Genomic DNA, 144,179 nt, shown 5'->3' with positions numbered 1-144,179 from the left:
CCTATTAGGAATAGGATTCTCGTAGTATTCTATCTCATTTAGGATTTATGTTGGAATGCAACACCTAATTCTGACAGGTTTCTATCCTTTATGATTTGCCACTTTTAGAAGCTACCTTTTACGGCAGTTACTATTTTTAGCAGGTTTCCATAAATAGCAGGTTTCGGGTGAAATGAAATGGGGAATTGAGATTCGTTTATTTAATAGTAGATGCGTTGTCAAGTGGAGATTTATTCTTTCATCATCGAACCTTTCCCTTTCGGGAATGGGGACAAAAGTAGGTGTCTACAGTTAGCCCCCACTTTGACTGAGTCTTGGAGTAAGACGATGGTCAAAGTATTAGACGGAGTGCGTCACACAAGCCATGGTGTATGTGACCTGTTTTGCGAGGGTCTCACGATCCCCCGAAAGATAACATTTGACTTAAGGGTCATCACTTGAAGTGTCGACATATCCCTCACGCGTCATTGGGATTTGTCAACTGATAGTATAGAAACTTCCTCACTTTGTCATTGGAAGGATCTAAAGGTGCGTAGAAACTCCCTCACTTTGTCATTGGGAGTAGCTACAGATGTTTTCGAAATCAAAGCTATAAAGTGTAATTGGGCCTGGCCAAGCCCAATCACGAGGTAAAAGTGTTTTTAAAGATTCTCATTTTCAGGGCTAGCTAAACGAGAAAACCCCCTTGTTTTTATGGGACATAAAACGAAGGAAAATCCAGCACATCGCCTTTTTTGGAAAAAACGGAAAACCAATCCTTTTAATTTTTGGAAAAGGGAAAACCAGAAAAAGTTATCGCTGCAGCGACTAAGGACCTGCACGGTTAGTGATGCAGACCCCGCCGGCTAAAGATGGCGAGCCTGTCCGCTAAGGGTGGACACCCCGTCCGATAGAAGTGGACGAATCTGTTTTTGAATTTTGAAAATAAGGACCTACGCGGTTTGTGACGTAGACCCCGCCGGCTAAAGATGGCGAACCTGTCCGCTAAGGGTGGACACCCCGTCCGATAGAAGTGGACGAATCTATTTTGAAATTTGTTTTGCCTTTTTGTGAAAATAAGGACCTACGTGGTTTATGACGTAGACCCCGCCGACTAAAGATGGCGAGCCTGTCCGCTAAGGGTGGACACCCCGTCCGATAGAAGTGGACGAGTCTGTTTTGAAGTTTGTTTGTTTTTTTGAAAATAAGGACCTACGCGGTTTGTGACGTAGACCCCGCCGGCTGAAGATGGCGAGCCTATTTTGACTTTGAAGACTTTATTTTTCGAAAACTGAGGACCTGCGCGGCTAGTGACGCAGACCTCGCCCGCTGAAGGTGGGCGAGCCCTGTCCGCTAAGGGTGGACGCCCCGCTCGCTGGAGGTGAGCGATCCTGAATTCGTCTTTTCGATTTGGGATTTGCGTGTCGCGATCTTGCCCGATTGAGGTGGGCAAGTTCCTATTTCATTTTTTTTTGTGATTTCTTTTGAGAATTTCTTTTTATTCATTCTTGCAAGAGCGAATTCTTTCGAGGGATGCTCGAATTTAGTTGTAACCTGAACGTGGGCTGACAACGTGTTCAGACGGACCTTTGTCTTGCGACCGTCTGCTTTCGTGATTTTGAGCTAGTCTTTACGGCTCGACTTGGTCTTAGATCAGAGGACCGTGCACAAGTGTCAATGACGACCTTTCGATGAGGTCGAACCTGTTGTTTTTTTTTTTAGATATCCAAACATGATATGGTGTATGGCGCAGTCCGGGAATATGATTTTGATCGTGCGCTCCTTGTTGGAGTCTATTTTTTGCGACCCCCCAAGCACTGGGGCTCGTCGGTCGTTTTTCGCATCTTGTAATCATGTTTGGGGTCATGCTCGTATGTGCGAGCGACCTTTTATAGTAGTGTGCTACTTTAGCGAAGCCGTGGAGTGCGACTCTAGTTTTCAGGTGACATCCGGTTTTAGCTTGGCCCGGATTAATCCTTTGACTGACAAACATTTTTTTATTTGGAAAACCAACGACTTAACGATACACATTTTTGGTGTTTCGAAGAATGACCATGATATTTAACTTGTTTTTTGAAAAGTGTACATAAGCATTTTCTAAGACGAGTCTAGGTTTCGACCAAGTTTTTAATGTTTATTTTTTTTTCTTATTTGGGAGCTAAAGGTGCTTTGGGCTTGATCCTACTTGCAATAGGGGCTCGTGTTTAGCAGCACGGTCTTAAGTCCTTTCCTGTTCCGTGTTTTGTGAAATCTGGGCCTTGGGCTGCATTTTCAGCGCCCAAGGCCAGGCGTTAAACATTTCGGCGCCCAGCCGTGGGCGCTTAAAGTCTTTTCCTGGTGCGTTCAGCTATATATAGGGGCTAGATACGTCCCTATTTTCCACCACTCTCAAATTCTTTCTCTCCTTTTTGCTGTGTTTTAATTATTCATCGCTTTTGCCATGTCGATCCCTACTTTCTCACTCCAACGGACTGTTAGGCGTTGGCTACGGGCCCTTACTCCCACAGAAAAAGCTTTGTTAAAAGAATACCACTTAGAGGCACTTTTAGGCTTACAACAAATTAATATTGATTATAACTTTCTGCATGCTTCCCTAAGCTTTTGGGACTCCGATCATCATGTTTTTGCCTTTCGGGGCAACGAAATATGTCATTTGCCCGATGAATTTGCAACGATCCTTGGTTATCCTACTAATGCTACTCCTGTTACCCCTGGCACTATTGAAGAGGGTAAAACAACCATAAGGGCTTTCCTAGGACTAGATGATAACATGTTTGCTGAAATTGTTGTAGATGATAAGGTTAACTTGGCAAAACTTGTAAAACATCACTTTAGGCCTAGTAAGAATATGACCGAACAGAATTTGAATATTCGAGCCCTTGTATTTTGCTTGTTGAATCATTATTTGCTATCGAATAACAATGGTGAGTTCGGTGACATAAGGTTGATCCCCTTGATTAGCCAGATGGAAAGTTGCTATTCTATCATGCCGTTGGTTGTTGCCGAGACTTTGCTGAGTGCGGATGAGCTGAAGAAGGATGCCAAATCCGAACATTTTAAGGGAAGCCCCCTATTACTGCAGGTGATCGATTTTTCCTTGCGCACCTATACGTTCCTTTTGCATATATTTTTTTTTGCCTGGGGCTGAGTTTCAGCGCCCAGGGCTGGGCGCTGGAGTTTTCGGCGCCTGGTCCTGGGCGTTGAAACTGCGCCCCAGGGACCATTTTTTTCATTCTTTTGATTCGATCGTACCTGTTTTTGCATATTTGGCTTGCGGAACGGCTTAGACTTTTGGAAGCTCCTGTCGATCCTAAACATTATCGCCCTATAGCCTTGGGTAACCGAAAATACTTGCACCAAGGCCAGGACGAGGCCGAATGGACCTCCTTTTTTACTTATGGCATTTGTTCTATTAAGTGGGTGGTACCATGGTGGGGTTTGACTACTATGACAGGTGGTTCTGATGTATCGGTTTATGTTTCTTTGTTGGGGCTATCTCGTCCCATTTATATTTTCCCTTACCGAGTCATGCGTCAATATGGTTTAAGGCAGACTATCCCCTTTTCTGATACGGTACCACCTAAGGTAGCGGCCTTTTCACAGACACGGGTCCTAGCGTGGGCCAAGTATTATGATGGTCTCCCGCGTTGGGCCGTAGCTACAAATGGCTTTGTGGGTCTTTCTGAAAACTACAAGTTGTGGATTAGCTCCGATGATAAAGATGTGAGGACCGAGGCTCGAAATGGGGAGCCGGCTGAGCTTTTGATACCTCGTATTCGTGTTAAATATGAGGGTCCTGATTCTGCCAGACCTTGTACCTATAGTATTAAGACTGTGAAAGCTCGTCCTGATCGAAAGCGAAAGGAAGTTCCTCCTTATTCCAGTTTCAGGCCTAAAAAGATGCCTAACATGAAGGGGCCTGCTGTTGTTAAAAGAAATGCAAGCTCTCGCGGAGATCGTCGCCGGAACAATGTATGGGTTAGGAAGGCTCAGCCGCCTGTAGAAACAGTGGCTAGTCTAGTTGATGATAATAATCCTTCTCCCACCATTGTCTGTGCCCTCGAGGCTGAGCGGGCTATAACTGAGAATGTTTCTGAAGCCTTGGCATCTTTGGAAGTTAGTGTCCAGGAGCCGGTTCTTATGGAGATTGACATTGGGGAAGCGCAGAAGACTGTGGGGGTGGATCCTGCGAATATTGCCCTCTACAAGACTTTATTTGATGATCCAGAAGAACTAGAGTACTGTAGTTCTTGCTAGGGTGTAGGTGCCCTCCATTTATTTCAGTTATGTTTGTTTTTATTTCTAGTACTTTGTTTTCCTTCTTATTATTTCTCAATAAAGGCGTATTTTTATTTTTCATTTTCATTTATTTTTGTTTCTCCTTTTTCATGTATTTTATATGTCTAACACTTTTTTGCACAAAGAATATTCATTTTTTTTTTATTAGGCCGAATCCTTGGTAAGTATTGCCTACGTATCTTGTCAGAATCAGGTCGCGCGTAGTTCTAGCTTTAGAATAAGTTCTAGTATGCCGGATTTCGGTAGATATGCCCTGAGGTGGAAACATATTACTTAATCGGTCAAATGAGTGAAGTATTATCATTATTTTCATCTGCCGTTTTTTTTTTTGCCATAAGTTGCGTAAAATATGAAACTCGAAATCTGACTAATTTGTATGGCTATTCTTGGTTGGTAAGCCTATTTGGATACTTGGATACGTACTGTACCCCCCAAGTGTTCGTTATTTTTCCGTTGTGTGCGGATAAAATGACGAGCACTTTCTGAAAAGAAAATTTTTGTCAGGCAGAGAGTTTCAACGCCCAAGCCGGGGCGTCAGAAATTTCGGCGCCCAACCCTGGGCGCTGAAAATGACTTGGGCAGTCGATTTTTGACGCTTTGCTTCACATGTTCTTGCATTTCTTTTTTGTGCCTTGATATTTTGCTCGTATTTAAAGGCCAATTTTGAGGCTACTTTGGAGGCTTTTTTTACTATTAGCGGGAAATGCGTTTTTGTCCGAATCAATTTTTTCTATTCGTGACTCGAAACAGTTTTGAAAATGGGGTTAGGGTGCGGAAGTTATGAAGATCTTTGTGTAGGTTTTTGAGGTGTTGTTAATGAAGGGTATGATGGAATCTATGTTTTATGAATCTGTTTTTTTGGTAACATTTGAATTGTTTTGGATTTTGATTTCCTTTGATTCTGGGTTGCATGGATTGACTCTTATGATGACACTGGTTTGGCTTTTTAGGTTTTGGGGATATGAATGGGATAGTGTGGTTTATTTTGTGGGTTTCGGGAATTGGTTCCCATGGCACTATTTCAAAACCGAGTGGGCTTTGTTTGTTGGGCCTGGAGTGGGCCGCCTCTTTATTTTTGTATTTTGCAAGTACGTTTGGTGTTTATTTAGTGTTAGAATAAAATTTTAGGAGAAATGTTACGCCTTTATTGATTCGGAAAGTAAGGAAAACACACTGAAATAAAACTGACCCATATTCTAAGGGGCCTTAGGACCATCTAAAGTCTCTATTATTTTTTTTATCAACCTAAAGAACTACTAGGCGCTTTTTACTAATGGTGCTCTATGTGGCTCAAGCCTGGGGTTTAGTCTCACAAAACTTCGGTCCTTCACCGGTACTCATCTTAAATTCCATTCCTTTTGCATTGACCCACTGATATGTCTTCACCCATCCGTTCTCGACCTCTTCTAGTGTTGATGCAGGAGAGATTAACCGGGTTGGATCGAAACCTTCATCTTGTAAAGCTAGGGTAGTCATCACAGTCTCGTTCTCCATAGGCCTCGATTCGTTAAACAATGTCCATAGAGCCTGGTTGTCCAATATTTCAGCTGTTTTAGTCTTGGTGAGGTGGGGTGCCTCATCCAAGGTGTGGCAGTCATGGAAAACTACAAATCCGGGTTTTAGCAAGCCATCCTGAACAAAGGGTTCAGGGAAATCACAGCATGGGTGTTCTTCGCCTTCCCGAACGAACATCCCGTTAAGGGTCCTTTGATATGGGGGAAGGAGGGTGGTTTGTTTGGCTTTGTTAAGGCGTAGCCTAGACAGGCGGTCAGCAATATCTTCCTCCGTTGGTTCATAACCTAAGCCAAAGGGAGTAGATTTGTCGGGAAAAGGATGGAATGTGTATTCCTTCTTCCTTATGCCCAATGGGGTTCCTGGGAAATAACCTTGAGCTAACAGCATTCTAGGGATGACTCAGGATGCATGCGGGTCTAGGAATGCTGGGTCATAATCTTCGATGAACTGGATTGTTTCTTCCATTTGAAACCCGTAAAGGTCGTCTGCAGTTTCGGCCGTTCCAACCATAGTGCAACTGACGTCAAGAGGAGGGGCGCGGATTTCTAGTATTACCCCGTTATGGTTAAGTTTAACCATTTGGTGCAAGGTAGAAGCCACACCTCCTAAGTCATGGAGCCAAGGTCGCCCCAAGAGGAGGTTGAAAGTGGGCTTGATGTCGATTATTTGAAACTCTATGGTGCGTGCCACAGGCCCGGTTTGTATGGTAAGGTTGATTTTTCCCAATACAAGCCTCCGGGAGTTATCATAAGCTCGTACCCCTTGCGTGGAGGTTTGGAAGTCATCATTTCCTAGCCCCAAGCAATGGGCAGTTCGCAATGGGCAGACATTAACCGCCGAACCATTATCTACGAGCGCTAGGGGGATGTTTTGTCCTTTGCATCCAACCACTAGGTAAAGGGCTTTATTGTGAGCACCCCCCTCTTTGGGTAAGTCTTTATCCGTGAAAACTATGGCCTTTTCTCCGGCATCTCTCGTGACATGGCTAACCAATGAGTCAGGTGTGATATCTGTAGGTACTGAGATGAGGTCAAGTGAGCGAATAAGCTTTTCGCGATGTTCCTTTGAAGTACACATAAGATCCCAGATGGTAATCTCGGCCTTGGTTCTTTTTAGTTGCTTCAGGAAAGGATTTTCAATGACTTCTGCGACGGTGGCGTGCCGTCCATTCTCAGGAGTTTGCCTAACCGGGATGTCGCCCATAGGAGGTGGGTGAATATCCGTTTGGTATATTCTTCCGGATCGGGTGAGGTTGTCGACCTCGGGCTCCTGAGGGGTGGTGTCAATGAGAGCATACCCGGGCCAAGTTTCAGTGAAGAGGTCCTGGGCCGACACTTGAGATAGGTAAATATCTTCAGCATCATCATTCCACACACCGCACACTTCCCTCTCGATTCGATCCATAGGGACCACAGCGAGTGGTGCACCTTGAGGTGTAACATACACCGTGGGGTCGAAATTCTCAGGTTGGTCGAGAGAGATGTGACAAGAGCCGAGTGGGCTCTTGTTGTTGTTGGGTTTGCCAACGTTAGGGAGAGGATCGTATGTTTTAGATTCCAGCAGTTTTCAGTGTCATGCCCATTTCCTTGATGGAATTTGCAGTAAGTACCTTCGACCCAATATTTGCTTTTGACAGGAGGGTCACGGGTGGGGCCTATAGGTCTCAACTTTCCTTGATTGGTTAGTCTTTCAAAGGCTTGTACCAAAGTCGACCCGAGTGGGGCAAACTTTCGGTCTCGGACCCATCTTCCCGGGCCTCTTCGGGCGGGAGTCTCTTCTACAACATGGACTTCTTGGGCTTGGGATGTGTTACCCCGATTATAGGTGTTGTTCTTATATGTGGGTTTGCTTTGTATGGTTTTGGCGAGCTCGTCCTCGATCTTTATTCCCACATCATAAACTCTTTTGAAAGTGTCAAGTCCCAGGTACCTAAGGTGTTGTCTGTAAGCCGGGTCCAGGTTGTCAATGAATTTTTGGACCAATTCTGTTTCGGGAGGCCTATTGATTAGCTGGGCCGCCTGGTCCCTCCATCTAGCAAAGTAGGTCGTGAAACCCTCATTTTTCTTTTGGAAGAGAACTTCCAGCTCGCGCATGGTGACTTGGAAATCCATGTTCGACGAGTATTACTTGATGAAGACATTGACAAAGTCTTCCTAAGTGGGGAAGAGCTTAGGGTCCTGGTGATAGTACCATTTGAGCGGCACAGGTTCCAAGGACAAAGGAAAGGCAGGTAAGTACATGGACTTGTCCACGCCTTTCAAGTTCATGGCATTCACAAAGCTCAGTAGATGATCACGGGGGTTGTCCGTGGCCTTGAACTTTGGTAAGTCAGATGAACTGAACTTTTCTGGTAGTTTTCTAGGAAAAGGTTTAGGATCGAGGGAGAAGTATTTGCTCCCCATGGTTTGCTGTAGGACCATTTTTTCAATCCTCTTCTCGTTATCGAGGTCATTTTTGGCTTGCGCAGCTGCTACAGCTTCATTTTCCATTTTTAGTTGGCCCATGAGTCGGGTCATTTGAGCCATCTGCTCTTGCAAATCTTCGATGGACATGTTTGAAGGTGCGAATCGAGGTTGGGGAAGCGGAGATCCTTGAAATGAGGGATGACGGACGGAGCTTGGAGTCACTAAAACTGATGTTGGCGATGTATCTTCGAGACGCACTAACCGTTGATTCCCTGATCGGCACCAAGTGGCAGGACCAGTCCTAGGCATAAGATAAGCTAAAGTTTAGGTTCCCAATGTTTCAAGCATTACTTAGTCTAGACTTCGACTCTCTAAATTGGTTTTTCACTCTTTCTTTTGTCGGTACACTTTTTGGTTTTTTTTTTTATTTTGGTCATTCTTTGGATTTTCGAAACACTTGCCCGTGTGACATTCATAGTTATTAGCACGTTCGGTTTTGGTGCCGAGTATTGTCGTCGTAGGAGGCCTAACAACGACACAAAGAGTTATTAATTTTTTCACGAGTCGCTTTTGAAATCGAGTGCTCGTACGCCCTCGTAGCAATTCTTTTTACGAACATTTTTTGTGCTACGTATTTTCCTTTCGCGCGGGTACCGAGGCTGCTGCGCTTGACCAGAAGGCCAAGCAGCAACTTCAGCGCCCAGCGAGGGGCGTGAGAAATTCTAGCGCCCAGCCAGGGGCGTTGAAAATGCGTCCCTGGCTGGTTCTCGTTTTCTGTCTTCTGTTTATGCGACTTCGATTTGCGTGCTTGCCTAATAACGTCCTTTACGCGTAACAGCGTTTGTGGGATTCGTTACAGGCCATCCCGAGCGTCGCTTATTTTTGTGGCGATCATTCGGGTTTGCGGAACACGTGTTTCGGTATAACTCTTTGGAAAATTAGTCTATGAATATCTTGGAAATTTTTAAGGTCGTTGGTTTTCCGGGATAGTTTGTCACACACAATCACATATTTCGCTACACATAACTACATTACAAACATGGATTTGAAAGTTAAACATGTCACATAGTTTATGATAGGCTTCTATGGGTAGTTTATTTGCGCCTGGCTTGGTACCGCTTCTATCGTAGATCCAACACATGCCCCGGTCGAGGTAGTGTCTTCAACAGACGAATTTCGCTCAAGAGGCCAACCCGCAAGTGCAAGCCAAGGGGGCATGTAGGCGAGAGGGACCTAATGAGCGAGCGATTGGGTTCGGGATAGGTGTACTACCTGCACAAGTACCGAGTGGGAAACATGCGCGGCGTATGCACCCCCCTATTGGCGGGAAAAGGTATCCTTAGTCCCAACTCCCGAGGGAGCCGAGATTCGTTATGCGGTTCTGCGGTTCTGCCCGTTCACATTAATATGCTTATTTTCAGGTCGTCCCAACTTGATGGGGAAATACACGCGGGGTAGGATCGTTTCACCCTTCGTCTATTTTGATTACCTACAAGCACGAGTATTTCCTTCATTGTCCCCAGTGGAGTCGCCACTGTGAGGGGGTCGAAAAAGCGCGAGGCTAATGCGTGACCTCGTCCCTCGTGGGTGTGACGATTCTTTTATTCAATCAAGTGTAATTGGATTTCCTGTGAGTATACACCCAATTGACTAGTAATATAGGAGTCGCCATTCAGTTTTTAACGACAGGATACGTTCTGTTCGATTTATGGATCGATTGGGACAGAACGCGTGAACAGTTTCGCAGCGTGAGGCTTAGGCTAAGGGTTGGAGTCAATACTCAGAATATAATTGTGTTTTGTGTGTTCTTTTCACGTCGAATTTAGGGGTCTATTTATAGGGAAGAGTTCGTGGAAAGATAGAATTGCAGAGTTCAAATCCACAAAGAATTAGGAAAAAACACGTACCCAGGTATTTTCAGCGCCCAGGCCTGGGCGCCGAAGATTTCGGCGCCCAGAGCCAGGCGTTGAAAATAGGGTCTGGCCTGTTTTCTTTAGTCAGATTCGGATTCCTGAAATCCGTAGAGTTTGAGACTTAATCGAGTCTTTTAGCGCGTATCAATTTTATGACGGAATGCGTCTGGGCCCGTTACGAACTCTAGGCTCGTTAGGATTTTAATTAATACGTAACTCTTATTTCCGAATCCTATTAGGAATAGGATTCTCGTAGTATTCTATCTCATTTAGGATTTATGTTGGAATGCAACACCTAATTCTGACAGGTTTCTATCCTTTATGATTTGCCACTTTTAGAAGCTACCATTTACGACAGTTACTATTTTTAGCAGGTTTCCATAAATAGCAGGTTTCGGGTGAAATGAAATGGGGAATTGAGATTCGTTTATTTAATAGTAGATGCGTTGTCAAGTGGAGATTTATTCTTTCATCATCGAACCTTTCCCTTTCGGGAATGGGGACAAAAGTAGGTGTCTACAGTTAGCCCCCACTTTGACTGAGTCTTGGAGTAAGACGATGGTCAAAGTATTAGACGGAGTGCGTCACACAAGCCATGGTGTATGTGACCTGTTTTGCGAGGGTCTCACGAGCCCCCGAAAGATAACATTTGACTTAAGGGTCATCACTTGAAGTGTCGACATATCCCTCACGCGTCATTGGGATTTGTCAACTGATAGTATAGAAACTTCCTCACTTTTTCATTGGAAGGATCTAAAGGTGCGTAGAAACTCCCTCACTTTGTCATTGGGAGTAGCTACAGATGTTTTCGAAATCAAAGCTATAAAGTGTAATTGGGCCTGGCCAAGCCCAATCACGAGGTAAAAGTGTTTTTAAAGATTCTCATTTTCAGGGCTAGCTAAACGAGAAAACCCCCTTGTTTTTATGGGACATAAAACGAAGGAAAATCCAGCACATCGCCTTTTTTGGAAAAAAACGGAAAACCAATCCTTTTAATTTTTGGAAAAGGGAAAACCAGAAAAAGTTATCGCTGCAGCGACTAAGGACCTGCACGGTTAGTGATGCAGACCCCGCCGGCTAAAGATGGCGAGCCTGTCCGCTAAGGGTGGACACCCCGTCCGATAGAAGTCGACGAATCTGTTTTTGAATTTTGAAAATAAGGACCTACGCGGTTTGTGACGTAGACCCCGCCGGCTAAAGATGGTGAACCTGTCCGCTAAGGGTGGACACCCCGTCCGATAGAAGTGGACGAATCTATTTTGAAATTTGTTTTGCCTTTTTGTGAAAATAAGGACCTACGTGGTTTATGACGTAGACCCCGCCGACTAAAGATGGCGAGCCTGTCCGCTAAGGGTGGACACCCCGTCCGATAGAAGTGGACGAGTCTGTTTTGAAGTTCGTTTGTTTTTTTGAAAATAAGGACCTACGCGGTTTGTGACGTAGACCCCGCCGGCTGAAGATGGCGAGCCTATTTTGACTTTGAAGACTTTATTTTTCGAAAACTGAGGACCTGCGCGGCTAGTGACGCAGACCTCGCCCGCTGAAGGTGGGCGAGCCCTGTCCGCTAAGGGTGGACGCCCCGCTCGCTGGAGGTGAGCGATCCTGAATTCGTCTTTTCGATTTGGGATTTGCGTGTCGCGATCTTGCCCGATTGAGGTGGGCAAGTTCCTATTTCATTTTTTTTTTGTGATTTCTTTTGAGAATTTCTTTTTATTCATTCTTGCAAGAGCGAATTCTTTCGAGGGATGCTCGAATTTAGTTGTAACCTGAACGTGGGCTGACAACGTGTTCAGACGGACCTTTGTCTTGCGACCGTCTGCTTTCGTGATTTTGAGCTAGTCTTTACGGCTCGACTTGGTCTTAGATCAGAGGACCGTGCACAAGTGTCAATGACGACCTTTCGATGAGGTCGAACCTGTTGTTTTTTTTTTAGATATCCAAACATGATATGGTGTATGGCGTAGTCCGGGAATATGATTTTGATCGTGCGCTCCTTGTTGGAGTCTATTTTTTGCGACCCCCCAAGCACTGGGGCTCGTCGGTCGTTTTTCGCATCTTGTAATCATGTTTGGGGTCATGCTCGTATGTGCGAGCGACCTTTTATAGTAGTGTGCTACTTTAGCGAAGCCGTGGAGTGCGACTCTAGTTTTCAGGTGACATCCGGTTTTAGCTTGGCCCGGATTAATCCTTTGACTGACAAACATTTTTTTATTTGGAAAACCAACGACTTAACGATACACATTTTTGGTGTTTCGAAGAATGACCATGATATTTAACTTGTTTTTTGAAAAGTGTACATAAGCATTTTCTAAGACGAGTCTAGGTTTCGACCAAGTTTTTAATGTTTATTTTTTTTTCTTATTTGGGAGCTAAAGGTGCTTTGGGCTTGATCCTACTTGCAATAGGGGCTCGTGTTTAGCAGCACGGTCTTAAGTCCTTTCCTGTTCCGTGTTTTGTGAAATCTGGGCCTTGGGCTGCATTTTCAGCGCCCAAGGCCAGGCGTTAAACATTTCGGCGCCCAGCCGTGGGCGCTTAAAGTCTTTTCCTGGTGATATTTGACTCTCGGATTTCCTAACACGTTTCCGAATGGGATCAAGATGTCATTGGGTGCGTTCAGCTATATATAGGGGCTAGATACGTCCCTATTTTCCACCACTCTCAAATTCTTTCTCTCCTTTTTGCTGTGTTTTAATTATTCATCGCTTTTGCCATGTCGATCCCTACTTTCTCACTCCAACGGACTGTTAGGCGTTGGCTACGGGCCCTTACTCCCACAGAAAAAGCTTTGTTAAAAGAATACCACTTAGAGGCACTTTTAGGCTTACAACAAATTAATATTGATTATAACTTTCTGCATGCTTCCCTAAGCTTTTGGGACTCCGATCATCATGTTTTTGCCTTTCGGGGCAACGAAATATGTCCTTTGCCCGATGAATTTGCAACGATCCTTGGTTATCCTACTAATGCTACTCCTGTTACCCCTGGCACTATTGAAGAGGGTAAAACAACCATAAGGGCTTTCCTAGGACTAGATGATAACATGTTTGCTGAAATTGTTGTAGATGATAAGGTTAACTTGGCAAAACTTGTAAAACATCACTTTAGGCCTAGTAAGAATATGACCGAACAGAATTTGAATATTCGAGCCCTTGTATTTTGCTTGTTGAATCATTATTTGCTATCGAATAACAATGGTGAGTTCAGTGACATAAGGTTGATCCCCTTGATTAGCCAGATGGAAAGTTGCTATTCTATCATGCCGTTGGTTGTTGCCGAGACTTTGCTGAGTGCGGATGAGCTGAAGAAGGATGCCAAATCCGAACATTTTAAGGGAAGCCCCCTATTACTGCAGGTGATCGATTTTTCCTTGCGCACGTATACGTCCCTTTTGCATATATATTTTTTTGCCTGGGGCTGAGTTTCAGCGCCCAGGGCTGGGCGCTGGAGTTTTCGGCGCCTGGTCCTGGGCGTTGAAACTGCGCCCCAGGGACCATTTTTTTCATTCTTTTGATTCGATCGTACCTGTTTTTGCATATTTGGCTTGCGGAACGGCTTAGACTTTTGGAAGCTCCTGTCGATCCTAAACATTATCGCCCTATAGCCTTGGGTAACCGAAAATACTTGCACCAAGGCCAGGACGAGGCCGAATGGACCTCCTTTTTTACTTATGGCATTTGTTCTATTAAGTGGGTGGTACCATGGTGGGGTTTGACTACTATGACAGGTGGTTCTGATGTATCGGTTTATGTTTCTTTGTTGGGGCTATCTCGTCCCATTTATATTTTCCCTTACCGAGTCATGCGTCAATATGGTTTAAGGCAGACTATCCCCTTTTCTGATACGGTACCACCTAAGGTAGCGGCCTTTTCACAGACACGGGTCCTAGCGTGGGCCAAGTATTATGATGGTCTCCCGCGTTGGGCCGTAGCTACAAATGGCTTTGTGGGTCTTTCTGAAAACTACAAGTTGTGGATTAGCTCCGATGATAAAGATGTGAGGACCGAGGCTCGAAATGGGGAGTCGGCTGAGCTTTTGATACCTCGTATTCGTGTTAAATATGAGGGTCCTGATTCTGCCAGACCTTGTACCTATAGTATTAAGACTGTGAAAGCTCGTCCTGATCGAAAGCGAAAGGAAGTTCCTCCTTATTCCAGTTTCAGGCCTAAAAAGATGCCTAACATGAAGGGGCCTGCTGTTGTTAAAAGAAATGCAAGCTCTCGCGGAGATCGTCGCCGGAACAATGTATGGGTTAGGAAGGCTCAGCCGCCTGTAGAAACAGTGGCTAGTCTAGTTGATGATAATAATCCTTCTCCCACCATTGTCTGTGCCCTCGAGGCTGAGCGGGCTATAACTGAGAATGTTTCTGAAGCCTTGGCATCTTTGGAAGTTAGTGTCCAGGAGCCGGTTCTTATGGAGATTGACATTGGGGAAGCGCAGAAGACTGTGGGGGTGGATCCTGCGAATATTGCCCTCTACAAGACTTTATTTGATGATCCAGAAGAACTAGAGTAGTGTAGTTCTTGCTAGGGTGTAGGTGCCCTCCATTTATTTCAGTTATGTTTGTTTTTATTTCTAGTACTTTGTTTTCCTTCTTATTATTTCTCAATAAAGGCGTATTTTTATTTTTCATTTTCATTTATTTTTGTTTCTCCTTTTTCATGTATTTTATATGTCTAACACTTTTTTGCACAAAGAATATTCATTTTTTTTTTTATTGGACCGAATCCTTGGTAAGTATTGCCTACGTATCTTGTCAGAATCAGGTCGCGCGTAGTTCTAGCTTTAGAATAAGTTCTAGTATGCCGGATTTCGGTAGATATGCCCTGAGGTGGAAACATATTACTTAATCGGTCAAATGAGTGAAGTATTATCATTATTTTCATCTGCCGTTTTTTTTTTTGCCATAAGTTGCGTAAAATATGAAACTCGAAATCCGACTAATTTGTATGGCTATTCTTGGTTGGTAAGCCTATTTGGATACTTGGATACGTACTGTACCCCCCAAGTGTTCGTTATTTTTCCGTTGTGTGCGGATAAAATGACGAGCACTTTCTGAAAAGAAAATTTTTGTCAGGCAGAGAGTTTCAACGCCCAAGCCGGGGCGTCAGAAATTTCGGCGCCCAACCCTGGGCGCTGAAAATGACTTGGGCAGTCGATTTTTGACGCTTTGCTTCACATGTTCTTGCATTTCTTTTTTGTGCCTTGATATTTTGCTCGTATTTAAAGGCCAATTTTGAGGCTACTTTGGAGGCTTTTTTTACTATTAGCGGGAAATGCGTTTTTGTCCGAATCAATTTTTTCTATTCGTGACTCGAAACAGTTTTGAAAATGGGGTTAGGGTGCGGAAGTTATGAAGATCTTTGTGTAGGTTTTTGAGGTGTTGTTAATGAAGGGTATGATGGAATCTATGTTTTATGAATCTGTTTTTTTGGTAACATTTGAATTGTTTTGGATTTTGATTTCCTTTGATTCTGGGTTGCATGGATTGACTCTTATGATGACACTGGTTTAGCTTTTTAGGTTTTGGGGATATGAATGGGATAGTGTGGTTTATTTTGTGGGTTTCGGGAATTGGTTCCCATGGCACTATTTCAAAACCGAGTGGGCTTTGTTTGTTGGGCCTGGAGTGGGCCGCCTCTTTATTTTTGTATTTTGCAAGTACGTTTGGTGTTTATTTAGTGTTAGAATAAAATTTTAGGAGAAATGTTACGCCTTTATTGATTCGGAAAGTAAGGAAAACACACTGAAATAAAACTGACCCATATTCTAAGGGGCCTTAGGACCATCTAAAGTCTCTATTATTTTTTTTATCAACCTAAAGAACTACTAGGCGCTTTTTACTAATGGTGCTCTATGTGGCTCAAGCCTGGGGTTTAGTCTCACAAAACTTCGGTCCTTCACCGGTACTCATCTTAAATTCCATTCCTTTTGCATTGACCCACTGATATGTCTTCACCCATCCGTTCTCGACCTCTTCTAGTGTTGATGCAGGAGAGATTAACCGGGTTGGATCGAAACCTTCATCTTGTAAAGCTAGGGTAGTCATCACAGTCTCGTTCTCCATAGGCCTCGATTCGTTAAACAATGTCCATAGAGCCTGGTTGTCCAATATTTCAGCTGTTTTAGTCTTGGTGAGGTGGGGTGCCTCATCCAAGGTGTGGCAGTCATGGAAAACTACAAATCCGGGTTTTAGCAAGCCATCCTGAACAAAGGGTTCAGGGAAATCACAGCATGGGTGTTCTTCGCCTTCCCGAACGAACATCCCGTTAAGGGTCCTTTGATATGGGGGAAGGAGGGTGGTTTGTTTGGCTTTGTTAAGGCGTAGCCTAGACAGGCGGTCAGCAATATCTTCCTCCGTTGGTTCATAACCTAAGCCAAAGGGAGTAGATTTGTCGGGAAAAGGATGGAATGTGTATTCCTTCTTCCTTATGCCCAATGGGGTTCCTGGGAAATAACCTTGAGCTAACAGCATTCTAGGGATGACTCAGGATGCATGCGGGTCTAGGAATGCTGGGTCATAATCTTCGATGAACTGGATTGTTTCTTCCATTTGAAACCCGTAAAGGTCGTCTGCAGTTTCGGCCGTTCCAACCATAGTGCAACTGACGTCAAGAGGAGGGCCGCGGATTTCTAGTATTACCCCGTTATGGTTAAGTTTAACCATTTGGTGCAAGGTAGAAGCCACACCTCCTAAGTCATGGAGCCAAGGTCGCCCCAAGAGGAGGTTGAAAGTGGGCTTGATGTCGATTATTTGAAACTCTATGGTGCGTGCCACAGGCCCGGTTTGTATGGTAAGGTTGATTTTTCCCAATACAAGCCTCCGGGAGTTATCATAAGCTCGTACCCCTTGCGTGGAGGTTTGGAAGTCATCATTTCCTAGCCCCAAGCAATGGGCAGTTCGCAATGGGCAGACATTAACCGCCGAACCATTATCTACGAGCGCTAGGGGGATGTTTTGTCCTTTGCATCCAACCACTAGGTAAAGGGCTTTATTGTGAGCACCCCCCTCTTTGGGTAAGTCTTTATCCGTGAAAACTATGGCCTTTTCTCCGGCATCTCTCGTGACATGGCTAACCAATGAGTCAGGTGTGATATCTGTAGGTACTGAGATGAGGTCAAGTGAGCGAATAAGCTTTTCGCGATGTTCCTTTGAAGTACACATAAGATCCCAGATGGTAATCTCGGCCTTGGTTCTTTTTAGTTGCTTCAGGAAAGGATTTTCAATGACTTCTGCGACGGTGGCGTGCCGTCCATTCTCAGGAGTTTGCCTAACCGGGATGTCGCCCATAGGAGGTGGGTGAATATCCGTTTGGTATATTCATCCGGATCGGGTGAGGTTGTCGACCTCGGGCTCCTGAGGGGTGGTGTCAATGAGAGCATACCCGGGCCAAGTTTCAGTGAAGAGGTCCTGGGCCGACACTTGAGATAGGTAAATATCTTCAGCATCATCATTCCACACACCGCACACTTCCCTCTCGATTCGATCCATAGGGACCACAGCGAGTGGTGCACCTTGAGGTGTAACATACACCGTGGGGTCGAAATTCTCAGGTTGGTCGAGAGATATGTGACAAGAGCCGAGTGGGCTCTTGTTGTTGTTGGGTTTGCCAACGTTAGGGAGAGGATCGTATGTTTTAGATTCCAGCAGTTTTCAGTGTCATGCCCATTTCCTTGATGGAATTTGCAGTAAGTACCTTCGACCCAATATTTGCTTTTGACAGGAGGGTCACGGGTGGGGCCTATAGGTCTCAACTTTCCTTGATTGGTTAGTCTTTCAAAGGCTTGTACCAAAGTCGACCCGAGTGGGGCAAACTTTCGGTCTCGGACCCATCTTCCCGGGCCTCTTCGGGCGGGAGTCTCTTCTACAACATGGACTTCTTGGGCTTGGGATGTGTTACCCCGATTATAGGTGTTGTTCTTATATGTGGGTTTGCTTTGTATGGTTTTGGCGAGCTCGTCCTCGATCTTTATTCCCACATCATAAACTCTTTTAAAAGTGTCAAGTCCCAGGTACCTAAGGTGTTGTCTGTAAGCCGGGTCCAGGTTGTCAATGAATTTTTGGACCAATTCTGTTTCGGGAGGCCTATTGATTAGCTGGGCCGCCTGGTCCCTCCATCTAGCAAAGTAGGTCGTGAAACCCTCATTTTTCTTTTGGAAGAGAACTTCCAGCTCGCGCATGGTGACTTGGAAATCCATGTTCGACGAGTATTACTTGATGAAGACATTGACAAAGTCTTCCTAAGTGGGGAAGAGCTTAGGGTCCTGGTGATAGTACCATTTGAGCGGCACAGGTTCCAAGGACAAAGGAAAGGCAGGTAAGTACATGGACTTGTCCACGCCTTTCAAGTTCATGGCATTCACAAAGCTCAGTAGATGATCACGGGGGTTGTCCGTGGCCTTGAACTTTGGTAAGTCAGATGAACTGAACTTTTCTGGTAGTTTTCTAGGAAAAGGTTTAGGATCGAGGGAGAAGTATTTGCTCCCCATGGTTTGCTGTAGGACCATTTTTTCAATCCTCTTCTCGTTATCGAGGTCATTTTTGGCTTGCGCAGCTGCTACAGCTTCATTTTCCATTTTTAGTTGGCCCATGAGTCGGGTCATTTGAGCCATCTGCTCTTGCAAATCTTCGATGGACATGTTTGAAGGTGCGAATCGAGGTTGGGGAAGCGGAGATCCTTGAAATGAGGGATGACGGACGGAGCTTGGAGTCACTAAAACTGATGTTGGCGATGTATCTTCGAGACGCACTAACCGTTGATTCCCTGATCGGCACCAAGTGGCAGGACCAGTCCTAGGCATAAGATAAGCTAAAGTTTAGGTTCCCAATGTTTCAAGCATTACTTAGTCTAGACTTCGACTCTCTAAATTGGTTTTTCACTCTTTCTTTTGTCGGTACACTTTTTGGTTTTTTTTTTTATTTTGGTCATTCTTTGGATTTTCGAAACACTTGCCCGTGTGACATTCATAGTTATTAGCACGTTCGGTTTTGGTGCCGAGTATTGTCGTCGTAGGAGGCCTAACAACGACACAAAGAGTTATTAATTTTTTCACGAGTCGCTTTTGAAATCGAGTGCTCGTACGCCCTCGTAGCAATTCTTTTTACGAACATTTTTTGTGCTACGTATTTTCCTTTCGCGCGGGTACCGAGGCTGCTGCGCTTGACCAGAAGGCCAAGCAGCAACTTCAGCGCCCAGCGAGGGGCGTGAGAAATTCTAGCGCCCAGCCAGGGGCGTTGAAAATGCGTCCCTGGCTGGTTCTCGTTTTCTGTCTTCTGTTTATGCGACTTCGATTTGCGTGCTTGCCTAATAACGTCCTTTACGCGTAACAGCGTTTGTGGGATTCGTTACAGGCCATCCCGAGCGTCGCTTATTTTTGTGGCGATCATTCGGGTTTGCGGAACACGTGTTTCGGTATAACTCTTTGGAAAATTAGTCTATGAATATCTGGGAAATTTTTAAGGTCGTTGGTTTTCCGGGATAGTTTGTCACACACAATCACATATTTCGCTACACATAACTACATTACAAACATGGATTTGAAAGTTAAACATGTCACATAGTTTATGATAGGCTTCTATGGGTAGTTTATTTGCGCCTGGCTTGGTACCGCTTCTATCGTAGATCCAACACATGCCCCGGTCGAGGTAGTGTCTTCAACAGACGAATTTCGCTCAAGAGGCCAACCCGCAAGTGCAAGCCAAGGGGGCATGCAGGCGAGAGGGACCTAATGAGCGAGCGATTGGGTTCGGGATAGGTGTACTACCTGCACAAGTACCGAGTGGGAAACATGCGCGGCGTATGCACCCCCCTATTGGCGGGAAAAGGTATCCTTAGTCCCAACTCCCGAGGGAGCCGAGATTCGTTATGCGGTTCTGCCCGTTCACATTAATATGCTTATTTTCAGGTCGTCCCAACTTGATGGGGAAATAAACGCGGGGTAGGATCGTTTCACCCTTCGTCTATTTTGATTACCTACAAGCACGAGTATTTCCTTCATTGTCCCCAGTGGAGTCGCCACTGTGAGGGGGTCGAAAAAGCGCGAGGCTAATGCGTGACCTCGTCCCTCGTGGGTGTGACGATTCTTTTATTCAATCAAGTGTAATTGGATTTCCTGTGAGTATACACCCAATTGACTAGTAATATAGGAGTCGCCATTCAGTTTTTAACGACAATGAGAAAAACTGACAAAACCCGGTTATCGTGACATAAAGGGAGTGCAATTATGTTTGACCACGACGGCCGTAGGTTCCCTTGTGATCCCTGGTGTGGGGATCTCTAAACATACACCCGCAAGGTAGAGATTGAGGGTTCGGGGGACTGTAACTACCGAGAGGAGTACTTCGCTCGTCGATAACTCCAGAGGCAGGATATCCTTACTAGCTCAGCATAAATAATTGAAAGGACATGCGTTGACTATTAAACTAATCTGAATTGATTTTAGCAATATGCAACATATAATACTAATTCGATCGTGATTCTCTGATTTAAATAGCATTAAGAGACCTAGCATGATAATCCGATTTCCCAAAAATATTATATTTGTTAGGCGTGATAGAACAATCAGATTAGGTTAGTTTAACAATTCATAAAAAGGGCGAGGAAAGCAGTTAAATCATCGAAAAGGGATACATTACGACGCACCCTTGAGAGGTGCGTCACGGTTCTCAGAAAACTAACCACTTTGACTTTGCTATTTCTCCTTTTTATTTAACGAATCTCAAATTATGGGACAGGATACGTTCTGTTCGATTTATGGATCGATTGCGACAGAACGCGCGAACAGTTTCGCAGCGTGAGGCTTAGGCTAAGGGTTGGAGTCAATACTCAGAATATAATTGTGTGTTGTGTGTTCTTTTCACGTCGAATTTAGGGGTCTATTTATAGGGAAGAGTTCGTGGAAAGATAGAATTGCAGAGTTCTAATCCACAAAGAATTAGGGAAAAACACGTACCCAGGTATTTTCAGCGCCCAGGCCTGGGTGCCGAAGATTTCGGCGCCCAGAGCCAGGCGTTGAAAATAGGGTCTGGGCTGTTTTCTTTAGTCAGATTCGGATTCCTGAAATCCGTAGAGTTTGAGACTTAATCGAGTCTTTTAGCGCGTATCAATTTTATGACTGAATGCGTCTGGGCCCGTTACGAACTCTAGGCTCGTTAGGATTTTAATTAATACGTAACTCTTATTTCCGAATCATATTAGGAATAGGATTCTCGTAGTTTTCTATCTCATTTAGGATTTATGTTGGAATGCAACACCTAATTCTGACAGGTTTCTATCCTTTATGATTTGCCACTTTTAGAAGCTACCTTTTACGGCAGTTACTATTTTTAGCAGATTTCCATAAATAGCAGGTTTTGGGTGAAATGAAATGGGGAATTGAGATTCGTTTATTTTATAGGAGATGCGTTGTCAAGTGGAGATTTATGCTTTCATCATCGAACCTTTCTCTTTCGGGAATGGGGACAAAAGTAGGTGTCTACACCCATCATTACCTAGTATTTAAAAACCCAAACCACTCATGAAATTGTGACATTTGGCAGCTCCTCCTTTGTTCATCTTTTTATTTTTAAAATTCACTTATGACATGTGGCATCCTCCTTTCCTTTATTATAATAAAAATAAATAAAAACTTTATGATGCTACAAAGATTTATGGAAAGTGCTTCACCTTCATTATCTCTTTAACTTCCTTCAACCTTCAAAATCAATGACAAAGTTAACTCATACGGTTTCATTCAAATTTATTCATTCCTTTATTGAAAGGTTTTTAGTAATTTTAAAATTATTCATTAATTAACTAATCGATTTATTAATAGATGAATTTGAAAAGGTAGGAGTTAATGGATATAATTAGTTTTTATACCCACAAACAATTTCGTTCGGGTTCCTCCATTGCAACAATCTTAATCTTCTGTTCATAATTTTTTTCAAGAAAATTTACAAGTTGGGTGCATTTTTGTCTTCAAATCTAAAATTGATCGAAATCAGTGCAAGAGTTCTCTTAATTGATTTTATATAATCTTATTTCATTTGAGGTAAATTTGACTTCCCTGTATTTATCTTTTTTTAATCCACTTTAAGCATAATGATATCTTTCGCTCTAATTTGTTTCTAGATTCATGCTATCTACCAAATTTTGCTACGGTTCTGATTTGAATTAAGGTATTTAGTTTTTTCTTTGATCTGTTAATTTAGATTCTTTCATGAACAATAATAGTGTCGTGACACATTTCTTGAAAAATATAAATTAAAGCTAAGGAGTTTATTGAGTTCGTTCGCAGGTTTGTTGTTTTCCTATTATGATCTTTCTAATTATTAAGTAGTAGTTGTTAAAGCTACTAGAGTATTATATTTGAATTTTGTTCAATTGGGTTCAATATCATATTCTGCTAAATATGGAAAATCCATGACGTACAATCGGCATATTTGATGGTGAAGTAGATAATTTGTTTGGACGAGATAAATTAGACAAATTTAATTCTACATAATGGATACACGGTGAGTAACATGAACATAATAATGCTAATGACTCGAGGTGGTGAAAATTATTAGGTGCAACCACGTGTACTTTTATGTTCTACGAGATGGGAATGTCATATGTCTTTAATATTAATATGACTTTAAGTGGGCAGTAATGACGTCGTGAAAGTCATTAAGAGTCTACATTTCGTTCAAGATAACATTTCATCAAATATTTTATGGACATGATGTAAACAACCATTTTAAGCGTAAAAGTGGAATCACAGAGTGACGTAGAGAAGCTGGATTATAAGTCGGGTTTTATGACTTTGAGAACGAGACAATATAACCTCTTTTAGAGATTTCAGGTGCATCTAAATTCTAATGGCAAAAGCAAAATTTTACAGGATGTGGAAATATGTGCATCAACTTCTTTTTGTGACCAAAACGTCAGAGTTTTCATTTACGATTTTATGACCAAAACGAAGTATTTAGTTTTAATTCGAGACATAGGAGATCTTCTATTAGCATAATTTTTATGTAATTTACGCAGTAGCATGTATAATTAACTATGTTTTCATCATACCATAAAAAAATTATGTTTTCATCAATGGTAAATATATGAATGTGAAGACTAATAATGAAGTGTGCGAAAGAACGGAAAATACAACCACAAAAAAAAAACATAAAAGGAGTTCACTTCGTTAAAAAAAATTCTTCAATTCTTCCTATAATCAGCCCGTTCATCGAACGGGTGAAAAGCTAGTTAGTTATAACGTACAAGCTGGTAAGTTGACTATATAAGCTCTACTTAGGATTGGCATGACCGCACCTAACCTATCCAAGCTCTATAAGCTATAAGGTGTAAATTCTCCATTGAAGGATATGTGAAATTGGGAAATTTTCATTTTAGGGTGGCGAAGAGACGCTCATGTATACCTGGGATCTTACAATGAGAACTCTTCGTGTCGGTTTCTGCACCATTCTTGCAGTTTTGGCATCCCAATGTGTGATGTTGTAGTTGGGTATGAGGGTTTGTAACATTATTGTGGTTTTGAAGAAACTTTTCATATATTTAATTTCACTCTTGAACCATTTTAATGTACTCCAATGCATTATTTAATTGATTGAATTGTATCAGTACATTTTTTGGTGTTTACCCAATATACGACTGTATTTAATTTCGAATATTGAAATGTGATTCAGTATTTGTGATTTAACGTTAATATTTCTCAATTATAAGTTATTGTTTACGAGTAATTAATAATACTCCGTAAATAAATTGTATTTTTCATGATTTGTTAAATATTGAACTGAAGGTTTTGGAAGATAAATTTACCGTGTAATTTAAAAAATTCTAACTAAACAAAATTTATAATTTAAAAGTTCTATTTATTAGGATTTTATATTTTGTGATTTTGTTGAAAATTGAAATTATATTATTTCTTCCCTATCGTGCATAGTGTGTATAATTTTCTACGTGCTTTTTTAATATAGTTTGCTACATGTTTATTTTAGTTCTATTTCGAGAATTATATTATTTCTTCTTTATTGTTGATTTTTAAAGGCTTATTTAGGATACTTTGACTTTAATTAAGTCAGGTTGTAAATATGTAAGATAGTTTCTCCTTTTTTTTCTTGCTTGATTGGTGCGTGATTGAAGATGTAAATAAATTGTTTAATTTTTGAGTGAGTATGACGTGACATCGCTAGGAGGAGAGTATTTGAGATTTGCTCACATCTCATCTCACATGACTTTGTTTGCTTTAATTATATATATGACTTCTTTTACTCTCCTATGTATAAAACACACGGATCATAACTTTACAAAATTCAAATGTAAAGATGCTAAACAATGAGATTTCGTTTTGCATATAGAGTGCAAAATAATTTTTGTATCGAAACCAAAGTTTTTCATTATACTTTCCATTACTTGACAATTGTGTGCGTATTTTTTTTTTTTTTTTTTGACAACTAAAGAAATTTTATTGCCAAAAGTAAGGAAACCGTACAAGCACAAAGCCACAGACTATAACTAACACTAACTAACCAAAGTAACAGAAAGTAACAGTAGTCCAAATCCACCTTCTAAAGGAGGAACTAGACCCCTATGTTACAAAATCACATAATTAACAACTGCTTATCATGATCGTTGACTCTACAAGAGAGCTTAAAAATTATTTCCCTAAATGCTTGACTTGCAGTCACGTGAGCTCTACCAAAAACTTCATTGTTTCTCTGTCTCCATATACAATAAACCGTCTCAACAAAAGCCATTAGATACAGTCTGCTCCCAACAGATTTCCTCTTAGTCATTTTAATGGCATTAGCAATTTCACCTGTAAGATCACAAGCTGCTCTGTCATAATGCAACAGTTTCAGAACTTTCCCCCAGATTTCGGTAGAGCACTTGCAACTTAAGAATAGGTGTTGTACTGATTCATCACATTGCTGACATAAAACACACCTTGAATCAACATGAATCCCCCAAATAGCCATTCTATCCTTGATACTTAGTCTGTTCTGAATATCCAACCAAAGAACAAACAAGCTTCTTGAAGTAGCGTTGTTACCATACACAACCCTTCTCGAACTGACTTTCCCAAAATCCCCGCGCAAATACAGGTACATTTGTTTAATCGAGAAACAATCTTGAAAAATAAAAGGCTCCCATCTACTAGTTGTATGAACATAATCTCTACAATCCAAGACTTTCTTCACCAACCATGTTGTAGAATAAGGAATATTCATAGTAAATATATCCTTACCTTTGATATAATATGCATGAACCCATTTGACCCATAGCTTATCCTTCTTTACAGAAAGAGCCCAAAGCAATTTGGTCAAAGCTGCTTTGTTCCAAGTGTGTAAATCCTTGATATTCCACCCTCTAGCTACCTTGGGTTTACACAGAGAATCCCAAGTAATAGGAGCCCTTCTTGAAGCAATAGAGTCACCTGTCCATAGGTAGGTTCTGCAAATCCTCTCTATAGAACGTATGACTTTTTTTGGCAGCAAGAAAATATGATTCCAAAAAGTTTGAAGGCTAAAAAGCACAACCTTGACCAACTGCAATCTCCCAGCATAAGATAGCTTCTTGATTACCTAAGACTTCACTCTATTAAGATATTTATCAATCAATGGTTTAATAGCCAGCTTGCAACTTGAAAGAGGAATGCCAAGGTATCTAAAAGGTAAGACCCTTTAGCAATAGCAAGAAAACAGGTCAACTGATTCTGAATCTCCAGACTCATGCCGGAAAAATATATTTCAGTTTATCCATGTTAGCATGCGTACGTAATTAAAATTGAATACATGTTGTGTTTTGGTTATCCGAGTAATTGCATAGCAATAAAAAATTGACCCGACTAAAATCAAAGTGACGTGTACCAAAACTTCGATAGCATGGTTGCAATGATTTAGCATGACACAAATCCGAAATGACATGTGTTTGGGTGCCCAATTGACTCCTAATTGGGCTTACAACCCAAAAGCCCAAAAGGCTACAACAACAAATAAGCCACATGCCCATCAAAGGCTAGTCAGCCAATCACATGGCCCAAGGCCCATCAAGTAATAAATGACCAATTGGGCATTTACTACACAAACACTATAAATAAGCCGCCAAGGCTCACACCTCAAAGTACGTCCAATTTATTGCCTTAACATTACTCTCTAGAGAACTCTCTCTAGAATCCGAGCATTGCGCTTACTTAGGCATCGGAGGGGCTTTCCTCGGAACACCCCCGAGGGCAGTTACTTTACTCATTGTGCAGGTAATTTCGGACACGACTCATTCAAGCAAGCTAGATCTTCCACAACAACGAAAGGGCCTTCAATCCGAAACCCATTGTTTCAACACCGGAACAATTTGGCGCTGTCTATAGGGAAGATACTACAAAGCTTCAAAAAAAACCACCATTTTTCATCCAAGATGGAGAACATTCACGAGTACGAGTCTGGCGAATCTGAAGTGCGTCCACAACCAAGTCGGACAACGCACACACACATCGCTGCAAACTCCAAGCCTCCGATTCCCACGAGGGAAGAGATCACTGTGGCCATAACCATCAGGTATAACTACCTTTTCAATGAAAAGGAGCAGAACTTGAGAAATGACCGATGTACGCACCGGATGGTGAGGAGGCAGATACGTCAGGAGCCTACACCTAGTGATGCGCCCTTTGGATCTAACCAAACACTTCCAACTATGACAGGAACACACCTGTCGACAAGATGGAATGAAAGCACGTGGAGAACCCAAGAACAGGCCCAAGCTCAGCCATAATGGTTTAGGTCACCGACTCTGGAACTTTCCAAAGTAATGGAACAATTGCAAGTCAACCTACTCGGATCTGAAGTGCAGTGCTCAGCAAGCTAAGGCCTTCAGTGCACGGAATAATTGGTGATTCGAGTAGATCCGATGAGCGACCTGAAACTCGCAGCCGAGCGGCAAGGAGGAGGAAGAGGAGACATGATCGTACCCCTAGCCCCCGACGCACGCCCGAGCGTTCCCACGTAGAAACCTCGGGAAGTGGAGGAATCAGGGCGAGGCTGGGAAGAATGTCATGACTCCAGCGTCCTCCCCATTCATCGAAGAGTTGGTCATGGAAGAGATCCCGATGTTTAGTGTAACACCCTAATAATTCCTAATTGTATAAAACAATTTTCCAACTCAAAATACAGGAATTACCAAGATATTACCGCCATCGTGATAACGGCTAAGGCTATTTACCAGAATTACGCAGCGGAATTTAACTAACTTTCAAACATAATAAATAGTTAATGGCCATCGTACAATTCAGAACCATTAAGTCCCAAAACCAAAAAATTAAATAGTTTAAAATCCATTAACTGAAAGTTTAAGTAATTAAAGTAGTCATGACTAGAAAATAGTTGTAGAGTTTATAAATGCGGAAGAGGGATAATCTCTCAAACCCAAACCCATGTCGATAACTTCTCTCGCAAGTTATCTCTACAAACATGTTATTTGAAATCTACTCCCCAACAACGCAAATGCAATGATGGATCATCATAGGGTCATTAAGGAAAAGGTCATGACCGAAGGAAACATGAAGGACGAAGTCAGCGAAAGCTGAGTACGAACAAGCTAGAATGAAATCCTAAACTAACATGCTTCACTCGACAGTATAATAATTCAAGGCAAAAGCCGTTTAATTAAACAAGTAATCATGGAGACAAGACTCGACACTTGACACGACTCTTGACTCACAGGTTAATTGAGAATTAGCTTCGAACGGGTAAAATACAAATACCCATACAAGGAAGAAGAGGTGTTGGAAGCTAACACCACACCAAAATAATAAATACATAAATGAATGTCGGGCCATACCGATTGTCGACCCATACCGACGGAATTCCCGCTCTTAAAAGAAAGAATGAAACAACGTCTTGTATCATTCAAGGAGCACACGTTTTCCGGCAAGACCTCCCCCCCATTGTTCATACTCAAGGTATATACGTTCCAAGAGTTTTGAACTAATGCGATAATGACATATTAGGAGAGAAGAATGTCAATTCACTAACTTATTAAACGTTGTAATGTCGCTACAAATAACGTAACCCACCAGGAATTTAATGTGCAGGCTCTCTGCTTTTGCTTGTTGAATTATTATTTGTTTCACAATAATGATAGTATGTGGGGAGACATCAGACTGATCCCAATTGTTAGCCAGATGGAAAGCCGCTACTCTATAATGACTATGGTTGTTGCTGAAACCATACTTCTTGCGGATCCATTGGAAAAGGATGCCAAATCTGAAGATTTTAGAGGAAGCCCCTACTGTTGCAGGTAATCAGTCTTTTTAATATACGATTTTTTTTTACGTCAAATACATTATATTTTTTTGTGCGCGCAACAAATTTAACGCGCCTAAAACTGGGCGCAGAAAATTTGTTGCGCGTGTCTTATGTATATGGACTTGCTAACTTTAAGAACACGTGCGACAAAATTTTCGCGCTGATCTTTTGCGTGAGAAATTTCTCGCGCTGGCTTTCGTACGCGAGAATATTGTCGCGCACTGCTCCGCTCGCTTCCCTTTTCGTATTCGTTTTATTTAATTTTACGAATTTTACGAAAAATACGACTGATTCATGTGAACCTTTTTTCAGATATAGCTTACGGAGCGTTTGAGGTTATTGGAGGTGTTAGGTTATGATACATATGAATAAACATAAATCATGCGCAAAAACCATAAAGCCAAGAAACATATTATTAACACATAATCATTTAGTATAATTCATATGCATACACTTTGTAGCGTGCCCTCCCTAGTTGCGCCCGAACCGAACAAGAACAAGTCTTTAGGACTCCAAGTGTCGTCCCTCCGTAGATAGTCCACAGCACGTCCAGATCCGCCTTAAGCTTGACCAACTAGAATCGCCCTTAAGGTACTTAGAATTTTCGGCTATTAGGTTGCAAGTGTTTGGCTGATTTTTGCTTCAAAATCTTACCTTTAGAATACTTCAATTTTCTATGTAAATATGTGACCCTAGGCACCTATTTATAGAGTTTATGGAAAGGAATTATAATCCTATTAGAATACAAATCTATTTAATTATAATCCTACTAGGACTCTAATTAAACAAACTTTATCTATTAGGATTAGATTTAATCATTTTACGAATCCCGGTAGCCTTAGGATTCCGAGTAACACACACGAGTGGAAATGCACCGCACGCAGGCCTTAAGGCCCACGCACAGTGCACGACCCAGCTCGCTGTTGCGCGCGCCCAAGGCCTTGGCTGGGCCTGGCCTTCGTGCTGGGCCTGGTCTTGGCTTTGGCGTGTGTTTGCGCTTTGGCTTGCTGGGCGATGGCCCGGCTTCGTACTGGGCCTTCGTCTGGCAGGCCTCGTCCGATGCTAATTCGTACGATACGCTTCCGATTAATTTCTCGCTTCCGGAATTTATTTCCGATACGAACAATATTTAATATTTCCGATTCCGGAATTAACTTCCGTTTCGAACAAATATTTAATATTTCCGTTTCTGGAATTATCTTCCGATTTCGATAATATTTCCGATTCTGACAATATTTCCGTTTCCGGCAATTTTTCCGATTCCGGCAATATTTCCGTTTCCGATAATATTTTCCGATACGTACCATGTTTCCGTTTCCGGCAACATCTACGACTTGGATAATATTTATATTTCCGATACGATCCATATTTCCGTTTCCGGCAATATCATCGTTTCCGGAGTATTCACTTGCTTGCCTTTGACGATCTCAGCTCCCACTGAAACCAAGATCCGTCGATTCCGAATAACCATAGATGGAGTATTTAATGCCATTAAATACTTGATCCGTTTACGTAATATTTGTGTGACCCTACGGGTTCAGTCAAGAGTAAGCTGTGGATTAATATCATTAATTCCACTTGAACTGAAGCGGCCTCTAGCTAGGCATTCAACTCACTTGATCTCACTGAATTATTAACTTGTTAATTAATACTGAACCGCATTTATTAGACTTATCATTAAATGCATACTTGGACCAAGGGCATTATTTCCTTCAGTCTCCCACTTGTCCTTAGGGACAAGTGTGCATTTCCTAATTCCTTTGTCGCTCGATGCTTGCTCTTGAACATAAGGTAAGAGTTGTCATCCTTATTATGTCCATAGGTGTTTCTCGGTTTCAGAGTTCAACTGATCAAATAAAACAGATAATCATAACCTATGATTCATCTGAGCACGGCCATGCATTTTACAGTTTCTAGCTCTCCGAGTGGCCTTGTACAACTTTCAGCATCTCATCCCGAATTATGGGAGGACAATCCCAATCTTGCGATCTTGAGATTAGACTTGGTTTGATAGGTGATTACCTGAGCGTTGCCTTTATAGCCTCCTTTTACGGTGCGACGGTTGGTCAACGTCAAAGCAACCAGTTCTCAAACAAGTAATCTCAAATCACTCAGGTATTGAGGATTTAGTGTCTAATAATTTTAATGAAATTTACTTATGACTGATTTTCATCTCTTACATTAAAGTTTCATAGGTCTGTCTGATACTAGTCTTCCCAAAGTAAGTATCTATGCAAATGATTATGACATTGCCATGTCCACATAGTTCAAGAAACAGAACTACTAGTCATCTTGCATTCTAGTCGTCTAACGTTTTCTATGCGTCCATTTTTATAGAAAACTCCGACCAGGGACCTTTTCAACTTTTGACATTCAAGTTCACTTGATAGACATTTCTTAGTCACATGACTGGTCCTGACAGTCTATCTTGAATATATCGTCAAATTTGAAGGGACTCATCATTTAATACTAAACCAAGATTAAATGGAATATGAAAATACATTTCATATATGATAAATGTTCAACCCCAATGTTTTACAACCATGGGCCTCGAACCCATATTTAAAACAACTAGTGGATTTCAAAACTATGCTTTGATTTCCAGTGCCACAATGTGAGTGTTGTTTCTCACTTGTTGCATAGGTTTAGTTATCATGCTTTTTCCAATCTTAATATCCTTTTCATCGAATGTTCTTCGAGATATGATGATAAGATCTTTCGAGTGTGTTTAGTTTGTGATTTATTCTTTCTAGCTTCAAGAGTGGTTCTACGCATTTTGCAATGAAGAACCATCAAGTCAGCAGACATGTGATCTACCCAAGTTCAATGAAGAACTCTTTAACATAAACAACCCTGTTTTATTTCTTGTTAGGCAATAGTTTCTTTTACTTCAACTGTTTAGGTTGCTAGTGATGCTTTGTTTGGATTTGCTTATCCAAGCAGTTCATAGATATGTGGAAGACTTTCCAGCTGTATCTTAGAACATAGAAATTAATATTTAATTTCCCACGCAACAACTCATGGTCTTCAATCCATGTTGCCATTTCAAAACACGATGCTCTTTAGCTCGTCCTTGTCAATGGTTAACTCCAAAGGGATCTTGTTTGATCCTTTGCCAGTGTTTATGCATGTAGCATCAATATTTAGCATATCTGTATTTCCTTGAATCAAGAACTACTCTTATGTACCTTTTCAAGTACCATAAGTTTTTATTGATCTCAATCTAGTTGATCTTCACTTAGATCAATAGAGATTGGTATTTTTCGTTATGCCTAAAGTCATACGATACATTTTTGGCGATGCTCATATTATATCATACATGATAAATTCTTTTGCAGAGTAATTCCTAATTGAATTCTATTCATGTAACTTTAGCTCATTCAATTTCAGTAGATACTGAATCCAGCTAAATTCTTTGACATATAATATAGGTTAAGAATCTCATCTAGATTCTTTGATGTTTAACTTAGTAAATGCTTATACATAGTTCAAACATTCTTTACTTAGATTTATTCACATGGGTCGAATATCTCCAATGGAGTCTTTCGTGTTTGATTTAGTAAATGTCATTACTTAATCCAAAACAATATTCTAAGATCTTTGTAAATAGATCTTAATACCCAGTATGTACTAAGTTTCGCCATGGTCCATCATTGACAAATATTTTCAAATCTAAGTAATTAGCATTTGAATGTTATTTCACAATAGAGAGATATGTGTGTGATACACATAGGACCAATTAAGTTTTACGTACTCCCACTAAACTTCTTATATATCTATAAGAATCATGTACATTTTATGAAACTAAAATATTTATTAGCTTCACTAAAATACAATTCCCAATTGCTTGCTTAAATCTGTACTTAGATTTCATAAGCTAGCATTCATTTCAAGCATTATTTGGATCCACAAATCCTATGACATGCCATGTACATAGTTTTCTTCCAACATTTGACTGAGGAAGATGTTTTGTCATCCAATTGCCATATGTACCAATATGCAATCATTGCTTGAATTATAGACTTGAGCATTACGATTATGCATGAGGTTTCAACACAATCCATGCCATGAATTTTCTTGTAACCTTTAGCAACTAATCTAGCTTTGTGTGTGATCACAATTCCATGTTTGATGGTTTTTATCCTTAAAACCAACTTGCAACCAATAGGTGTGAAACTATTTTTGCAAATCAACAAAAAATCAATTTTGTCATCAAAACACTAAGTATGTTTTATGGCCTTTAACCAATTAAACATTAAGTCTATATATGGCCTCTAACCATTTTAGGGAATCTATATTTCGTCATAGCTTTCTTACAAGTCACAATCTCATTAATCTACATGATAATAGTTTGACTGCAAGTTGTAGGTTTCTTCACTAACTAATAGAAGAATCTCATAGTTTCATTGACCTGAACTTTATGTTTCTTCACTATCTAATAGAAGAATCTCATAGTTTCAGTGACTTGAACTCTATGCCTACTTGTTTATAGAACATCAAACAATAGAATATCAACACGCACTTTGAATATTCTGTTCTCCTTGAAGCACTTGTAAAGTCTTCTAAGAGATGTTTATTCTTTAAAGCCACTTCTTAAGTCCTTAAAGAATAAGTTCGGATTTTCTGAAGCACTTCGAAAAGCCTCCGGAATGTCTGTTTATGTTTGTTGTTCGCCTCGAAGACTTTCGAGGTCTATTTTCTCCCACTTGTCATTTTGGAAATGAATCTCCAAAAGGACATTATTTAGAGCAAACAAACATTATGTTCTCAAAATTCGTGGTAGAAACAATACCCTTGTGTTTCATTTGAATAAATCATAATGAAACATATATCTAGACATGGGCCTTAGTTTGTCGAATAACAAACACTAAGCTCCCACTGAGTTTAGCAACTCTTTAGATATATATTATTGAAAAGATATTCTAAAATTACTTTTCAATAGCTTTGACGAATTTGGTTTAGTTTGGTGGTAGTTGAGCATTTTGTTTTTAGAAATTATAGGAAAATTCTTTATGATTCATCATTGATCGAATCAAGTACTAATTGACTTCGATCATTCCAACATAGATATGCAATATCTTATGGAGCTAGATCGTGAAATTACAACACACAATCTTTGATGATCATTCTTGGTCTTAAGTAATCATCAACATGATCTATCCTAGATCTTTATGATTTATTGCCAAGTGGATTTTATACTTCTGAATCTTTGAACTAGCCAAACAGATTCAAACTTATATCACATTGAGTAAATAAACCAATATGCACTCAAAATCATGTGAAATAATAAAGTCATAAAATCTTTCTTTAGCTTTGAACTCTATTGTCTAGGCGTTCTAACAATAGTTCATATCTTTTGTTACTTTCAACAAGTAAGACTAGCTTGTCTTGAATGATCTAGAAATCAATCAACTTTCAAAAGTCCATCAAAATAGAGCTTTTGAATGTTAACTTGTTGATATGGTCTAAGCAATAATGCTAAAGGTTTGTGGAACTCAAATCAAGATATTTATTTGAACCTAGTAAAGTTCTTATTGTTAAAGAGTTGTATGTTTTAATCAAGCATATTGACTCAACCCGTAAATGACCATTTCATTCAAATAAACAAACAAACATTGTTTTTGTTTTTCTTGAATGCGAGTCTTTCTGTGTTTGAAGCAGAAATTTAGGTATGCTGATTATGGAGCAAAATAGCCATTAAGTTCCAGCCTTGAAAGGACTTAAAACAAGCTAGATGACCCTACAACTAATGTAGCATTTCCATGCTTCATTTCCCACTTGTAGGCCATTAGTGTAGCCTAGCTTCCATTGTTTGAGTTATTACCGAAGTAAGAACCTCAAGCGGTATATGATACCAAGGAAGTTTGATTGCTAGGTCACTTCTCTTTAAACATTAACTTTTAGGTAGAAACGGAATTGTAAATTCCTTTCGTCTGTTCCTTGTTTTTCCCATTTCTTGTACCCTTTCTAATAGCCTTAAGAATTGAATTCTCCAGTGTTGACTTTTATACTTTGTTTAGACATGTCCAATGTTACTCCAACAAGGTTCTTACCATTTTAATTTATGTTGAATATTTTATTTCAACTAGATGATCTTACCATAAGTTTTTAAAGTTCTCTAAGCATCGATCTATTCGAATGTCTAGGGACTAGACTCATTCGAGAATTAAATGGACAAAGATATTAGGTTGTTAACCATTGGTAAAGTTGAGCGTTTAAACTCAATGCTTTATGATCTCAAAACTACATTGTAATTTGAATTCACAAGCACCAATCGGTTTGCCATTCGACTTTGATACTCGAAAACAACCATAAAAGTCGCTAAAAGAAACGTACATTTTAAATTGCTCACTTTCTCTCATTTCCGTGAATCGTTCTTGGATTCACTACCAATCGAGGAAATTTACTGTTACCTTTCTAAAAGGATTTACTGCAGTGCAAGATATTTAATTACAAACAATAATTAAAACATACATTGAAGCATGCAAATTCTAAACATTTATCATGAATAATAACTTGAAAATTAAAGCAATCATGCAATTCAAACAAGTTATTAGCATTTTATTCGATTTTATTGTTCCGGCAGGTGTGAATAAAATGATTCCAAGACCCTAAAACCATTGAATAATTAAGCACATTATGTATTTTGACTCAATTCTAAAACATTTTAGGTAAGCAAAAGCCTTTTGCTAAAAGTCTAGAAACTACTCTTGGTTGATAGGTACGTCTAAGAACTTATTAGGTAAACCTATCGATTTTGCCATGACATAAAAGGACTCCTTACTTATATCGTTGAGTTTCACCAAAACTAACATGTACTCACAATTATTTGTGTACCTTACCCCTTTAGTATCGATAAGTTACACTTCGCTATGGCGGAAAACTATTACTAAGATCGATGAAAAAGGATATCCAAGTAAGTGTTATTTTAGCATGGCACCTTTTAACTCAATTTTTTTTAAGTTTGGAACTTAAGGCTCTTACTATGTTGGTTAGATTTTAAGTGAACTAAAATCCTTAATCATGCAACATAATCAAGCCACAATCTCATGCATAATTAAGACATATTAAAGCAATAAATAACTTAAAGCATGCATAAGATAAATGTGATCTAGTATGGCCCGACTTCATCTTGAAGCTTCAACTTCAAAGTCCGTCTTGAAAATGGATTGGAAACTCCGGCTTGAATTTCACCGTGGGAGGCGCCATTTTCTTCAAATAGGATAAGCTATAATTAAACTAATTACAACTATTTGATGGTACGCAGACCTTATTTGAATTGAAAAACAAATTTTGGTGCATTAGACCAATTACATTCAAATTAATGGTACGCAGACCATATTTTCTATCCTATTTGGGCCAGACTAGTCACTTCATAACCTACAAAACAGTACATATATAATATATACCATTCACCCATTCATTATCATGAATGGCCCACATAGCTGGTTAGTAAAAACACGTTGTATGCATCACATAAATATTTGTAGCAATTAATCAAGGGCACCAATAATCTACCAAATATTCAGTCCTTATTAATTCTAATCAAGTTGTTTAACCTTAAAGGATTTGTAGACCTAATCAAGAGTTTATGACTAAAATGCTCCCACTTAAACCAATAACTTTATATGCTTTACTAATTTTAAACATAAAATTGTATTTCTAGTCTAACCGGAAACATACAATTTTAAATAAAATTTAAAGCTTATATAAATTTATAATTGAATCCACTTAATTTATTTTCAGTTGAATTAAACGAATTTAAATTAATTCAAGGTTTTAATTTTAGTAAAATAATTAGTATAAATTAAAATTTATAATAATTAGATTATTCAAAATTAAATTCCGAGAAAACAATTTATATTACGAATTTTAAAATTAATTAAAACGTTTCTGAACTGAAAATTCAAAATTAAATTTGAAACGACTCAATCGAGACACGACGAGGCACTTGGGTTTGCTCCCAAGCCCCGTCGAGTGCACGAGGCTTAACGCCCCTCGACTGATCGTATAGCACCACGCAAGCAGGCCACACGCAACGCAGCAAGCCCAGGCCACGCTGCGCGCAGCCCGCTCACTCGTCGCGCCTGCTTGCTTCGCTGGGCGTGGCAGCGCGCGCTGTGGCGCAGTACGCTTGCTGCCCACACGCGTCTGCTCGATGGCTTGCGCCTTGGCCCATCGCCCTTGCCTATTCGCCCACACTGCGCACAGCACTCGACACAAGGGCAGCGTGCTGCCTTGTGCTAGTGTGCCATGGCCCTTGCTCGCTGCATTGTACCGCATGGGCGACGAGCTCCCTTGCTCGTCGTCGCATGCCCACACTATACAACACCCCTTAAAGGTAACACGTAGCGTCCATTGCTTTGTGCGTGCAAGTTTTATGAGCGAATTTCATAAAAATTAAAACTTTTATTTCAAAATTAATGACAAATTAATAAATCATATTAATTTCATAATTTTAGGGCGAAAAATCGAAAATTTATTAATCAATTAATTTCCGATTAACATGGATTCAAATCTAGGTCCTAAAAATTTAGAATTTAACATAAATTAAAAAAAAATATGGTGGTTTTTAATCATGGGTACCTAATTAATTTATTAATTATTTATGAAAATCAAATCAATTCTAAATTATTCGAATTTCAACAAATTAATCATAATTACAAATTAGGTTGTATAATTAACAAGGCTAGGCATTCAAACTTGTTAAACATATACTGTAGGTCAATCAAAAATTCAAGATTTATCAACAAGAATCGCAAATATTCACTTTAACATCTTAAATTTACAAACTTTTGCGTTCGAAAAACTAAAACCTCCGAAAAGTCATAGTTAGGCTTCGAATTTGGGAATTCTGGGTTTCGGCGAAAATCACTATTTTTGTCAAAATTTTAGAATGCCTTTTACATGCGGAATTGACACAAAAATCACTCGATTTGGTTGAGTAACGAATATTCTGCCGAAAAACTGCGAACATATAATTAAATAAACGCAATTTGCACTTAATTAACAATTACGAAAATTAATCACCCCCTTTTATTCCTTGCAAATTTGTGAAATTTAACCATGTTTATGCAATTTAGATTATGAAAATAATAAGAGGTTCGTGATACCACTGTTAGGTTATGATACATATGAATAAACATAAATCATGCGGAAAAACCATAAAGCCAGGAAACATATTATTAACACATAATCATTTAGCATAATTCAGATGCATACACTTTGTAGCGTGCCCTCCCTAGCTGCGCCCGAACCGAACAAGAACAAGTCTTTAGGACTCCAAGTGTCGTCCCTCCGTAGATAGTCCACAGCACGTCCGGATCCGCCTTAAGCTTGACCAACTAGAATCTCCCTTAAGGTACTTAGAATTTTCGGCTATTAGGTTGCAAGTGTTTGGCTGATTTTTGCTTCAAAATCTTACCTTTAGAATACTTCAATTTTCTATGTAAATATGTGACCCTAGGCACCTATTTATAGAGTTTATGGAAAGGAATTATAATCCTATTAGAATACAAATCTATTTAATTATAATCCTACTAGGACTCTAATTAAACAAACTTTATCTATTAGGATTAGATTTAATCATTTTACGAATCCCGGTAGCCTTAGGATTCCGAGTAACACACACGAGTGGCAATGCACCGCACGCAGGCCTTACGGCCCACGCACAGTGCACGACCCAGCTCGCTGCTGCGCGCGCCCATGGCTTTGGCTGGGCCTGGCCTTCGCGCTGGGCCTGGTCTTGGCTTTGGCGTGTGTTTGCGCTTTGGCTTGCTGGGCGATGGCCCGGCTTCGTGCTGGGCCTTCGTCTGGCAGGCCTCGTCCGATGTTAATTCGTACGATACGCTTCCGATTAAATTCTCGCTTCCGGAATTTATTTCCGATACGAACAATATTTAATATTTCCGATTCCGGAATTAACTTCCACTTCGAACAAATATTTAATATTTCCGTTTCCGGAATTATTTTCCGATTTCGATAATATTTCCGATTCTGACAATATTTCCGTTGTCGGCAATATTTTCGATTCCGATAATATTTTCCGATACGTACCATGTTTCCGTTTCCGGCAACATCTATGACTTGGATAATATTTATATTTCCGATACGATCCATATTTCCGTTTCCGGCAATATCATCGTTTTCGGAGTATTCACTTGCTTGCCTTTGACGATCTCAGCTCCCACTGAAACCAAGATCCGTCGATTCCGAATATCCATAGATGGAGTATTTAATGCCATTAAATACTTGATCCGTTTACGTACTATTTGTATGACCCTACGGGTTCAGTCAAGAGTAAGTTGTGGATTAATATCATTAATTCCACTTGAACTGAAGCGGCCTCTAGCTAGGCATTCAACTCACTTGATCTCACTAAATTATTAACTTGTTAATTAATACTGAACCGCATTGATTAGACTTATCATTAAATGCATACTTGGACCAAGGGCATTATTTCCTTCAGGAGGTTCCTGCGAATCTCCAAATTTAATGTCCCAAGGATCTTAGCAGTAGGAAGTGCTTGCACCAAGGAGAAAATGAGACCGAGTGGACTTCTTATTTTACCCATAGCATTTGCTCCGAGTGGGTGATACCGTGGCGGAATCAGCAATCTATGGTACGGGTTAAGAGACATTATTTTCAACAGATTGTTCGGGTCGACTCATTCTACTTATATTTTCTGTATCGAGTTCTGAGACAGTACTATATGAGGCAAATTATACCTTTGTCGAACACTGTCATTATATTTAGTATTTCTTTTCCTATTTTTCAATATTTAGGTGAATATAAAGTGAAATAAAGAAGAAAAAAAATATAAAATTATAATAATATGGAGTAATGAGACAACAGTACATGGCAAAAAAAAATTTGAAATTGTACATTAGGACAACCTTGACCAAGAAATAAAGGCACGAAAAAAAAATTTGATACTCATATTTAACACAAATGATTATACTCATGTGTCATAAGTCATAATTAGACCTGGTTATTGGACAGGGTAGCCCAATGAGCATAAGAGTCGGGCCAATTTTAAAAGGGTCTTGACCCTTTACCTTTTTATTGACAGGGCCCTTATAGGGTATTTGATTATAGGGTTTTTATAGGGTATTTTTTAAAGCCCAATAACACTAAATGAAAATACAAGGGTCCAGTTTAGGGTAAAAAGAATACACGGCTCTCCTCGGTCTTCCCAAATCTTCATCTCATCTCTCTCTCCTCCCCGCACTTGGATCTCCCGTTGTTCTTCTTCTAATGTCGAATTCATCTTCCCCAATATTCATCTGAGTTTTTCTTTCTCCTATTAACTATCTATTTCTCTTTCTTCTGCTTTAAATCTGCTGATTTTTTATTATTTAATTGAACAATTTTCAGAAATTATGTACGGAGTACTTTTGTTTGCTGTTCCTTTGTTCGGATTTTCGATCTGGTGAGCTAGTTATGTATACGAGCTTACTAGAAGTATTGTTGTTTCTTTTTTTGCTTGAATTCATCATTGTGTCGTAGAAATTTAAGGAGAAACAAATTTGACCAATTTTTTTGACCAATTTTTTTTTCTGGGTACTATATATGAACCACTGTAACTTTTAAAGGTTGGTGATTAGTTTTTTTACACATAGCACACCCGGTTCACCGGAGCTTAGCTCCGACTACGTCCGGATCGACCCGTGTCGCACACCTTGCTTGTGATGGGTGAGTCTCCCAACAAGAGTTTAACCCGAGACCTTCCTTAAGCGGCATCAAGCTGCTTAAAGGTTGATGATTAGTTGATTACTTTGTTTTCTTATAGAACATTGAAAAGTTCGATTGGTGGAAGGAATTTTGATCCAAGAAACATGACATGGAAAATGATATTGCACCAAATTGAAACAAAAAGACAAAAAAGCATTACAACTTTCAGCAGTAATTTCCCTAGTAACTCAAATTGAAACTAATCAATTATTACTATCTAAAGTATACGGTAATAATAATAATGCTTGATAGAGTAAAGAAGGTTGTCGACCCGCTATTGACCCTATTAGCTTTTGGCTATGAACCTGACCCGACCCTAACCCTTATGACTCTGACCCTGGCCCTGACCCACATGTAGGCCCTGACCCGCAAATGACCCGACCCGATCCGCTCCGACCCGCCCAATAACCAGGGCTAGTCACAATTAATAAATTAATTACCGATTTGATTAATTGGCTTCAACATATAGGCCCTGTTCTGTAATACTAGCGGTAGCGGGTAGCGGGTAGCGGGTAGCGGTTGAGTAGCGTGTAGCGGTCAGAGTAGCGGGTAGAGGTTAACTGTCAAAGTAGCGGTTGATGGTATTAGTGTTCGGTAAAAGTAGCGGTTGAAATCATAAAATACAATAAAGATAATCAATTTGATTAATCGTTATAGACGTTTATTTTACTGAATTAACATTTGTTAGTTTTCTACTATTGAAATTAAGTATAAAATTAATGCGCTCTCTCTCTCTAGAAAGTTCCCAAACCCCAACCTCCACCGCAACACCGCTCTGTCAATTCCATGGTCATAAAGCTCGCCGGCGGCCGATCTAGCTTTCGTGGTCACCGGCGAGTGTAATTCTCTAATAGTCATAGGCTGAAAGCTTTGTTTCGCACGGCCAATTGCAAGGTTTTAATCTCCACCGTTTACGTTATATCTGTAAGTGTAGTGTAGTTTTTTATCCCTCTCTCTCTTTGAGGTGTCTCTAGTAGTGTTGTAGTGTCTTGCTTTTTGTCTTCTTAATTGTCTGTGAAGTTCAATTGGCTTTTCCAAGAATTTAATTTTCAGAATTAGGTTTTCTATCGCGATGGGATTGGGGGTAGAATCAAGTTTGGCTCCTATTTTGTTGTATCATTTGGAGTGCTTGGAAGAAGATGATAGTATTATTGTGGGCTTGTTTGAGAATTTTAATGATCCAGAAATGGCTATGGAGTATGTCTTTTATCTCAAGGAAGAAGGAAACTCTCTGTTCAAAAAGAATGATTTTAGTGATGCTTTGCTGAATTATCAAAAGGCAATCAAATGTTTTTGTGTCATTATATGTGGTGTTAGTGAGGACTTTCATTTGCGTGGCACAAGTATAGAGTTGAAGGAACTTATAATCTCATTACATTTAAATGTTGCGGCCTGTGCGCTCAAATTAAATGAGTTTAGTTTAGCTATTGTCTCCTGCTCCTTAGTTTTGGAGATTGATGGCAGAAATGTTAAGGCTCTGTTTAGGAGGGGATTAGCTCTAGCAACATTGGGAAGGCATGAGGAAGCATATGAAGATTTTAGGAAAGCAAAGGAGGTAGAGCCAAACAACAAAGACATTGTAAGGGAGATAGGAAATCTTGAAAGCCCTCACTCCGTAAGAACTGAAGTTAAAGCAGTAAATGCTTTCAAGGAAACTAAAGATCAAGTTTTTACTTTGGATGTTAAAGGAGGGATTAAACGAAGGGAGGATAGTGAAATGGTGGCACCACTAAAAAAATCTAAACATCTCCAGGTTGTTAACACTAATATGCAGGATTTAGATAGGTCGAATGATAAGGAAATGATGCCCTCTTATATTATGGAAGATAAGAAAGGCAAGAAGATTATGTCATCTGTAGATATGGCTTCCACATCAAAGAATGTCATGAGCGAAGATAATTTGAGTTGTATGCTTGAGGTAGAGGATGAGAACATGACTAGTGAGATAGCTAGTGTTTGTAGTAATTCCAAAAATGACTGGGGTAAGGATGGATTTCCAGTGTCTGGAGTTGAAGAACACTCTGGTGAGGCTTCGGGTATTGCTAAAATAACTCCTAAGAATAAGTCCTTGGAAACAAATTTTTATGTTGCAGAGCCCAAGAATCGGTTTCAAAACCGAAAAAGGCAGGGTTCTATCATGATGATACCGAAAAAAGTGTATGATTAGCTTGTTCAAGGGAGGTCCATCACCTATTACAATGCTAAGGCCGGGTCAATTTTAAAAGTTCGAGTAGCTGGTGTCCAAAAGTCCAAACAGACCGAGGATAAACCTGAATTGTCCCCCTTATTCTCTCCAAGGAATCAGGAAAACAAAGATAAGAAGATTGAAGGCACTGTATTAGCTTCAAGTGTTGAACAGAAGGAGGAGCTCTTTCCTCTAGAGTCCATCAATGGAAGTACCACTTTGAAATTTGAGCAAGCCTTGTGTGAAGTTGTGGAAGATAATTTTTTGAAGGGTGATTATACATCATGTATCTCAGGTCCAACAACTTCATATCCTGAAAACTACTACATCAAGCCAGATCTTAAGTTCCGGAAAGCAAATGTAAAGGTCGAAGGTCGTACACAAGGGAGAAGAGATAAGACTATCAGGAAGAAAAACTTTAAATGCTTTAACCCTTCCTTTGGTTGCAGGATTCATGTTGGAATGAAAAGGAAAACGCCAAGCACAACATCTCTGGATTGCCACTACCGCCCATGGAAGAAGAATATGGCTACTCCTAGTTACTGTTATGTTAATGTTGAGTCTACTAGTGTCAATAGTATTAAGGATAGTAAGCCCCAATGTAAGGTCCCAAGGTGTTATTGTATGTATTATTCTAGTAAGGTCGAGGATTCTGATAGAGTTAGTTGCATCTCCCATGAATCAGTTATAGGCTGATTGTAGTGGGGGTTGTTGTATCTTTGTTTTAATAATGCATGTTTGAATTTACTGCCAAAAAAAAAAAAAAAGTATAAAATTAATAATGACTCATTACAGATATTTACGAGGTGACATGTGTTATTGTTGTTTATTTATTATTAGTGTAAAAAAATGTATTGCTGAAAATGCACTATGTTTATGGATTAATAAAAAAACAGACCATGAAGTGTTTTAATGAATTAAAATCAATCATGTTGCCTGCTTCCCATTTATTTCCCTGACAAACTTGTTTTACTTTTTTAATTTTCTTGGTCTTTTTGTTTTATTCTCGGCAAATAAAAAGGATGATGCACCGATTGTTGTTAATCGGTTAGTTTGTTACTGGAGAATTAACTAGTGTAGAACTTAATTGGAAAATGCTTGGCTCTCACCGCTACTCATGATTTCAAACGTTAAACTTTCTAACGTTTGAGAAAAACTCGTCAAACGCTACTTATACCGCTACCCTCTGCCTAAAACACTACCTTGCCAAACACTTGTAATTTTTATAAGTATCAAAACACTACACGCTACTTAAAAAGCTACCGCCGAACAGAGCCATAAAGTATCAGACTCGAGATTATATCAGCCAAAAAAATCAAGGTTGAAGATGTTTCAGCTAAACCGGAGAGAGACGCATCAGAAATCAAGTAGTAAAATAAAAGACAATACGAGCAGTTAAACACAATCATAATGCTAATGCAATATCTAAAGACATTAGTATTGATGCCTCTGACTAACCAGCAAAAACAAAAATAGGTTCACTCTCCAAAATTGGACCATATTGATTGTGCAACAAGTCTAAATTGTCGAAAGAAACACAAGCAAATCGAAATAAAATGCAAAAACATAATAAACAGGACTTAGTAACCGCCTTTGAGATCGTTGGTAACATCATAGGGGATAGGAGTAACAGTCTCAATGGTCTGGCCCTCGACCAAAAACCCTGGCTTGGGACCTTGTGGTTGCCTTTTTGTGCTGATAATTTCACCTCTGGCCTTTGCAGCAGCCTTGAGTTCATCGTTCTTCTTTATCCTGTTCTTAAGTTCTTCCTGGCATCGTGAACTCTGGATGTGCTCAATGCGAGCGTGAATCCTCTTGGCGATGATTCTGTTTCCCACCTGAAGATCATCAAACAGTTAGCATCACACTTTAAAGCTCAAATTAATTACAACCCAAAATCCCTAAATTTAAACATACACAAACACATCCAACCTTCTTGTCACTATGATACATAATGTAATCTTCTAATCAACTGGAGTACTACTTAACATAAAACCTAAACCCACAATATCACAGGGCATGATACATTTCACTTTTCGCCGATTCTAACCCAAAACATCAAATCTTACTCCATAAATAACACACAAAAACACCAAAAAATGTTCCACAAAAACACTTCAATGGAAAATCGATAATTTGATGAAACATATTCGAACAAATTCTAAGCCATTTGCAACACAACATTTTACCATTATCGTCATAAATCCATATCGTTGACAACCAAATATTTTTCGAAAGGTTTTATCAACACTTACTAATTAACAATCGTTATAATTCCAGACGACAAAATTTTAAAATCTTTCATAACAATTTCAGATCCCTAATTTCATCAAACCTAGCAATTTTTCAATCAAAGTTCAAACCCAGAAATCAACCATTTTTATGATCAACTACATTCATCAATTTACAATACATATCAACCCAATTCTTCCCAACCAAAAAACACATAAATCCCAGAAACAAAACATTATTTACGCAGCAAAATCAGCGAAAATTTTATTAAAATATCAACCAAAATGAACTTCAATAATCGCTGACATCAACCACGTATTACCCAGGAATAAAACGGCACTTAAATAGCTAAATGAGACAAAACAGAAAAAGAAAAGAGAGATGATATACCTGTTTGTTGACCTCAACACCAATAGCACGCTTGGTGATATTCCAGACACGGCCAGTGCGACCATGGTAGAACTTGTGGGGCATACCTTTGTGAATGGCGCCATTAACCTTGATATCAACATACTCACCGATATGGAAAGTACGAAGGTAAGTAGAGATTGGGATCACACCCTTTCGCCTGAATGGCCGCGCGAACAGATCCCTGGTTCTTGCCCTTGCTCCATGTCCGGCAGGCATGTTTTCTCTCTCCTCTCTCTCTAGGCTGCGGTGAAGAAATGAAGGGGGAGGCGCTCTAGGGTTTAGTCTCAATCCAAGGATTTTTGCTTGTATAAGAGGAGGGCAGAAATGGGATAAAACCCTATTCTTTGTTTGTGGCTAGTTTTGGCCCACGGCCCATCCGATTGTGTTTCCATATTATTGGGCCTTTGTTAAACGAATTATATTTAATGGGTTAATAATTTTGGATAGTTTAATAATAGGTAAACTATTCAACCTAGATTGTGTTACTTGTGTAGCATCAGAATAACTGGTAAATAACAGGGTTGTTAAACAGTGACCCGATCAAAAAAAATAGACCCAAATCAACAGTCATCTGAATCAAATATATCCAAGAAATGTGATCTCAAAACCAGCCTGGACCGATCAGTCGTTGACCCGGAATCTGATCCAACCCGGGAATTCAGGATCCGAACCAGAACCGCTACCAACCCGAGGAGATCGTAACCCGATTTGTATCCAACAACTTTTAATCGATCCGACCCCGCACCCGATCAGATAGCAACCTGAAAATCGATTTTACCCAAAAAAAACTACAATCAACACGACCCTATAAAATTCGATACCAGCTTTACTAACGGCGACCTGAATCCAAACTCAACCGAGTTGTTTGCAATCCGACTCGATTTAAATATTCGAAAATAACCCGACTCAAGTTAACCCAGTGAACGAAAGTGATATGTGATTAAAAGAAAAATACCCGATTGAACCAGAATCCTATTCAATGTACTTGTTATTATTTTGACTCACGTTAACCGAATTGAACTATTAATTTTGCAAATCCAACTCAATATATGAACATTATTTTATGTTCTATTTATATATAATTTGGAGACAAAGTAATAGAAGTTGAAAAAAAACATTATTAAGCATGAAGTAAGTCTTAGAAAAATAAAGTGATATGAATTTTATCGCGAACTCGAGAGTCACTCGATTGATAGAACTCAAGAATACAAGCTTAACTCGATCTAAACTTGAACCGCAAACTTAATAAGTAATTGACTCGAATTCGAGCTACGTATTATCCGAAATTAACCCGAACACGAGACTTAGCCGATCCGGACATGACTCGTACCCGAAGTAAACCAGTAAAGTTGTACCCGAATCCGACATACACCCAAACCAATCAAACTGATACAAAAATGTTTTAACCCAAACCAGTTACAACCAAAAGAGATTGACCCAAATCAAAGTTACCTGAACCGAAACCGAGTTCAATATGAAACCATTTATGATCCAACTTCATATGAATCAAAGTTTTTCGAACCGATCCTCATCGGCCCCAATAGAAACATTGACGCAACATTAACCAATTTCGATATGAATCGAACCGTTTATAATTCATGATCCGATTTGACAGCCCTAGTAAATAGGCCGTCTGGATTCAATTTACAATGGGACTATTTAGTTTGGGATGACTTCGGGTGAATTATTCTATTCTAGTTTGGTTGTATTAGTGTAGACACCTAAATTGTGTCTCCCCTAATGGGATGATGACGATACCATTATCCTTGCTAGGTGGTTGGTACAACTCCGTTCGGAAGTCCCAATTGCTAAAATATATTCCAAAATTCAAAATCCAAAGTCCAATTCCCGAGCCCGTTCCTATTCCAGAACTCGGTACAAAATTCAATTTCCAAAAATCAATTTCAAAATCCAAACACAATCTCACCCCATGGACTCTCCATTGGGTTTACAAGGCCTTTTCCAGTCGAAATGACACTAAGCAATCCAAATTCGGGCGCCGACCCACAAACCGAGCATGCCGGGCCCCATCCCGTAAAACCGAGTTCAAAACCCGAAAACGACTTGTTTTTAGTCGCAAAATCAAAGCCTTAATCATTAAGTATTCACTACGTGCCAACATTCGTACGATTCGTACAAAGATACATTCACAAAAGGCAAATGCAAGGACGGTGTCATCGTCCTTGCTTTGGCGTTTCATGGGCCACGTCACCTGCGCCAGGCGCAGGTGGCTTTTGGATTTTAGCCGGCTAATTCTTTATTTAAGCCCTCATTTCCAAGATACAGCAAATTTAAAATAGAACGTCGTAATTTCGAAATCAGCCCTCAAAATCAAAACACAAAAATCAAATTCCAATCTACAAATTCCTATACAATTTCAAATATGTAAGCAATTGGGAGCAAAATCGGAAATCCAACCTAACCCTAACTAGGTAATTCCGAATCCCTACTTATATCTACAATGCATTCTACCCTTCTATCTTTCTAAATACAAAATCCTATGATGTTATCATTAGGGTTCATACCCTTGATTAACTAGGAAAACTATTCCAAAAGGTGTCATGTTTGGGAGGTTTCACTCTAGAAACCCTCTCCAAATGATTCTCCAAAACACCATTTTCATTATGCCATACAAGATTCAATCTTTATTTCAAAAATGATTAGTAAGGTTGACACTTTTACTCTTAAAAGTGTTACTTACTGTGAGGGGGTCGAAAAAGCACGAGGCTAATGCGTGACCTCGTCCCTCGTGGGTGTGACGTTTCTTTTTGTCAAATCAAGTGTAATTGGATTTCCTGTGAGTTTACACCCAATTGACTAGTAATATAGGAGTCGCCATTCAGTTTTTAATGACAATGAGAAAAACTGACAAAACCCGGTTATCGTGACATAAAGGGAGTGCAATTATGTTTGACCACGACGGCCATAGGTTCCCTTGTGATCCCTGGTGTGGGGATCTCTCAACATACACCCGCAAGGTAGAGATTGAGGGTTTGGGGACTGTAACTACCGAGAGGAGTACTCGCTCTTCGATAACTCCAGAGGCAGGATATCCTTACTAGCTCAGCATAAATAATTGAAGTGACATGCGTTAACTATTAAACTAATCTGAATTGATTTTAACAATATGCAACACATAATACTAGATCGATCGCGATTATCTGATTTAGATTGTTTTAAGGGACCTAGTATGATAGTTCAATTTCCCAAAATATTATCTTTATTAGGCGTGATAGAACAATCAGATTTAATAGTTTAACAATTTATAAAAGGGCGAGGAAAGCAATTAAATCATGCGGAGGGACACATTACGACGCACCCTTGAGAGGTGCGTCACGGTTCTCAGAAAACTAACCACTTTGGCTTTGCTATTTCTCCTTTTATTTAACGAATCTCAAGTTTCCGGGCTTAATTCTTTAGCTACAAGGGACAGGATACGTTATGTTCGATTTTTGGATCGATTGCGACAGAACGCGGGATCAATTTCGCAGCGTGAGGCTTAGGCTTAGGGGTTGGAGTCAATAATCAGAATATGAATTGTGTGTGTTTTCACGTTGAATTTGGGGCTATATTTATAGAAAAGAGTTCGTGGAAAGATAGAATTGTAGAGCTCTAATCCAAGAAGAATTAGGAAAGAACACGTACCCAGGTATTTTCAGCGCCCAGGGGTGGGCGCCGAAGATTTCGGCGCCCAGAGCCAGGCGTTGAAAATTGGGTCTGGGCCGTATTTCCTTGTCAGATTTGGACTCGTGGAATACGGAGTCTTTGAGACTTATCCGAGTCTTTTAGCGCGTATTAACTTTATGACGGAATGCGTCTGGGCCCGTTACGATCTCTAGGCTCGTTAGGATTTTAATTAATACGTAACTCTTATTTTCTAATCATATTAGGAATAGGATTCCTCTTGCAATTTTTATCTCATTTAGGATTTATGTTGGAGTGCAACACCTAATTCTGACAGGTTTCTATCTTTTATGAATTGCCACTTTTAACAACTACCCATTACGACAGTTACCATTTTTAGCAAGCTTCCATAAATAGCAGGTTTCTATAAATAGCAGGTTTCGGGTGAAATGAAAAGGGTGATCGAGATTCGTTATTTTATAGGAGATGCGTTGCCAAGTGGAGATTTTATGTTCTCATCATCGAACCTTCCCTTTCGGGAATGGGGACAAAAGTAGGTGTCTACACTTACAATAATCACACATTTTTACAAAATCAAAAACCCTTTTATGGTTCAAATACAAGTTGTGGATTCCTTGATGTTTAAGGTTGTTTGTAATCACTTCCTTAAACTAGAATCAATGTCAAAGTTATGGAGCATATTAAAGTTGAGACCTTTTTCACATTAAAAGGTTTGGACTTTAAACATTTAGCCTCCTAAGTTCAAGATTCAATATTCAAGATTCAATGATGTTTACGGTTGTTTGTAATCACTTCCTTAAACTAGAATCAATTCCAAGTTATGGAGCACATCAGAGGTGAGGCCTTTATAACATTAAAAGGTCTAACCTTTGAGATTCAAGACTCCTAATTTCAATATTCAAGTTCTATATTAGTTCAATATTCAATATCAATTTCAATAATCAAAATCTAAGAGACTTTGGGATGGGCAACTTATCCTAAAGTTGAGATTTTTAGAATTTAATCCGTGTCGGACGCACTTATTGTGATTTCAATATTCAAGTAGTCGTTTGGCGTTCGGATCTCAAATACAATAGTACAATTTCAATATCGTCATTTCAATACCGCAATTTCAATATCGTCATTTCAATATGGCAATTTCAATACCGCACTTCAATATCGTCATTTCAATATCGCACCTTTCAATAACGCATTTCAATATCGCACCTTTCAATATCGCACCTTTATTCTTGCTATTTCAATTCCGCACTCTTTACTCACCTTGCTTTAAGGTGATGTGGTTTTGTACGCACTTTCAATAATTTCTTTACTTATTGTGATGATGCTTTATGTGTTTATTGCTTTCATCACCTCACATGCTAAATCCAACAAAATGCAAAGTTATATCACGCTTAACAAAGATAATTTTTCGACAAACCGGCCTTAGGTTCCTTCAAGTAACTTTAAAGCGAATTGATCACGATACAAGTAGAAATTCTATGTTCTAAATTCAAATCTCAAACCAACATAGTGTCATGACTAGGGTATTCCGAAAATGCTTCTTGTCATGTACTCGAATACAATTTCTAAAGCTCGCGGAATAAGTACTCCGTTCCCTTGCCCGGATTTCACCCATCCGTTTCTAAGATTCAATGCCTTATCCACAATAGAGTCATTTTTGGTCTTTCCAAACGGGACCCTAAAAAATTGTTTGGTGGCGACTCCTTCGAAATTCAAATCCTTCAAAGCCCGTAGGGGAAATACAAAAAAGAATACGAAAATACCCCATACAATTCTGGCCACTCTGCGGGGGAGTTCTGATTTCAAAATCGATTATACGAGCAAGCTTAAAGCAACTTGCCACTGCCACGCTCAAGTTCTGGATGCCAACACCAGCGCTGGGTGCAGACCCCTGCGCCAGACGCTGCTGCCTGCATTCAACACAGTGGCTTCTAGTGGTTGGTTGCCCATGCTGCCCAAGTTTTCGAGTGAGAGTCAATTCGGGTTTTGAATTTCGAAGGACACTCCCAAACCTTGAGAACGAATGTCGAAAACGAGCTTTTCAAATACAATATTCGAGTATAATTTTCTGTAGGGGAATACAGTTAAACATAATAACATGTGCGGAAATAATCCCCAAAGCCAGGAAACATGTATAAAGCACATGCAGATTAAGCATACTTACGTTCGAAGCATATTTCCCTAGTAATCTGTCAACGAACACGAACTTAGAACTCCACTTGTCGTTCCTCTACTTGGTTCACCGACACGATCAGATCCGTCTTGATAACCGTAGCTTAGACAATCAATCAAGAGTGTTTGCTTTTGGTAAGAACTCGGTTTGGAGGCACAGAGAGACTTAGGGTTCTCTGAGTGTCTAGGGTTAGAGTAGTGATTGGATTGTATATTGAAAAACATAGGTGCATAAGTTATTAGAATAACCTAACTAACCGGCCAAGCCAAAAGGCCATGACCGGCCAGCAGGCCCACGCGACACTCGACAAGCGAGCACGCAGCCAGCTAGGCCATGGGCCGCGCACTGCTGCTGCTGCGTTATCGCCTTTGGCCCGCGCGCGCACACGCAGCCGCTCGGCTTTGGGCCAACGCTGCTGTGCTATGTTGCTGCGCACCATGCGCCCATGGGCCTTGAATTCTTCGTGCATTCGGCTCGTGGGCTGCTCTTCGTATTCGCGACTAATATCGTTCCTGATATTATTTATCGTTTCATATACGACGACTCACCGTCGTACGATACGATTTATTCGTTTCGCCCAGCTTACGAATATTCGCGATACGATATACGATTCCGATACAAGGTCGTATCGTATAATACGTTTTCCAAAACTAATTCCCGAAAAGCTATTAAATGAATTTCTGATTCATTTAATCCGGTGATCTGTTACGTGCCATTGGTGTGACCTTGTAGGTTCAGTCAAGAGTAAGTTGTGAGCTTAATATTCATTAGAACTCACTGATCGGAAGCATTGCTCCAGCTAGCTGTTCCGATCACTTGATCTCACTGAATTAAGTGTTCGCAATTAATCTGAACCTTGGTATTAGACTTAATGCACCTTGGGTGAAGGACATATTTCCTTCTGTCTCCCACTTGTCATTCAGACAAGTGTGCATTCACATTCCTTTGTCACTTAGTGTTACTTACTGAACATAAGGTAAGATCCAAGCCATCCTTATTAGGTCCAGAAGTGTTTTTCGGATTACAGAGCCCAACTTTTAAACTTTTACAGAAGGTTAAGCCTTAACCATTCTGAGCACGGCCATGCATTTTTACAGTATCTAACTCTCCGAGAGGCGTTGTTACACAACAACACCATATCCTATCAAAGATAGGAGGATAATCCATTCTTGCAATCTATGAACACTCACTTTGATTCATAGTACGCCCAATAACTGCTTTTATAGCCTCCTTTTACGGTGCGACGTTTAGCTAGTATCAAAGCGAACTAATTCTTAAAAGAGCAGACATAATCGCTCATGTTCTGAGGAACGGTTTCTAATCACCATTAATGAGAACTACCTATGACATGACTTTAATCTCTTAAAGTGTTCTCATGGTCAATCCGATACAACTATGCAAAAGATTCTGACATCTAGTCACTCTAGTTCAAGAAACAGAACTAAAAAATCTACTTGCAATCTAATCTTCATTAGTCATTGGTCGTCCACCTTTCAATGACCTGGATTAGGGATCCTTTGTGACTTCAATATTCAAGTTCACTTATGGGTGTTTCTTTGTCGAAGAATCCATCTTGACATCCCATTTGAATGATTTGAATCACATGGACTTATCATTTAATACTAAACCAAAATTAAATGAATATGAAATAATAAATTTCATAAATATGAAATGGTTAAACCAATTGTTTTAAACATAGATCTAACAAATGTTCTAAAACAATACTTAGAAAATCAAATCCAATCTCCAACATGCTTGATTCCCATGGTTGCTACATGTGCGTTGTGTTTCACTTGTGGCAACGGCTTAGTCAATGGATCTGCGACGTTGTCGTCACTTCCAACCTTGTAAATCTAGATTTCCTTTCTTTAAACGATCTCTCGAAGTATATGAAATCGCCGCAGTACGTGCTTGGACTTCGGTGGCTCCTAGGCTCCTTTGCCTGGGCAATGGCTCTGCTATTGTCGCAATACAAAGCCACTGGTCCTTTAATGGAGGGGACAACCCCAAGTTCTCCGATGAACTTCCGAATCCAAACAGCTTCCTTTGCTGCTTCTGAGGCAGCAATGTACTCGGCTTCAGTTGTAGAATCCGCAACAGTGCTTTGCTTAGAACTTTTCCAGCTTACTGCTCCGCCGTTGAGGCAGAACACAAACCCAGACTGTGATCTGAAATCATCTCTGTCTGTTTGAAAGCTTGCGCCCGTATAGCCCTTAACAATCAACTCATCTGTACCACCATAAACGAGAAACTGATCCTTAGTCCTTTTCAGGTACTTTAGGATATTCTTGGCAGCAGTCCAATGTGCCTCACCTGGTTCTGACTGGTACCTGCTCGTTGCACTGAGTGTGAACGAAACATCCAGCCTTGTACAAATCATAGCATACATGATGGATCCAATAGCCGAAGCGTATGGAATTCCACTCATCTTTCTACGCTCATCAGATGTTCTAGGACACTGATTCTTGCTTAGATATGTGCCATGTGACATGGGTAGATGGCCTCTCTTGGCTTCCATCATATTGAACCTAGCTAGCACTTTGTCAATGTAAGTACTCTGGCTTAGTCCAATCATCCTCTTAGATCTATCCCTATAGATCTTGATGCCCAATATGTATTGTGCCTCTCCTAAGTCCTTCATTGAGAAACACTTTCCAAGCCAAGTCTTTACTGACTCCAACATAGGAATGTCGTTTCCAATAAGCAGTATGTCGTCAACATACAAGACTAGGAATGCAATTTTGCTCCCACTGACCTTCTTGTATACACAAGATTCGTCCTGATTCTTGATGAAGCCAAACTTATTGACTGCTTCATCAAATCATTTATTCCAACTCCTTGATGCCTGCTTTAGTCCGTAGATGGACTTCTTAAGCTTGCATACCTTTCCTTGGTTCTTTTGATCGACAAAACCCTCCGGCTGCGTCATAAACACAGTGTCTTCAAGAACACCATTCAAGAAGGCAGTTTTGACATCCATTTGCCATATTTCATGGTCATGAAAAGCGGCAATCGCAAGGATTATCCGAATAGACTTAAGCATCGCGACTGGAGAAAAGGTTTCATCGTAGTCAACGCCGTGAACTTGCCTGTAACCTTTTGCTACCAATCTAGCCTTGTATATGTATACAATTCCATCTTTGTATTTCTTCAATTTGAAGACCCATTTGCATCCGATAGGTGTAAACCCATCCGGCAAATCAACCAAATCCCAGACTTGATTTTCAGACATGGAGTCTATTTCAGATTTCATGGCCTCTAACCATTTAGTGGAGCTTGGGCTCGTCATAGATTGCTGGTAAGTCATAGGTTCATCACTATCCAATATGAGAACGTCTAAGTTTTCAGTCAAGAGGACGCCTGTCCATCTGTCCGGCTGAAATATAGTTCTACTTGACTTACGAGGGGCAACAACGTTTTGAGGAACTACTCCCACTGGCTCTTCTAAAGACCTTGGAGGTTCATCAACCTGAACTGCTTCTAAAGAGTTCTTAGTTCGTTGTTCGTCTCGAATCTCTTCGAGGTCTATTATTCTCCCACTTGTCAATTTGGAAATATGATTTCTTTCCAAAAAGACACCGTCACGAGCAACGAATACCTTGTTGTCTGACTTGTTGTAGAAATAATACCCCTTTGTTTCTTTTGGATACCCAACGAAGAAACATTTTTCAGATTTTGGTTCGAGCTTGTCCGAAATTAATCGCTTGACATATGCCTCGCAACCCCAAATCTTCAGAAAAGACAACTTTGAAAGTTTCCCAGTCCATAATTCGTATAGAGTCTTTTCAACAGCTTTTGACGGAGCACGATTCAGTGTGAGTGCTGCAGTTTGCAACGCATATCCCCAAAATTGTAAAGGAAGCTCGGCTTGACCCATCATTGACCTAACCATATCGAGTAAGGTCCTGTTTCTCCGTTCCGACACTCCATTCCATTGAGGTGTCCCAGGAGCAGTCAATTCAGAAAGAATACCGCATTCTTTTAGATGGTCATCAAACTCGTGGCTAAGATATTCACCTCCTCGATCCGATCTTAGAGCTTTGATTTGAAGGAAATAATGCCCTTGGTCCAAGTATGCATATAATATTAAGTCTAATAAATGCGGTTCAGTATTAATTGACAAGTTAATAATTCAGTGAGATCAAGTGAGATAATGCCTAGCTAGAGGCCGCTTCAGTTCAAGTGGAATTAATTATATTAATCCACAGCTTACTCTTGACTGAACCCGTAGGGTCACACAAATAGTACGTAAACGGATCAAGTATTTAATGGCATTAAATACTCCATCTATGGATATTCGGAATCGACGGATCTTGGTTTCAGTGGGAGCTAAGATCGTCACATGAAAGAAATGAATACTCCGGAAACGATGATATTGCCGGAAACGGAAATATGGATCGTATCGGAAATATGAATATTATCCAAGTCGTAGATGTTGCCGGAAACGGAAACATGGTACGTATCGGAAAATATTAATAGAAATGGAAATATTGCCGGAATCGGAAATATTGCCGGAAACGGAAATATTGTCTGAATCGGAAATATTATCGGAATCGGAAAATAATTCCGGACACGGAAATATTAAATATTTGTTCGAAACGGAAATTAATTCCGGAATCGGAAATATTAAATATTGGTCATATCGGAAATGAATTCCGGAACCGGGAATTTAATCGGAAGCACATCGTACGAATTAAGCATCGGACGATGCTTGCCAAACGAAGGCCCAGCACGAAGCCAGGCCCGCGCCCAGCAAGCCAAGCGCCCAACACGAAGGCCACAGCCTCGCCAGGACCAGCGCAAGGCCAGGCCCAGCAAGGCCGTAGGCGCGCACGCTGGAGCGTATGCTCGTTGGCTGCGAGGCAGCGCCCACTCGTGTGAGCCGCAAGGCACTGCGCGGGTGCGAGCGTCCCTCGTGGTCGTGCGACACTCGTGTTCGTAACGAACCCTAATCCTATCGGAATTCGTGCAATGATTAAATCCTAATCCTAATAGATTAAATTTATTATTTAGAGTTCAAATAGGATTCTAATTAATAAATCCATATCCTAGTAGGATTATAATTCCTTTCCATAAACTCTGTAAATATAGGCCTAGGGTCACATATTTAACAGACTATTATTGAAGTATTCAAGGTAAGATTTTTAAGAAAAAATCAGCCAAACACTTGCACCCAAATAGCCGAAAATCTAAGGAACCTTAAGGGCGATTCTAGTTGGTCAAGCTTAAGGCGGATCCGGACATGCTGTGGACTATCTACGGAGGGACGACACTTGGAGTCCTAAAGACTTGTTCTTGTTCGGTTCGGGCGCAGCTATGGAGGGCACGCTACAAAGTGTATGCATCTGAATTATGCTAAATGATTATGTGTAAATAATATGTTTCCTGGCTTTATGGTTTTTCCGCATGATTTATGTTTATTCATATGTATCATAACCTAACAGTGGTATCACGAGCCCCTTATTATTTTCATAATCTAAATTGCATGAACATGGTTAAATTTTACAAATTTGCAAAGAATTAAAGGGGTGATTAATTTTCGTAATTAATTGCAAATTGCGTTTATTTAATTATATGTACGCAGTTTTTCGGCAGTTTCTTCGTTACTCATCCAAATCGAGTGATTTTTGTGTCAATTCCGCATGTAAAAGGCATTCTAAAATTTTGACTTTTCTGAGGTTTTAGTTTTTCGAACGCAAAAGTTTGTAAATTTAAGATGTTAAATTGAATATTTGCGATTCTTGTTGATAAATCTTGAGTTTTTGATTGACCTACAGTATATGTTTAACAATTAGGAATGTCTAGACTTGTTAATTATACAACCTAATTTGTAATTATGATTAATTTGTTTGAAATTCGAATAATTTAGAATTCATTTGATTTTCATGATTAATTAATAATTTAATTAGGTACCAATGATTAAAATCCACCATAAAACTTGTTAATTTATGTTAATTTTTTAATTTTTATGACCTAGATTTGAATCCATGTTAATCGGAAATTAATTGATTAATAAATTTTCGATTTTTCGCCCTAAAATTATGAAATTAATATGATTTATTAATTTGTCAATAATTTTGGAAATAAAAGTTTTAATTTTTATGCAATTTGCTCATAAAACTTGCACGCACAAAGCAATGGACGCTACGTGTTACCCTTAAGGGGTGTTGTATAGTGCGGGCATGCGACGACAAGCAAGGGAGCTCGTCGCCCATGCGGTACGATGCAACGAGCAAGAGCCATGGCACACGAGCACAAGGTAGCACGCTGCCCTGTGTCGAGTGCTGTGCGCATATGGGCGAGTGGGCAAGGGCGAAGGGCCAAGGCGCAAGCCTTCGGGCAGACGCGTGTGGGCAGCGAGCGTGCTGCGCCACAGCGCGCGCTGCCACGCCCACCAAGCAAGCAGACGCGAGGCAAGCAGGCGCGGCGAGCGAGCGGGCGTGCGCAGCGTGGCCTGCACTGCTGCGTTGCGTGAGGCCTGCTTGCGTATTGCTACACGAACACTCGACGGGGCTTGGGCGCAAGCCCAAGTGCTCGTCGTGTTACGATTGTCGCGTTTTAAATTTTAATTTGAGGTTTTCAGTTCAAGTAATTTTAATTAATTTTAAAATTAATAATTTAAATTGTTTTCTCGGGTTTTAATTTTGAATATTATAATTATTATAAATTCTATTTATACTAATTATTTTACTAAAATTAAGCCTTGAATTAATTTAAATTCGACTGAAAATAAATTAAATAAGTGGATTCAATTATAAATTTATATGAGCTTTAAATTTTAATTAAATTTGTATGTTTCCGGTTAGACTAGAAATACATTTTTATGTTTAAAATTAGTAAAGCATATGAATTTATTGGTTTAAGTGGGAGCAATTTTAGTCATAAACTCTTGATTAGGTCTACAAATCCTTTAAGGTTAAACAACTTGATTAGAATTAATAAGGACTGAATAATTGGTAGATTATTGGTGCCCTTGATTAATTGCTGCAAATATTTATGTGATGCATAACGTGTTTTACTAACCAACTATGTGGGTCATTCATGATAATGAATGGGTGAATGGTATATATTGTATATGTACTGTTTTGCAGGTTATGAAGTGACTAGTATGGCCCAAATAGGATAGAAAATATGGTCTGCGTACCATTAATTTGAATGTAATTGGTCTAAAGCACCAAATTTGTTTTTCAATTCAAATATGGTCTGCGTACCATCAAATAGTTGTAATTAGTTTAATTATAGCTTATCCTATTTGAAGAAAATGGCGCCTCCCACGGAGATTTTCAAGACGGACTTTGAAGTTGAAGCTTCAAGATGAAGTCGGGCCATACTAGATCACATTTATCTTATGCATGTTTTAAGTTATTTATTGCTTTTAAATATGTCTTAAATATGTATGAGATCGAAGCTTGATTATGTTGCATGATTAAGGATTTTAGTTCACTTAAAATCTAACCAACATAGTAAGAGCCTTAAGTTCCAAACTTCAAAATTGAGTTAAAAGGTGCCATGCCAAAATAACACTTACTTGGATATCCTTTTTTCATCGATCTTAGTAATAGTTTTCCGCCATAGCGAAGTGTAACTTATCGATACTAAAGGGGTAAGGTACACAAATAATTGTGAGTACATGTTAGTTTTGGTGAAACTCAACGATATAAGTAAGGAGTCCTTTTATGTCGTGGCAAAATCGATAGGTTTACCTAATAAGTTCTTAGACGTACCTATCAACCAAGAGTAGTTTCTAGACTATTAGCAAAAGGCTGCTTACCTAAAAGATTTTAGAATTGAGTCTAAATACATAATGTGCTTAATTCTTCAATGGTTTTTAGGATCTTGGAATCATTTTATTCACACCTGCCGGAACACATAACTTGAATAAAATGCTTAATGAACATTGAATTATGTATGTATGCTAGAATTTAAGTTTATTAAGAGAAAATGTGAATGATTATTTATTTGTTTATTCTTTTTCAATTGTAGTTTTAATTATGGCAAACAACAATTCATTCAACATTCGATCAATTCTCGAAAAGGAGAAGTTGAGCGGGAAAAACTTCCTTGACTGGCAAAGGAACTTGCAAATAGTTCTTATGCAGGAAGAAAAGGAGTATGTCCTGGAAGAGGCGATGCCCGAAGCCGCAGGCGAAGGGGTCATTCAGGCAGCCCTCAATCGTTGGATTGATGCCAACAAGGATGTGAAATGTCTAATGCTTGCAACCATGAGTGCAGATCTACAGAAAACGTTCATCAACTCAGATGCTTTCACGATCATCAGTGAGTTAAAGAACATGTTCCAAGATCTGGCTCGAGTCGAAAGATTCGAGACTCATAGGCAAATTCTTGAGACCAAGCTTAAGAAAGGCGAGCCCGTAAGTCCACATGTTCTCAAAATGATTGGACTCATTGAGAATATGAGTCGGCTGGATCAGCAATTCTCTCAGGAAATGGATGTAGACACCATCCTCCATTCTCTTCATAACGGGTATGATCAGTTCAAACTGAACTACAGTATGAGTAGTCTGGACAAAACGCTCACTGAGCTTCACGGTATGCTGAAGACCGCTGAAAAGACGCTCAAAAGTGATAAGCAAGATGTGCTTATGGGGTGCATGGGGGAAAGTTCAAGAAATCTGGAAAGAAGAGGAATGCTAAGAAAGGTGGCAACAAGGCTAGCCCAACTAAGCAAACTGGCGCCAAGTCTGAAAAGAGGAAGGTCAGTCAACCCACTTCTGAATCCGAATGCTTCTACTGCAAGAAGAAGGGGCATTGGAAGAGAGATTGCTTGAAGCTAAAGGAAGATCAGAAGAACGGAACAGTCGTTCCATCTTCAGGTATTTTCATTATAGACTGTACACTTGTTAATTCAACTTCTTGGGTATTAGATACAGGTTGTGGCTCACACTTATGTTCCAATTCACAGGGACTAAGAAGAAGTAGAAAGCTAAGCAAGGGGGAAGTCGACCTATGAGTGGGAAATGGAGCACGGATTGCTGCATTAGCTGTAGGAACTTATTATTTATCGTTGCCCTCTGGGCTAGTTTTGGAACTGGAAGAATGTTTCCATGTTCCAAGTCTTACTAAAAACATCATTTCTGTTTCTTGCTTAGATGCTAAGGGATTTTCCTTTTTAATAAAAGACAATAGTTGTTCGTTTTATATTAAAGAGATGTTTTATGGATCTGCTAGATTAGTCAATGGACTTTATTTATTAGATCACGACAAACAAGTTTATAACATAAATGCCAAAAAGGCCAAAAAGGATGATTCAGATCTCACCTATCTGTGGCATTGTCGATTAGGCCATATTAACTTGAAACGCATGGAAAGACTTCAAAAGGAAGGAATTCTAGAACCATTTGACTTAGAGGATTATGGTAAGTGTGAATCATGTTTACTTGGCAAAATGACAAAGCAACCTTTCTCTAAAGTTGGAGAAAGAGCAACTGAACTATTGGGTTTAATCCATACAGATGTATGTGGACCAATGAGTACAAATGCTAGGGGTGGTTTCAGCTACTTTATCACTTTCACTAATGACTTCAGTAGATATGGTTATGTCTACCTAATGAAGCATAAGTCTGAATCCTTTGACAAAATTCAAGGAATTTCAGAGTGAAGTAGAGAATCAATTAGGCAAGAAGATTAAGGAACTGCGGTCTGATAGAGGCGGTGAATATCTGAGCTATGAATTTGATGACCATATGAAAGAATGTGGAATTCTATCAGAATTGACTCCTCCTAGAACACCACAATGGAACGGTGTGTCGGAACGGAGGAACAGAACCTTTCTAGACATGGTTAGATCAATGATGGGTCAGGCTGAACTTCCAATAGAATTTTGGGGAAATGCACTAAATACAGCTGCACTCACTATAAATAGAGCTCCGTCTAAAGCTGTTGAAAAGACTCCATATGAGTTATGGTTTGGAAAGCCTCCAAAAGTATCTTTTCTTAAGATTTGGGGATGTGAAGTATACGTCAAACGATTAATTTCAGACAAACTTCATCCAAAATCTGACAAATGTATCCTTGTGGGCTATCCAAAGGAAACAAAGGGGTATTACTTCTACAATACATCTGAGAACAAAGTGTTTGTTGCTCGAGATGGTATCTTTTTGGAAAAGGATCACATTTCCAAAATGACAAGTGGGAGAAAAGTAGACCTCGAAGAAATTCGAGTCGAACAACAAACTCTAGAGAATGCTCAAGATGACATTCAGGATGAAACTCAGAGATCTTTAGAAGTTTCTGGTGAGAATCATGGACAATCTAGAGATGTAACCCCGCGTAGATCGCAGAGATATAGATCTCAACCGGAAAGGTACTTAGGTATTTTGACAAACGAGAGCTATGATGTTCTATTACTTGAAAGTGATGAACCTGCGACTTACAAACAAGCTATGACGAGCCCTAGCTCCAAGAAATGGCATGAAGCCATGCAATCTGAATTAGACTCCATGTCTGAAAACCAAGTTTGGGATTTGGTCGATTTGCCAGATGGCTACCAAGCCATTGGAAGAAAATGGGTTTTCAAACTGAAAAAGGACAAGGATGGGAAACTTGAAGTTTTCAAAGCTAGATTGGTTGCAAAAGGTTACAGGCAAGTCCACGGTGTGGATTACGATGAAACCTTTTCACCAGTTTCAATGCTAAAGTCTATTCGGATAATGTTAGCAATCGCTGCATATTACGATTACGAAATATGGCAGATGGATGTCAAAACCGCTTTCTTAAACGGTGTTTTAACAGAAACTGTGTTTATGACACAGCCTGAGGGTTTTGAGGATCCAAAGAATGCTAAAAAGGTATGCAAGCTAAAGAAATCAATCTACGGATTGAAGCAGGCATCGAGGAGCTGGAATATACGTTTTGATGAAGCAGTCAGTGACTTTGGTTTCATGAAGAACGCAGACGAATCTTGTGTATACAAGAAGGTCAGTGGGAGAAAAATTGCTTTTCTAGTATTATATGTCGACGACATATTACTTATCGGAAATGACATTCCTATGTTGAACTCTGTCAAGATTTGGCTTGGGAAATGTTTTTCGATGAAGGATCTAGGAGAAGCACAGTACATATTGGGCATCAAGATTTACAGAGATAGATCTAAAAGGATGATTGGACTTAGTCAAAGCACTTATATCAATAAGGTACTTGATAGGTTCAAGATGGCAGACTCCAAGTGAGGCTACCTACCCATGTCTCATGGAATGACTCTAAGCAAGACTCAGTGCCCAAAAACACTTGATGAGCGTGGACGAATGAATGGGATTTCGTATGCATCATTGATTGGTTCAATAATGTATGCTATGATATGTACACGCCCGGATGTTGCGTACGCACTCAGTGCTACGAGCAGATACCAGTCAGACCCAGGAGAGGCACATTGGACTGCTGCCAAGAATATTCTGAAGTACCTGAAAAGGCACAAAGATGACTTCCTGGTCTATGGTGGAGATGATGAATTAATTGTTAAAGGCTATACGGACGCAAGTTTCCAAACCGACAAAGATGATTTCAGATCACAGTCTGGGTTTGTCTTCTGCCTCAACGGAGGTGCAGTAAGCTGGAAAAGTGCTAAGCAAAGCACCATTGCGGATTCTACAACTGAAGCGGAGTACATTGCTGCACATGAAGCGGCAAAGGAAGCTATATAGCTAAGGAAGTTCATAGGTGAACTTGGTGTAGTCCCCTCCATTAAAGGACCAATAGCCCTGTATTGTGATAATAACGGAGCTATTGCACAGGCAAAGGAGCCTAGACACCACCAAAGAGTCAAGCATGTACTTCGTAGATTTCACCTTCTACGAGAGTTCGTTGAAAGAAAAGAAGTCGAGATAAGCAAGATTGGAACTGATGACAACATATCAGATCCATTGACTAAACCTCTGCCGCAGGCGAAGCACAACTCGCACACTGCAGCTATGGGAATCAAGCATATTGGAGAATGGCTTTGATGTCCTTGTTTAAATGTTTTAAAGTTTTAGAGTTTAATACTTTGTAAAACATTACTGGTTAATCATTCACAATAAATGAATAGAATTCATTTTCCATTTAATTTGTGGTTTATTAAATGATGAGTCCCTTCAACTTGACGAAATATTCAAGATAGACTGTCAGGACCAGTCCTGTGACTAAGAAATGTCTATCAAGTGAACTTGAATGTCAAAAGTTGAAAATGGTCCCTGGTCGGAGTTTTCTATAAAGATGGACGCATAGAAAACGTTAGACGACTAGAATGCAAGATGACTAATAGTTCTGTTTCTTGAACTATGTGGACATGGCAATGTCATAATCATTTGCATAGATACTTACTTTGGGAAGACTAGTATCAGACAGACCTATGAAACTTTACTGTAAGAGATGAAAATCTGTCATAAGTAAATTTCATTAAAATTATTAGACACTAAATCCTCAATACCTGAGTGATTTGAGATTACTTGTTTGAGAACTGGTTACTTTGACGTTAACCAACCGTCGCACCGTAAAAGGAGGATATAAAGGCAACGCTCAGGTAATCACCTATCAAACGAAGTCTAATCTCAATATCGCAAGATTGGGATTGTCCTCCCATAAATCGGGATGAGATGCTTAAAGTTGTACAAGGCCACTCGGAGAGCTAGAAACTGTAAAATGCATGGCCGTGCTCGGATGAATCATAGGCTATGATTATCTGTTTATTTGATCAGTTGAACTCTGAAACCGAGAAACACCTCTGGACATAATAAGGATGACAACTCTTACCTTATGTTCAAGAGCAAGCATCGAGCGACAAAGGAATTAGGTAATGCACACTTGTCCCTAAGGACAAGTGGGAGACTGAAGGAAATAATGCCCTTGGTCCAAGTATGCATATAATATTAAGTCTAATAAATGCGATTCAGTATTAATTGACAAGTTAATAATTCAGTGAGATCAAGTGAGCTGAATGCATAGCTAGAGGCCGCTTCAGTTCAAGTGGAATTAATTATATTAATCCACAGCTTACTCTTGACCGAACCCGTAGGGTCACACAAATAGTACGTAAACGGATCAAGTATTTAATGGCATTAAATACTCCATCTATGGATATTCAGAATCGACGGATCTTGGTTTCAGTGGGAGCTAAGATCGTCACAAGCAAGAAATGAATACTCCGGAAACGATGATATTGCCGGAAACGGAAATATGGATCGTATCGGAAATATGAATATTATCCAAGTCGTAGATGTTGCCGGAAACGGAAACATGGTACGTATCGGAAAATATTAATGGAAATGGAAATATTGCCGGAATCGGAAATATTGCCGGAAACGGAAATATTGTCTGAATCGGAAATATTATCGGAATCGGAAAATAATTCCGGAAACAGAAATATTAAATATTTGTTCGAAACGGAAATTAATTCCGGAATCGGAAATATTAAATATTGGTCGTATCGGAAATGAATTTCGGAACCGGGAATTTAAACAGAAGCGCATCGTACGAATTAAGCATCAGACGAGGCTTGCCAGACGAAGGCCCAGCACGAAGCCAGGCCCGCGCCCAGCAAGCCAAGCGCCCAACACGAAGGCCACATCCTCGCCAGGCCCGGCGCAAGGCCAGGCCCAACAAGGCCGTAGGCGCGCGCGCTGGAGCGTATGCTTGTGGGCTGCGAGGCAGTGCCCACTCGTGTGGGTCGCAAGGCACTGCGCGGGTGCGTGCGTCCCTCGTGGTCGTGCGACACTCGTGTTCGTAACGAATCCTAATCCTATCGGAATTCGTGCAATGATTAAATCCTAATCCTAATAGATTAAATTTATTATTTAGAGTTCAAATAAGATTCTAATTAATAAATCCATACCCTAGTAGGATTATAATTCCTTTCCATAAACTCTATAAATATAGGCCTAGGGTCACATATTTAACAGACGATTATTGAAGTATTCAAGGTAAGATTTTTAAGAAAAAATCAGCCAAACACTTGCACCCAAATAGCCGAAAATCTAAGGAACCTTAAGGGCGATTCTAGTTGGTCAAGCTTAAGGTGGATCCGGACATGCTATGGACTATCTACGGAGGGACGACACTTGGAGTCCTAAAGTCTTGTTCTTGTTCGGTTCGGGCGCAGCTAGGGAGGGCACGCTACAAAGTGTATGCATATGAATTATGCTAAATGATTATGTGTAAATAATATGTTTCCTGGCTTTATGGTTTTTCCGCATGATTTATGTTTATTCATATGTATCATAACCTAACATGATTTTCTTGCCATGTTGATTCTCTACTTCATTTTTAAATTCTCGGAATTTCTCAAACGATTCAGACTTGTGTTTCTTTAAGTAAATATAGCCATATCTACTGAAATTGTCCGTAAACGTTATGAAATAGCTGAACTCACCTCTAGCTTTCGTACTCAAAGGCCCACATACGTCTGTATGTATTAGCCCTAGTAGTTCTCTTTCTCCCACCTTTGAGAAAGGTTGCTTTGTCATTTTGCCAAGTAAACAAGATTCGCATTGATCAATCTTCTCTAAGTCGAATGATTCTAGAATTCCTTTTCGTTGAAGTAATTCCATGCGCTTTGTGTTTATATGGCCTAATCGACAATGCCACAGAAATGTGAGATCCGAATCACCAGTTTTAGCCTTTTTAGTATTTATGTTATAAATGTGTTTGCTCGTATCTAGCACATATAGACCATTTTCTTGTTGTGCTGAACCATAAAACATTCCATTCAAAGCAAAAGAACAACTATTGTCTTTAAATTGAAAACTAAAACCTTTGGAATCCAAACTTGAAACGGAAATAATGTTTCTGGTGATACTAGGAACATAGTAACAGTTTTCTAGTTCCAAAACAAAACCACTAGGCAAAGAAATAAAATAAGATCCTACGGCTAATGCAGCAATCTGTGCTCCATTTCCCACGCGTAGATCCATCTTGCCTTTATCAAGCTTTCTACTTCTCCTTAGTCCCTGCGAATTGGAACATAAGTGTGAGCCACAACCAGTATCTAATACCCAAGAAGTAGAATTAGCAAGATTACAATGTATAACATACATACCTGAAGGAGAAGCAACGTTTCCGTCCTTCTTCTCTTCCTTTAGTTTGGGGCAATCTCGCTTGTATGACCAATTTCATTACAATTGAAGCATTGCGATGTTGAAGGAGAAACATTTTTCTTCATCTTGCTCTTGGAAGGCGCCAGTTGCCCTCCGGGAGTGGATGAAGTTCCAGCCTTGCTTTTCTTCCCCTTGCACACTTTCTTGAATTTGGTGCACCTCACATTCAAAGGGTCTTGCTTGAACTTAAGGATTCTCTCAAATTTCTCGAGAAATTCCCCAAGTTCACAGAATGTGCTCTCTTTCTGATTAAAGAGATATTGCATCTTAAAACCCTCATAATCCCTATAAAGAGAATTCAGCACTAGTGCAATAGCTATCGACTCTTTGACAGAACCACCAAGTCTCTCGATTGTGAAAAACAATCCAGACATCATATCCACATGAGACCGAATTGGTGTGTTTTTGTCCATCTTGATTGAGTAAATGCGCTTTTGTGCCTCTAGAAGCTCGTTCTCTAGGCACGACCTGTGTGGGGTAATGAGTTTGAGATCAATCATTGAATTAGCCAATTCATCAACCCTTTTGCCACGAGTTTGGCACATGGGTTGAAACCCCGCACGACATCTATCCCCAAGACGACTTAGGAGAGCACGAGGCTCAAAAGTAATGAACCTCCCTCTCCAACTTTCGGGAATAGACTTTAGGATAAACTCCATGACAAGGTACTTGTGAAGTGCCCAACTTCTGTACCTTTCAGGAATCATACCCTGCGCATCATAGCTAGAAAAAGGTTGTTCAATGACATAGAGCATGTCATTAATTTTCAAAACTTCGATAAGTTTCCTTTCCCATTCAAGAAAGTTAGTCAAGTCTAACTCGACATCCAGAATTTCAGATGATATGATTGTTGTTATGTTTGCGGCCATTTGATTACTACATTTGAAAAGAATTTGCAATAAATAACCATTCATAACTTTAATAACTTTATAATAAAAGCTAACATGCAATCATTAAAGCTATTAAACATTTCATTCATACAAAAGCAAAACATAGTCCATAAATGAATGAAACGATTCCAAGACCCTAAAAGTCCTAAATCTTAAGCAGCTTTGGCATGTCTTAAGTAGTTTAAGATTCTAGGTAAGCAAAACCTATTTCTAGTAATCTCCAAATTACTCTTGGTTAATAAATTAATACCATAATTTATCCCATTGCCACAACATAATGCCATTGTTGTTTGAGTTGAAACCACAATCAACGTGCTCCTTTGGGACGCCTTACCATCTAAGTCAACTAAAATAGCACCTCGCTTTGGCGTAAACCTACTACCTTAGATCCTTAGATTTTTGTAAGTGCTTGATTTGGAAGGCAATTTTTAAACTCAATATTACTTTGGACCTAGTTGTTTCTATGTTGGTTCGATTATTTAGTGAACTTAATCTAATCGAGTCATACGAAACAACCTATTCATGCAAAGTATACATACATACATTCAAGCATAATATATATCAAAATGCATAAATAAATGGTGAACTAGTATGGCCCAAAACATCTTGTCTTGAAGCATCCAATCTTCATCACCATGTTGTTAGCTTGGCATCGTCTTGAATCTTCGTTCAAATGCTAACTTAAAGTTCTAAACTTAGAAATACTTGAAAATAATAAAATTACATCAAAATTTCCATGGTACGCAGACCATATTTAAAACTTAACATTCAAAGATAGAACGGTTCGCAGACCGTATTTAACTATCCTAGATGGCCATACTAGTCACTTGGAGTACCTGCATTACATAAAATATACATTCTATGCATTCACCCATTCGTATGCTAAAACGAATGGCCCATATAATTATGCAAGTATTTACGTGAATTAATTAAAATTCACGTTCACATAAACGCGTCCTAAAAGATTAATCAATTTCCAAATTATTAATCCTTAGACTTTATTCTAATTAAAATTGAATTTAATTAAAATAATGCGACCTACGAAAATAATTAAAAATAATTATTTCATTTTAATTTCTTTTAGTGGCTCCCACTCAAACCAATAATTATTCCGGATAATTAATTATAAAATATTAAATTAAAACTCGCGGCCCGGCCCAAGTGAATAAAATATTAAATTAAATATCCCGTTAGCCCAAATTAATGCAAACATGTCAAGCCCAACGAAATAAACAATTTTTAAGAAAAATTTCCAAGTGCGTGCTTGGGCTAGGCTTGCGCCCAGCCCATCGTAGCGCTTGTGTGGCCTACGAGGCACACGAGCAAGCTCGCACACCCCGCAGCCTGGCGCGCGCGTCCCCTCAGCTCCGTGCTGCCCTGCGCGTTGCGTTGTGCTCGTCGCTGCGCTGCGCGTCGCAAGGCTTCGTGCCCTGCTTCGCTCGCATTACTCGCAAGCCAAGGCGCCTGCCTTGCTCGCCCTTTCCTCGCCCAGCGCGCGCGACACGCAGCTCGCTTGCTGCTGCGCGCGTCGCTGCGGCTCGACACAGGCATGGCAGCCCGCGTGGCTCGTCGAGCCACACGTCCACCCTACCCTTGTGTTCGTGCCTTTTGGTTCGTACTAAGGACCAACTTAATTTTTTTTTTTTAATTTCACGAACTTTGCATTAATGTTATTTTTCATAAAAAGTTACGATTTTTATTTTCGAAAAACAACGGTTTTTACGATTTAATAAAATTAACGACAATCCAATTTCGTAAAATATTAAATCAAGGCTAACATTATTCAAATTTTAAGAACAAACGAATCAACCAAAAATTTGAACTTTTAAATAATAAAATCCAAAACTTTAAATCGTTCTCCAAACATTTAAATTTCAGATTTTAATAATTAAGTTTAAGTGCGATTAAAATTAACGAAACCATTCAAAATTTTAATCCAATAATTTTTAAAATTATACAGTGACCCATGAAATTATATTCCCTTTCCCAATTAACCGAATTATTAAATCTAAATTATTTAAAAAAATCAATTAGGGATCTAATTTTTACGAATTGGGGAAAAGAAAAATTAGGGTTTATACTTATCGGAAAAATCTGAAATGTTTACCATAGATAAAGAATATACCAAGCAACATCGTTTCAAAATTTCAAGAAATTCCGAGTTGTTTAGGTCGACATTTTAATTGAATTACTTTCCGACACTTTTAATTTTTATTAAAAAATTAACGAAAACTCCAAAAAAACGACACTTCGAGGCCTGGTTTTGCAATTCCGTTCTCATGAGTTGGTCTTAGAAAATTGTTTTCAATCAGATTAGTGTCAGAAAAGTCGAAAAATCGAATCTTTTTGATTTCGGAACAGCTTACGCGATTAATCCAATAAGCCAATAAAATTTCCGAAAAAATCAACAAAAATTCTAAAAAATTCGACAGCAGCAAAAACAAATAATTCATGCTAAAACATGCTTTGAATACATAAGGCTCATGATACCACTGTAGGGGAATACAGTTAAACATAATAACTTGTGCGGAAACAATCCCCAAAGCCATGAAACATGTATAAAGCACAGATTAAGCATACTTACATTCGAAACGTATTTCCCTAGTAATCTGTCAACGAACACGAACTTAGAACTCCACTTGTCGTTCCTCTACTTGGTTCACCGACACAATCAGATCCGTCTTGATAACCGTAGCTTAGACAATCAATCAAGAGTGTTTGCTTTTGGGAAGAACTCAGTTTAGAGGCACAGAGAGAATTAGGGTTCTCTGAGTGTCTAGGGTTAGAGTAGTGATTGGATTGTATATTAAAAAACATAGGTGCATAAGTTATTAGAATAACCTAACTAACAGGCCAAGCCAAAAGGCCATGACCGGCCAGCAGGCCCACGCGACACTCGACAAGCGAGCACGCAGCCAGCTGGGCCATGGGCCGCGCGCTGCTGCTGCTGCGTTGTCGCCTTTGGCCCGCACGCGCACACGCAACCGCTCGTCTTTGGGCTAGCCCTGCTGTGCTATGTTGATGCGCACCATGCGCCCATGGGCCTTGAATTCTTCGTGCATTCGGCTCGTGGGCTGCTCTTCGTATTCGCGACTAATATCGTTCCTGATATTATTTATGGTTTCATATACGACGACTCACCGTCGTATGATACGATTTATTCGTTTCTCCCAGCTTACGAATATTCGCGATACGATATACGATTCCGATGCAAGGTCGTATCGTATAATACGTTTTCCAAAACTAATTCCCGAAAAGCTATTAAATGAATTTCCGATTCATTTAATTCGGTGATCTGTAACGTGCCATGGGTGTGACCTTGTAGGTTCAGTCAAGAGTAAGTTGTGAGCTTAATATTCATTAGAACTCACTGATCGGAAGCATTGCTCCAGCTAGCTGTTTCAATCACTTGATCTCACTGAATTAATTGTTCGCAATTAATCCGAACCTTGGTATTAGACTTAATGCACCTTGGGTGAAGGACATATTTCCTTCATTTTCAATTTCTAGGCATGACATACATGTTTCCGAAAACCATATTTGTGCAAAAAATGAATTTCTACCTTTCCCAATACGGATGTGTTTTACATTCGGGTTAGCCCCGGGGGCAACGAAATGGTGACTCTCCATACGGTTCCTGACCAAAGTTTGTGACCATTTCCGTGCCAACCGAAACTTGACATTTGCTTGACATTCCCGATGTCAAGTATGGAGGTCGTCCGCCAACCAACCCCTCCACTTTGAGGAGGTGAATAGTTGTTGTCGGATCCGCCTCTTAGTCAAGCACCCTTTTTGACACCCAAAGCCGACCACTTGCATCATTCAAAACTTAGACCGACCTTAGGTTGAGAACTTTGCATGTCGCATTCATAATCCATGTTAGGGTGACAACGTGCTATTTGTGCATTGTGTGGGCGTCTTTGCACCGTGAATGGCTAACCTCGAGTTCTAGCTTTGCCAAAACCATTAGCCTCCAACAAGGAAACCTAACCCCTAGGAGCGTCATTCAAACCTCATGCATCTAAAAAATCGCCGATTTAGGGTCTTTTAGGAGTGCCACTCCTTTTGATTCAAAACCCCTAAACACGCCTCACGCACAAATTCTAAATTTCAAATTCAATCCAACGGCGTCATAATGCCGGATTTTCTAGTCCAAATTTCAAATTTCAAATTCAAAATTCAATCCAACGGCGTCATAATGCCGGATTTGAACCTCGGAGAACTTCGATTCGAACAAAAAACTTTGTTGAATGGTAAAATGACATTCAGGATGAAACTCAAAGAACTTTAGAAGTGTTTGGTGAGGTTCAAGAACCAGCTAGAGTTGCTAATTGGTTTTCAACCTCAGCCTTATAAATATGGAATTTCTCTTCACCCTCATCTTTAGTACTCAATAAATAGACCTTACAAAAATGAGAAAAGTCATCCACAAAGGTAACGTAGTAACTTTTTCCTCCTCTGCTCATGGAATTCTTAAATTCACCTAAGTCACTATGAATTAGTTCAAGTAACGTAGAAGATCGACACACATTTTTATTAAAGGTTCTTTTCGGGTGCTTGACTTCTACACAAACTTCACATTTATTAAAAGAGGTACTACTAAAGTCCAGAATAAGACTGAGTTATTGGAGTCTCTTGACAGATGCAACATTCACATGACCTAGTCTAGAATTCCATAAAGAAACTGGCTCAACAATATATACAGAAGTAGAAGAATTATTATTATCAGTCACAACATCAAGCACAAATAAACCCCCATTACAAAATACCTTACCTAAATTCACCATTTTTGGTAAGTAAAAGTTTATCAGATTCAAAAGTTAATTTGATACTTTCTTTGATACGTAAAGCACCAAAAATTAGGTTCCTGCGGATATCGGGTACATGCAAAATATTTTACAAAGCAATAGTTTTACCAGAAGTAAGATTTAGAAAAACTTTTCCTTTGCCAAGTACACTCACAGTGCTTGAATTTCCCATGAAGACACATTCTCCTTTATAAACATTCTCAAAGTCTTGAAACATTTCCTTCCTCGGACAAATGTGGCGAGTTTCTCTAGTATCAACAACCCATCTAGTCATGTTGCTCACCACATTCACCTCAGACACAACAACAATAATGATGTCTTCAGTGAGATTTGCTTGAGGTTTATTCTCCTTTGGTTTGTTCCCAGGTCAATGTCCTTGTCTGCGTTCTCCAGCTGAATGACCATACTTACCGCAAGTATAGAAATTTCCTTTGAACTGTCTTTTCTCTTTTGTTGTTGTTATTGTTGTTTTGCCTTGTACCATGGAACTTATTTGGACCGTTTCCTTTTGGTCCCTTGTTATAACAAGCATTCATTTTATTTTCAACAAGATTAGCAGTACAGAAAGAATGATCAGTGTACTTCCCCTTGGTTTGGATACAGTTTTGTTCTTCAATTTTGATATGAGAGACGAGTTCTTGAAGGGTAAAGTCTTTTTGTTTGTGTTTCATGGAATGGACATAGGTTTTGCCAAGAAGGGGTTAATTTCTCAAGCAGACAGATGGCATGGAAAAGCTCACAGATTTTCATACCCTCAGCAACAGTATTAGCACATAAATATTCATACTCATGATCGAACTTGATCAAGAACATGCTTATCATCAGTCATACAGAAATTCACCCGACGACTACAAGCGTACTTCTTAGTCCCAAAATCATCAGTTCCATACTTCGTTTCAGATCATCCAAAATTTCCATAGCATTGTTAGACTTCTTGTAAATAATGTAAAGAGAAGTATTCATGTAATACAATAACATCCCACGACAAGTTTTGTTATCTTTCTCAAAATCCTTAGTAGAATTAGCAGGGGCAGCAAGAACAGTGAAGTAATAATCTTTCCCAATTTGACCTAAGAAAAACTTCATGTTATCATACTACATCTTATAATTTTTCCTATCTAAAGGATCTAACTTAGTCATATCATGGATAAAAGGGTTGGGAAGCACGGAAGACGTAAAAGGGACAGCAGTAGGGATATTACCAGCCATTGTAAAATAAAAATGGAAGAAAAAAATTTAAACTTTAGATTGTAAGAACAATGACTAGTAATGAACGAATAGACTTATCTCAACCAAATTGTGGCATTTATGAACACTGCCCTAAAGTTGAATTTTCCCTATTCGTACACACGACCTCTAAACAATCAACCTCCAAGGTTACACGACATATATCTCGTTGGTATAGTACAAAAAGATAGATTGAAAAAGAAATTGAACGTTGCCCTAAACGAATAAGAGAAATTGTGTTTTGAGAGGAAGAATGGAGATCGATTATTTATGTGTCATTTGTGAAGAAGAAAGGCTCTCAATATATAACAGAAAGGCTGGACAATTTATTTCGGGAGGAAATCAAATCGGTAATCAATTAGAAGCAAGCAATGACTTAATTGACGGAATAGAATATGTAACCGTTATGGGAAATTTACGGTTACCATATATGTCAAACTAGGTGTTACGCAAGACTGGGCAGTAGCAAAAAAGGCCTCACCCACACCCGCGAACGCGTTGTGCGACTCGCCCGAGCCCGATCCGGCCCGCGCGCGTGCATGTGCGGTGGCCTAGAGCCACATCTCTTGTATTCTAACAAAAATACTAGTTGAATGGGAATATATAAAGTGGGTAAACCTCTTTTTTTTTGTCAGTGTCAGACAAACAAACTTTTATTCTTTTGAAGCACAACTAAACTCAAGGAGGAAACTCTAACAAGTGCTCCTTGAGGTTATCGCAAGCTAAAAGAGAAACTATATAGGTACGAGCGCATGTCCAACAAGGTAGGGTGCTCCTTGAGGACTATGGCAAAGTGGAGATATCCCGCAAGGCTATACTCGTCAGTTACCAAGTAAAATGTATGTTTCATGAAAGATAATGAGAACTATTAAAGTTTCAATTATATATGTTTATTGCAATGAATTAATGAAAGTGTTTTACTATATTCTATTCTTCCAGTTTGCAAATTAAATAAAATGAATTGAAATGCATTTACGTTGTTAAGGTAGTATGTTACTGGGCCTCGACTCACGATGTTGTTTTTTGTTTTAGGTACAATGAAAAATTCAGGATGCCTTAGTGTGACGATGTGACTGTCAAGTCAATGTTCGACATATAGTAAGAATAAATGTGTCTCGCTAGTAATAACGGATGTATTAATTAAAATCTAGTTTAATTTCAAGAATTGAGTTACATTATAATACTAAGATTTATTCCATGTCGAGAGTAGTTATTGTTTAGTAAATTAATAAGTTTTATGTCGCCTTGTATTTCCCGCAAGGGAAATACGGCATGTGATGCTCCGACTAACCTACGGTTTATGCTGCTAAATAAAAATAATTAACCTAATTAATGGTATCTAGAAGTCAGGGCGATACATATTTAGTGAGATCAAGTGATCGAAATGTCTAGTTGGAGGATACTTCCGATCAGTTGAATTACTCTTTGATTAATTACAAAGGTTATTCTTGACTGAACCCGTAGGGTAGCACAAACAGTATGTGTGCGGATTAAATATTTAGGCGAATAAATATTATTCGGTAAACATTTTAAGGAATGTAAATGTTCGAAATTGACGGATGTTGGATCAGTGGGTGCGAACATTAATATCTAAAGGAAAATCAGAATTAATTTATTTAATTTATGATTGTACTTTGTGAATATTTTGTGATTAGTTTGTTTATGTTAAACTTTTGTTTTATTTTGTAGGCTAAGGTAATTAATTATGCAAGATTTGCATCATTAATGTAATATTATATTGTTTATTATCTAACTCGTTTTATTTGGTACTGATATACTAATAAACTAGTGTGTGGCCCGGGCATTGCCCCGGATTTTTTTATAAAAAAAATATGTGCACATATAGATGGTGTCGTCATCGAATTACGGTGGTGACACGAAATGAGTGGCCGATCAACATTCTTCTCAATATGAAACCCCACATTCGAAAATCAAAACAAAGTAGGATCATTTTCTTCATTATTAGTTGATTTATTACTCAACCTTTGTCAATGCTTTTCCACTTGTTATTACACTCTATTACACCGAGGTTTTTTTTTGTTTTTGTTTTTGAGGCTTAAGCTAGGAAAGTAGTAATTGTACATTTATAAATTAAGTAATCATTCATTCTTCTTTTTTTCCATTCATTTTTATTCAATGTATTATTTATTGTAAAAAGAATATATATGTTTGTTTGAAAAGATATCACATAAGTTGTAGTTGGTTAAGATGGTAGGAAGTGTAACTTTTAACACAAAGGTCAAGTGTTCGATCCTAGTTACAGGTTTTTTGGTTGTAATGACATGTCATGATGCTAATTAGTGGTAACGTGGCGTAATAAGGAGAGGTATACATGACACATATACGTTCTTAAAAACGCCTTTTAATATATTAGTATATATTACGCAAATCGTGTATAGACCCTTAACTCATCTCTTTATTTAACGTTGATAGTCATGTATTAACCTTTTGTTTTGATTAATTATTAACACCTCATATTATCATAGCTGCATCATTCTTTATGTATATTATTTAAAGACTTGTTAAATGCAATCAGTGGCGGAGCCAGGATTTCACGGATGGTGGGTCACCATTCTACGCCGCTCACCATACAATCATAAATCAATGTTTAAATTAAAAAAAAATATATTAATACTTAAAAAAAAATAAAAAATTCCTAAATCAACAAATTCCTAATTCAACTATTTAAATATCAAAATCAACAAATTCCTAATTCCTAAACAATTCAATTCAATCCAACAATTCAACAATTCCTCAACAATTCAAAATTCAACAATTCAATTCCTCACAAATTCAATTCAATTTAATTCTTAATTCCTTAAAAATTCAATTCCTAATTCCTCAACAATTCAATTCAATTCAACAATTCAATTCCTCACAAATTCCCAAATCAATTCACAAATTCACAATTCACAAATATCACAATTCACAAACAATATGTAAATATCACAAATTCACAAATTCACAAATATCACAATTCACAAATTATCAACATATTACAATTCACAAATTCACAAATCAAAATTCAATTATTATCAATAGTTTAAAATTTATATGTTTAATAATTAAAATTATACAATTTATACCTCAAGTCACGAGTAACGAGTTGCGCAACACTGAATGGGGTTTTGGCTCGACGGCGGCTCCTCCTCGCCTCCTCGAGTCCTCGGTGCTACTGCTCGGAAATGATGAAAACGCTGCGTCGGGCCGCCGGTGCTCAGCTGCTCCTCCTCTTCCTCGGTACTCGACACTGCCACAACCACGAGAACCTCGACTGCTCGCTGCTCGGTTCCTCTTCCCCGCGACCACGGTGACTCGGTTCTTCTGCGGATCTGGGTTCGGTGGTCGGATGACCTGGTAGCTGCGGCTGCGGCCTGCGTCGAAGAGAGAGAGAGTCAAGGAGAAGGTTTTAGGTTTTGCATTTTGGTTTGGCTGCTGCGTTCCAGACTTCTAGAGAGAGATAGAGCGCGTTTTTGGGTTTGTTTTGGGTTTTCAATTTTTATTTTTTATTTTTTAATATAAATATTAATGGGTCACGTGACCTAGGTTGCCCAAGCCTAGGTCTCCCACTGAATGCAATCATGCTTAATAAGACAAGTTTTAATTGGTTTTAGATTTTTCAATGAATTATAAATCAAAGTGATCATCATTTATTAGTTTATATGTTTCATGAACCAATTAGTTCTTTAATGTCAGGACTTAATTAATGTTTGTAGGCTTAGTCGTTGCATTACCCGATTATTGTACGAACTGGGTGGGTCGATACAAAGCATAAAATATTGACCCATAACCTTGTCCCGTATCCATCTTTGGTTCATGACTACTTTTGAGTCAAGTTCTCTTGAAATTTGATTGGAGCTTTTATGTGGATATGTCCCTAATCGACTTGTCCCTAAACGTCCCATTCGAATTTTGCATAAAGGTTTATGGATCTTTCATAACAATCCATTGACGACTCTAATTCGGCGCATCGTTGACCCATTTCGCATATAAGTAAAACCCTAAATCCCTTTAGTCAATTTTGTCCCTCAAAAGGACGTTCTAGAGATAAAGCCTCATGGAGTAGGGGCATTGAAATTAAACTTCTACACATACCATTTCTAAGAGCATATTTTAAAATGTGTATAACAGTCTGAAACTTGTTTGTTAAAATTGGACCAGAGTCTCACATTCAGGAGTAAATTCAAAGTTTTGAATTTAGTTTCTCATTATTTTGAATTTAATAAAAAAATCAATTGATTTTTAATATAATGAACGTAGTAATCTAACAAAAAATATTGAAGTATTTATTAATCTAATATATATATATATATATATATATATATATATATATATATATATATATATATATATATATATATATATATATATATATATATATATATATATATATATATATATATAAAGGAGGCATATTTGCTGAAATATTAGAGCGCCACCTAGGATTGCTAATGGTTTCGGCCAATAAAAATAAGATTTCTAATTTATTTTTGAATTAAAAAAATTGATTGCCACGTAGATAATAATTAGGTGCCACGTAGATATTTTAATTAATTAATTACTAATATATACAACTCCATCTAAAATCAAACACTCTAATATTATTAAAAAATAAATCTAAAATAAAATTCATCCAAAATCAAATACTAATCTAAAATAAAATAAATAAAATTCAATTTAAAATCAAACATTAGTCCAATATTAGAGCGCCACGTGGGAAATCTAATGGTTTCGGCCAATGAAAAATAAGATTTCAAACTTAATTTTGAATTAAAAAAGTCGAGTTCCACGTAGATAAATAATTAAGTGCCACGTAGATATTTTTATTAATTATTTATTTATATTACGCATATACAATTTCATCCAAAAACAAACACTCTCATAATTTAAAAAAATCTAAAATGAAATTCAATGCAAAATAAAAAACTAACCTAATATAATATTCTATATATAAAGGAGGCATATTTGCTGAATTATTAGATTGTCACGTAGGATTACTAATGTTTTCGGCCAATGAAAAATAAGATTTCTAATTTATTTTTGAATTAAAAAAATCAATTGCCACGTAGATAATTAATTAGGTGCCACATAGATATTTTAATTACTTAATTACTAATATATACAACTCCATCTAAAATCAAACACTCTAATAATTAAAAAAATAAATCTAAAATAAAATTCTTCCAAAATCAAACACTAATCTAAAATAAAATAAATAAGATTCAATTTAAAATCAAACATTAATCCAATATTAGAGCGCCACGTAGGAAATCTAATGGTTTCTGCCAATAAAAAGTAAGATTTCAAAATTAATTTTGAATTAAAAAAAAGTGGTGTGCCACGTAGATAAATAATTAATGTCACGTTGATATTTTTATTATTTAATTTTTAATATTACGCATATACAATTTCATCCAAAAACAAACACTCTAATAATTAAAAAAAAATCTAAAATGAAATTCAATGCAAAATAAAAAACTAATCTAATTTGATATATAAAATTGGTATATACATAGGGTTTTTATTTAAACATTACAATTTAATAGAATCCGTGCATCGCTCGGGTTAAAATTTAGTTATTAAATACAATTTTATTTTAAGATTGTTGTTTACTAAATTACTATAAAGAGTCGTACACTCGTATAGTCGTATGTGAAAATTATTGTAGACGAATTTTCATGATCACATGTTCAACCGTTCAACTATGCCAAATTCACAATCAACAATTTAATAGCGTTCTAGAAACCACAGCTCTCACAAAGGGGCAACATACAAACACCGTTTACGTTTGACTAGTGATGTAACATTTCAACCAAATCAAACGTTTGCCGTGTTTCCTACAGGAACTTTCTACCTAACTCTTGACCACATTGTCCACATTCAATACTCCTGGTATTCAATATTCAATATTCAACATAACTCTACTTCAAGAATCAGGAGTGAGTTGACTACTACAACAACAAAGCCTTAATTTCAAAATATAGTGAGTTGATTATGGCCATGTTATGTTGGAAAATGTTTGATTTACCCTAAGAGTTGTTAACCCCTAAGATACATATAACATAAAATAATATATAAACATAATTAATTGGAGAGAGAAAGTATTGTATGTAAAGCTTCAATCCATTTGTAACCAATCAAAAATCAATATTAAAAGGGTTACCAACCCTTAGGGTTACTCTATCATTCTCCCGTTCTTTTCACCTTATTTTCATTTATTTCAGGAAAAATAAGTTTAAATAAGTTTAGATAAGTTAAGATAACATAAGTTCATGAAAAATAAGGGTTGACCAAGTACAACTCATAACTAAAATAAGTTTTAATAAGTTTTAATAAGTTTAGATAAGTTCAGATAAGTTAAGTTCAAATAAGTTCAGATAAGATAAAGTCAGGAAAAATAAGTGAAAATCAGGTGAATATAACGCAACCTATGTAAAAAAATATAATCCTATTCGTATTTTTCAAAAAGTCTTGCATACACAAGGTGTACAATAAATTTATTGTACACCAACATAACTTTTACCTAATTTTCTTTAACTTTTACCCAATTTTCTCTAACTTTTTTATTATTAAAATAAAGTTGATAGATAAACATTTCAAATGGTTAAATGATTAATACTATACATTATTATTGATTTTGAAGAAATTATTTTTATTAAAATGAAAAATTTTATAACTTAAAAATAGATAACTTTTACATATATAATGGTAACCTTTAAGCATTTTACGCTAACTATAACTTCGGTGTACAATATTTATCGTACACCCCATGTAAATAAGAAGGGTAAATTGTTTTTTACCACCTAAAAAAAATTGATAAATTGTTTTTTACCACCTAAAAAAATAAAAATTGTCTTTTACCACCTAAAAATAAAATAAAAATTGTTTTTTTACCACCTATTAACCGAAAATGTGGACGAAAACGTTATGCGATCCCATTTCAATGACTATATTTTTTATTTCCTTCTCTTATCCCACTATTTTCATGTATATAAGCTACAATTTTCTCTCACTTTCCATTAATTCACATAACGTTTTCATCCATTTTTTAGTTAAGAGGTGGTAAAGACAATTTTTATTTTATTTTTAGGTGGTAAAAAATAATTTTTCTTTTTTTAGGTGGTAAAAAACAATTTGTCAATTTTTTTAGGTGGTATAAAACAATTTAACCAAATAAGAATTTGTGCATATTTTTTTGTTTTACGCACAGTACATCCGGTGATGATCTTATTCATTCTTTAACTTACCATCTAATTAATGGTCAATGTTGTGTAGTAACGGATCTTGGAGAAAAAATTTAAGTTTGATCCTTGACGCTTCTTTTTTATATGCATTTATTGGACAACATATTTCTTGTATGTACTAATTAAGTAAGTTTTGACCTAATGGTAAAAGTTTGGCTTCATAATTTCAAGATCACGAGATTAAACCCACTAGCTAGAGGCACTTTAGAAGTGAAAATTCCATTATCATTTCTACTAAGTTATAATGAGTTTGACGTACAAACTTTGTTATATACCTGTGAGAGATACTAATTCAGTAGGGTTGCTTGTCCCACCTGCTAATATTATTATTTTTGCTTAGACGTATCTTATAACCCAAAATAATAGGGTGTTCGGGCTCTTATTCCAAGTAAGATTTCATTGAAAATTTGCAAAGGCAAAGTGTGACGATTATTAAAGACGGGTGATGATAAAGGTCCACTACAACATATAAGATCAAAGAGGGCGAAAAAAGTCGCCCTCTTTGATCAAAATATCGCCCTGTTAAGCTAAAAGGGCGACCTTAAAATCGCACTCAAGGTCGCCCTGTTACAACCGTTGTATTAGCTTTCCAGGGCAAATACTAAAAATCGCCCTCTTTGGTTGAGATCTAACAGGGCAGTTTTTGTCGCCCTGTTTGTTATATTCAAGAAAGGCATTCATACTCGCCCTCTTTGGTAGGAATCAAGGACGACATAATACATTTGCTTGCCCTCTTAAATCATGTCAACAAGGGCAATTGTTTCGCCCTCTTTGTTCAAAATCAAATACAACAACTACAGTCGCCCTCTTTGATAATTATCTTATTTTTAAAAAAATAATCTGATGGATAGGCAGGAACCTGAGATAGAACAATAGAAATAATTCAAACCATAAACTATTACAAATATTGCACATTTCTTTCGAAAGTTTCTTTTACAGCCTCCAAAAAAATCAATTTCCTGACTGCAGCAAGCAATGCCTTTACATCCTGATTACAAAAATATAGTTCTTACAACTTCATAAAATAGAACACTAGAACGCTTGCCACATTCATGGAAAAATCAAAGGAAGTAGATGATACTAGTAAGCAGAAATGGACCTTCTCTCGAATAAATCTCCGCGGAAATTGATCTTCGATCTCTCAAACAAATCTCAGCATAAATCGGGCTTTTTCGAACAAATTCCCGAGGTTACGAACTAAGCATAAACAAAGTTGAGAAATTCAATCAATTTTCGACAAAATCAGGATAATCTAGGAAGGAATTCGGGAGAGAATCAGGAAGAGAGAGGGCAACGAAAAATCTGAGCATCGATTGATTTTTTTCTAGGGAAAACGATTTTGGGATTTTAGGGGTTTCTTGAAGAACTCTGGCAGAAGAATAGGAGAGTCATAATAGCGGATAACGAGTTTGGGATTTTCGAGGTTTATGTTTTATTATTTTAATAAAGGTATTTGATCAAAGAGGGCAGTTCTTAATACGCGTCGTCGTATTTTTATCAAATAGGGCGACCACACCAAATTCGCCCTTATTGTTCAAGGGTACGACAACGAAAAATTGTCGCCCTAGTTGGTTTATTATTTAAAGGCGCTCATTCACTCACCCTTTTTGTTTAAATAGTAACGCCCTCCTTGCTCTTCGTTTTTGTAGTGGTCGTAAGTTGCGACAATATTTAGTTGTCGCAATTTTACGTGTTGGGATTTAATTGAATTGGTACATATAGACGTCACGTAGGTTATGCGTCATCAAAATATTTATACTATCAATGCAATATTTTTACTATGAAAATATGTAAATAATTAAGTTAGTTGACATAAAGAAGGAAACAAATTAGAATATAGATATGCCTACATTTTCCGTAACATGTATAGTGAGCCTCAATAACCCCTTAGTCAACGCGGGTCAAAAGTTTAAGCATGTGGTTGGGGCGGGCTTTTGTTAGATTCGCTTCTACAGATCCTGTTGAAGGGGGCTTTAGTTTGCCCGCCTCAATAGGTAGTATTCAAAAAAGGCGGGCTTCTTGTTGTTCGCTTCAATAGATATTCACAAAATACACCTCTCTCACCCCAAACACGCACTGGGCAATTTATTCGAACAAAGCAAGAACAGTCGCCGCTCCTCACCGCGCGGCTCCACCACCACCACCACCACCATCACCTTCCTCGCCTTCTCTTCCATAACGGTCGCCGCCGACCGTCGTCTTCCCTATCTCGGTTGACTCTGTTTCACACAGTGCCGCAATATATCAAGGTTAGGTTATAATTGATTCTTGTTTTGCTTGGTCTTAAAATTCAGTTTCTCTTCAATTAGTTGAGCATAATGAGTTGATTATGCAGAGAATTTAGGCTAATGTTTCAATATTGGATGAATTTACAAATTAGGGTTTGATATTTGTGGTTTTTCTAGTTCAGTTACAAAATAGATGTTAGGTTAAATTTTTCTAGTTCAGTTACAAAATAGAAGTTAGTGATATGGGTTTTGTGTCTAAATGATGAAGGTCTCTTTTATGGTGATGGTTTATGTAAGCTATGTGAGTAGCTCGATCCAAAGTATGCAGATGAAATGAAGTGTTTGAACTTTTAAGTGGAGCGAATCGATATGAATCTGTTGAAAATATGTCTGCATAAAATATACTCATGTGTTCATTGTAATATTGATAGTTTATTAATGATGTAAACTAATCGTTGATATTGGATTGTAGCTTTATAGGCTCTAAAATTACCATAGCTTGATGTATTCACTATAGTATATTGTGATGTTTTTTGTACACGCTTATCTACAATATTCTGATGTATGACAGTGGAGACTGTTGTTGCTGCTGCTTTGATTTTCAAGTTCTTTTAGTTCCATTTTTATTATGCTACAATATTGCTCTTGCTATTGTTGAGTTCCTATTCTGGGGTTTTGTGAGATCGGAAACTGTCCATAGACAGCTGCCTGTGGGGCTTTGACAGGTTCAACAAGGACTAAAATAGGTGCAACAATAAACTTTGTCACCTTCTACTTGGTTGCATTGCCTGTACTAGTTGTTATGGCATTTTCGGTCAAGGTTGGATTTATCGGTCTGTGGTTTGGGCTCGCAGCAGCTCAACCAGCTGGTGTACCTGATGCAACCAGCTGGTGTACCTGATATAGCCTGCTACAGTATCTGATAATAACGCAGATTGTAAACACTTCTTTATTGCAAGTATTATGTTAACGGTGTGAAAAAAACTAGTCTGCCCCCCTAGAGATTTTTTTAGTCTTTTTTTGTTTCTTGGTTAAAAATTTAATCAAGCCAGGTCGTCGAGCACCTGTCAAAATTTGAAAATGTATGCACAGTCCGCAGCAAACCTCCGTGCCTCTTCCTTTGCCGAGGACCAGTCTCATATTAACTAGTTCTACTTACAAGGCTTTTGACTATGGCTGAGTATGAGTAGTGCCAGGTGCTTGTAGCTTAACTCTTGCATAGTTGCATGCATAGGGGCTCATTCAGTTATCCATCCTGTTGCATGGAAACAAACTGTGGTTTGATATTTAACTTAAGAAAGGACTTTAATAACCAAATTAGGAGATTCTATAGCTATGTTATTTTATGTGGAGCTTTTTCCTTTCTGTTACTTTTCAACTAAATCTAATAGCATTTGCTTACTTCTAATTTTCAAGGGAGATGAAGCATCATTGCAAAAAGCGCTGCATTTGGTGTACAACCTCAATCAGGACTGTGTAGATGTTCTGTTTTATGCTTCTTGGTGCCAGTTCTCGAGGAACTTCAGACCAAGCTATTCAACCCTGTCTTCCTTATATCCATCTATTCCTCATTTTGCAATAGAAGAATCAGCCATCAGACCAAGGTTTGGACTTAAAACCAAATCTTAGTTTTTTTTAACTCACCAGTTCTACGCACTGATCTGCACAGCTCAGATCAGAACTGTGCAGATCAATGCACAGAACTGATCAGAACTGACCAGTTCTGTGCACTGATCTGCACAGTTCTGATCTGAGCTGTGCAGATCAATGCACAGAACTGATCAGAACTGACCAGTTTTGTGCACTGATCTGCACAGTTCTGATCTGAGCTGTGCAGATCAGTGCACAGAACTGATCAGAACTGACCAGTTCTGTGCACTGATCTGCACAGTTATGATCTGAGCTGTGCAGATCAGTGCACAGAACTGATCAGAACTGACCAGTTCTGTGCACTGATCTGCACAGTTCTGATCTGAGCTGTGCAGATCAGTGCACATAACTGCACAGTTCTGATCAGTTTTGTCCACTGATCTGCACAGTTCTGATCTGGGCAGTGCAGATCAGTGCACAGAACAGAACTGATCAGTGCACTGAGAAGCTAAAACAGTACTTCATGCATGTAAATTACACCTTCAAACATGTAAATTACACCATACTGTAAGCAAAGTATCAAATTGTAAACAAAGTCATCTTCAAAACGGTTTTTATGTACTTATCCATCATCAACCACCAGAAAGCAAACATCAGAAACTAAGCTAGTATAGTTCTTGTGTCAAAATTAAGATTGCATCATTAGAGAACAAAGATCTTATGCCAAGCTAGTATAGTTCTTGTGTCAAAATTAAGAATTTGTGGCTTGATTTATCTAATTCTGTGTAAAACCTTGTGTTATTAGAAATGAGTCGTCGTTGGATGTACGGTGACCATACTACGGTGGAATACTTGAGTGGGGTTGAGGAGTTCCTTAGATGTGCTTTAGCACACCAACGGAATACGAAAGCCGCAAAGATCTATTGTCCTTGCCGTGATTGTAACAATGTAAGGCGGTTAGCTGATATTGATGAAATTGAGGATCATTTATTTCGTCGTGGGTTTAAGCAAGATTACCATGTCTGGTTTTGGCATGGTGAGAAAATACTTGATCGTCCAAGTTCTAGTGTGAATGAATTTGATGTTCTGGCAGAGAGTGATGAGAGTGATGAGAGTGATTCTGATATTTCTGAGAATAATGAGATGGATGATGATGAGCAAGAAGATAATGAAACAAATGAAATGATGGATGCGGTGAAAGATCACTTGAATGAACGACCTCACATACTCGAGCAGGTATTAAAGGCTGCTGAGACGCCTTTGTACCCTGGGTGTACAAAATTCAAATTGTTAGAATGTGTGGCATCACTTTCCAACTTGAAAGCGGAGAGTGGTTGGACCGAAGAAAGTTTCACGAAATTATTGAAACGACTAGGTCTTTGGTTTCCCGATGGCAATGACATTCCCACCTCTGCCTATTATGCCAACAAATTGACGAATCCCTTAGGCTTAGAGGCCGTCAAGATAGATGCTTGCCCAAATGATTGTATTCTTTACAGAAAAGAGTATGAAAATTTGGATAAGTGTCCAACGTGTTCTATGTCGCGTTACAAGCGTAAAGGGGCCAATTCAGCTAAGAGGGGACCGCCCGCCAAGGTATTGTGGTATCTTCCGATCATACCTAGGTTTGAGCGCTTGTTCTCCGTAAAGAAGAATGCTAAGTATCTGAGGTGGCATGCGGAAGGGAGGAAGAAAGATGAATTCCTTAGACATCCGGCTGATTCTCCTCAATGGAGAACTATTGATAAGAAGTATCCTGAATTTGGCAAGGAGGTTAGAAATCTGAGACTTGCTCTATGTACAGATGGGATGAATCCATACGGCTCTCTGAGTAGTCAGCATAGCACTTGGCCGGTTCTTCTTGCAATTTACAATCTTCCTCCATGGTTGTGTATGAAACGCAAGTATATCATGTTGTCACTCCTCATCTCAGGGCCTAAGCAGCCAGGACATGATATAGATGTGTATCTCGCTCCACTCATAGATGATTTGAAATTGTTGTGGAATGAAGGTGTTCCAATGTTCGATGCTCACACCAACTCAAACTTTACATTGCGGGCAATGGTTTTCTGTACCATAAATGATTTTCCGGCCTATGGAAACTTGTCTGGGTACAAAACCAAAGGAGAACAAGCATGCCCTATATGTGAAGAGGACATGAAGCCCACACGGTTGGATCATTTCAAGAAAAATATCTACCCAGATTTCAGGAAGCACCTTAGTCGATATCATCCTTATCGTAAGAAGAAGAAGGAATTCAATGGGTTCACCGAGGAAGGAGTAGCTCGTACACCTTTGACAGGATCACAAGTTTATGAACGTATCAAAAATGTTGAAACCAAATACGGTAAGTGCTTCAAGTCCAAGTCTAAAAAGGGTGTTTTATGGAAGAAAGTGTCTCCATTATGGGATCTTCCCTACTGGAAAGATTTGTCGGTTAGGCATTGTCTCGATGTAATGCACATTGAGAAAAATGTGTGCGATGCTATCATCGGGACTTTGCTAAACATACCAGGAAAGACCAAGGACAATGAGAATGTGCGGAAAGATATGAAAAAGAAGAATATTCGACCAGATTTGTGGCCTGTTAAAAAAAAGGATGGTACAAAGACCTTTCTGCCTCCAGCGTGTTACACAATGTCGAGAAAGGAGAAGAAGAAGTTTTGTGAGTGCTTACATGGCATTAAGGTTCCCTCGGGATATTCGTCGAATGTTAAGCGCCTAGTGTCTCTCTCGGACCTTAGGTTGATTGGTATGAAGTCTCATGATTGTCATGCACTGATTAATGTATTTTTGCCAATTGCACTTCGTGGGATATTGCCGAAACACGTGAGACATGTTATAAAAAAACTTTGTTTGTTTTTCAATTCCATATGTGCTAAGGTGATTGATCCGGAGACTTTGGATGCTTTGCACAATGATGTTGTTGAAACTCTATGTCGATTTGAAATGTATTTTCCGCCTTCTTTCTTTGATATAATGGTGCATTTGATTGTCCATTTAGTTCGCGAAGTCAAGTTATGTGGTCCGGTGTTCTTAAGATGGATGTATCCTTTTGAGAGATTTTTTAAGACTTTAAAGGACAAAGCAAGGAATCCGGCTAATCCAGAGGGTAGTATCATTCGGGGAGTCCTTAAAGAAGAGATTTCTGGATATCTAGCTGAGTTTTTGTCAAGCCTTGAACCAATAGGACTTCCAAAATCTCGACATGTTGGTAGGCTCGCAGGGGAGGGAGTAATTGGTAAAAATGTGATATCTCCTCCATCGGAGAGGAAGAAGAAGGCACATCTTTGTGTGTTGCAGCATCTTACAGAGGTTCATCCTTATTTAGAAAAGCATCTGCTTGAATTGCAACATTGTAATCCTAAGTTGAAGGAAAGAGCGTTGATGCGGGAACATAATCGCACATTTATTGAATGGTTTAAGAAGGAAGTTGGAAAGAAACAAGACCATGATGTTTCTGATACGATCAAGTGGTTATCTCGAGGTCCTCGACTATGTGTTCGATCTTTTGAAGGATATGATATCAATGGGTTCACATTCTACACTAGAAGGCAAGATGAAAAGAGTGTAGTGCAAAATAGTGGAGTAAAGGTTGTTGCATCATCTAGGGTCTATGCAAGCGCTAAGGATAAATGGCCGGTTGATTCAACACAATCATATTATGGTGTTATCGAAGAAATATGGGAGCTTGATTATACCTATTTTGTGATCCCTGTTTTTCGGTGTCAGTGGGCTAACAACCAAAATGGTGTGAAGCGAGATGAAATTTTCCCGGGTTTAACCTTGGTGAATTTTGATCGACTAAGTGACAGTGACGAGCCATTCATTCTAGCATCACTAGCTAAGCAAGTTTTTTATGTGGTTGACAATATTGATCCTAGATGGCGTGTTGTTGCCCAAGGAAAAAGACATATTTTGGGTATTGATGATGTTGTAGATGAAGATGAGTATGATGAGTATGATGACACACCTCCGTTACCAATGGTTGTTCAACCATTGCCAGAAGAGGAGGATGCAAATAATACTAATCATATGCGTACAGATCATACGGAAGGAATATGGGTTACGAATCGTAATTGAAACATACATGTGTAAGTTCGGGCTTCACTTCTGATGCATTGTTGAAGTTTTTGACTTTGTTCTTTCTATTCATATCTGAAAGCCTGTGCGCCTTGGAATTTTTGTTATCTTGACTACTTAAATTTGAATAGTGAAGGATACTTGTGGATATTAATTCATATTTTTTTTCTAAAAATTCAACCCCAATCAATTGCCACTTGTATTGTGAAGAGGAATTGCAGTGATAGTCTCCTACTTTATCCCTCCTATTTAAGTTACTGAGAGTCTGATACTTCTAATAACTTGACTAACTTTATCTGGTTTTTTCACACAGGTGTAAACTTGGTGAATGTCGTATCCTCTTATGTGAGCCAGGTTCCAAGCACAGGTTGCAGAAATTGCAGTTGAATTTTCCTAGGTTAGTTTTCAGTACATTTTGTCTAATAATATCAATTACCTGTTCTTGTTTGCATGGCTTTGTGATTGGTAACTTAGTTTCTGATGTTTGCTTTCTGGTGGTTGATGATGGATAAGTACATAAAAACCGTTTTGAAGATGACTTTGTTTACAATTTGATACTTTGCTTACAGTATGGTGTAATTTACATGTTTGAAGGTGAAGATTTGAACTCCAGAATCATCAAATTAGACCAGGAATCAAATTTGACATATATTGCATTTTATCAATCCACGGGAACTGCAAGTAGCACAAGGAATATGCACTGATCAGAACTGTGCAGTTATGTGCACTGATCTGCACAGCTCAGATCAGAACTGTGCAGATCAGTGCACAGAACTGTGCAGTTCTGTGCACTGATCTGCACAGCTCAGATCAGAACTGTGCAGATCAGTGCACAGAACTGGTCAGTTCTGATCAGTTCTGTGCACTGATCTGCACAGCTCAGATCAGAACTGTGCAGATCAGTGCACAGAACTGGTCAGTTCTGATCAGTTCTGTGCATTGATCTGCACAGTTCAGATCAGAACTGTGCAGATCAGTGCACAGAACTGGTCAGTTCTGATCAGTTCTATGCATTGATCTGCACAGTTCTGATCTGAGCTGTGCAGATCAGTGCGTAGAACTGGTGAGTTATGATTTTTTTTTGGGTTGTTTTTTTAGGTGAGGTTTGATTTGGGATTGTTTTGCATGTTAGGTGTAATACCATAAGGCCATTATTTTAGGTATAGCTTTGTAAATGGCCAATTGTAGCATTTTGCCCAGAACTGTGCAGTTATGTGCACTGATCTGCACAGCTCAGATCAGAACTGTGCAGATCAGTGCACAGAACTGGTCAGTTCTGATCAGTTCTGTGCACTGATCTGCACAGCTCAGATCAGAACTGTGCAGATCAGTGCACAGAACTGGTCAGTTCTGATCAGTTCTGTGCATTGATCTGCACAGCTCAGATCAGAACTGTGCAGATCAGTGCACAAAACTGGTCAGGTTCTGATCAGTTCTGTGCACTGATCTGCACAGCTCAGATCAGAACTGTGCAGATCAGTGCACAGAACTGGTCAGTTCTGATCAGTTCTGTGCATTGATCTGCACAGTTCAGATCAGAACTGTGCAGATCAGTGCACAGAACTGGTCAGTTCTGATCAGTTCTGTGCATTGATCTGCACAGTTCTGATCTGAGCTGTGCAGATCAGTGCGTAGAACTGGTGAGTTATGATTTTTTTTTGGGTTGTTTTTTTAGGTGAGGTTTGATTTGGGATTGTTTTGCATGTTAGGTGTAATACCATAAGGCCATTATTTTAGGTATAGCTTTGTAAATGGCCAATTGTAGCATTTTGCTCTCTTTTCTAAGTATTGCTCCCTTTACTAAGTATTGCTCTCTTTTCTTTGTTGCAGGACCGTAGCTACCATGGATGATCATCGTGATAATGAAATACAGGGAATTGATGGAGCTAGTCATCCTACGGGGGAATCACAAGGTACCAACACTAGTAAAAAGACCAAATTCCGTGGTCCGTCAAAAGGAGTTCAAGCCAAAAAGCCTATGCATCTTCAGTATAATCAATATGGAATCCCCGATGGAGAATGGTCAGGAGAATACGGGAAGCAAGTTGGGTCTTGTGCTGCTAGAATTAACATTAATGTGAAAGAATATTCAACGTTAGATGAACACACAAAGAAGGGGTTTTGGGAGGAGACCAAGGTAAACATTGAATTAAAACTTGATTTGTATTCTCCTAGATTATCTATTTGTGTAGCATACGTTTCTAACAATCTCTTATCCATAAAATTAACAGCTTCTGTTCCACATTATTGATGATCCGGCTAAAAGGAGAGAAAAATATTTTCATATGTGTGTGGCGAAACGCTTTGGAGCTTTCAAGTCCAGGTTAACGCGGCGTTGGATAACTAAGAAAGAAAAAATGCCGAAACATCAGACAAATGACATGCCTTGGGACATCTACCATCAAATCACAGAGGATGATTGGAAAACATTTGTGATAGAACGAAACAAGCCGGAGATGTTGGTAATAATGAATTTACTTTGCTAGATATTTTTTTATATAATTATATGATTAGTTTGTTGTTGCCATCTTTAAATGTTCGACATGTTCTTTATGTGTTTTTTGACAGGTTCGTAGAGAAAAAGCAAGTAAAAGTGCATTACAAAACAAGCACCCACATCGCACAGGCCAAAAGGGTTATGTTAGAAAGAGACCAGAGTGGATAAATGATGGGCGACTACCGCCAGAGGCAGCTTTAACCCTCTCAAGTGGCTCCTCCTCAGTGACCTCATCACTCACCACAGCGCCAGATAGATTTAAGAAGTTTAGATCAGTAGAGTGGATCTTGGCTCATCAAGTTAAAAACAAAGAGGGAAAGTGGGAAGTTGACCCGAATGATAAAGAAGCCGTAAATATTGCTAAGATGGCTGTAAGTGCATATGAAATTTTACGTTCTATATCCTTTTCTTTCCTAATTCCTAGTTCTATTGCTAAGATTGCTTCTCCTTTCCATCATGTATACCATCTAATTTTTACTTTCCTAATTCTTATAGTTGGAGTACATAGAAGAAGAGGGAAAAGGAAATATTTCATTCACCCAGGGAGAAGATGCCCTCACCAAGGCTATGGGAAAAAAGGATCACCGTGGGCGTGTCAAGGCAACAGGTGGAGTTAATGTCGGTTACAAAGTTGCTTTCGGTCCAATAGACCGAAGTAGTAGATGTGGCCATATTGAACCATCACCGGAGGCTATCGAATCAATCAGAGCTTCGGTGAGAAGGGAGTTTGAAGATCAATTAGAGAGAAAGGTGGCGGAGGCCCTCCAAAACCAACTAGCCACATTGAAAGCAACCGGTCAACTACACACCCTCTCTACCCCCGCACTTGATTCTGCTCTTGTAAGTGATGAGTTTGATGTTAACCGTGCACTCGTAACCTGTTGTCCGAGTTCATCGCAGCAACCACGCGAGCTGAAGGTATATATTCTCTATAGTGCATACACTCAAAACACCCCTAGCTAGGTTTTTAATATTGTACTTTGTAGTGATTTCTGAAATTTTGTAAATTTATTTGTGAAGGCCATAACTCCATGTCGTCTTGCACTTGAGGATAAAGTTTTGGGTAACAAAGTGATAGTGGCAGATGGTATGGCGTACCCATTGGATGGTTCGTTGCACCAACACTTTAGATCGATGAAGCCTAGTCATTATAAGGTCCAAGTTGATTGTATTTACGACGGACATGATGATGACACTCTTCCGGTACCTACTGGAGATGGATTCAATAACTTAGGCAGGGCTCTTGCTAGTTTTGTGCAATGGCCAATTCACTTGGTGATTTTCGAAGAAGACGAGGTATAACTTTTTTATTATTAATTGTCATTCATTGCGTTATGCATCTGTTTAGAATTAGATTCAGAGCCTTGAACTCCTTTGGTTTCTACCTCTGTTTAGGAGTACTCTACTCCACGCCCAACAAAGAAGTCCAGGAGTCAGATTTTTGAAGAGGTGGTTGGTAGCTCCAAAGAGAAGAAAAACGAATTAATTGTCAAAGAGAAGACAACAGAATTAGTTGTCAAAGATAAGACAACAGAATTAATTGTCAAAGAGAAGGCAACACTTGATTTAGGGTCCAAAGAGACGACAACACTGAAGTTAACGGCCAAGGTAAACCATATGCTTCCCACTCCCCTGTGCTTCAACACTGAAATCAAAACTGAACTTTTCATGCTAGCTTAACATTATTGTTACAGGGAAATTCATGCTCAAATAAGTTGGAGTCGAAATCGAAGTCGAAGAACTCTAAGACGGCCAAAGAGATGGTAGGTAGTTGTGATCGTAAAACTGAAGAATCAGCCGCCAAAAGTAAGAAGCAAAATTTGGCAGACGACACAATTCAAGGTCTTGGCCCATCATGCAATTATTTGAAGTTTATCATCAATACGGCGCCCGGTGATGTATATAAAAATACTTCAATCCCATTGCCCGCTTCGGTTTGGCATTATGACGAAGATCGACAAACTTATGTAAATGAGGTTGACGTTGAAGAGTTCCTTAGAGGGGCGTGCCTCAACATTTCAGTGATCCAAGTCTATATGATGTAAACTTTTCCATCGATATTTTTGTTTTTGGTTTTGTCAACTATAATAGTTTTTGAAATTTTTGCATTATACATTTACTTTGTAGGTGTTTATTCCACGAACACACCTTTGCATTTGACAACTCTCAGATTGGGTTTGTTTGTCTCGAGGCAATGTCAAGCTCTAGAATCAAGGCCAACCCTCAGGCTGCATCAATGTATTTGAAAGTAGTTTTCAATGCTGAAATTGAAAAGGAGAAGAAGGGTGATCCTAACATTACCAAGTGGTTTTTGATCCCATACAATCAAGAGTAAGTGTTAGAGATTGATCGATATTTGGTAAATAGCTATGTTATTGTTATTTTCATGCATAAGGTTGCAATAACATTTATATATAATGCAGAAATCATTGGATTTTGTACGTGTTAGACCTACGTAGAGGTTGTGCGTATATTTTCGACTCTGCGATAGGTTCCAACCGAGAAAATAGTGCATGGGGAATCTTGTGTTTGTAAGTTACTTTCAATTCTTTTTAAGTTATTTCTTTTCGTGCCGAATCAGATTCATGAAGTTTTACTCAACTTCCAGGGCATACCAAGTGTACAAGTTTAATGATGGGATTTGTCCGAATAGAGCGACTATGCAGGGGTTGAAAGGCTTCCATGTAAAGGTATATCATGCTTACTAATTAGCTTTACTTTTTTTTTGGGTAACTACTTGGATATATAATTTATGATTTATCTCCAAATCAGTGTGCTCAACAAGTCGGCGCCCGCGAGTGTGGCTATTACGTTATGAAGTTCATGCATGAAATAGTCACGTTACACCATAACACTGATGAGCGGTTAGACAATGTTCGTTCTTTTACCATATGTTAGTTGAACTACTAATACTAGTACTTTTACGTAGTAGAATTCTTAATTTACAAGTAGCATTACTTATCATGTTACTTATTTCAGGCTTACACTCCAAGAAATGCGCCTTATACCGATGAGGAAATAGATGTGGTTCGTGAGCAATGGGCTAAGTTTTTTACAACCGAGTATTTATTTACTTAGGTTGTTTAGACACAAAGATGGAAGCGTTTATATCTTCATGGATTTGGTAAAGTTCTTTAATTTTTCCATAATTACAAGTCTGCTGGATTTGCTAATTTATTGCTTTGAATACTAATCTGCTGGTCTTGCTGCTGTTGCATGTGAATTCTGATCTGGTGGTCTTTAGAATTTCACTTCCATCTGTGTGTTTCTCCTCTGTTTGCTTCTGTTTAGAGCTAAAATGACATTTCCGCTCCCAACTTTGAACTAAAAAACCTAAGGACTCATTTGATTCTTATTACATGTCTAATATGCATAGTTAAAACTTTCTAAAACTCATTCGAATCTATTTATGCACATTTAAGGCTCATTAGGTCGTTATAGGTCATGTTTAGAGCTAAAATGACATTTCCGCTCCCAACTTTGAACTAAAGAACCTAAGGACTCATTTGATTCTTATTACATGACTAATATACATAGTTTTAACTTTCTAAAACTCATTCGAATCTATTTATGCACATTTAAGGCTCATTAGGTCGTTATAGGTCATGTTTAGAGCTAAAATGACATTTCCGCTCCCAACTTTGAACTAAAGAACCTAAGGACTCATTTGATTCTTATTACATGACTAATATACATAGTTTTAACTTTCTAAAACTCATTCGAATCTATTTATGCACATTTAAGGCTCATTAGGTCGTTATAGGTCATGTTTAGAGCTAAAATGACATTTCCGCTCCCAACTTTGAACTAAAAAACCTAAGGACTCATTTGATTCTTATTACATGATTAATATGCATAGTTTTAACTTTCTAAGACTCATTCGAATCTATTTATGCACATTTAAGGCTCATTAGGTCGTTATAGGTCATGTTTAGAGCTAAAATGACATTTCCGCTCCCAACTTTGAACTAAAAAACCTAAGGACTCATTTGATTCTTATTACATGTCTAATATGCATAGTTAAAACTTTCTAAAACTCATTCGAATCTATTTATGCACATTTAAGGCTCATTAGGTCGTTATAGGTCATGTTTAGAGCTAAAATGACATTTCCGCTCCCAACTTTGAACTAAAAAACCTAAGGACTCATTTGATTCTTATTACATGATTAATATGCATAGTTTTAACTTTCTAAGACTCATTCGAATCTATTTATGCACATTTAAGGCTCATTAGGTCGTTATAGGTCATGTTTAGAGCTAAAATGACATTTCCGCTCCCAACTTTGAACTAAAAAACCTAAGGACTCATTTGATTCTTATTACATGTCTAATATGCATAGTTAAAACTTTCTAAAACTCATTCGAATCTATTTATGCACATTTAAGGCTCATTAGGTCGTTATAGGTCATGTTTAGAGCTAAAATGACATTTCCGCTCCCAACTTTGAACTAAAGAACCTAAGGACTCATTTGATTCTTATTACATGACTAATATACATAGTTTTAACTTTCTAAAACTCATTCGAATCTATTTATGCACATTTAAGGCTCATTAGGTCGTTATAGGTCATGTTTAGAGCTAAAATGACATTTCCGCTCCCAACTTTGAACTAAAGAACCTAAGGACTCATTTGATTCTTATTACATGACTAATATACATAGTTTTAACTTTCTAAAACTCATTCGAATCTATTTATGCACATTTAAGGCTCATTAGGTCGTTATAGGTCATGTTTAGAGCTAAAATGACATTTCCGCTCCCAACTTTGAACTAAAAAACCTAAGGACTCATTTGATTCTTATTACATGATTAATATGCATAGTTTAAACTTTCTAAAACTCATTCGAATCTATTTATGCACATTTAAGGCTCATTAGGTCGTTATAGGTCATGTTTAGAGCTAAAATGACATTTCCGCTCCCAACTTTGAACTAAAAAACCTAAGGACTCATTTGATTCTTATTACATGATTAATATGCATAGTTTTAACTTTCTAAGACTCATTCGAATCTATTTATGCACATTTAAGGCTCATTAGGTCGTTATAGGTCATGTTTAGAGCTAAAATGACATTTCCGCTCCCAACTTTGAACTAAAGAACCTAAGGACTCATTTGATTCTTATTACATGACTAATATACATAGTTTTAACTTTCTAAAACTCATTCGAATCTATTTATGCACATTTAAGGCTCATTAGGTCGTTATAGGTCATGTTTAGAGCTAAAATGACATTTCCGCTCCCAACTTTGAACTAAAGAACCTAAGGACTCATTTGATTCTTATTACATGACTAATATACATAGTTTTAACTTTCTAAAACTCATTCGAATCTATTTATGCACATTTAAGGCTCATTAGGTCGTTATAGGTCATGTTTAGAGCTAAAATGACATTTCCGCTCCCAACTTTGAACTAAAAAACCTAAGGAGTCATTTGATTCTTATTACATGACTAATATACATAGTTTTAACTTTCTAAAACTCATTCGAATCTATTTATGCACATTTAAGGCTCATTAGGTCGTTATAGGTCATGTTTAGAGCTAAAATGACATTTCCGCTCCCAACTTTGAACTAAAGAACCTAAGGACTCATTTGATTCTTATTACATTACTAATATACATAGCTTTAACTTTCTAAAACTCATTCTAATCTACGTATGCACATTTAAGGCTCATTGGGTCGTTATAGGTCAACAACGTACTTAATTATCTCTATAGTCTGCAACTATATATCTTTTAATTTTATGCTTCAATGGAATGTAAAGACAATATCGTGAGTGTAAACTTTGGTACTCATATATATTTTCCTTCCATGCAACTTGCAGGCTAGGGATCGAGTCGATTGGAAGAAAGTCAACACGACCTTACTTAAGGTTTGTAATGCATGATCTAAAGGGACCTAAGTGGCTGGATTAGAGACATTTGTTAGATTAGCTCTCTAGCCTTTTGTCTTTAGTTGTTAATATTAGTTGTAATTTGTTAGACTAGCTAGGTGTTTAAAAATTGTAAACATACGTACTATATATACGCTTTGCTCTGTTGGGTTAATATAAATGAAGTTAATGTAATGATTTATTTATCAAAGATAAGCAGATTCATACCTTTGCTATTTTGGTGTTGATTGGGTACAGGTTTCAATACTCAATGGAGTATATATCTAGTTGTGGTTATTGCCGCCTATTTTATATTTTAAAAGAATTGGGAAAAAAAAAAATTAATGTTGTTGAAGGGGGCTTTTAATGTACGCCTCAACAACATATGAACTTTTGGCGCAAAAATAAGGACCTGTTGAGGGGGGCATTTAAGAAGTGAGCCTCAACAGAGGAGGCTGTTGAGGCGGGCTTCTTAAATGCCCCCCTCAACAGGTCCTTATTTTCGCGCTTTCTGTAGAGGTTTTTGAGGCGGGCTTTTGAAAGCCCCCCACAACAGATCACCTGTTGAGGCGAACAAAGCCCGCCTCAACAGATCACTGAGCTGTTGAAGCTACGTCTGTCGCAGCGGGCCTTGTTCGCCTCAATAAACCCAAAATGCCCCCCTCAACAGGTATTTTTTCCACTAGTGATAGGTTATACAAGTTAAATATTTTAATTTTCAATTTAAATCTTGACACATAAGCATGACATGTCATCATTATGATACCGCTTAAATATCGCATGTTGCGACCTTTATCATTTTCGTTAAATCAATAACTTGCGTGGCAATAAAAGTTAACAATACAAATGTTGCATTGGCCAGGGGCGGGTACTAGAGTGTAGAGTTAAGAGTTGAGACCACCTACTACTTGATGCTAAAACGATAACTTTTGTGTAAGACCGCCTTACCGGAAAGACCACTTTGATTGCTTAACAAATTAGTTACATTGCTTAACTAATTAGTTCTAGTGTTTTACTAATTAGTTTCATTGTTTAACTAATTGGTTTCAGTGCTTAACTAATTAGTTTCAGTGCTTAACTAATTAGTTCTAGTGTTTAACTAATTATTTTCATTGTTTAACTTTTATGGCACCAATTTGGTCTTTTGTGTAAGACCGCCTTATATAAAAGTTTGTAATGCTAAAAAGGTGCACCAACTCCGCATACAAGCTAAGCTACGGGTTCGTTTTTTCGCATATCTGATATGTGTGGAAACACACCTATCAACTGAAAGACAAATAGCTAAAAGACAAAAAAGGAAGTACCATTCATTTAAAAAAAGTACCATTCTGTAAAAAAAAGTACTATTCTGTAAAAAAAAAGTACAATTTGTGTTTAGAAAAGTACCATTTAATTAATTTTTTGTCCTTTTTCCTATTTTGTGTTTTGTTCTGATATGTATTTCCCCATACATATCTGATATGTATTTGTATTTCCTCCTAAGCTACCCTAAAACTCTTACAATTTTTCGTTTTTCTTTTTAATAAGCAAATAAAACTAGGCGGACAATCTAACTTACTCACTCGGATGACCAATCCTTTTGGATGAAATACAATGACTCCAAGACAATGAATTGAAATGAAATAGAACATAGAAACTATTTTCTAGCTTTATCAAAAAATACATAAAAAGATGATAATAAAAAGAAAAGACATGATGATGATAGGGAGAGTTTGTTGGGTAGGTGAGGGTGCAGCATTAGTTGACGAAGACCCCGTTGATCCAGCATCCGATTGACCAATAACAGTAGACCCATGGTTAACATACACATCAAACAACACAATAGCATCACCCGTCTTTGGATGAAACGTATGTGTTTTAGCTTGAACATAACCCTTAGCAAATCTAAAGCTACCAGTACCACCAACCACGGGCATTTCACGTACATTATCACTCATTGCATCCCTCCCCAATATGCTTAACGTACTCCCATTAAACTCCCCTTCCAACAAGTAAAAATTCATTATCATTACCAAAGCGGATACTTGTTGGTCCGCGAATCCGTACAATCCTTGAGCACGCCCTACCAATTTCGATGTCAACTCAGGTCCTTCGGTTAAAGGGTCGTCCATCATGGCTAGGGCTCCGAACATCGTCGCTGATTTATCGGTTGAGTTTGCTTTAGCGATTGGGATCGAAGTTGGGTTCGACCCGCTAAGTGTGTCGTGGTAGTACAAGGTAAGATGGGTTTGTTTCTCATCGTTTTCTTTTATGCCAAGCTCTTCTTTTGAAATGGTTCTTGAGAATATTGCATGGTTTTTGGGTATTAAGGCTAAGATCATAAGAGCAACGAGAAATATAATGAATGATGTTGCCATTATAATTTATTTTTTTATGGGGCCGGGTGAATGTGCAATAAAGTTTGGTTTTTGGTTTTTGCTTTTTGGGAGATGTTATATACCACTAGTTTTGATGGACAAAATATGTGGTTAAGTTGGTGGGTTCTTATAAAAAGGAAAAAGCAATTATGATTCTAATACTAATTAATATAATGTAGGTGCATCTTGGTTATCCAAAAAGGAATTTGTGTAACTAAAAATGGAGTGGTTGATAGCTAAAGTTAACAAGTTGGCTCATGGAAATATTGATGCAATTGTTGTCAAATAGCCAACCCACCTTTTCAATAAGTTTTTTCTTTCCTTTGGTAGACCCTTTGACGTGACGCAATCTATGTGTCATAGTGATTTCAAATTTAGAAGCTGATAGGAGCCTAGTAGTATATCAATTTATCACAAGGATCACCTCCAAGATAATAAACCAAACAATATAACTCTAATACACCACAAATAATCCACCTAACAAATAACATAGCAATCAACCAATAATGGACAACAACTAATAATCAAATGCGGAAGAACAAAATGCAATCAACACACGTGGAAAACCCCTTCGATGTGAAGAGTAAAACCCACGGGACTTGTGAGGAGTTCACCTTTGTCACCTTCTCTTATTATGATAAAATTGAGGGCAAAAGAACCCAAATCAAACATACAAAGGTTCACAACCCACCAACACTTCCATACATAAAAGATCAACAATTAAGAGACAAGAGATGAAAAATATCACCTAAAAACGTAGGTTCTTTCCAGCAGCGATCACGGACAAACCAGAGCTCAAAACTACGATCCAACCGATCAAAATAAGGCCCTATGTATCTCAACAAGCTGACCAAAAATCAGCACGATCGGACCGTTGAATCTCCGGTAAACGACAGTTTTCTGATAAATTCCCTGAAAGCTACGAACCCTCTCTTCTCTTTCTCTCCTCTCCTTTTTGTGTGTGTTTAGATCTGATTTTTTTTCTCACACTCCTTTGCTGCCTCTCAAGTCAGCCAAAGGTAACCCTAAGCTTACCAAAGAAGCTTCAACATAACCCAACATTGGGCCACAACAATAAGTGGAGTATTGGACTTCCACTTAAAACACAAGCACAAGTATTAACATAACTTATGCACAAAAGTGGGCTGGACCCACAACAAAAACCACCATATGGCTTCCTATTCACCAATGAAGTCTATATCTAATATTTAAGACGGACACTATTATAAAATAAATTATAGGTTTTAAGCCGTGTCACAATGATGACATAACATGCTTATGTGTCATGATTTAAATTGAAAATTAAAATATTTAACTTATATAACCTATTATACATGTTTCATAAAAAGGTAGAAAAATCTTATATTCTAATTTGTTTCCTTCTTTATTTCTACTACCTTATTTACATATTTTTATAGTAAAAATATTGTATTGATAGTAAAAATATTATGATGACGCATACCTTGCGTGACACCTGTATGTACCAATTAAACTCCAACACGTAAGATTGCGACAACTAAATGTTGTCGCAACATGCGACCTTTATCATCACCCTTGATTTAAAATGAGTTAAGCTAGAGGATGGGGTCTAACCTTTTGGTTTATTGATCATTTAGGACCATAATTTTTTTTTAAATCTTTTGGGACCTCATTCTCATTTTCAATCAGTTAATCATAGGTTAACGCATCGGTAACCATACCAACATTATTTACAAAGAGTAAATAAAATAACACTTGAATAACGAGTTAAGCTAAAGTTGGGTTCAATATTTTGACTTTTTCACCTTTTAGGACTCGAACTTTTTTTTTTCCTTTTGAGCCTCAATCCCATTTTCTACATATCCCATTTTTTACAAAAAAAGAAAAATGCTAAAAAAAGTAAATTCTGTCACTTGAATAATAATAAAACATGACCATAATTCATCTTCTTTAAGCACCTTCGTACAATTAAAACTCTATAGTAGTCTTTTCTAAACTCCACAAATAATATTCTCACTTTTATAAGACATTTAATTGTTGAAACTTAATTTATATAATCCAACAACAATTGATTTGAGTATGTTATAGAAAAATTAAAGTCGGTGATCGAGTTATGCATATTTAGTACTTGATCAATTATGGGCATCAACCCTATTGCCTTTATTCTCAAAAGACAACTAAGGACCAGTATGATTTCTGCTTAACTCATAATCAAAAACCTAATTCACTTAAAATCAATACATTTTCATCATTTCTACATTTTTTCTAGAGACATTATTAATATTATTCAAACTTGCATAAAAATAGCTTATTAATAAATGTGGACACAAATCTGAATTATACACTATAATATTATCATATAATTTTAAGCAAATCGAGCAAATTACCTGCATAGAACTAAGATATCGATAGCATCATTAATTTTTATCACGTAATGTGCAAGGGATAAAAACATAAATAATTGTGAGGATATAACATTACTAAATATATAGAATAAGATTAATCTGTGAATAATTATTTGCCTCTGTACTCTTTAGATTGTTTAATACACAAATCAATTTATTTATGGGGTTAAATTTGTGAATTAAGTTACATTATTACTTAAATTTTAGCTGATTATGTTAATGATTATAATTTTTAATAATTGACTTTTAATTACATGAAAACATAACGAGGTCTCAAAAGGTGAAAAAAAAAAGTTCGGGTCCTGAAATGTGAAGAAACGAAAAAAAGTTAATCCTCAAAATTTGAATTCACTTTGACCTTTTAACCCATATGACCAACCTTTTAAAGTACTCTAGTTAAATTTGACCGGAAAAGGGATTGAGGTCCCAAACGGTAAAAAAAAAAGGTACTAAACGGCGAAAACTGATTGGACCCTAAATATAGTGTAACTCGATTTAAAAGTGACAATTTTTCCAATTTAGCACTCCCCACCGGAAAATTAAAGTCGTAATGCAAAATCGTTAGGGGTGGGCAAAAAAATAACAATAATAATAAAAAAAAAAAAAAAATGACTGATAAAACATTAAATTAGTCGGAATTACTGCTAATATTCCATAACGTTGTTTTTATTTACGTATAGTCACTAAAACTGGTCAAAGATAGTATAAATTATACAAAAATCAAAACGATGAAGTAGGTAAACATAACAGCTTTGAAATTTTCAATTTTTTTTTAAAGTTTCTCCATCCCTCTCACAACCCAACATCGGATAGACATAATGATTATTGGAGATTCCGGAGTATTGGGTTAACGTGAGTCATTACCTCAAACACATGAATTGATAATGTGAAAATGCGGTACATTAATTTTTTTTTTTTTGACAAGGGATTCTATAAATGAAAACGATTACAACCTAGACAATTAGAAAGCAGTACAACATGCCGCAAACTAAATTACAAGCTTCGGTTATACAACAACTACGTAGGAGAGCAAGCCACCACCATCCCACTTTATATGAACTAGAACTTGCGACACAAACCTCGTTAGAACTTACCTGCTTGTTATCAACAGTTATGATAACAACATGAACCAACAAATGCGGCTATCCTTTGGAGAACGGATGTGACCAAGACAGTCGAGAGAACTGAAGCCGGATACAACGAAGGAGCATAACCAGTAAGCCAGAAGACCCTAACAATGGACGACGATGCGAGGAAGACACACCTTTAGCCCCAAATTGCCATGACTCACTAGGCGAGAACTGACACTCGTCTATGACATAATCCCAAGGCCCTAACGAGCGAACATCTTAAGATTTTTTTATTGTGAGTTACTTTTCCTAGTAAATAAACCCTTGACATCCCTGGATTACGAGAATGCCTAACCGAGAAGGAACTTGCTTCCCTCAACTTATCCAATTGAGGAGCCTCCTTCAAGATTTGATTAACAACGATGGTTGGACTGGCCATCATTAGACACAAAGTTGAGGGGTTCCTTGAACACCCCCAATTGATCTTGGAAACTTGAACTGAAGAACAAACACCCACAACTAAGAAAACCAACATAATTAGAACACTGCCTTGAACATCCACTAGCGGCACAAACCAGCCAAGGAACCAAAATACACGATTTGGAACCTGCAACATAACCCCCAAATCCGACACTTGAATCCCCAAAACCTTAACTTCTTTAATCTATTCTCTCAAATGAAAAACTTCCTTAAACTGAGGGACACCCATAGCAGGAAAAAACTAACAAGGCCACAGAACCACAAGAAATCAAAACATTGACATCCTCCCAAACCCTCCATATACCAAAGCAAACTAAACATAACCCAGACACAAACCATAATTAACAACAAGAAAAATGAAGCCATTAAAAAAACTAACCCATCAGTACCAAAGAAACGGCTGGAAAAACCTCCCGAAAAGTTGCACATACGGGCAACCCGACAGAAAGGAAGGAGGAGACGATGAAGAAAATAGGCGGCCCAAGCCACCCAGACACCACCGAACCTGGCGGTGTATGAATCCCGGTACCGAACTTTGACCACTGCGCCACCGACAAAACCACCCAACCACCTTCAGAACCGATCAGGAAAATGGCAACAAACCAAGGTAAGCAAATCCACATCCTCTTTCCCACGAACCATAGGAGGGAGATTTTTTGCAAACTCCTCGTCAGAAGAACTGGAGGAATCATCTTCAAAATCCGCACGCGGGACACGAGGACGGCGAGCTACACTCTTTCTTCTCCTTGAAGAACGTGCCGCCTTGGAACCCCCGTCTCCTGAATGATGGGAAGAACTAACTCCACCCCTATTTCTTTGGGACGGGTTCGAAAAAGGAACCATGTTGTCCCTCTCTCGTGGTGCTCCCCATGCAACTACATTGGTTGTTTTCTTAACACGAGCCATGCCGTCCTGCATAGGGAACATGACGTTTGACTTAAGAAAAGAGAAAAAACAAAAAACGGGTACGCCGTCCGGATACAAGAAGACGCGGCAACTGACAGGACGCCTCCCCAAGAAATTAAAACATCAAAAGTAAAGGAAATTTCATAAACATGCAGAAACAAAAAGTTATCAAAGATGCTTACCAGTGAGTGATCAAACTACTGAAATGATAAGGCAAATTGTCTAAACTCTAAGAACAACGAACGAAGAATCCAAGAACACTCAACACGAACACATGAAGATCGTCGAAGGGACAATTGCTCTTTCTCTCTCTAGAAGTCTCTTTGAAAACTAAGAAAAGACAAATGAAGGAAAAACAATGATTTCTGAAAGATTTTAAAGGCAAAAACCAGGCTTCCAAAAAGACAATCACACGTGGCACCATAACAAGAAGGCTTCCCCACATAGGCAAGGGGCACCCTCCTTGAGGGGAAAATGATGTGGCCTAATTTAGTAACTGCCACCTGGCCTTACTACAATGGCCAAATTGGGAAGACAAAGGTCCTCCTGTATGGATATCCACAACACATACTAAGCCCATGTCAGCATTCAGACCCAGGGCCCATGACCCCATTGGATGGGAAAAATCCCTGGTCAAACCATGTCTGAAATCCCAAAGCTTGCAGGAAAGCCCAACATGCAAAGGGCCCGATAGGTCTAATCAGACCTCCTATTATTGGACACATGTCCAAATCTGGGAAAGCACCCAATCATCAGGTCAGGGTTTGAGGATCAAATCCCAATAAACCCTAGCACTATAAATAGTGCAGATCCCTAAGAAAAAAGGGCATTCAATTCATTCCCACCTACCTGAAACTATCTTTGCTCTGTCTTCTCTCTACAAATTACTTTTCTCTCTAGCTTATTGTAACACCCCGACTTCTAAACACCATTAATTAGGTTAATTATCTTTAGTTAGCAGCGGAAAACCCTAGCTTAGTCGGAGCGTCACTTGCCGTATCTCCCTCGTGGGAAATACAAGGCGACATAACCTTTTTACATTTACTGACTACTGTTGAGTAACAGTAATTATACTTCACTTCGATTAATTCTTTAAAATTTACATTGAAATCTAAGTAAACCTTAATAAATATTTCTAACATGTTTAAACATTAATTTAAAAATCTAACTCAAATCGTGAAATCAAACTTAGAGTTTAATTAATACATCCTTTTTTTACTAATGACATAGTTATCTTTATTAAACATCGATCGTGAATTTGATGGTTGCATCCTCACTCTAAGGCATCCCATGATCTTCTTCGTACCTAAAACAAAAGCAACATCGTGAGCCGAGGCCCAGTAACATACTACCCTAACAGCGTAAACTCATTTCAATTCATTTTATTTACTTTGCAATCAGGGAGAATAGAACATAGTAAAACATTTTCATAAATGCAATAAAACATCATTTATAACTTGAAACTTTAATAGTTCCCATTATCTTTCATAAAACCTTCTTTTTACTTGGTAACTGACAAGTTAGCCTTGCGGGACGTCTCCCACCTTGCGATAGTCCTCAAGGAGCACTCTCCCTTGTTGGACTTACGCCCGTACCTAAATAGTTTCTCTTTTAGCTTGCGGTAGCCCTCAAGGAGCACTCTCCCTTGTTGGGTGTCCCGCGGTACGGCGGTACGTGCACGACCTAGAAATAGTAACCCCACTAACTGCCAGAATCTGTTACACTTTTATTTATCATGTTTCGTATCTTATTCGTAACTCATAAACATCATCTTATAAAATCATTCATAAACATATTTAAATATCATCATTCATAAAACACACTTCATAAATACATTTCATATCCCACAATCCAATAAAAACACATCATTATAAACATATTTCATAATCACATAAACACATTTTATAAGGGGATTGTGGGTGCTAGCAATAGATGTTACCTCCCGTAGTTTATACTTCCTGTTCGATGGATCGTTCTTCCTGAGCTCCGAGTTCGATTTCTTTCACAATATTAAATCATTCAATTAGTTATTAAACGATTAATATTTTAAAATTACTACTTTATAATAAGTTTATAAATAATTGAATTTACGAATTATAATTTCATAGTTTTAACGAAAATGTTATTATTAATCAAAATTTTAATTAAAAACGAAATTCATATTTCATAAATCGATACGAATATTATTTAAATTTCGTTTTTGCTAAATAAAGCTAGGGATTTATTTTAGTAAAATCAATAATTAAATATATTTGCCCATCTAATATTAATAATAAATGATTTATTAGTAAATAATATATTATAATACTTTATTAAAAATATAAATATTCATAAGTAGGAGAATCTGAAATTTTGGTATAACTTACCCAAAAGTCCAAACAATTAGAATGGGCCAATTCAAGTTGGGCTTGGGAGAATAAATCAAGTTTCAATTATTGAAACTTGTTTTCAGTTTTCTAGAAAGGGAACACGGGGCAGGGGAAGGGGAGGGCTCGAAGGAGGAGGGAAGCACGAAGAGGAAGGAGAGGGGAGATGGTGGGCGGCGGCTGGGCGGCGCAGTGCGGAACCACGGCTGAGAGGCGACAGCGGTGGTGGTGGTTTCGCGGCGGTGAAGCAGCAAGGGAGAGGGGGCTGGGGGTGTGCGAAATAGAGAGGAACAGGGGAATTGGTGGGGGTGACTTGGAGCGGTTCTGGGCGGCGACTATATAGCTCGCCGGAGTATGTGGGGGCGGGAGTTGGTTTACAAGGTGGTGGGGGAGGTTGGGAGTGGTGGCGCGACGTTGGTGGTGCCGCAAGGAACAAAGAAAGAGTGAGGCAAGGGAAGGGAGTTGTGGAGCTGCGAGTGAAGGAAATAATGCCCTTGGTCCAAGTATGCATTCTATGTTAAGTCTAATAAATGCGGTTCAGTATTAATTAACAAGTTAATAATTCAGTGAGATCAAGTGAGCTGAATGCCTAGCTAGAGGCCGCTTCAGTTCAAGTGGAATTAATGATATTAATCCACAGCTTACTCTTGACTGAACCCGTAGGGTCACACAAATAGTACGTAAACGGATCAAGTATTTAATGGCATTAAATACTCCATCTATGAATATTCGGAACCGACGGATCTTGGTTTCAGTGGGAGCTAAGGTCGTCACAGGCAAGAAATGAATACTCCGGAAACGATGATATTGCCGGAAACGGAAATATGGATCGTATCGGAAAAATAAATATTATCCAAGTCGTAGATGTTGCCGGAAACGGAAACATGGTACGTATCGGAAAATATTATCGGAAATGGAAATATTGCCGGAATCGGAAATATTGCCGGAAACGGAAATATTGTCAGAATCGGAAATATTACCGGAATCGGAAAATAATTCCGGAAACGGAAATATTAAATATTTGTTCGAAACGGAAATTAATTCCGGAATCGGAAATATTAAATATTGTTCGTATCGGAAATGAATTCCGGAATCGGAAAATTTAATCGGAAGCGCATCGTACGAATAAGCATCGGACGAGGCCTGCCGGACGAGGCCCAGCACGAAGCCAGGCCATCGCCCAGCAAGCCAAGCGCGCCGCACAAACAGCCACGCCAGGCCCAGCGTAAGGCCAGGCCCAGCAGGCTGCGCAGCGCGCACAGCGCGCACAGCACGCGCAGCGCGCAGCGCGCGCGGGCGCTGCGTGGGCTGCTGCTCGCGCGCACGAATGGGGGCCCATCGTGGCTGCCGTGCGTGTGTGTGCAAGTGTTTGTGTTCGTGCACGTTTCCTAAAACATGCAGAGTTCGGTTAATGATTAAATTCCTAATTCTATTTGATAAATTAATTAAATTAGAGTTCTTGTAGGATTCTAGGTTTAATTAATTTGTATCTGAATAGGATTTCGATTCCCTTTCCATACCCCTATAAATATGAGGCTAGGGCTCACAATTTATGACGAGTTTCAAAGTATTCAAAGTGAGTTTTTGAGAGAAAAATTCAGCCACACATCTTGCTCAAAAGTGCCGAAAATTCTAGTACCTTAAGGGCGATTCTAGTTGGTCAATCTTAAGGCGGATCCGGACGTACTGTGGACTATCTACGGAGGGACGACACTTGGAGTCCTAAAGACTTGTTCTTGTTCGGTTCGGGCGCAGCTAGGGAGGGCACGCAACAAAGAGTATGCATCTAAATTATGCTATATGATTATGTGTAAATAATATGTTGTCCTGGGTTAATGGTTGTTTCCGCATGATCTATGTAATGTCATATGTATCATAACCTAACAGTGGTATCACGAGCCCCTTATTATTTTCATAATCTAAATTGCATGAACATGGTTAAATATTACAAATTTGCAAGAATTAAAAGGGGTGATTAATTTTCGTAATTGTTAATTAATTGCAAATTGCGTTTATTTAATTATACGTACGCAGTTTTTCGGCAGTTTCTTCGTTACTCATCCGAATTGAGTGATTTTTGTGTCAATTCCGCATGTAAAAGGCATTCTAAAATTTTGACAAAAACAGTATTTTTTTGCCGAACCCAGAATTCTCAAATTCGAAGCCTAACTATGACTTTTCGAAGGTTTTAGTTTTTCGAATGCAAAATTTCGTAAATTTAAGATGTTAAATTAAATATTTGCGATTCTTGTTGATAAATCTTGAATTTTTGATTGACCTACTGCATATGTTTAACAAGTTTGAATGCCTAGTCTTGTTAATTATGCAATCTAATTTGTAATTATGATTAATTTGTTGAAAATTAGAATAATTTAGAATTAATTTGATTTTCATAATTAATTGTAATTTAATTAGAAACCTATGATTAAAAACCACCATAAAAATTGTAAATTTATGATAAATTTTAAATTTTTATGACCTAGACTTGAATCCATAACAATCGGAAATCAATTGGATAATAAATTTTCGATTTTTCGCCCTAAAATTATGAAATTAATATTATTTATTAATTTGTCATTAATTTTAAATATAAATTTTAAATTTTTATGCGATTCGTTCATAAAACTTGCACGCACGAAGCAATGGACGCTTCGTGTTACCCTTAAGGGGTGTTGTATAATGCGGGCATGCGACGACGAGCAAGGGAGCTCGTCGCCCGTGCGGCACGAATGCAATGAGCAAGGGCGTAGTGCACGAGCACAAGGCAGCAGCCCTGCCTTGTGTCGTGTGCCACGAGCAATGGACGAATGGGCATGGGCGAAGGGCGAGACAAGGCAGTCGCGTGTGGGCAGCAAGCGAGCTGCGCCACAACGCGCGCTGCCTCGCACAAGAGCGCGCAGCCTCGCGCGCAGCGAGCGCAAGCTCGCGTGCCACGAGCGCTGCGCCCAGCATTGCTCGCGCGCACAGCGAGCGATGTCGCCCGCCCAGCGAGCGATGTCGCCCGCCCAGCGAGCGATGTCGCGCGCCCAGCGAGCGATGGCTCGCGCGCCCAGCGAGCGATGTCGCGCGCCCAGCGAGCGATGTCGCGCGCGCACAGCGAGCGATAGCTCGCGTGCGATGAGCGCTGGCGCGCGCAGCGATCACCAATGCGTGCGGAGGCTTGCGATGGGGATGCAGCAGCTATGCGACGAGCGCATGGGCTGCGCGCACATGGCCAGCAATGGCTGTGTGCGTGCGGCCCATGGGCGTGCAACGCGTAGGGTGTTTGCGTTACGATTAAAGATCGTTTTGAATGTTTAATTTGAAAATTTCAGTTCACGTAATTTTAATTAATTTTAAAATTAATAATTTAAATTATTTTCTTGGATTTTAATTTCGAATATTTTAATTATAATAAATTTTATTTATTCTAATTATTTTACTAAAATTAAAATCATGAATTAATTTAAATACGACTGAAATTAAATTAAACTTTTGGATTCAATTATAAATTGATATGAGCTTTAAATTTTAATTAAATTTGTATGATTCCGGTTGGACTAGAAATACATTTTTATGTTTAAAATTAGTAAAGCATATAAATTTATTGGTTTAAGTGGTAGCGCTTTTTAGTCATAAACTCTTGATTAGGTCTACAAATCCTTAAGGTTAAAACAACTTGATTAGAATTAATAAGGACTGAATAATTGGTAGATTATTGGTGCCCTTGATTAATTGCTGCAAATGTTTACGTGATGCATAATGTGTTTTACTAACCAGCTATGTGGGCCATTCATGATAATGAATGGGTGAATGGTATATATTGTATATGTACTGTTTTGCAGGTTATGAAGTGACTAGTATGGCCCAAATAGGATAGAAAATATGGTCTGCGTACCATTAATTTGAATGTAATTGGTCTAAAGTACCAAAGTTATTTTTCAATTCAAATATGGTCTGCGTACCATCAAATAGTTGTAATTAGTTATAGCTTATCCTATTTGAAGAAAATGGTGCCTCCCACGGAGATTTTCAAGACGGACTTTGAAGTTAAAGCTTCAAGATGAAGTCGGGCCATACTAGATCACAAATATCTTATGCATGTTTTAAGTTATTTATTGCTTTAAATATGTCTTAAAATGCATGAGATCAAAAGCTTGATTATGTTGCATGATTAAGGATTTTAGTTCACTTAAAATCTAACCAACATAGTAAGAGCCTTAAGTTCCAAACTTAAAAATTGAGTTAAAAGGTGCCATGCCAAAATATACACTTGCTTGGATATCCTTTACATCAATCTAGTAATAGTTTTCGCTCAGCGAGGTGTTACTTATTGGTCCTAAAGGGGCAAGGTACACAAATAATTGTGAGTATATGTTAGTTTTGGTGAAACTCAACGATATAAGTAAGGAGTCCTTTTATGTCGTGGCAAAATCGATAGGTTTACCTAATAAGTTCTTAGACGTACCTATCAACCAAGAGTAGTTTCTAGACTATTAGCAAAAGGCTTTTGCTTACCTAAAATGTTTTAGGATTAAGTCGACAAACTGTGCTTAGTTCTTCAATGGTTTTAGGGTCTTGGAATCATTTTATTCACACCTGCCGGAACACATAATTCGAATAAAATGCTAATAACTTGTTTGAATTGCATGGTTGCTTTAATTTCAAGTTATTATTCATGATAAATGTTTAGACTTTGCATGCTTCAATGTATGTTTTAATTATTGTTTATAATTAAATATCTTGCACTGCAATAAATCCTTTTAGAAAGGTAACAGTAAATTTCCTCGATTGGTAGTGAATCCAAGAACGATTCACGGAAAAGAGAGAAAGTGAGCAATTTACAATGTACGTTTCTTATATCGACCTTTATGGTTGTTTTCGAATATCAAAATCGAATGGCAAACCAATTGGTGCTTGTGAATTCAAAATACAATGTAGTTTTGAGATCATAAAGCATTGAGTTTAAACGCTCAGCCTTACCAATGGTTAACAACCTAATATCTTTGTCCATTTAATTCTCGAATGAGTCTAGTCACTAGACATTCGAATAGATCGATACTTAGAGAACTTTAGAAGCTTCTGGTAAGATCATCTGGTTGAACCAAAATATTCAACATAAATTAAAATGGAAAAGAACCTTGTTGGTGACATTGGACATGTCTAACAAAGTATAAAAGTCAAACACTAAAGAATTCAATTCTTAAGACTATAAGAAAGGGTACAAGAAATAGGAAAACAAAGGAACATATGAAAGGAATTTACGATTCCGTTTCTACCTATAAGTTTATGTTTAAAGAGGAGTGACCTAGCAATCAAACTTCCTTGGTATCATATACCGCTTGAGGTTCTTACTTCGGTAATAACTCAAACAATGGAAGCTAGGATACACTAATGACCTACAAGTGGGAAATGAAGCATGGCAATGCTACATTAGTTGTAGGGTCATCTAGTTTGTTTTAAGTCCTTTCAAAGGCTGGAACTTAATGGCTATTTTGTTCCATAATCAACATACCTAAATTTCTGTTTTCAAACACAGAAAGACTCACATTCAAGAAAAAAAAAAACAAATACAATGTTTGTTTGTTTATTTGAATGAAATGGTCAATTACAGGTTGAGTCAATATGCTTGATTAAAACAAACAACTCTTTAAAGAACTTTACTAGGTTCAAATCAACCCCTTGATTTGAGTTCCACTAATCTTTGGCATTGTTTCTTAGACCATATCAACAAGTTAACATTCAAAAAGCTCTATTTTGATGGACTTTTGAAAGTTGATTGATTTCTAGATCATTTTAAGACAACTAGTCTTACTTGTTGAAAGTAACAAAAGATATGAACTATTGTTAGAACGCCTAGACAATAGAGTTCAAAGCTAAAGAAAGATTTTATGACTTTATTATTTCACACAGATTTGAGTGAATATAGGTTTATTTACTCAATGTGATATAAGTTTGAATCTGTTTGGCTAGTTCAAAGATTCAGAAGTATAAAATCCACTTGGCAAGAAATCATAAAGATCTAGGTTAGATCATGTTGATGATTACTTGAGACCAAATATGATCATCAATGATTGTGTGTTGTAATTTCACAATCTAGGTCCATAAGATATGGCATATCTTAGTTGGAATAATCGAAGTCAATTAGTACTTGATTCGATCAATGATGAATCATAAAGAATTTTCCTATAATTTCTAAAACAAAATGCTCAACTACCACCAAACTAAACCAAATTCGTCAAAGCTATTGAAAAGTAATTTCAGAATATCTTTTCGATAATATATATCTAGAGAGTTGCTAAACTCAGTGGGAGCTTAGTATTTGTTATTCAACAAACTAAGGCCCAAGTCTAGATATATGTTTCATTGTGATTTATTCAAATGAGACACAAGGGTATTATTTCTACCACGAATTTTTGAGAACATAATGTTTGTTTGCTCGGAATAATGTCCTTTTGGAGATTCGTTTCCAAAATGACAAGTGGGAGAAAATAGACCTCGAAAGTCTTCGAGGCGAACAACAAACATAAACGGACATTCCGGAGGCTTTTCGAAGTGCTTCAGAAAAACCGAACTTATTCTTTAAGGACTTTAGAAGTGGCTTTAAAGAATAGACATCTCTTAAAAAAAAAACTTTACAAGTGCTTCAAAGAGAACAGAATATTCAAAGGACTTTCAAGTGGCTATTGATATTCTATTGTTTGATGTTCTATACCCTAGTAGGCATAGAGTTCAAGTCACTGGAACTATGAGATTCTTCTATTAGATAGTGAAGAAACATGGAGTTCAGGTCACTGAAACTATGCAATTCTTCCATTAGATGGTGAAGAAACCTACAACTTGCAGTCAAACTATTATCATGTAGATTAATGAGTTTGTGACTTGTAAGAAAGCTATGACGAAACCCAGATTCCCTAAAATGGTTAGAGGCCATATATAGACTCAAATGTTTTAAATGGTTAGAGGCCATAAAACATACTCAATGTTTTGATGACAAAATTGAAATTTTGTTGATTTGCAAGAATAGTTTCACACCTATTGGTTGCAAGTTTGTTTTAAGGATAAAAACCATCAAACATGAATTGTGTTCACACACAAAGCTAGATTAGTTGCTAAAAGTTACAAGCAAATTCACGATGTGGATTGTGTTGAAACCTCATGCAAAATCGTAATGCTTCAAGTCTATAATTCAAGCAATGATTGCATATTGGTAAATATGGCAATTGGATGACAAAAGTATTCCTCAATCAAATGTTGGAATAAACTATGTACATGGCATGTCATAAGATTTGTGGATCCAAATAAATGCTTGAAAAGGAAAGCTAGCTTATAAAATCTAAGTACAGATTTAAGCGAGCAATTGGGAATTGGAACTGTATTTTAAGTGAAGCTAATAAGCATTTTAGTTTCATAAAATATACATGATTCTTATAGATGTATAAGAAGTTTAGTGGGAGTACATAAAAACTTATTTGGTCCTATGTGTATCACACACATATCTCTCTATTGTGAAATAACATTCAAATGCTAATGACTTTGATTTGAAATTATTCATCAATGATGGACCATGGCGAAACTTAATACATATTGGGTATTAAGATCTATTTACAAAGATCTTATAATATTGTTTTAGATTAAGTAATGGCATTTACTAAATCAAACACGAAAGTCTCCATTGGAGATATTCGACCCATGTGAATAAATCTAAGTAAAGAATGTTTGAACTATGTATAAGCATTTACTAAGTTAAACATCAAAGAGTCTAAATGAGATTCTTAACCTATATTATATGTCAAAGAATTTAGCTGGATTCAGTATCTACTAAAATTGAATGAGCTAAAGTTACATGAATAGAATTCAATTGGGAATTATTCTGCAAAAGAATTTATCATGTATGATATAATATGAGGATCGCCAAAAACGTATCGTATGACTTTAGGCATGACGAACATATACCAATCTCTATTGATCTAAGTGAAGATCAACTAGATTGAGATCAAGAATACTTATGGTACTTGAAAAGGTACATAGGAATAGTTCTTGATTCAAGGAAATAAAGATACGCTAAATATTGATGCTACACGCATAAACACTGGCAAAGGATCAAACAAGACCCTTTGGAGTTAACCATTGATAAGGACGAGCTATAGAGCATCGTGTTTTGAAATGGCAACATGGATTGGAGACCATGAGTTGTTGCGTGGGAAATTAAAATATTAATTTCTATGTTCTAAGATATAGTTGGAGAGTCTTCCACATATCTATGAACTGCTTGGATAGGTAAATCCAAAAAAAGCATCACTAGCAACCTATACAGTTGAAGTAAAAGTAATTATTGCCTAAGAAGCAATAAAACAGGGTTGTTTAAAGTTCTTCACTGAACTTGGGTAGATCACCTATCTGCTGGCTTGATGGTTCTTCATTGAAAAATGCGTGGAACCACTCTTGAAGCAAGAAAAACGTCTGCTAACTTAATGGTTCTTCATTGCAAAATGCGTAGAACCACTAATGTAGTAAGAAAGACTAGATCACAAAATAAACAAACTCGAAAAGATCTTATCATCATATCTCAAAGAACATTCGATGAAAAGGATGTTAAGATTGGCAAAGCATGATAACTAAACCTATGCAACAAGTGAGAAGCAACACTCACATTGTCGCACTGGAAATCAAGCATAGCTTTGAATTCCATGAATTGTTTTAGAAAATGGGTTTGAGGCCCATGGTTGTAAAACATTGGAGTTGAACATTTATCATATATGAAATGTGTTTTCATATTCCATTTAATCTTGGTTTAGTATTAAATGATGAGTCCCTTCAATTTGACGATATATTCAAGATAGACTGTCAGGACCAGTCCTGTGACTAAGAAATGTCTATCAAGTGAACTTGAATGTCAAAGGTTGAAAATGGTCCCTAGTCGGAGTTTTCTATAAAATTGGACGCATAGAAAACGTTAGACGACTAGAATGCAAGATGACTAATAGTTCTGTTTCTTGAACTATGTGGACATGGCAATGTCATAATCATTTGCATAGATACTTACTTTGGGAAGACTAGTATCGGACAAGACCTATGAAACTTTACTGTAAGAGATGAAAATCTGTCATGAGTAAATTTCATTAAATTATTAGACACTAAATCCTCAATACCTGAGTGATTTGAGATTACTTGTTTGAGAACTGGTTGCTTTGACGTTGACCAACCGTCGCACCGTAAAAGGAGGCTATAAAGGCAACGCTCAGGTAATCACCTATCAAACGAAGTCTAATCTCAAGATCGCAAGATTGGGATTGTCCTCCCATAAATCGGGATGAGATGCTTAAAAGTTGTACAAGGCCACTCGGAGAGCTAGAAACTGTGAAATGCATGGCCGTGCTCGGATGAATCATAGGCTATGATTATCTGTTTATTTGATCAGTTGAACTCTGAAACCGAGGAACACCTCTGGACGTAATAAGGATGACAACTCTTACCTTATGTTCAAGAGCAAGCATCGAGCGACAAAGGAATTAGGAAATGCACACTTGTCCCTAAGGACAAGTGGGAGACTGAAGGAAATAATGCCCTTGGTCCAAGTATGCATTCTATGTTAAGTCTAATAAATGCGGTTCAGTATTAATTAACAAGTTAATAATTCAGTGAGATCAAGTGAGCTGAATGCCTAGCTAGAGGCCGCTTCAGTTCAAGTGGAATTAATGATATTAATCCACAGCTTACTCTTGACTGAACCCGTAGGGTCACACAAATAGTACGTAAACGGATCAAGTGTTTAATGGCATTAAATACTCCATCTATGAATATTCGGAACCGACGGATCTTGGTTTCAGTGGGAGCTAAGGTCGTCACAGGCAAGAAATGAATACTCCGGAAACGATGATATTGCCGGAAACGGAAATATGGATCGTATCGGAAAAATAAATATTATCCAAGTCGTAGATGTTGCCGGAAACGGAAACATGGTACGTATCGGAAAATATTATCGGAAATGGAAATATTGCCGGAATCGGAAATATTGCCGGAAACGGAAATATTGTCAGAATCGGAAATATTACCGGAATCGGAAAATAATTCCGGAAACGGAAATATTAAATATTTGTTCGAAACGGAAATTAATTCCGGAATCGGAAATATTAAATATTGTTCGTATCGGAAATGAATTCCGGAATCGGAAAATTTAATCGGAAGCGCATCGTACGAATAAGCATCGGACGAGGCCTGCCGGACGAGGCCCAGCACGAAGCCAGGCCATCGCCCAGCAAGCCAAGCGCGCCGCACAAACAGCCACGCCAGGCCCAGCGCAAGGCCAGGCCCAGCAGGCTGCGCAGCGCGCACAGCGCGCACAGCACGCGCAGCGCGCAGCGCGCAGCGCGCGCGGGCGCTGCGTGGGCTGCTGCTCGCGCGCACGAATGGGGGCCCATCGTGGCTGCCGTGCGTGTGTGTGCAAGTGTTTGTGTTCGTGCACGTTTCCTAAAACATGCAGAGTTCGGTTAATGATTAAATTCCTAATTCTATTTGATAAATTAATTAAATTAGAGTTCTTGTAGGATTCTAGGTTTAATTAATTTGTATCTGAATAGGATTTCGATTCCCTTTCCATACCCCTATAAATATGAGGCTAGGGCTCACAATTTATGACGAGTTTCAAAGTATTCAAAGTGAGTTTTTGAGAGAAAAATTCAGCCACACATCTTGCTCAAAAGTGCCGAAAATTCTAGTACCTTAAGGGCGATTCTAGTTGGTCAATCTTAAGGCGGATCCGGACGTACTGTGGACTATCTACGGAGGGACGACACTTGGAGTCCTAAAGACTTGTTCTTGTTCGGTTCGGGCGCAGCTAGGGAGGGCACGCAACAAAGAGTATGCATCTAAATTATGCTATATGATTATGTGTAAATAATATGTTGTCCTGGGTTAATGGTTGTTTCCGCATGATCTATGTAATGTCATATGTATCATAACCTAACAGCGAGGAGAGGAGGGAAATAAGGGGTGGCTGCGACGGTGGTGGCTGATCGAGGTGGTGCTAGGCAGCAGGGGTAGTGGTGATTGAAGGTGGTTTTGGTGGCGGCAGCCACCGATGGTGGTGGTGGTTCGAAGCAGAGAAGGGAATGAAAACTTGAATTTGGTTTTGGTTTTGATTTTCTGATGTTGAATTCCAATTGGAATTAAGACTGATTTGTATAGTCAAGAAGAGTGAAAGAGAAGTTGAAATCCTTGAGGAGCAAGGCATGAATCAAGACTGAATTGAGGGAAGGAGAGGAATGAAGAATTTTCTTCATTCTTGCAATGTACGTGGAGAGCAAAGAGAAGAGGAAAAATGGAATTTTTGATTTTCTAAGGGCATTTTTGTAATTTTACACAGTTGGAATAAATTCAGAAATTGGGTTGCCATTTTTGGAAACTACTAAAAATAGAAATGTTAAGCTAAAATAATTCTTTATAAAAATATCGTTAACGAAAAATAAATAAATTTTCGTTTATAAATTTATCGTTTAAAATAAATCGTAAAAACGTTTAAAATAATGAAAATTTTAAATTATTTCTAATAATTAAAACGAAATTACGTTAATAAAATATTATTAATTTTAATAAATCGAGTTTAAAAATTTCGGGGTATTACATTCTTACCCCCTTAGAAAAAGTTTCGTCCTCGAAACTTGAATTGATTGTTGAAAGTCGAAAATATTTGAATAAAAGTACGATATGTTATTTTAAAACCAAGATCTCACAATTTCATTCCAATTCCGACAATGTCTAGTCTTCATTCCGCCATCTTCTTTAATGACTCCGCTTCAACTCGAGACCTAGAATCGAAGAGTAAAGAATACAAAAGGGGCAAAATTATATGTTGATCTTAATCGTCATTAAGGTCAATTATATTCCGCCGTCGTCTTTTGTATCTCTACTTTACTTCATAAAATAGGATCAAGGAGCAAAGAACATAAAAAGGGGCAAAATTGTTAGCATAGACTAGGCTCCCATTTTTCTTTGTGAGATCCCGTTTGAAAATATTTTCCACTAAAAATAGTAATTTTTAATGCAAAATTATAATTTTGAAGATATATAATGAAAATAAATATTTATCTAACAATTTTAATAGCCAAAATTTATTATAACAATCTCGTACTCTGAGTTGAGGAGAACTTCCATCGTAACGGCTTCCATGTAACGATTAGTTATTACCAATACAATCATGTCAGCATAAACATAATCCATTAAGCATATTATAAACACATAATTCTTTATTTGAAAATTTTCACATTCAACATAAGCATAACATTCATAATCATTCGATCTAACACACGAGCATGGTTGATTCATAACACGTTTACATAAAACCTCGTGATTCGTACATTATATTGTTCTTAGGCGGCTATCTGGAGATGTTGCGTTTTCGTTTGCTCTTGAGCTTCTTTGCTGCAGGAATCTTGTCGTTGACTTTCTTTATTCGATTCGTTTTGATTTCGATCTCCGCTCTTTTCTTCTACGTTGAATAACTTCGTTGACTACGTTCGTTGCAGGGGTTCGAGTCAATCACGTGATAGAAAATACATCGTTGGACATACGACTTCGATCGTTACTTATTCTTAGTATTTCAGGTAGACAACCCTCGTATTTTGCGGATAATGCTAAGTCATCAAATGTGCCTTTATCAGAAACAATCTATCTTCCAGAAAACTTAGTTCAGACTACCTGGTTTTATAGACATGTCGTTTTGTCGATTTCCTATTCTCAATTTCATTGCATTCCTCAATCATTCATAACTCATTTCGAATTTCATAACATTCATTGATATCATCAACCTGATACACATACTAATTCTTGATAACTCATTATGGTAGAATCCTCAAAACATTAAATGCAAACTCAATTTCGTCTTTTCGATCACCACAAAACATGTTTTCCCATAACATTTTGCAAACCTTAAATTATCTCTCTTAGCTTTCTTTATGGAGATTATCAAGCATCCTTTCAGATAAATACATAAAAAAACAATCCTTATAAATTATGCGGAATGGTAATCTAAGAATCGATTTCAATCGTAACTTCAATGTTTTAAACCTCGATTTAATTGTTGATTCGCCACTTACGAAATACAAACTCATGCTCTTTCGATACTCTATTATTCAATCTTTTGATATACTAATTCCTGATAACTCCTTTTGATAAAATCCTCAAAATCTTATTCATATGTCAACTAAAACGGGTCTTCTACCCTAACTCATGTGGTTCATAACATTTATGTATAACTTCTTAGCTTCCTTAATAGAGGCATATCAATCATCTTTTAGATACTAGACTTTTGTACTTATACACCAAAATAATTATCATGGATAACACGGGAAGGTAACCCTAGAATCAATTTCATTCATAATTTGAACACTATAAACCTATAATAACCTTAACTTAATTAGTGATCCACCACTCGTGAAATACAACCTTATGCTCGTTTGATACTTAAACATTTATACTATCCTTAAAGATTCCATAACCATAAAGATTCCTCAAAACAATTCATATCCACAAAATCTTTGTGTTCGCATCGTGCTTTAACTTAACTTCTTTCAAGAAAACAGTAATGCTTAAACTTTGCCTAGTCTGTCTAGGGTAGGAAACTCATAACATGATAAACATGAAAACATGGGAAGTTCGGATCCAAAGCGAGAGAGATAAATTGAAATAATACTAATGTTGGCGCCATCGTGAATGTTGCGCTTGTTGTGAGCTTCGTTCATGGCATCGTTAATGTCCTCGACAATCGATATTTCGCATAATATATTCAATCAGGAAAACATAAATAACAGGAGAATAAATCCCTTTAATCCCGTTCCTACACTCACACTCATTCCATTTTAACTTGAATTGATTTTAAAATATTCTTTTTAACTTATTCCTTAAAATTCTTGCTTAAAGCCTAATGAATTTTATTTCGTGCAAAACCCGTAAGTTTTAGCACTTATGGTCCAGAACCTTGGCTCTGAATACCAAACTGTAACACCCCGACTTCTAAACACCATTAATTAGGTTAATTATCTTTAGTTAGCAGCGGAAAACCCTAGCTTAGTCGGAGCGTCACTTGCCGTATCTCCCTCGTGGGAAATACAAGGCGACATAACCTTTTTACATTTACTGACTACTGTTGAGTAACAGTAATTATACTTCACTTCGATTAATTCTTTAAAATTTACATTGAAATCTAAGTAAACCTTAATAAATATTTCTAACATGTTTAAACATTAATTTAAAAATCTAACTCAAATCGTGAAATCAAACTTAGAGTTTAATTAATACATCCTTTTTTTACTAATGACATAGTTATCTTTATTAAACATCGATCGTGAATTTGATGGTTGCATCCTCACTCTAAGGCATCCCATGATCTTCTTCGTACCTAAAACAAAAGCAACATCGTGAGCCGAGGCCCAGTAACATACTACCCTAACAGCGTAAACTCATTTCAATTCATTTTATTTACTTTGCAATCAGGGAGAATAGAACATAGTAAAACATTTTCATAAATGCAATAAAACATCATTTATAACTTGAAACTTTAATAGTTCCCATTATCTTTCATAAAACCTTCTTTTTACTTGGTAACTGACAAGTTAGCCTTGCGGGACGTCTCCCACCTTGCGATAGTCCTCAAGGAGCACTCTCCCTTGTTGGACTTACGCCCGTACCTAAATAGTTTCTCTTTTAGCTTGCGGTAGCCCTCAAGGAGCACTCTCCCTTGTTGGGTGTCCCGCGGTACGGCGGTACGTGCACGACCTAGAAATAGTAACCCCACTAACTGCCAGAACCTGTTACACTTTTATTTATCATGTTTCGTATCTTATTCGTAACTCATAAACATCATCTTATAAAATCATTCATAAACATATTTAAATATCATCATTCATAAAACACACTTCATAAATACATTTCATATCCCACAATCCAATAAAAACACATCATTATAAACATATTTCATAATCACATAAACACATTTTATAAGGGGATTGTGGGTGTTAGCAATAGATGTTACCTCCCGTAGTTTATACTTCCTGTTCGATGGATCGTTCTTCCTGAGCTCCGAGTTCGATTTCTTTCACAATATTAAATCATTCAATTAGTTATTAAACGATTAATATTTTAAAATTACTACTTTATAATAAGTTTATAAATAATTGAATTTACGAATTATAATTTCATAGTTTTAACGAAAATGTTATTATTAATCAAAATTTTAATTAAAAACGAAATTCATATTTCATAAATCGATACGAATATTATTTAAATTTCGTTTTTGCTAAATAAAGCTAGGGATTTATTTTAGTAAAATCAATAATTAAATATATTTGCCCATCTAATATTAATAATAAATGATTTATTAGTAAATAATATATTATAATACTTTATTAAAAATATAAATATTCATAAGTAGGAGAATCTGAAATTTTGGTATAACTTACCCAAAAGTCCAAACAATTAAAATGGGCCAATTCAAGTTGGGCTTGGGAGAATAAATCAAGTTTCAATTATTGAAACTTGTTTTCAGTTTTCTAGAAAGGGAACACGGGGCAGGGGAAGGGGAGGGCTCGAAGGAGGAGGGAAGCACGAAGAGGAAGGAGAGGGGAGATGGTGGGCGGCGGCTGGGCGGCGCAGTGCGGAACCACGGCTGAGAGGCGACAGCGGTGGTGGTGGTTTCGCGGCGGTGAAGCAGCAAGGGAGAGGGGGCTGGGGGTGTGCGAAATAGAGAGGAACAGGGGAATTGGTGGGGGTGACTTGGAGCGGTTCTGGGCGGCGACTATATAGCTCGCCGGAGTATGTGGGGGCGGGAGTTGGTTTACAAGGTGGTGGGGGAGGTTGGGAGTGGTGGCGCGACGTTGGTGGTGCCGCAAGGAACAAATAAAGAGTGAGGCAAGGGAAGGGAGTTGTGGAGCTGCGAGGAGAGGAGGGAAATAAGGGGTGGCTGCGACGGTGGTGGGTGATCGAGGTGGTGCTAGGCAGCAGGGGTAGTGGTGATTGAAGGTGGTTTTGGTGGCGGCAGCCACCGATGGTGGTGGTGGTTCGAAGCAGAGAAGGGAATGAAAACTTGAATTTGGTTTTGGTTTTGATTTTCTGATGTTGAATTCCAATTGGAATTAAGACTGATTTGTATAGTCAAGAAGAGTGAAAGAGAAGTTGAAATCCTTGAGGAGCAAGGCATGAATCAAGACTGAATTGAGGGAAGGAGAGGAATGAAGAATTTTCTTCATTCTTGCAATGTACGTGGAGAGCAAAGAGAAGAGGAAAAATGGAATTTTTGATTTTCTAAGGGCACTTTTGTAATTTTACACAGTTGGAATAAATTCAGAAATTGGGTTGCCATTTTTGGAAACTACTAAAAATAGAAATGTTAAGCTAAAATAATTCTTTATAAAAATATCGTTAACGAAAAATAAATAAATTTTCGTTTATAAATTTATCGTTTAAAATAAATCGTAAAAACGTTTAAAATAATGAAAATTTTAAATTATTTCTAATAATTAAAACGAAATTACGTTAATAAAATATTATTAATTTTAATAAATCGAGTTTAAAAATTTCGGGGTATTACACTTATACTTACTTAAGCATCGAGGGAATATTCCTACGGGAATATTCTTGTTTTGCAGGTTGCCAGGGGATCGTGCCAGCTCATACTTGATACCTCCGAAGAACGCGTGACACGTCATCACCGTAAAAGATCCCACAACAATATGAATATATGATAAACTTCTACTTACAAACTTTACAAATTGATTACATATTATTTCTATTTATCGATTATTGATTATAACGATATTAGTTATTAATTCATCAATAAATGTTTTATGGATACGAAGTGATAAATTATATTAGTCATTAGTTCATCGTTATCTATGAAAAAACTAAGTCATATACTATATACTCACTAACTCTACTGGTCTTAAAATTTAACACTTTAAAATTTAGTTACCGCCGTTGTCTCTTAATTAAGACATCCATATTATAATATAAACGTATTGAACATTATAATTTTAGTACTAACACGATATTGTTTATAATTTGTATCCAAACTGACATGACTAGACATGAACCTGACCCGATATGAACTTGACCCGATATGAACCTGACCCAATATGATATGAACCTGTTATAACCCGGCTAAACCCGTTTACAACCCGACGTGCTCTAGTCCGAACCGACCTGGCGACCTGATCCAATCTGACTATAATCCGACTCGATCTGACCAAACCCGATTACAACCCGGCCCGATATGAATCCGACCCAACATGAATCCGAACCGATACAACCCGACCCAATATAACCCGAACCGATATGAACCAAACCGAAGAAATCCGACCCGATAGCCAAAGAAATCCGTTTCAACCTGATCCGACGAACCCGACCCGAACCCGATCCGTTTATCCGAATTGATACCTCTACCGGCCACAACAGATAGCAGTGTAAAACAAGATTCCAAAATTTGTTACGGAGTGCACCATAATTTGTTTTGTTGACCCTACGTCCATTTATATTTGTCGAGGGAATTGTCCCTACGTCTACTAGTCGACGCGTCTTCGTGTTCTTATGAACAGGCCGGCTTATGCTTGACTTAGAATTTTTGTATGGAAAGTTTATAAGTAGTCGTCAAAAGCATAAAGTTGACACATTAGAAAATTCAATATGTAAAAAGACTTTTTGAAATAAGAAATTAGTTAGAAATTTCATTTCTAATTTCTAATCTTTCTACAACTTTTTATTATTCTACAGCTCCTTTTTAGATGGAAGCTCAACCACTCAAATTTGCATTCTTTTTCCTTCTCCACTAGCTCACCAACTCACCTATAAATAAAAGTAGTACGTACATAATCCTTTGAATTATATGTACGTTATCATATACAGAGTAAAATGGGACCAAAAATTTCAATGTTTAATTCATTGTGCAACCTGATATTGGTTATCTTGGTAATCATAGTTTCCCCCACTACCGAAGCCACCTTCTCAAGTAGCATATCAAAACAACAAGTAAAATCAAATAATATCACCCATATCCAATTCTATTTCCATGACTATGTCCAAGGGCCAAACCCAACTGTTGCAAGGATTGCCCAAGCCAAGACGAGCGATACATCAGCAAGCACGTTTGGGGCGCTTGTTATGATTGACGATCCCTTAACCGAAGGACCGGAGAATAACTCGAGAATTGTTGGTCATGCTCAAGGAATGTATGGGTTCGCAGATCAACAACAATATGCATTACTTATGACGATGAATTTCTTGTTTTCAGAGGGAGCGTATAATGGGAGTACGTTAAGCGTTATGGGGAGGAATCCGGTGATGGAACAAGTTAGAGAATTGGCTATTGTTGGTGGAAGTGGAGTCTTTAGGTTTGCTACTGGATATGCTCAACTTAAGACTATTACTATGATGGATACAAATGGGGCTACTATTGTTGAGTATAATGTCTATGTTTCTCATTAATTAATTACATTTCTTTTTTCTTAGTTTAAATTAAAATTATATTTATGTAACATGATTTATGATACTTTTTAGGTATTCCCCCTGTCTTTTTTTTGTTATGATTGAACTTGATTGAGATTTATATGAAGAATGTAAATTGCAATTATAAGAAATTAAATGCTCCGTACTTCTTATATCAAGCATATTAAAACACAGTAAAAAAAAAATATACACACAAGAATTTCAGATGGTTCACTATTCAATGAGATATATCTACCATGGAAAGTGTTTGGCACCACTTCCTCCGTTTCTTTTTGTTTGTTACGTTTGGAATTTTGTACATTTATTAGCGTATAATAAAGATTCTTTTTCTTTTTTATTAAAAAAATATACCCAAGTTAAACCTCAATCCACTAATCATTACAACAACCAATAAGATTATTTTATTTATCAAAATGAACCAATAATGAAAAAACACAAAGATTGTTAACTTAACATATTTGTGAAATTACAAAGATATTTAATGAGTTGAAAAAATTGGACCAATTCAAATTAAAAGATGGCACAAAAAATGATAGTATAATAAGTTTATATAAAGAAAGATTCTCCCACGTAACAAACATTGTGAAATATCCTATAAGGAATACGTAACAAACAAAAAAGAAATGGAGGGAGTATTATTTACTCTTTTCAAGTACTCCCTCCGTCCCTTAATACTAGCACCGTTTTGATTGAACACGTTTCCCAATGCACAACTTTGACCACCAATATCTTTAACTACATATTATCAAAACTTATAAATATTAATATTTTGAAAATATATATTAAGATGAATTCAACAATATATTATATACTAACATTTGTTTTCATATACTATAAATAAAATAGGGTCAAAGTAAATTATGTAAATAGTGCAAAAAGTCAAAACGATGCGAGTATTAAGAGACAGAGGGAGTAGATATTTATGGTAAAATTCGTATCTCCATCTTTATTTGTAATTTAGGAGAGTGATGGATAGCTCATTTGGTTAGAGCTTCCATCCCGATTTCAAGTGATCCTGGGATCGATACTCATCCCCACCCTTGTGGCTCATTCGCACACAAAAAAAAATTGTAATTTAGAATGTCATTCGATCATTTCGGAAAAAAAAAACAATGGGGTGGACCACCAAATGAAGTTTACAACCTCATTTCCACTAATTGAACAACGAATTATTACCACTCACCAACCCCTTATAGTGAATTGTTCTATATAATTAAGTAAATTAACCAAATGCAACTACGCAGCATACCATTACCAGCCCAATATGTCTATTCCATTAATTTCCTTGTTTTCTCTCCTAATCTTGAGTTTTTACCTCCCTCAAAACCATGCCTTCTCAAAATCCATCACAAAAGAAGAAATGGGGATTAAACAACGACAAAACTTAACACATCTCCATTTTTACTTCCATGACTACTTTAAAGGGCCTAACCAAAGTGCGTTCCGCATCGCCCAAGCCCCGAACACGGACAAAACTCCCAGTGGTTTTGGGGCGCTTGTTATGATTGATGATCCCTTGAAAGAAGGCCCCGAAAACGACTCGAAAACTATTGGATATGCGCAAGGAATGTATGGGTTCGCAGACCAAAAGCAACAAGGAATCTTGATGGTCATGAATTTAGTGTTTATTGAGGGTCAATATAATGGAAGTACAATAAGTGTGTTAGGGAGGAATGAAGTTATGAGTAAGGTTAGAGAAATGGGTGTTGTGGGTGGAAGTGGTGTATTTAGGTTTGCTACAGGGTATGCACAAGCCAAGACTATTACAATGTTGGATAAATTTGGTGCTAGTGTTGTTGAATATGATGTTTATGTTCAACATTAGTGTGTCCTTTTTTATTTTTATTTTTTAAAGTTGAGAACAAATTGTTATTTAGTTTCAGTTTGATACTTGTTTTTCATAATGTTTATGCAATTGTTTTTGGGAAACTTGTAGTTTATAATCCAACCTTTTCCGTTCTTCTACAAAAAGTTATACTATTGAATTATTCATGAATAATCTATAGTTTAGGGGGTGTCTTATCTAAACAGTTTTATTCAACGACAAGCCAGCGCCCAGCGTGGCCTGCGAGCCAAGGCAGCGTGCACGCCAAGGCATCGTGGGCGCCAAGGCAGGCCCAAACCCACACGCATGTCATCAACTTAAGCGCCAAGTTACTTGGGTCATAAGTGGTTCGTTTTCCTAAATCCTACTTAATTATAATTAAGCCACGACAGAGCCGCAATGGTGACGGTGGTTGCTCCTCTTTCTCTCTTCTATTGATCTTTTTGGATGCTTCTCTGATTTTGGTTCATTAGGTGAAGTCGGCGACGATATGGAGAGGAAAATGGCGATCGAGGACTTGCGGGGTGGGAGATTGAGAGTGAGGGGAGAAAGTCAGGGTGGATTTTGGGATTGAGCAAAGGGGAAGGGAGATGAGGGTGGTGGTGGTGGTGGTGGAGGGAGGTGGTGGAAGAGCGGGGTAATGCGGTGGTTTTGTAATGATGGTGGATAGATATAGGGGGAGGAGGGCTAAGCTCTTCGTTGGAGCAGAATTTGCTGACATGAACAAGGAAGTAAGAAAGAACAAAGAAAAAAAAAATCTGAAATAAGGGAGGAAAAGAAGAAAAAAAAAATATATAGCGAATGGAGGCATGACATGTGTACATGTTTCCTGCTATAATGGGTTGGTGAGTGGTGACTGGTTGAGTGCAATAAAAATTAATAGGGCATAAATGTTGGATTATTATATAATAATCCAGAGGTTATATTATTAAAGGAAATTCGTTAAAATGTTGGGTTATCAAAACTCAGAAGTAATTTTCCAAAACTAAAAAGCTAAGCTACTACTACGTAGCTCATAAACTCGGCTAAAACAAAGTACCTTTTTTTCCTTCTTTTTTGTTGGGTCAAACTAAGCTAACTTGTACAATAATAATTGGGTATGGTCGTAAGGAACGGGTCATGACCAAACAAGCCCCCTAAGATCCACCCTTGATGGCGACACGACACCAAACCGACACCAAACCACCACTTGGGCTGAAAACCATGTCAAAAAGGAGAATAGAGCGACAAAGATGTACCCAAGAACTACGAGAACAACGGCGCCCGGACAAGGACGACGACGAAGGGCGGATGCTAACAACACACTACCAACTAGCGGCAATGATGTCCGCGACAACATCAAATTGAAAGAATCAAAACTCAAAAGGAGGGAGGCTTTGAAAGATTGAAAGTGACATGTTGGATGATCTTCATCGTACGAACATAGGCTAACAAGATACAAGCACGTGAACAAATAACCAACTCAGGTTGGTAGAGTTGGTGGGAAACTCACCTTATGACTGGAGGTCACAAGGGGCTAGGATTTCCATCTCTTCTAAAACCCGACTAAACGTATACTTCATTTTTTTAATTGCACTATTTTAGGTTTTAGCATTATTCACATATTCTTATATAATTATTTTTTGTGATTTATATGTAAAGAAAAATATATTCATGTGGGATCTTGTTAGATTCATCTCGTTAATGATTAAAATAGTGCATTGACAAGTGTGAAATCTAAGATAGTGCAATTAAAAAAAATGGAGAAAGTATAATTTATTGAAAGTCTTCTATTGGACATGACAGAATTACAACGCAAACTACATAACATAAAAATTAGACAATATCAGCCACCATAATACAATTATCATAATTTATAAGTTCAAATAAATCAACACCGCGAGTGTAAAATTCAAGAATTTGAGAAAAACTGTTCTAGCTAATCAATGGTTCTTCATTCCCGTACAGAGTGCAATTGACTAGGAAATGTAAGCTGCAAGTTAACTTGATAAATGAGAAAATCAACACCAGAAAGATCCTGATTGGCTTCTGCAAATACAGCAATGCCACGAGCAAATGCGAAAGAGCCAGTACCACCGACTACTTTAAGCTCCTCTCTCTTCCTATGTTCCAATTTCTTTGCTTCAACGCTCAAGCTCCCTGAATAGTCAGGTGTGCTAAATGTCAAGTAAATTATGTTGAAGGCCGAATGAGCAAAATGCTCTACAGGTATGATAAAACCTTGCGCTTTTCCTACAATTGCCGATGTGGTCTCAGGTCCCTCTGTGAGCATCCGGTGGAAGGTCAATGCTCCTGTAAAAGACTCTGTATCACGGTGTGTGTTACGGTTCACGGTTGTTGGTTGCTGGATATACAAAGACAATGCAACCAAAGGCTTCTGTAAGTCGCTCTCGTGATCTTTGTAAGGAACAGGCGATAGAAGAGCCAAGAGTAGAACTGCCAGTGTGGCCAAAGAAACTGCAGAACAGAATATGATCTTAGCTAACATGATGCCATCAAGTTATCAACTTCTTCACAAATTTTAATTCTCCTACTTATTAACGGCTACCAATGATTGAATTTGCTTTCAAGTATACTTACTCCTCAAAACAATATAAATTTGGCCACCTAATCCACAGTACCAATTTACAAAGCATTTCTTTTTCATCATATTCAGTATGTTCCATGAACACCTAATCCATCATTGGTGCTTAACAGAATGCTAAACTATTCTTTTTGTCCTAAACCACGAAACCAAATAAGCAGGCAGGTAAGATAAAGCAAACACCTGGGATTTGTTTATGTACAAGAAATAATCGCCTTAAATAACCCTGTTTACTCGTCTAGTATGCCGGAAATGATTCTTACTTCGAGATTGTGAGTTATCCCAGATGTCAATCAAGAAATGGTCCCAACCATAAGGCTTTAAACTGAGAAGGGGATGCATCACTAGTTACCCACTTACCCATGTAGATACCCATACAAGGAGATGCTACTACTAGACCTATATAGAAATTTTAGAAAAAATTATGATTCTATCAGTGCGCTAAATGAACATTACTCACGCTTATATTAACCAGCAAATCTATAGACAAACAGCAGACACCAGAGGAAAACAAAAAAAGAAGCTCAACAAATGATTAATATAAATGTCAGAATTGCAATCAGGGTTGGAAAAATGAACATCTAACGTAATTACAGTAAAGAGGTATACAAAATTAACCCCAACTTTCATTGGCGCTAACAAAAACGGATTAAGTTATATCAACTAACATCGAATAAAAAAGTTGTGGTTTTGGTTTGGACTGAATCAACTAACGTAGATAGCATTATGATTTAACAACTCTTCTTCCATCGTTTCATTATCAAGCTCTCATTCAGTCTATCATACTAATACAAGCAAACTTTTTGCACACAATGAAACGTCAACACTAAAATTTGCTTGACTAGTCAATTTCTCCAATAAGTTGTTGGACAATGACAAAATAAAGCCAACCCATCAACCAAGCATATTTCATGAGACTCCAACTTGAGACCTTAGATAGGAAACAGCAATTAACAGACTACTGCACAACAAATAAAATAAGAAAGACTGTTAAGTTTGAAAAGTTGGATTCGATTTGCAAGCTTTACAACACAATTTTGTAATTGAAGGATTTAAGTAGGCTATAGGTAATAATTAAAGCCTAACCTATTCTGCAGTTTAACATCCCGGACGTATCATTACATGCTTCCAGCATTACAAGATCTTAGTTAAGAAGGTAGTTCGCATTATACACTTCCATTCAAAAAAGAGTGCAGAAAGTTGGAAGACTAAATGGAATAGTAACCTAAAAGTTCAACCGGATAAGGGGATAATAATCAAACAGGGAAAATATACTACGTACAAAAGAAATGAACAGTCAGATGATAATGGTTAAGACATACTGGTATCGGTTCATCAAATTATTTTTAAAATCACAATTATTCGGTATCATGGAGAAGCTGGAATAGAGAATATAAGAATCAGATACATGAGTTCAAGTCATAGAAACTCACCTCTGGTATATTGTATACATTGATCAGCCGATGCCACAACCAACTTCAGACTCATCACATTAGGGAGCAGTCATTAAGTAAGGCCTGGAATCTGGAGCTTCACATCTCACAATCTTCCATCCTACATAACTACATAAGGATCAGATAGGATCACAAGGAGTAACTGATAATAAATTACAACTAAATAACACTTAGGAAAAGAGTGCAAACCTCATGTCAGTAGGAAGTGATAGTTCACTGAGTCCACAGAACAGGAACATGCATGCCCACATACCCGAATCTATCGTATTAGTTTTTTAATATCACAGATACATGAGAAAGAGAAACTTACTTAGAGAATATGCAATAGGTATATGAAAGCATAAAAAAATGACTCTCAAACACACACAAGCTCGCGTGTGGGCACACACACACACAGCTTTATGGAAAAACAAAAGTGACGGAAAACAATGCAACATAAAAAGCAACAGGGAATAGATAATACGTTCTTTCTGTTGTTACAAGCGTTCCCAAAACGATAATCTACCACTAGCTAGTTACCTCCCAAAATTCCGTAGAAACTAATCTCTAAGTCATTTCTTTAGGAAAAAAAAATAGCATATTTCAATGTTTTTATTTTAATTAAAAAATCTTTACACATTTCTTTGTTTCCCTACTTTCTCCATCACTTTCATGGATACCAAAAAGGTTCAAGTTTGAAAGAATGAGTCTCGTTGCATCATCATGCATTCTGCGGCTCACAGCTCGCAGCTCCTGCAGCGGCATTGCAGCTAGCAAATGTAAGGTATGATTGAACACCAGATCTATCCTTGAACTCCATTTGATCAAGTTTGACGAAACATATCAACAGTAAATGCATCAACAATCTGCTTCTATCAGGCTCCAGGAAGATATTGAAAAAAGAATAGCAAGTACAGTTCAAATTACTAATGGTTTGGCCTTGCGTTTGTGTCCCATACTATTAACAAGATCTTTGCGGGTGCAAACAGGGAACATGTTGATATCATTCAGGACTTTCAGCCTCCAGAGAACATAGGGAAAGCTAAGCTGATCACGAGACGTAAAGCGAACCACTTCATTGAACCAAATGCACATGAACAAGTTAGTTAAGGGTGAGTGCTCCCTAACAATGATGGAAGCTTCGGCTAGGGCTGCAAAAGAATATTTCATGGATTAGTAACCAATCTAGAAGTCTAAAAGAAATTTGACATTTTGCAGAGCCATATGCATAGAAAGTTCCACCTACTGAGCAAAGACACACATTTAATAACTCTATTTTATACGAAGTATCAATTCTGACATGCATAAGAATCAGAGGGATTTGATATTCACAATTCATAGCACCAAACAAACAACTATAACAAGGTTAAGGAGTGTCATACCTTTTCTTCCATTATATGTCTTGTCCTCGGGAAGACCATCATGGCGGTACTGGGTTAGTTGCACCTCTACTTCTTCTGGGGTTGCCTTGTTTTTCTTGACAACAGCTTTAGCTTCATCATACACACTACTGCGGGCACCATGCTGTGAAATTGCAAGCACAGAGTTTGATCTCCAGAGCAGTGCTTCCAGCACTCCGAACGGATCCCTCCTGAACTGAGACTTTGAATCAACCCATATAGAATACAACGCATTTGGGAATAACCGATGGCCCAACATCTAAAAAAAATATGAATATAAATAAGATATAGTTGAGGAAATAAGATCTTAGAAATAAATTAACAGAAAAGGCATCAAACTATTCTGTGTCACCAAAGTGAGAGAGCAGGGAAAAACAACAACATAAAGCTTCATGCCTCAAAAAGTCAAAAGTTCTTTAATAACTCATCACTAGATTCTAGAGCAGAGCGAAAAAGGAAAATCACTCTACACTAGCAATACAGCGCTTACTTGTAAACAAATGTTCACTCAACATCTTCAGAAGGAAGATTAAGGAGCATCAAGACAGCACCAAAAGTGGGAAGAGGGGGATGCAGCAGACACATGTAGGGAAAAACACCTTATTTCACAGAATGACATATATTGCAGACTAAAAGGAAGCTGCAAAAGCTAGTCCTTCTTCTCTCAAACTATGATCTTCCTTAGTGTTTCGGACTTGAGAGTTGAGACAGAAACAAGTTTTTCTAGGCCGGTTCAATTGGTTGACACGCTCTAGCAAAGTTCAACCAAAAGGGGTTTTTCCAATCTATCACTCCAATCTCCTCTATGAATCATCAGATATTCATACTCTATGAATCATCAGATATTCATATGTGAAAAATTCTAACACGAGTTATGATTGACATGTATTTAGAATGATTATACTCATTTATTAAGCCATTCATGCATTCACAAAATTTGTAGCAAAGTATATGAAAAATTGGATTAACTTAACCAGATTAGATTAGCTATAAATTAAACTAGGTGAACGGAAACACCAGGTTGACTACTTCTCAGATATTGGGTGACTTAATTTTGTGGGGTAACAGTCTAAAGGCCACTAACTTTCATTATTAGCTAAAGAAAAATTGGCCACACTTAAAAGGTAATCTTAAATGCATGGTTGATTTTCATAGGAATAAAGGTGACTTTTAATGTGAAAAGAGGTTGCTTTAATTCTCTTATCCAATACACATGTCTTCTCCTCATATTAGCACAAAATTGGATTTAAATACGTAAAACAAAACTAAAAACGTAAAGAAAACTATAATGCGCTCATTTGCGTAGCACATAAATGGAAACGGATAAGCAGAAACTCGAATATAGGGAGACGGAGGAAAGTAAAGCTCAAGAGTATACATCGTATGGAGTATTTGATGAAAACTTTTATCATTTTTATGATATTTTAAAATTAAGTTTCTTAGATTTCTAGTAACTACTTGCTATATCGAGGCCCACACAAAGGTGGGAGTGCAAACACAAAGGAAGAGATCGACAACTGAAAGTTGTCGGCCATGTCCGTGGAAGAAGCCCCGAAAGAGACGGAAGATCCCCAAAGAATGGGTGTCGTCTATACAACGTATACAATAGGGAAAGAAGTCTAAAAGCCAGGAGAGCGCTACACAAACTTGATGTATGTACACCTCTTAATGAATGGGAGGAAAACTCGAGACATGGTAGACACCGACGCCTCTCACCACTTGGTCAACGAAACGGAATCCCGAAGATTAGAGTTGGTACTCAAGGAAGAAGACGGTAACATGAAATCCGTCAACTCTAAAACCAAGCCAATTCATGGTGTGGCAAAACAGGTGGCCACAAAGTTGGAAGACATGAAGGAAAAGTGAACTTCAGTGCCGTCAACATTGGACGACTTCAACCTTCTGCTCGGATTGGAATTCCTCCGCACCAGCAAAGCAAAGCAGTTATAATGCCTCACTTGAATTCTTTGCTTGTAGAATGTGGACAAACTTGTCTCATCCGCAGTATAAGTACCCCCACAGATGCAAATGAGAACGGTCGATACCTTTCGGCAATGCGAGTGATGAAGCCACATGTGAAGGCAACATCCCAGAAGCAACCTTGCATCAGAAACAAGACACAAGATAACGCCTCGCGCCCAGCCGCACCGAGCTAGAAACCAGAAGCAAGGAAGATGTAGATAAAAACATCAAATCCAAGAAAAAACACTTCACAAGACTGACGCAGAAGCTCACCCAATAACCAAGAGACAACAAGATTCAAGAAAACTCCAACAACCGCCATCAACCAACGGCGCATAAGAGACTTCATAATTTAGGATAGGAGCTTTTTCTTTTATCTATTGTAATTTCTTGTAGGTCGACGAGGTTGTCGACAACTTAAGTGAGGGAGGATGTTAGAATCCAACCTTGTTTTACTTGTATTTTTCTTATCTAGGGCTTTCTACGACTTTTCTAATAGTTTTCTAGGCTTTAGAAGTTTAGATAGATTCATTTGTTTCTGTCAACACAACGTTTAAATTTAAAGCTAATTCAAAATAAACCTCAATGAGAGTATGGACCAATACCTCTCGTCAGAAGGTGTCTTTGCTTCATTACTAGCATTGTTGTAAGCCTTTATAGATATTGTGTTGTCGCTCATTCTTAAGCTTTTTAGACTAACAAAGTCTCCCAAAACAGATACACTCTCGTCGTCGGACCCGCTTGTATTTGTTGTGCACACACAAGCGCCCCAGTCGACCCTCGACCCTAGCTCTTGTCGCCATTAGGCAAGAGTGACATCCTGAATCAAGCACCCGCTCATGTCCCACGAGTCTTGTGATACACTTTCCGCACTAGGCTTGCGCCCTCGCCGCCCCATAGGCAAGAGCGCGCCGCACTATCCGGAGTCAAAACAATCGTACTGACACCCTGTCCCATCCTTTTAGTCTCTCGTGGCTTCTTTTATCCTCTGACTCTATTCTTTCACATCAGTGATTAGACCATGGAAAAACATGGAGTAAGAGAGTAGAGGAGATGGAAAACATAAAAAATTAAACAAATGCAGACATCCAATGGAGATGCAAATTATATGACAGAGATTGCTATGGAGTAAGATAGACAGAGATTGCTATGGTCATTGATGGGTAAGAATGGAGTATAGTGGGGATTTTGTCAAATTAGGACGGGGGTGGGTTTACTTGGTTAAGGGGATTTTCTTTGGTTTGGGAACACAATTTCCCACCCCCACCCAAGAGAAAGTTTATCTATCGGGCCCATTTCTGAATGGTTATTCACTTGATACGTTCCTGTGCAACATAAGGGGTTATCAACATCTTCCTTATTTTTATTGGTTAAGACCCTTAAATTCTTTCACCAACAGCTATACACACATGCGTCCATACGAACCTTTGGTAAGGACATTGTCCACATATCCACAAAGGTAGAACGCAACTTGTAGAAAAGTTACATTACCTTTGGAATTTTACCATTCAAACGTTGGTCTGTGAAAGGTAGATTCTTGATAACCACAATCCGCCACTTGCCAATACAATGATTATCACCAATTTTCTGTCCCTGCCCTTCTTGTGTAGCAACGGTGATGTCATCCCAAAAAGCCACATAGCAGACCTGAAAGTAGGCCTAAGTTAAGTTAGTAAGGACGTGGTTGAAAAGAATCCATCTGTCAGCCAAGCTATAGGTGGAGATGATTCAAACCTTTAGAAGGGATGCCTTGGACATCCCGATAGGTTGATAAAGATCATCCCCACCGCCAAATGCACAAGTAGAGACAACAACTTTGCAAGTTTGCAAATAGTTTTTATCCTCGAGCGAAATTTTAAATCCTCCATTTACACTGTAGAAACCGCAATGCACCATAGGATTTTCAGTCACCTGAATATGCATAAACATTAAGATTTTGAAATAAAATACGAACTAGAACTCACCTACACAACAATTTGGTATACGGAGAGAATGAGGAACGCAAAGCAAATAAGGATGATGTACATGTGCATTACAGAGAAGAAAATAATTTGAGGACCTTGAAAAACAAGATCATCCAGAAGCATGTTTTTATTCTTCTAATTGATAACATTCAAGAAAATCTGCACAGGGGATATTCTTTAGCAAAAGATTTATAATCTTGTTAGGTATTATAGTTTATGTCAAGAGGAGGAAGAGTTTTTTTTATCATCTTTGCTTTATTTGGGATTAGTAGGGTTTGACCTCACTTTGTTGCAAGTGTTACTTGGGATTAGAAAAGAAGGACCAATGAAGGTTTTATCGCTGTGTGAAGGATGGATTCACATATTAGCTATCTAATGATGCAAGCAAGCTTGCTCCCATCATCAACTCAAGTTTCTTTAGTGGATGCTATCACAAAGTCTGAATCGAGTGTTAGGTTGCATAAACATGTGAATTTTCTTAGGGTTGCAGATAAAATGTTGCATGGACATATTTTTTTTATTTAGCTACTCCTTCCATCCCAATTTAATTGTCATACTTTCCATTTACGTCCATCTCAATTTAATTGTCATATTCCCTTTTATGGCATGGACCCACTAATATTTTATTACCTCTCTCTTTCCACTATCCAAAATTATGACCCCACATCCTCTCACATTCAATTAAAAAAATTCTTTCACTATCTCTCACCACACCTACTTTTCTATTAAAATATAATAGATAAGCATAACAACTTATCGTATAAAACTATGTGAAAAGCTTAGTGAGACGATTAAATTGGGACGGAGGGAGTATCATTTAGTTACAGCAGCAAGATCGAAAGATAAATGACAAAAATAAGACGATCATTACATCAGACGGTGATAAATCTGGTCAACTGATTGTAAATGCTTATGCATTGAAAGCAGAAAATGTTCAAAACAATTTGTGTTCAAAGGTAACTTCCAGTTCATCACTTCAAGAGGACAAACTTTAAGAGCAAAAAGGTAACTTTTAATCATCAATTCAAGAGCAAGAACTTTAAGTTGCAGCTACCAACCTTGAAACTTTTCTCCCTCTGGACTAACGATTGGTACCCTGTAAATAAGTTAAATCTTCCATCATTTGTTTTGTGATGAGAAAATGTTGAATTTTCTCCCGCGTAAGGGTTGTTATCTTCTGAGACATATATCAAATTCTTAACAGGACCCTTTGAACCTTTCAGTTCCACAGGGATATCCAGAATCTCAAGATCTTCAGCAGATAGGATTGGTAAGCAACCTGATACAACAAAAAGAATTGTACTAAAGAAGTAAAGATCAATATGGCAACTGTCAATATAAAAGGGGTAGGGAAAAAGGAAAAGAAAATTAATAGAAACTATTATATCTCAAAACTAAACTACTTCATTTTTTCTTCTTTTCTAATGTGCAGACCCAACAACTTGATGCATAAAATTCCAATGATTTGCATGCAGTATGAACAATTTAACTGATAAAAATAAATAATAACAGAAAGTAAGTAGTACCGGAATAACAGCACAGTGATTGCAAACACTCCCTGCGTGCTACAAGAAACTTCCCATTTTTCATTTTTCTTGGGCACATAGTTTTAGGAGTATGATGGTGGGGTTCTATTGGTATAACACTATGTTTGCATACATGGAACGGGAGGGAAAAGAAGAGAAGGGAAAAGAAAGGAGGGTGACATTTTCCATTGTTTGGATACGAATGTATGAAGGTGAGGGAAACGGAGGGGATTTCTTTCATTTATTGTTACGAATAAAATCTCTCAAAAAAGGGAGATTTGGAAAGAACATGAGATTTTCAAACTCAGTAATGTGAAAAGACAACTGTACCCTTACTATTCTTTAGCCTAGTCACATACTCATGACTTTCTCTCTCCTCCTCTTGTGATTTCTCTTTCCTCCCCTCTACTTTTCTTTCTAAATTGCGATCAATAATGGGATGACATTTTTGTCCTCTTGTGATTTTACCTCTCCTTTCCTCTTCTTCTTGATCTAATTGATCAACAATGGCGGAGCCAGAACCTTTATTTGGGAGTATTATAATTTTAATACTAAGATTGAGTAAATTTGAATGTTGGAATACTATTTTTAAAGTTGAAAATGTATTTCCATTATTATAACAAAGCCTTAAAAGGATCGAAGCTATTTTTTTGGGGTAAATAACAGCTTGTGTTTTTTTAATACTAATGGGTGAAAATTATACTGACTTCTAAAAACTAAATGAAAAATATAAAAGCAATTAACAGATTTGTATACTTCCTCAATTCCAATGTTATTATACCACAACACCACGTAGGTTTTGCACAAGAACTTAGGTGATGGGTAAAAGAAGAGTGAGAGAAAAGAAAAAATACAAACTTACCCATGTGATTGCAAGCATATATAAATCAATAAGTGTTAAGGTGTAAGGGTATATTGGGTATTCGTAGTGTGAAAACAACTGTGTTATTTTCTAAAATGAAAATGGTGCAATATTTGTGAAACTTCCTTAAAAAGTAAATGGTGCAATAATATTGGAAGGGAGGAAGTACTCTGTATAGAAAAGTGGGAAATAAAACTAAAAAAATTGAAGGAAAAAATAAAAGCTGAAAATGTTATTAAGTGAAATAAAACTTGTGAACTTTCAAACCAAAACTCCTTGGTAATGCATTACTAACAAGTCTTGTAGGGGCTGGCGCCCCCCTGACTCCTCTCCACCTTTAGCGTGTAATGACTTCTCTCTTCTCCTCCTATGATTTTCTCTATCTTCCTCGTGACTTTCCACCCCCCTCTTGTGATTTTCTCTGCCCTCCTCTCATTTTACCCCCAATGTGAAACCAGGGTTTGGTATAGTACTTTTGTCCCTCACGACGATCACAAGAGCTTGGTTTGCTGTCGAACTTCAATATATAACGACAACAGCTCTAAAACGAAAGTAGTCCACAAAATAGTGTTTGTGGTGATGGCAGAGGGTGTTTCAGCAACGAAGGAGGTGGTGCTGGGGTTTATTTAGGAAGACAGGCTGCTGAAGAGGATGGTAGTGTGGTTCATGCTATAATTAAATTTGATAATTGCATATCATTCTTTACATGTTCACCTCCCACCCCTTCCCTCCGCTTCCTTTTCATCCAAACAAGGGAATCGAATTTCATCATCCCACCTCTCCCCTCCCTTTCCCTCCCTTTCTTTTCATCTTCCCTCCCCTTCCTATCCAAACACCTATAACTCTAAAAGTAAATAAAAAATAATGTAGTGGGTATACTTTATTGTTTCTCAATTAAGTGAAAATGGGGACCATAATGCTTTAAGGGAGTAGCTAGAAAATGAATAAGAAAAGATAAAGGAGGGAAATGAAAGCATTACTATATCAAGTAGACCCAACCCAAGGGAGAAATGGGAAGTTTTTGTCAGACAAACATTTAGAGAAAAATGAGAAGTCTTTTGTGGAAGAAGGGAGTATCTGATATCAAACAACGCATAATTCTAGAAAAAGCAATTAATGAATCTCATGCAGTTTGCCTAATAAACATCTCAGAGCTAGTTGACAAATTCAAATTGGTTAATCCCCTTTCTAATCCACCTCTTAAGCAGGGACTGCAAGCTAAATAGGTAAAATCACACTTCCCACAGACTTGAACAAAGCCACCATCAACAACTCCCTCACATCATGAAATCAAATAAATATACCACTGAACACCACATAGCATGCAGGCTTGCTCAAATGCAACAAACATATTGCTCGATAAGAGCCTGATCCCTTATATAGAGGATTTGCACCTATTAGCTATGTTTTTTCTTTTGAAGGAAAGTAAATTAGTCATACGTTTCAAATTGATAGAACAAATATAGACACTTACTTTCTAACATAAAAATACGACCAATATATATTTTCAACTAATTAGGAGGAAATTACCTAACATAAGAGATAAGAAGCCTCCATTCACCAGAATTTACACATTCACAATAAATTATACTAATAAAATCTATGAAGATACAATCGTGTGAAGGGTTTACCCTAACTCATTCATAGAAATACATTAATTAAGTTTCCCAACAAACCCAACCCTCAGAAATAAAACTAAATACGAACTCGAATCGCTCACCAACTAGATTGGATTAGAGCAACATTGTATGAGGGATCAAGTTGAAGTAATAGCTTACTCTCTAGAAACTAAATTATAGTAACTCTACAACTACATTCTCATCATCCACAGTTCTTGCATTAATCATCCAAAATTCGATTGTTTCGTGACTTAATCTAAAGAATTTGTCTTCCTTCACTCCAGAATCATTAAAATCCGTAATTCAATTAGCATAAATAATTACAGAAAATGATAAACAAATGATTCAAACTTAAATTCACAAGAATCAAATTCTACATTACTAAGCAATCAAAATAGACTTACGTTCTTTTCCACCACCCGCAACTCTATGATAAACAGGTTTACTATGATTCAGATTCGTGTCATCTACTATAGGAGAACTCAACCTCTCCCGAGTCCAATCCGAGTTGTTCTCGTGATTCGGCCGGTCAATAATAGGTTTACGGCCGAGTCGAGAAGCTTCGAAAAGAAGCAACGCCATAGCAGGGAGGAACAGCAAGAGAGGCCACCACTTGGCGAGTTTCCTCACGATTCGTCGAGTTAACTCAGTGTTGGATCGGATGTTTGCTGATTTCCGCCGCTTTCGCCGGACTCGGACTCGCATCCTTGCGGTGTAGTCATCGGAATCGTCGTCGGAAACTGGGATTGAGATGCTATTGCTGCTGTTGCTGCTGTTGAACATAGTTCTGTGTCGATTTTTGGGCTACAATTGCGGGACATTTAAGAAATTGAGCAAATTGGGGTATGCTTCCGAACCAATAAAGGAATGAAGGAGACATAAAACACAAATTTTCATTTTTTTTTTTTGGAAAAAAAATATACAAAAGTTAGGATAGTCTTCTCTCGAAACTATATCCTAGCTTATCTAAGGAAATAAAATAAGAAAATGCATTATCTAAAAAAGGATCAATGTCTAAGTGGCTTGTAATGTGATGGCCTAGAGATGTTACGTAATCAGCAACTCGATTAGCTTCTCGGTATACATGTCTTGAATTATGGCTATCGAAATTAGAGAGCAGTTGTTGAATGTCGTCCATAAGCAATTGAATTTTCCATGGACAATGAGCTCGTCGTTGTAAAATCTGAGTTATAAGCAAATTATCTCCCTCAATGAAAATATGGCGTAAATTCTTTTCCATTGCCAATAATAAGCCATTGCGGAGTGCGATAGCTTCAGCAAGAAACGGGGGGTAGCCCCCAGATTGAAAGAGCGACTAGCAATATTATTTCCCAGATGATCCCTAATTACGACACCTGCTGCACCTGAGTTATGGTGAACAGAGCCATCAAAATTGAGTTTGAGGGTTCCAGGGGCAGGTGGTGTCCAAGAAACTTGTATATAGCAATATGAATTTTAGGAGCTTCTTTTTAATAAACGTGATTCCAAAGAGTCGAAACAAGTGCGAGTGTTCCGATCCATTCATTAAAAATTTTAAAAGCTCTAGTATAGATACCAATAGCAGAGAATGAAGCGTGTTTAAAAATAACTGCATTTCTCATTTTCCAAATGCTCCATAATGAAGTTATTATTTTCTTAATTGGGAGGTCGGCATTATTTCGAGCATTTCGGAACAAAGAAAAAATAGAATATTGTTTAAAGTTAGTACCTAACCAACGGGTAGTTGTAGCAGAATCCCAAAATTCTTTAGTAGAAGCACAATGTAGAAAGAGGTGATCTTGGGTTTCATTGTAAGAAGTACAGAAAGGGCATCGAATATGAATGCCAATATTTCGATATACTAGGTTATCTCTAGTGGGTAGCCCATAGTGTAAAAGTTGCCATAAAAAGATTTTTAACTTAAGGGATATATCAAGTTTCCAAATCCAATGGTATTCCCATTTAGCACAAGAGATAGCATTATGGGCTAACCATGTGGCAGATTTAACTGTAAAGTTTCTGTTACTAGAAAACCCCAACATGGTTGATCTATTAGATTCGTGAACGGTAAGGGAATACCTTTAATAACTTGGACTACTGAAGGAGGAAGCACTGAAGCTAGAGCTTGTTCATCCCATGTTCGAGAAGGAGTAATAAAGTGATCTACTGTAATATTCAAATTTTTCTTAACAGAAGTATCTAAATTTAACAGCGAGATTAAATTAGTGGAATAACACCAATTATCCAACCAAAACCGTACGTTAGATACTAAACCAATTTTCCATCTCATACCTTGAAGTAGAAGAGGACGAATTTGCAGTATTTTTTTCCATATCCAAGAATCTTTTGCTTGAGGTTTACAATTAAAAAAAGATTTTCTTTGTAGATATTTAGCTTGGATGATTTTGACCCATAGATTATCTTTGTCATAAATTATTTTCCACCATAATTTTGCCAGAAAAGCCGAATTTACCGCATCGGTTTTGCGGAGTCCTAAACCACCTTGATTCTTGGGACGACAAATTTTGTCCCAAGAAAATATGGGTATACTAGTTTTGTCAGCAGATTGTTTCCAGAAGAAATTTCGATTGATTTGATCTAAGGAATTAGAAATTATCTTCGGAAAGCGCGATGTTGTCATCGCATAAGAAGGCAAGGCTTCCAAATTACTTTGTATTAAAACTATTTTTCCGGCTTTGGAAACCATATATGAAGACCAACTATTCATTTTTTGTTCTGCATTTGTTACTAAATGTTGAAAATTATGTCTAGCTAGTGAAGGTCTTTGAGTTGAATAGAACTCCTAAATAACGCCCAAGGAAGGATTTTGGAGTCATATTGAAAAAGCTAGCTAATTGATTTTTTCTGTTGTTATGTACATATTTTGAAAAGACCAGCGAGGACTTATGAAAATTTATCATTTGTCCCGACATACTGGAGAAATCTTTTAAAATATCCCTAAGTGTCGCACAAGTTGTTGATTTGGCGTTACAAAATAATAAGTTGTCATCTGCAAAGAGTAAGCAAGGAATAATAGGAGCCTTGACCGTGACTTTGATGCCAATGCCACAACTTTTTTCTTGAGAATGCGCTAAGAGTTTACGAGACAAAACTTCCATTCAAATAACAAAAAGAACCGGGGATAGAGGATCTCCTTGTCGCAATCCTCTTGTTGGAGAGATTTTAGTCGTTGTATTATTATTTATTGCTAGAGAATAAGAGACTGTGGTGACGCAAGGCTTAATCCAATTAATCAATGTTTCATTAAAACCAAAAGCGCGTAAGGTGGCCCAAGGAAAATCTCATTCTACCCTATCATAAGCTTTTTCCATGTCTAGCTTTAGAGCTATCCATCCTGCTTTATTTTTTGATTTATTAAACATATTAAGAATCTCTTGTACTATTAGTACGTTATCTTGGATTGCGCGCTCCGGTGCAAATGCGTTTTGGTACGGACCTACTATCTTCTTTAAAAACGGTTTAATTCTATTGACTAAGATCTTGGCTATAGCTTTGTAAATGGTTGTACATAAACTAATTGGTCTAAAATGATGTGCCCTACTTGGGTTGTTCGTCTTAGGAATTAAGGTAATACTTGTATGATTAAGTTGTCTTAATAAAATTCCATTATGAAAGAATCCTTTTACAACTTTGCATATAACTTGACCAATGATTGGCCAGTAATGTTGGAAAAAAATTGGCCCATAGCCATCCGAGCCAGGGGCTTTATACGGATTCATGTCAAAAAAGGCATGTTTTATTTCCTTATCTAAAAACGGTTGTGCCAAAATTTTATTATCTTCTTCAGAAATACAAGGTTGAATCCAAGGAATATTGATGTTTCTTGAATTAGAATGATCTGACTTAAATCTAGATGAGAATTCTTGAAAGAATAATCTTGATATGTCTTCTGGGGAGTCTATCCATTGGTCTAGATCATTCTCAAGTCTATAAATCTTGGAACGTCGTTTCCGAGTTTTCATTTTTTCATGAAAAAACGGGATCCTCGGTCACCTTGTGTCAACCATTGTTTGCGAGCATATTTTCCCCCAAATTTTTGACCAAAAGAAAGTAGTTGTTCTCGTTGTTTGACAAGCCGATTCAGATGATGTTCGATATGATGGTTTTCCGGGTGGAGTTGAAGTTGTAACTCTACATTTTTTTAATTTATCATGATTTAAAGCAAGCTTATGTTGTATATTTCCATACTTACGATAATGCCAATATTTTAAGTCGGTTTTAAGTCGAGATAATTTATGAGTAATGCAGAAGAATCTGGATCCGGAATGTTTAATATGCCCAGTTTTTAGCAACTAGATTTTGGGCCTCTTCATCTAAAGTCCAAGCATTTTGGATTCTAAAAGAAGAACGTTTTGGAGGTCCAGAGTTGTCCAAGTATAAGCAAATTGGACCGTGATCCGAACACGAGAAATATTCATATGATATTGCTGCATGAGGGAATAATAGTAACTATGTATCATTTGCTAGACATCTATTTAAACGTTCATACACAATGTCATTTCGAATTTATTTTTCCATGAAAATTCCGATCCTAAAGGAGGAATATCGTTCGCGTTATTGAGATGGGAAAATCGTTGTAATTTTAGGCATCGACGTAACGTAGGAGGGCATCCACCTTTCTTGTCTGCTAAGCATAGAAGTTCATTAAAATCTCCTATAATACACCATGGAATG

The 144,179-nt window shown here is 38.0% G+C and overlaps 8 protein-coding genes and 1 long non-coding RNA gene across 12 annotated transcripts; 5 read left to right on the top strand and 4 right to left on the bottom strand.

Annotated features, from left to right (window-relative positions):
• Nucleotides 1-43,659: 43,659 nt before the first annotated feature.
• LOC110795936 (60S ribosomal protein L21-1) lies at nt 43,660-45,296 on the bottom strand. Its single transcript, XM_022000972.2, has 2 exons — nt 44,926-45,296; nt 43,660-44,141 (listed from the first exon to the last, which is right to left on the bottom strand). Exons 1-2 carry the CDS (start codon nt 45,160-45,162, stop codon nt 43,884-43,886), a joined length of 495 nt encoding a protein of 164 aa, XP_021856664.1. The 5' UTR covers nt 45,163-45,296; the 3' UTR covers nt 43,660-43,883.
• Nucleotides 45,297-82,258: 36,962 nt separating this feature from the next.
• Nucleotides 82,259-92,097, top strand: LOC130461478 (uncharacterized). Its single transcript, XM_056829594.1, has 8 exons — nt 82,259-83,851; nt 88,234-88,317; nt 89,751-90,057; nt 90,152-90,382; nt 90,489-90,788; nt 90,913-91,335; nt 91,438-91,713; nt 91,813-92,097. Exons 1-8 carry the CDS (start codon nt 83,583-83,585, stop codon nt 92,095-92,097), a joined length of 2,175 nt encoding a protein of 724 aa, XP_056685572.1. The 5' UTR covers nt 82,259-83,582.
• LOC110794940 (uncharacterized) lies at nt 92,045-92,752 on the top strand. The gene is made up of 2 exons (XM_056829593.1): nt 92,045-92,458; nt 92,545-92,752. The coding sequence occupies exons 1-2, from the start codon at nt 92,178-92,180 to the stop codon at nt 92,750-92,752; spliced, it is 489 nt and encodes a 162-aa protein (XP_056685571.1). The 5' UTR covers nt 92,045-92,177.
• Nucleotides 92,753-92,840: 88 nt separating this feature from the next.
• Nucleotides 92,841-93,576, top strand: LOC130462009 (uncharacterized). Its single transcript, XR_008922105.1, has 4 exons — nt 92,841-92,948; nt 93,026-93,107; nt 93,190-93,291; nt 93,397-93,576. It is a non-coding gene; the product is annotated as an uncharacterized lncRNA (long non-coding RNA).
• Nucleotides 93,577-97,863: 4,287 nt separating this feature from the next.
• Nucleotides 97,864-98,803, bottom strand: LOC110795943 (dirigent protein 22). Its single transcript, XM_022000982.2, has one exon. The coding sequence runs from the start codon at nt 98,651-98,653 to the stop codon at nt 97,949-97,951; it is 705 nt and encodes a 234-aa protein (XP_021856674.2). The 5' UTR covers nt 98,654-98,803; the 3' UTR covers nt 97,864-97,948.
• Nucleotides 98,804-123,495: 24,692 nt separating this feature from the next.
• On the top strand, nt 123,496-124,482 carry LOC110795942 (dirigent protein 22). Its single transcript, XM_022000981.2, has one exon. It carries the CDS (start codon nt 123,737-123,739, stop codon nt 124,307-124,309), a length of 573 nt encoding a protein of 190 aa, XP_021856673.1. The 5' UTR covers nt 123,496-123,736; the 3' UTR covers nt 124,310-124,482.
• Nucleotides 124,483-125,554: 1,072 nt separating this feature from the next.
• On the top strand, nt 125,555-126,301 carry LOC110795941 (dirigent protein 21-like). Its single transcript, XM_022000980.2, has one exon. The coding sequence runs from the start codon at nt 125,595-125,597 to the stop codon at nt 126,153-126,155; it is 561 nt and encodes a 186-aa protein (XP_021856672.1). The 5' UTR covers nt 125,555-125,594; the 3' UTR covers nt 126,156-126,301.
• Nucleotides 126,302-127,892: 1,591 nt separating this feature from the next.
• On the bottom strand, nt 127,893-130,523 carry LOC110795935 (dirigent protein 1). 2 transcript variants are annotated; one of them, XM_022000971.2, is made up of 3 exons: nt 130,383-130,523; nt 130,173-130,301; nt 127,893-128,612 (listed from the first exon to the last, which is right to left on the bottom strand). In XM_022000971.2, the coding sequence occupies exons 2-3, from the start codon at nt 130,225-130,227 to the stop codon at nt 128,089-128,091; spliced, it is 579 nt and encodes a 192-aa protein (XP_021856663.1). In that variant the 5' UTR covers nt 130,228-130,301; nt 130,383-130,523; the 3' UTR covers nt 127,893-128,088. The 2 variants fall into 2 exon arrangements, with proteins under 2 accessions (XP_021856663.1, XP_021856662.1); XM_022000970.2 differs by having other exon boundaries at nt 130,173-130,293; nt 130,383-130,521.
• An 86-nt stretch (nt 130,524-130,609) lies between these two features.
• Nucleotides 130,610-140,363, bottom strand: LOC110795934 (probable hexosyltransferase MUCI70). 3 transcript variants are annotated; one of them, XM_022000967.2, is made up of 6 exons: nt 139,910-140,363; nt 136,557-136,777; nt 135,269-135,445; nt 135,026-135,193; nt 131,555-131,831; nt 130,610-131,323 (listed from the first exon to the last, which is right to left on the bottom strand). In XM_022000967.2, exons 1-6 carry the CDS (start codon nt 140,286-140,288, stop codon nt 131,091-131,093), a joined length of 1,455 nt encoding a protein of 484 aa, XP_021856659.1. In that variant the 5' UTR covers nt 140,289-140,363; the 3' UTR covers nt 130,610-131,090. The 3 variants fall into 3 exon arrangements, with proteins under 3 accessions (XP_021856659.1, XP_021856661.1, XP_056686215.1); XM_022000969.2 differs by having other exon boundaries at nt 135,026-135,181; nt 139,910-140,361; XM_056830237.1 differs by lacking the exon at nt 135,269-135,445 and having other exon boundaries at nt 135,026-135,181; nt 139,910-140,362.
• Between the last annotated feature and the right edge of the window lie 3,816 nt (nt 140,364-144,179).

The sequence above is a fragment of the Spinacia oleracea genome, chromosome 5 (assembly GCF_020520425.1).
Source record: "Spinacia oleracea cultivar Varoflay chromosome 5, BTI_SOV_V1, whole genome shotgun sequence".
Classification (NCBI taxonomy): domain Eukaryota; kingdom Viridiplantae; phylum Streptophyta; class Magnoliopsida; order Caryophyllales; family Amaranthaceae; genus Spinacia; species Spinacia oleracea.
Note: the sequence above shows the minus strand (reverse complement) of the source record. Positions and strands in the feature narration are given on the sequence as shown.

Coding starts and splice junctions, on each gene's coding strand:
- LOC110795936 (XM_022000972.2), bottom strand. CDS start 45,162: ATGCCTGCCGGACATGGAGCAAGGGCAAGAACCAGGGATCTGTTCGCG. Junction 44,142..44,925: donor GTGTTGAGGTCAACAAACAG/GTATATCATCTC, acceptor GATGATCTTCAG/GTGGGAAACAGAATCATCGC.
- LOC130461478 (XM_056829594.1), top strand. CDS start 83,583: ATGTTATTTTATGTGGAGCTTTTTCCTTTCTGTTACTTTTCAACTAAA. Junction 83,852..88,233: donor GAATCAGCCATCAGACCAAG/GTTTGGACTTAA, acceptor TTTTTCACACAG/GTGTAAACTTGGTGAATGTC. Junction 90,383..90,488: donor GAAACAAGCCGGAGATGTTG/GTAATAATGAAT, acceptor GTTTTTTGACAG/GTTCGTAGAGAAAAAGCAAG.
- LOC110794940 (XM_056829593.1), top strand. CDS start 92,178: ATGGTAGGTAGTTGTGATCGTAAAACTGAAGAATCAGCCGCCAAAAGT. Junction 92,459..92,544: donor GTGATCCAAGTCTATATGAT/GTAAACTTTTCC, acceptor TTTACTTTGTAG/GTGTTTATTCCACGAACACA.
- LOC110795943 (XM_022000982.2), bottom strand. CDS start 98,653: ATGGCAACATCATTCATTATATTTCTCGTTGCTCTTATGATCTTAGCC.
- LOC110795942 (XM_022000981.2), top strand. CDS start 123,737: ATGGGACCAAAAATTTCAATGTTTAATTCATTGTGCAACCTGATATTG.
- LOC110795941 (XM_022000980.2), top strand. CDS start 125,595: ATGTCTATTCCATTAATTTCCTTGTTTTCTCTCCTAATCTTGAGTTTT.
- LOC110795935 (XM_022000971.2), bottom strand. CDS start 130,227: ATGAGTCTGAAGTTGGTTGTGGCATCGGCTGATCAATGTATACAATAT. Junction 128,613..130,172: donor ATGTATACAATATACCAGAG/GTGAGTTTCTAT, acceptor TCTGTTCTGCAG/TTTCTTTGGCCACACTGGCA.
- LOC110795934 (XM_022000967.2), bottom strand. CDS start 140,288: ATGTTCAACAGCAGCAACAGCAGCAATAGCATCTCAATCCCAGTTTCC. Junction 135,194..135,268: donor CCAAGGCATCCCTTCTAAAG/GTTTGAATCATC, acceptor AACTTAACTTAG/GCCTACTTTCAGGTCTGCTA. Junction 131,324..131,554: donor GACATATAATGGAAGAAAAG/GTATGACACTCC, acceptor ATTCTTTTGCAG/CCCTAGCCGAAGCTTCCATC.